The sequence below is a fragment of the Ranitomeya imitator genome, chromosome 1, assembly GCF_032444005.1.
Source record: "Ranitomeya imitator isolate aRanImi1 chromosome 1, aRanImi1.pri, whole genome shotgun sequence".
NCBI classification, from domain to species: Eukaryota; Metazoa; Chordata; class Amphibia; order Anura; family Dendrobatidae; genus Ranitomeya; species Ranitomeya imitator.
The window spans coordinates 475,258,818-475,402,996 of NC_091282.1; the positions used below are offsets into that span (position 1 = coordinate 475,258,818).

General features: G+C 44.6%; 1 protein-coding gene across 1 annotated transcript; it reads left to right on the forward strand.

Annotated features, from left to right (window-relative positions):
* The first annotated feature begins 35,474 nt into the window (after positions 1-35,474).
* Positions 35,475-108,932, forward strand: C9orf72 (C9orf72-SMCR8 complex subunit). Its single transcript, XM_069765313.1, has 10 exons — positions 35,475-35,567; positions 68,398-68,867; positions 73,901-73,996; positions 79,441-79,505; positions 89,691-89,763; positions 91,311-91,427; positions 93,625-93,860; positions 94,548-94,605; positions 105,318-105,427; positions 107,841-108,932. Exons 2-10 carry the CDS (start codon positions 68,424-68,426, stop codon positions 108,025-108,027), a joined length of 1,386 nt encoding a protein of 461 aa, XP_069621414.1. The 5' UTR covers positions 35,475-35,567; positions 68,398-68,423; the 3' UTR covers positions 108,028-108,932.
* Positions 108,933-144,179: the final 35,247 nt, after the last annotated feature.

Genomic DNA, 144,179 nt, shown 5'->3' on the forward strand with positions numbered 1-144,179 from the left:
GGACAACACCTTTAATTTATAGCTTTTTCGCTTGTTGTTTTTTTTTTTTAAAGCTAAAAAAAACACTTTAACAACAACTAAAAATCAGAGAATTACAGAACAGAATTATTTTCATTAAAAATATAAAAAAACAAAAGTTTATTTAACCCCTTAATGACTGCCAATACGTCTTTTAACTGACCTGAGATATAAGAGAATAGCCTCCCCATACAGATGACAATCCAGCATCTGTCGGTTGTACACTATAGCTGACAACTTGCTGTACCAGCCACGATCAGTATTTGCACCATCTAAATCTGTTTAACCCCTTAGATGCTGCTGTCAATAGTGACTACATCATTATAAATGGTTAACAGTGTGTGGGGGCTTCTTCTTTGTCACAATTGGTGCCCTCAGATCATGATTTTGTTGTCCTGATGTTTGCCATGGCAATTCATGACCAAATAGTGGCCTTAGAGTCTGTCGACTATAGTAATCTGTTTAGAAGTTAGCAACATTTAGGTGGTAAAAATACACATTTTGATTTCTGTCATACCACTTTGCATTAATTCCTGTAAAGCACCTGAAGGGTTAATAAACTACCTGACAGCAGTTTTCAATATGACAGGGGGTGCTGTTTTTAAAATGGTATCACGTTTGTGGGTTTCCCAATATATGGGACCCCTAAAGTCACTTCAAACATGGATAAGGCCCTAAAAAATAAATTTTGTAAATTTCTTTGAAAAAATGAAAAATTGTTGCTACATTTTTAAACCTCCTAAAATGCTAACAAAATAAAATAACATTTTACAAATGGTGCTGATGTAAAGCAGACATGTGGGAAATGTTATTTATTAATGTTTTTTTGTGGTATGACTATCTGGATTAAAGGGATAATCATTCAAATTTAGAAAATTGCTAATTTTTTAACATTTTTCTAAAATGTTTGATATTTTTTATAAATAAACACAAAAAATGTTGAACAAAATTTATCATTATCATAAAGTATAATGTGTCACGAAAAAACAATCTCAAAATCACTGGGATTTGTTGAAGCGTTGCAGAGTTATTACCACATAAAGTGACACTGGTCAGATTTCAAAAATTTGGCTCGGTCACTAAGGGGTTAATATCAAACTCTTGTTTCTTGACTACAACAAGCATCAACATCCCTTTTTTCAACACATACTGTATATACAAAAAGACATCTAAAGCATATCACAAAACACTATTAGTAGAAAAAAAATGAACTGTTCCAAAGTCAACTCAAAAATGTCACTAACATGCTGCTTGACCAAAAAATTATAATACAAAAGTAGAAATCTGAAACTCAGTTGAGAAGCTGCCCCAACATCAGCTCCAGCAGCAGAATCCTTGCATTCATATGGAGGCTGCCAATAGATACAAGACCAAATGAAGAAGGTCAAAAGTGGTGATGATATTGTCAATAAAAGAGTTGTGAAACATCATAATACATCGGACCTGCACTGCACCCTTATGGGAGGTGGAGCCGCATATTCATCACTGTAATGTGCGGCACCACGTGACCGCTCATACAGGAAGAGCTGCGACGCTGAGAGGATGGAAGCGCCGAGGGAGCTGAGTAAGTATTTTAATGTCAGCGGGCGGGCACACAGGGGGTGGGAGGGGGGAGATTACCGGGAACTTTATTTTAAAAACAAAAAAAAACATTTTAAAAAATTATTTTTCATTCCTTCTCTCCAGCAAACGCTACTGGAGAGAAGAAATGAATGGGGCTTCAGCACCACAAGCTGGGGGGACAGCGCTTACAGTAGCGATGTCTCCTGCATGGCACACGGACTGCACACGGACAGCATCCGTGTGCGGTACGTGTTTTACACGGACCCATTGACTTTAATGGGTCCGTGTGATCGGTGCGTTCCCACAAACACTGACATGTCTCCGTGTTTTTCAAACGAACACACGGTCCGTGAAAACACGCTGACATGTGCAGAGACACATTGATTTTAATGTGTCTACGTGCGTCAGTGTCTCCGGTACGTGAGGAAACTGTCACCTCACGTACCGGAGCCACTAACGTGTGAAACCGGCCTTAGGGTTATAGGTTTGGAACTCCCTCATTTCAATGTAGGCATTTGTCAAAGTCTGCAGTCTATCGCTTACACAGTTCATAATCATTACCCAGATGGAAAGTGTGATACCAGTTTGTCCAAGTATTAGAAAGCAAGTTCTTCTAATCCACTCTGCCAAAGCATTAAGTAATAGCCTTTACTGAGGATTTGTCAGCTGTTTTGCAGGCAGCTGGGTTCAGAATTGTTTGCTTCACTGTCCTTCATTAAATCTCCTCAGTAAATACAACTGTCTGCTTCGGGCCATCAGAGCCATCACTTTGGATTATGTTTTATGCATTGGCTGCCTGTCAGATAGCACAATGATTTGCTCAGGGTAGACGCTACAATATTGTTGGTATTTGCATGACTGTCAGCATATCTTATCTTCAAGCGCTATATGCAGTTTAATGCCAAAGGTAGCCTGTACATGCCAACACCTGCATCACATTTCATTTATCTAATGCTGGCTAAAGGTCAATTTTCCATTAATTTTTAAATTTACTACTGCGTATCAACATATGAACATATGACACTCAGTATATACAGGTGTGTGTGAAAAACTGTTTGCCCCCTTCCTGATTTTCTATTCTTTTGCATGTTAAACAAATGTAAATACTAGAAAAAGATAACACAAGTAAACACAAAATGCAGTTTTAAATGAAGGCAGAGGCGTAGCTAGGGTTTTGGTTCAGGAGGGGCAAAATTTCTGAGTGGGCCCCTAACCAGGAACCTTGATTACAATTCGGTGACACACCCTTATACTGGAGGAGACCCTCAGCAGATCACCGCGCTGTTGCTGAAGATAATCTCTATATAAAGACCAACATGGATATTACCGCCATATGGTCAGTGGTAGATACCAGCGCTACAGAACATATAAGAGATCACAGCACAGTTACAGATAATGTCTTACCGCTGATGTTCTCTGATGGAATCGTTCACTGTTCCCGTCTTTTCCATCTGGCCCAGACCGACATGACAACTTCTTCCAGCCAGGACTCACCTGCAGAGAAAACAACAAAGACACGTTTCACTTCTCATATTCCAGCCCCATCACGATCTGTTCCCAACCTGCACAAACTCCTCATCCTGCTGATACCCCAATACTGAGCCGCTGCTGCCATATGTGTCCCTATTACTGCACCTGATACCCCAATACTGAGCCACTGCTGCCGTATGTGTCCCTATTACTGCCCCTGATACTTCAATACTGAGCCTCTGCTGCCGTATGTGACCCTATTACTGCACCTGATACCCCAATACTGAGCCGCTGCTGCCGTATGTGTCCCTATTACTACACCTGATACCCCAATACTGAGCCGCTGCTGCCGTATGTGTCCCTATTACTGCACCTGATACCCCAATACTGAGCCGCTGCTACCGTATGTGTCCCTATTACTGCACCTGATACCCCAATACTGAGCCTCTGCTGCCGTATGTGTCCCTATTACTGCCCCTGATACCCTAATACTGAGCCGCTGCTGTCATATGTGTCCCTATTACTGCACCTGATACCCCAATACTGAGCCACTGCTGCCGTATGTGACCCTATTACTGCCCCTGATACCACAATACTGAGCCGCTGCTGCCGTATGTGTCCCTATTACTGCACCTGATACCCCAATACTGAGCCGCTGCTGCCGTATGTGTCCCTACTACTGCACCTGATACCCCAATACTGAGCCGCTGCTGCCATATGTGTCCCTACTACTGCACCTGATACCCCAATACTGAGCCGCTGCTGCCGTATGTGTCCTTATTACTGCACCTGATACCCCAATACTGAGCCGCTGCTGTCGTGTGTCCCAATTACTGCATCTATTGTGTGGTACTATGTGCTCTCTAAATTCTAAAGCAGCCCTCCATAATATAGTAATGCGGGGTGCAAGTGCCCTAGAAAACAGTGCCCACATTTTTTCCCCTAGAAAGTAATAAGGCCCTGTGTGCCCCTTTGACAGTCACAGTAACCTAAAGGTTCCTCTATAACAATAAGTGCCCACTTTAATAGGCTGTGTGCACATGATGTGTATTTACTGCGGATCTGCTTTTTTTCCATGCAGAAACGCTGCAGATCCGCAAAGTGATTTACAGTACAATGTAAATCAATAGGAAAAAAAAAATGCTGTGCTAATGGTGCGGAAATTTCAACATGGAAAACGCTGCGGATCAAAAGAAGTAGCATGTCACTTCTTTTGTGCGGATCTGCAGCGTTTCTGCATCCTTCCATTATAGAAATCCGCAGGGGTAAAGAACGCATTAAATCTGCATTAAATCCGCACCAAAAACGCACAAAATCCGCATAAAAAACCGCATCAAATCTGCACCTGTGTTTTCTGCCAGGAGATGCAGATTTTGTGCAGAAAACTCTGCACCCCAATGTACAACGTGTGCACATTTCCTTACACTTAATAATGTCCCGAGTCTCTGCCCCTGCCCTATACACCGTATAATGCTCTCTTATACACAGTCTAATGCCCCCTCACTACACATATAAACTGACCGCTTAGTATCCTCCAAACTCCAAATAGCTCTAACACTAATCTCCAAACTGTATGATGGCCCCCTAGATAGCCTCCATATAGTATGACGCACCAGACAATCCTCAACATAGTCCTCAATATAGTATAATGCACTTCCCATAGGCTTCCAGCTTCCACATAGTATAATGTACCCCTCATATGCAGACTCTATAGTATAATGCATCCTCATAGGCAGCCTGTATAGTATAATGCACCCCCCATAGGCAGCCTATAGTGTAATGCACCCCCATAGGCAGCCTGTATAGTATAATGTACCCCCATAGGCAGCCTATATAGTATATTGCACCCCCATAGGCAGCCTGTATAGTATAATGCATTCACATAGGCAGCCTGTATAGTATAATGCATCCCCATAGGCAGCCTGCATAGTATATTGCACCCCCATAGGCAGCCTGTATAGTATAATGTATTCGAATAGGCAGCCTGTATAGTATAATGCATCCTCATAGGCAGCCTGTATAGTATAATGCATCCTCATAGGCAGCCTGTATAGTATAATGCACCCCCCATAGGCAGCCTATAGTGTAATGCACCCCCATAGGCAGCCTGTATAGTATAATGTACCCCCATAGGCAGCCTATATAGTATATTGCACCCTCATAGGCAGCCTGTATAGTATAAAGCATCCCTATAGGCAGCCTGTATAGTATAATGCATCCTCATAGGCAGCCTGCATAGTATATTGCACCCCCATAGGCAGCCTGTATAGTATAATGTATTCGAATAGGCAGCCTGCATAGCATGATGCACCCCCATAGGCAGCCTGTATACTATACTGGATCCCCATAGGCAGACTGTATAGTATATTGCACCCCCATAGGCAGCCTGTATGCTATAATGCATTCCCATAGGGAGCCTGTGTAGCATAAGGAACCCCAATAGGCAGTCTGTATAGTATAATGCATCCTCATAGGCAGCCTGTATTGTATAATGCATCCCCATAAGCAGCCTATAGTGTAATGCACCCCCATAGGCAGCCTGTATAGTATAATGCACCCCAATAGGCAGCCTGCATAGTATATTGCACCCTCATAGGCAGCCTGTATAGTATAGTATAATTCATCCACATAGGCAGCCTGTATAGTATAATGCATCCCTATAGGCAGCCTGTATAGTACAAATCATCCCCATAGGCAGCCTGTATAGTATATTGCACCCCCATAGGCAGCCTGTATAGTATAATGCATCAAATAGGCAGCCTGTATAGCATAATGCACCCCCAAAGGCAGCCTGTATACTATACTGGATCCCCATAGGCAGACTGTATAGTATATTGCACCCCCATAGGCAGCCTGTATAGTATAATGCACCCCCATAGGCAGCCTGCATAGTATATTGCACCCTCATAGGCAGCCTGTATAGTATAATGCATCCACATAGGCAGCCTGTATAGTATAATGCATCCCTACAGGCAGCCTGTATAGTATAATGCATCCCCATAGGCAGCCTGTATAGTATATTGCACCCCCATAGGCAGCCTGTATAGTATAATGCATCGAATAGGCAGCTTGTATAGCATAATGCACCCCCATAGGCAGCCTGTATACTATACTGGATCCCCATAGGCAGACTGTATAGTACATTTCACCCCCATAGGCAGCCTGTATAGTATAATGCATTCCCATATGCAGCCTGTATAGCATAGTGAACCTCAATAGGCAGTCTGTATAGTATAATGCATCCTCATAGGCAGCCTGTATAGTATAATGCATCCCCATAGGCAGCCTGTATAGAATAATGCATTCCCATAGGCAGCCTGTATAGTATAATGCATCCCTATAGGCAGCCTCTATAGTATAATTAATTCCCATAGGCAGCCTGTATAGTATAATGCATCCCCATAGGCAGCCTGTATAGTTTAATGCACCCCCATAGGCAGCCTGTATAGTATAATACATCCCATAGGTAGCCTGTATAGTATAATGCTTCCCCATAGGCAGCCTATATAGTATATTGCATCCCCATAGGCAGCCTATATAGTATATCGCACCCTCATAGGCAGCCTATATAGTATAATGCATAGTATAATGCATTCCCATAGGCAGCCTGTATAGTATATTGCACCCCCCATAGACATCCTGTATAGTATAATGTACCCCCATAGGCAGCCTGTAAAGCATGATGCACCCCCATAAAAAATAAATCCAATAATCACCGCTCTTCCTCCTGGTTCCTGCGCTGCTCTGAGCGCCTGCACGTCTACGTGCCTCGGGCGCCGAGTAGTGACGTCATCGCAACCCCCCGTCAGTGACGGCATCAGTGACGTCAGACACTGAGAGGGGGATGATGGGAGAATTGGGAGCGCATTGCTTCATCTGTCGTCACTGCGGTCAGCTGTATCGGCATCTAGTCGATACAGTTGCACTTGCAACACGCCGATGCAGTTACAGTAGAGTAGCTTCGGGTGGGCCCCCTCAGACCGCCCCGATAGCTTCGCTACTGAATGAAGGTTTTTATTATTAAGGGAAAAAGAAATCCAAACCTACAGGGCCCTGTGTGAAAAAGTGATTGCAACCTAAACCTAATAACTGGTTGGGACACCCTTAGCATCAACTGCAATAAAGCATTTGCAATAACTGGCAATAAGCCTTTTTCACAATGCTCTGGAGGAATTTTGGCCCACTCACCTTTGCAGATTTGTTGTAATTCAGCCACATAGGAGGGTTTCTGAGAATTAACCGCCTTTTTAATGTCATGCCACAGCATCTCAATTGGATTAAGGTCAGGACTTTGACTAGGCCACTCCATAGTCTTAATCTTGTTTTTCTTAAGCCATTTAGAGGTGGACTTGTTGGTGTGTTTTGGATAATTGTCCTGCTGCATGTGATCAATGAGTGGAACAGGTTGCCATGGGAGGTGATGAGTTCATCTTGACCCTTGAGGTCCCTTCCAACTCTAAAGCTGGAGTCACACATAATGATATCGTTAACGATATCGTTGCAACGTCACGCTTTTGGTGACGTAGCAACAATCCTGCTAACGATCTCGTTATGTGTGACAGCGACCAACAATCAGGCCCCTGCTGGGAGATCGTTGGTCGTTGGGGAATGATCAGGACCATTTTTTGGTCGCTGATCACCCGCTGTCATCGCTGGATCGGCTTGTGTGACGCCGATCCAGTGATGTGTTCACTTGTAACCAGAGTAAATATCGGGTTACTAAGCGCAGGGCTGCGCTTAGTAACCCGATATTTACCCTGGTTACCATTGTAAAAGTTAAAAAAAAAAAAAACAGTACATACTCACATTCTGATGTCTGTCACGTCCCCCAGCGTCCACAGGGTTAAAACTGCTTTCGGCAGGAGCGCTGCTAATGTGTCAATGCCGGCCGTAAAGCAGAGCACAGCAGTGACGTCACCGCTGTTACTGCCGGTGCTGACACAGTCAGTGCATCTCAGCAGCAGCGCGTGCATTAGCAGCGCTCTTGCCGAAAGCAGTTTTAACCCTGTGGACACCGGCGGGGGACGTGACAGACATCAGAATGTGAGTATGTAGTGTTTTTTTTTTTTACTTTTACAATGGTAACCAGGGTAAATATCGGGTTACTAAGCGCGGCCCTGCACTTAGTAACCCGATGTTTACCCTGGTTACCAGGGTGCTGCAGGGGGACCTCGGCATCGTTGAAGACAGTTTCGACGATGCCGAAGTCTTTCCCCTGATCGTTGGTCGCTGGAGAGAGCTGTCTGTGTGACAGCTCCCCAGCGACCACACAACGACTTACCAACGATCACGGCCAGGTCGTGATCGTTGGTAAGTCGTTTAGTGTAAAGGTACCTTTACATTCTATGATAACCTAAGTGCGCTTCAGCTTGAGGTCACGAATAGATGGCCGGATATTCTCCTTCAGGATTTTTTGGTAATCAGCTGATTTCATTGTTCTATTTACCACAGGAAGTCTTCCAGGCCCTGAAGCAGCAAAACAGCCCCAGACCGTCACACTACCACAACCCTATTTTACTGTTGGCATGAGGTTCCTTTTCTGAGATGCTGTATTACTTCTACACCAGATGTAATGGGACATACACCCTCCAAAAAGTTCAACTTTGTCTCGTCAGTCCACAGAGTATATCTCCCAAATGTCTTGGGGATCATCGAGATACTTTCAGTCAAAACTGAGAAAAGCCATCATGTTCTTTTTGCTCAGCGCTACAGCTTCGTAAGTGAGACTACCATCATTTTATTGACTATCATCTTGGCTGTCTCATACATAAATTTGATTTGCAACTATTTAGCAGATTATTGTCATGTCACTGCATTGTTACTGTTTTGCTCATAACAATCTAAATTTAAAGTTTTATTATTTTGTTAGTATTTTGTAAATCTACTTTTGGCTTTCAACACTGCTTGAATCCTTGCCGGCATAACCTCGATCAGATTCAGGCATGTTTCAATTGAAATCTGATCCCAGGTCTCTTCTACACATTCCCAAAGTTGATGCATACTGGTCGATTCACTTGGGTATGTATACAGCTTTTCCTTCAACTCTACCTACAAATGTTCGATTGGCTTGAGGTCTGTAGACTGTGGGGGAAGTAATGCAGTGGGGTTGGTGCAGTGGGACAGAGGAAGTGACCTAGGAAAGTTCAAACAAAAAGTCTCTTAATAGTCTGTGTACTCACAAAACAGAAAGTAACTATAATTCTCCGGATCGCAGCCAGGAAACAAGATAGTCTGTAACTGGGTCCGGTTGCCGTGGGCGACTGCATCGCTGTGTACGCTGATGGGTGCCAGGCCTATTGGCTCCGCTTGGCTCTGTATTGCCTCACACAGGTGGAGCTCGGCAGAGCATCCTGCTCTGCACACTTGCAAAACCAAAACTGACATACCCAACCTCTGCTGCAGGGGCTTTTACAAGGAACCTGTGGCCGTAGGCCACATTGAAAACTCAGCTGGGGAGGAAACGGGCTGCTCCACTACCTTCCTGTAGTCCATTTAAAAAATAAAAACCCATGTCAGGTTTTCCAAAATCTGCCTTGGACTAATAGCTTGCCCCAAGACCAACACTTACTTTTATTCTGCATTGCAATCACAGCTATGCCTGTGACTGCAATGCACTCCCACGGCCTCAATAGGCTTCTTTGCGCATCCTGGGGACACATAGCGACCCTCGTAAATTACCCCGGTCACTGCCTCATAGGGCCAATCCAGAACCTCTAGTTCATTGTTATCGAACCATTTCTTTGCTAATCTCGACATAGTGTTCCAGCAGGACAATGACTCAAAGCCTAAGTCATCCTTTTCATACCCATAGTACTTTAGTGTATGAAGTAACTCATCTTGTAGGATACTCACATATAGCTCAGCATTGAGACCACCATTGATTCTGGTCAAGTATCCAATGCCTTTGACTGTGAAACAACCCCATATCATCAGGCTCCCTAAACAGAACTTGACAGTTCCTTCAATTTCTTGATCCGTTAGCCTCTTTTTCCCTTGTTTCTTCAAGACCCATTTGCACCAATCAGAGCTTAATGCATTGACTTTTGTCTCATTGCTCCAAATCACCCGTTTTCAATCTGCCACTGTTCGCTTTTCGTACTTTTTTGCAAAATCGAGCTGACATTTCTTATGACGATATTAAAGTCAATGCTTCTTCACCTTTTTTGGGCCACCATTCCAGACTTGTGTAATGTGCATCAAACAGTGCTTGCATGGACGTCTGTGATCTCACTATTACAAAGCATACGACCCACCTCCACTGCCATGTTTTTCACACCAGAAGTGATAGACCTTGTGATGAGCTTGACTAGTTGATTTAGCCTGGACATGCACTTCTTGACTTTTGAATGGATGGATGGATTTTGTTTCTTATTCTTCCAACTGTCATGGCACTCACATGAGGCAATTTGGCAAAGACGGCTATCGATGAGCTGAATGATGCTGTTTCTCTTTTCTTGGGAACTCTTCTTCATGGCCGTTTCACAAATCGAACCAGTAACATTTCACTTGGGATTCAACCTAATAACACACTGAGCTATTTGGAAATGTGAGAACAGGTTGTATTTTGTAGTATAGAGGGGAAAAAGATTGTCCACCACCAGGAGCAAAATATTAGTAATGCAGTGACATGACATGAATCTGTAATACTAATCATATGCAAAATAGTTGCAAGTCAAATTTATGTATGAGATAGCCAAATAATTGTCTATAAAATTATGGTAGTCACATGTTCAAAGCTGTAGTGGATAGTGTGATATGGAGCCTGAAAGTCAAAATTTCCAAACATTGTTACCCTTTTGCTCCTCACTGTATAATAGCAGACTGGTTGCTTTAACTAGGGTCTGATGCTTGAAATCATTGTCTTTTTCTGTTAATCATGAATATCAAATTGGAAACATGTTACCTCCTTGGAAATATGTTCAGTCAACCTTGCTTTTCATCAAAATGGCCTTACAGGCAAGGACATTACTGCTTACAGTATAATGGTTCCCCTAAATTACCAAAGTGCCAGGACAGACTCATGCAGAGGATTCAGCTATGGGATTGGTTAAATACAAGTGAAAAACTTGCTCAAGAATTGTAGCATGCAAGAGTCAGTACATGTAGATGCCTTGTGAGGTGAAGGGTTTTGGAGGTGGGCTTTGTGACAAAAAGGACAATAAAGCTACTTTTCTCTAAGAAAGACATCAAGGAAAAACTGGGAAGTACAGGGATTTGACTGCAGAGGAACATGGTAAAGATGTTTTCGCTGTCCAGAGAAGAAAAAAAGGTTGAGCATTACCATGCGTTCCCAGTAATGCCAACAGTAAAACATCCTATGACCATTCATGTGTGGGGTTACTTTTCATCCATGGAGGCGGCTCACTTTTGATTTTGTGTAATAAAACTGCAATGAATAAAGAATTTTTTAGCACTAGTGTCTCTGCCTGCTGCCCTTCTTCCCTGGCAGAGAGGTTGAATTACTTACAGACGCGGCACCGTTCCTCACTTCCTTTTTGTGGCTGCTGAAGCTCGTGGTGCACGCACTGTGCACAGATCCCCAGCATTGTGCTAAGGGTGCGCGCGCCATCCTAAAGTGTCCCCAGCCAATGGCTGGGAGACATTCATATTTAAGGCACCTCCACGTGAAGGGAGGTGCTTGTGCCCGCTGGCAAATCAGCCGTGCCCGATGACCTGTAACCTGTATCAGCCGGTCAAGTTGCATCTACCAGTGCTCATCTATTTGTACATCAGCCAGTCCCGTCTGCATCCGTGGTTCCTGTGTTTTTACATCACCTGCCTGCAACTACTATACCTTCCTTCAAGCTGACCCAGCTACCTGTCCCTAGGAGGTCAGGTGCTACATACTCAAGGTCAGTCTTGGGGTAGCACCTGATCCACCTCCTTTGTCTCTTCTCAGATCAAGGTATCATATGCTGCTGTGTGTCCAAGGTCAGAGTAGGTGATGCTCCTAGTTACGTCCCTGCAGGCGTTCCTTGGGCCCAGGCACAGTGGTTTCACTGCCCAGCACGTTACAAATGGATCTAAACATCCTCCCAAGAGCAACTTCAACAATCTAGGAGCAATTTGGTGATGAACAATGCTTTTTCCAACATGGAGCACCATGTCACAAGGCAAAAGTGATAACTAAGTGGCTCTATGAATAAAATATTAAAATTTTGGGTCCATCTAGAGGAAACTTCCCACATCTCAATTCCATTGAGAACCTGTGGTCAATCCTCAAACAGGTAGATAGTCAAAAACACACAAATAGTGATAAACTCCAAGTACTGAATAGACAAGAATGGGTTGTCATCAGTCAGGATTTGACCCAGAAGTTGATATACAGTACAGTATGCTAGGGTGAATTGCAGTAGTCTTGTAAAGTAAGGGTCAACACTGTAAATCTTGAGTCTTTGCAGAGACTGACTTGATGAATTTGTAAATCAAAGTGGAACACATAAAATGGTGATAATTGTACTGCAATAACCATAGAAAAATCCAACTAAGAGATTGAAGCAGCAAACTTTCAAAAACAAAATTAGTGCCTGTTACCAAACTTGTGGCTATGACTGAAGTCCCCATGGACTTGCATAACACTCTCGTAGACTTCTCATGTAAAGAAGCATTTACTCAGTTTAGAGACTTTAAATATGTGAAAAAAGTTTGAAGACCATTTCTGCTTGTCTGATGTGATTAGAGGCTTAGTCAGTCACCTGTATTTAACCTATTAAGCATGCTGGAACAGTTAGCATACTTTGATCCTGGGAGATCATCCATTTCAAGACGAAAGTGTTTCAGACTGATGCTTGAGATGCTCCTCTGTGTTAAATACACAAGTGTGCTTCTCTTCAGCTTAATGATCTCTGTCCAATTTCTCAAGGGTCAGCATTTCCATAATGATCAAGTACAAGCTTTCTAGGCTTAATTGCCGTTATGTTATAAAAGTAAGGGATCCAAAGGCAGACTGGTCAACACAATTAGCTTGGCACTGATATAGACAGCCTAGAGGTGCTACACTAATTAAATTAGCATCATTCAAGAATAATTTATATATTAGTCGACTCCTGGCATAGCAGGTTTACTATTGCATTAAATTTTTGTTTAAAAGGACCTATTATTCATGAGAAAAACATAATAAATAACAGCAGATGAAGTTGTAAGACAATTCTTAACTATATTTCAGTAGTAGTAAATCAAGGGTTTGCCCTATTACAGGGATTTTACTGTGATTTTACCAGAATGAGTGCAAAATTTAGGCTGGTTTCACATTTGCGTTCAGGAGGGCTGCGGATGACTGTGTACTTCTTCTCTTCTTCATCCCTGAAGCTCCACCTACTTCTGCATGTTTCGTGTTTCCTTGCGTACCTATTTTTAACATTGGGTACACAGGGACATGCGTTCTATGCGGATGCATCCGCTTGCGGTGATTTGACGTGTATGGTGACCATTTTGAACAGCTGACATGTGCCCGCAATAGCTGTTGGTGGAATCGCTATCCACCCACGGCTATTAACTTGTTAAATACCATTGTTAAACTCTGAGGAGTGACAATTAAATGGCGCTTCCGGCAATCGTGCTGGATATATGCACACCAGTAACCTGCGTCACGTGATCGCGGGTCACCGATGTGTCGGCATGACAACCCGAGGTCTCGTGGAGACCTCGATGGTTGTCAGCAGGGCCGCCATCAGGGCATTACAGCCGTGACTGGCGTATGGGGCCCGGTGAGCAGAGGGGGCCCGCATACCTGCTCACCGGGCCCCTACCGGCAGCCGCAGGCTGAACCGGGCCCTTAGCGGTGGCCGGCGCTACAGCTGTTTAACGCTATTGACGTACGGGCCCGCGCCCGCACGTCAATAGTTAACAGCCGCCAGCCGCAGCGTGCAGTTCGCCGGCGTCTGACGTCATTGTCAGTCGCCGGCGAGTGCAAGCTGCAGCTGCGTGGAGAGAGCAGGAACGCGGCAGGTAAGCAAAACTTTTTTTTTTTTTTATTGAGAGCGGCGATCCGGGGGGGGGGGGGGGCCAGGGCAGTAAAGCTGGACACAGGGGGGGCAGAAAGCTGGACACAAAGGGGGCAGTAAAGCTGGACACGGGGGGCAGTAAAGCTGGACACGGGGGGCAGAAAGCTGGACACAGAGGGGGCAGAAAGCTGGACACAGGGGGGCAGTAAAGCTGGACACAGGGGGGGCAGTAAAGCTGGACACAGGGGGGGGCAGTAATGCTGGACACAGGGGGGCAGAGTGCTGGACAGAGATGGGGCAGAGTGCTGGACAGAGATGGGGCAGAGTGCTGGACAGAGATGGGGCAGAGTGCTGGACAGAGATGGGGCAGAGTGCTGGACAGAGATGGGGCAGAGTGCTGGACAGAGATGGGGCAGGATTGGACACAGATGGGGCAGGATTGGACACAGATGGGGCAGAGTGCTGGACACAGACGTGGCAGAGTGCTGGACACAGACGGGGCAGAGTGCTGGACACAGACGGGGCAGAGTGCTGGACACAGACGGGGCAGAGTGCTGGACACAAACGGGGCAGAGTGCTGGACACAGACGGGGCAGAGTGCTGGACACAGACGGGGCAGAGTGCTGGACACAGATGGGGCAGAGTGCTGGACACAGATGGGGCAGGATTGGACACAGATGGGGCAGAGTGCTGGACACAGATGGGGCAGGATTGGACACAGATGGGGCAGAGTGCTGGACACAGATGGGGCAGGATTGGACACAGATGGGGCAGAGTGCTGGACACAGATGGGGCAGAGTGCTGGACACAGATGGGGCAGAGTGCTGGACACAGATGGGGCAGGATTGGAAACAGATGGGGCAGAATGGAGACAGATGGGGCAAGATTGGAGACAGATGGGGCAGGATTGGAAACAGATGGGGCAGAATGGAGACAGATGGGGCAAGATTGGAGACAGATGGGGCAGGATGGGGAGATCATATGGGGCAGAATGGATACTCATGAGGGCAGGATGGGAGAACATATGGCTGGAGCCTGGAATGAGACACACGGGGGCTAGGATGGCGAATATTACCATAGGGGCTAATTAAGGGATATAATTATTGCAGTGATGTATTTATTTTATTTTTTGAGTATACTGTTTTAAATGGGGGGGCGGTCCTGTTACTGTGTAGAGTGATACTATGTTGCCTTCTTCATGTGGTGTAATGTAGAAGTTGGGAAAATTAAGTAATGTGCTCTACAAGCAGAACTCGAGATAACTGTTTTATTTCCTGCAGAGACGAGTCCTGGCTGGATGAAGTGATGGCGATCTGTGCTGGATGAAAGATGAAGGACTTCACCTAGAGACGTTACTGGTGAGTCAGTGTTACCTATACACTGACACTATACACTGTATACTATATACAGAGGTCCTGTGTACAATGTCACCAGTGATCACTGTATTACCTATACATTATATACAGAGCTCCTGTGTGTAATGTCACCGGTGATCACTGTATTACCTGTACACAGACACTGCTTACTAATTACAGATCTCCTGTGCATAATGGCACTGATGGTGATAGTATTGTGGGTTTTTTTTTTATTACTGATCAGTATTGTAGTATTCAGTCATTTGTGGTAGTATGCGGTCTGGTCATGGTGTAGCGGTATTTGTTCCTTGTATTTTATATTATTCGATCACTGTGGTGGTAATATGTCATCTGGTCATAGTGCTGTGGTATTTGTTCCTTGTATGTAGTATTATAGGTCATTTTAAAAATTGAAAAATAAATAAAAATATACCTAAATTGTATTGCATATTTTAACAAATATTTAGTAGGTTACAGTAGAGTAGGGCCCAGCCAAAAGTGTTATAGGTGTTATGGTGGCGGCTTAAAAAATCTGTTGGCCAAAACAAAAGCTGCTGGCTATATGTGTGATCTGGTGATGGGAACTGTCAATGTGTGATAGGTGAGAAGTGGAGATTTTCCAAGAGAGAGCAGTGGGACTGTGGACAGTTCGTGGGGTGGAGCCTGGAGGCGGGGCTGGGGTGGAGCCTGGGCGGAGTTTCAAGGGGGCCCCGAAAATTTTGCCAGTATGGGGCCCCAAAATTTCTAGTGGCAGCCCTGGTTGTCAGTGCAGAATTGCTGTGAGCGCCACCAAGTGGTCGGCGCACATAGCAAGTCAGCAAACCTACTACATAGAGGCGATCTGACCAACGCCTCTATGTAGCAGAGCCGATCGAGTTTGCCTGCTTCTAGCCTCCTATGGGGACTATTGAAGCATGGAAAAAATAAACAAAAATTTTTAAAATATAAAAAAAAATTTAAATATAAAAGATCAAATCATCCACCTTCCGCCCCATTCAAAATAAAACAATAAAAATAAAATCAAACCTACACATATTTGGTATTGCTGCTTTGGGAGTCCCTGAGGAAGAACGCTTTGCTTCATTGCTCTCTTCAGTGTGGTAAGGGGGTTCAGCGTAATTTGAAGATCATGGGAGACAGGTACAAAGGTAAGGCTGACAGAAAACACTCGCCAGGTCAAGACTTGAGTGTGAATGACTTTGTGTGGTTGTTTACCAGGAATATCAAGTTGAAGATCCTTTCTTGGAAGCTGAGACCTAGGTTTATTGGCCTCTATAAAATAACAGCCGTCATTAGCCCTGCAGCTTTTCGTCTTGAGTTACCCCAGTCTCTTAAAATTTACAATGTGTTCCACAGGTCTCTGCTCAAGAAATATGTTGAAGCTCTTGAGTCCTCTCCCCTGCCGCCACCCTCAATCATTGTTGATGGTAATTTGGAGTTCCAGATTTTGAGGATTGTTGATTCTCATCTTCAGTGTCGTTCCCTGCAGTACTTGGTGCACTAGAGGGGTTATGTTCCAGAAAAGAGGATGTTAGTTTCAGTATCAGAGGTGAATGCACCTAGACTGGTTCGTTCCATGTCTCTCATCCTGGGAAACTGGGTCCTAAGTGTCTGGAGGCCACTTATAGAAGAGGGTACTGTCATGGGTGTGTCAGGTGTGACAGACAGTCATCCTGGATCTGGCTGTAGAAGGTCATTGCGATTAGTTCAAGCACCGTCTTGATTTTTGCATTTCTGTTATGGAGTGATATACTTCTCTCTCTAGAACCCAACAGTTACCTCCACCTTCTGCTGCTAATTACACGTTTGTAGAAGGTTTAAATACATTCAGTTTCTGCTTCTTGGTGCTGGTGTTAGCTCAATTTGCCCCTGTCTTGTTGGAAGTACTAGCAGTCAGTTAGAGTCTTCTCAAAGTGCTCTTGGAGGATTGCTGGCGTGACATTTCAGTGGTCTTCTCAAGCTAAGTGTATCCCCTCATTCATCCACCCTCTCTGTCTTTAGTTGTAGTTGTGGTTGACTAGTTCTTCCCCGTCCACTCCCTATTCAGGGCCTATCGCTAGGGTCAGGTAGGTATTAAGTTCCTGCTCGGCGATAGGTGCAAAACCTATTTAGAGACCTTTAGGGCAGACAGAGTGTTGTTAGATCTGCCTAGGAGTCTCCACTCCCCCCTTCCCTAGTGTTTGAGCTTCCCCTCCCTCTCCCCGTTGTTGTGTTGTTGTGCATCTTGCTTCTCCCTCACCCAGCATGACATTCCTGTTCCCGCTCTACTGTAAGAGGGTAGTGCTGTTATGGACGGAAACACGCTGCCATTTCATATGTAGCTTTGATAAAGATCCGTGCAGGATCGAAACGCGTCGCTCGTGTCCTGATATGCACATGTAGAGCATATGTCCACTGTTGTTTTTATATTGGCTTAATAAAGTTGGAATTTGGATTTTACTATTTGGAGCTGGAACGATTTTTTCTTTTCTTCATGAGATGACCGCGTGGATCAGCGTTGGGTTCCGTGCTCCTGCAGTGGCTACTCGGTGAGCTGGCTTTTTTTCTTCTGTGCTTAATCATTAGGCAACTTCCTTTCCTTTGGTAAAATGGGTCAGAAGAGAGATTTGACGGGCTCTGAAAAATCCAAAATTGTGAAATGTCTTGCAGAGGGATGCAGCAGTCTTGAAATTGCCAAACTTTTGAAGCGTGATCACCGAACAATCAAGCGTTTTATGGCAAATAGCCAACAGGGTCGCAAGAAGCGTGTTGGGCTAAAAAGGATCAAAATAACTGTCCATGAATTGAGGAAAATCAAGCGTGAAGCTGCCAAGATGCCATTTGCCACCAGTTGTGCCATATTTCAGAGCTGCAACGTTACTGGAGTAGCAAAAAGCACAAGGTGTGCGATACTCAGGGACATGGCCAAGGTAAGGAAGGCTGAAAAACGACCACCTTTGAACAAGAAACATAAGATAAAATGTCAAGATTGGGCCAAGAAATATCTTAATACTGACTTTTCAAAGGTTTTATGGACTGATGAAATGAGAGTGACTCTTGATGGGCCAGAGGCTGGATCAGTAAAGGGCACAGAGCTCCACTCCGACTCAGACACCAGCAAGGTGCAGGTGGGGGACTGGAATGGGCTGGTATCATCAAAGATGAACTTGTGGGACCTTTTCGGTTGATGATGGAGTGAAGCTCAACTCCCAGACCTACTGCCAGTTTCTGGAAGACAACTTCTTCAAGCAGTGGTACAGGAAGAAGTCGGTATCGTTCAAAAAAACATGATTTTCATGCAGGACAATGCTCCATCACATGCCTCCAACTACTCCACAGCGTGGCTGGCCAGTAAAGGTCTCAAAGAAGAAAAAATAATGACATGGCCCCCTTGTTCACCTGATCTGAACCCCATAGAGAACCTGTGGTCCCTCATAAAATGTGAGATCTACAGGGAGGGAAAACAGTACACCTCTCGGAACAGTGTCTGGGAGGCTGTGGTGGCTGCTGCACGCAATGTTGATCGTAAACAGATCAAGCAACTGACAGAATCTATGGATGGAAGGCTGTTCAGTGTCATCATAAAGAATGATGGCTATATTGGTCACTAATTTTTTGGGGTTTTGTTTTTGCATGTCAGAAATGTTTATTTCTAAATTTTGTGCAGTTATATTGGCTTAATTGGTGAAAATAAACAAGTGAGATGGGAATATATTTGGTTTTTATTAAGTTGCCTAATAATTCTGCACAGTAATAGTTACCTGCACAAACAGATATCCTCCTAAGATAGCCAAATCTAAAAACCCCACTCCAACTTCCAAAAATATTAAGCTTTGATATTTATGAGTCTTTTGGGTTGATTGAGAACATAGTTGTTGATCAATAATAAAAATAATCCTCTAAAATGCAACTTGCCTAATAATTCTGCACGCAGTGTATAAATTCAAGCAACGGCGATTTGAAGATACAATGAGTACTGAGGAGCGGAGGTGCAGGAGATGTGAGTGATAAGGTGAGTTTAAAGGGTTTTTTTTTTTTACATTTTGATGGTCTTTTACAGTTCAGAAAATTTGCAGCTGACAGACACATATAGTGTACTGAAAAACAGGAAAAAAAATTCCAAATGAAGTGAAATTGCAAAAACGAAATTCTACAATAGTTTTTTTTTTGTTTTTACCATTTTCACTAAATGCTCAAACTGACCTGCCATTATTATTATTCTGCAGGTCATTACGAGTTTTTAGATACCAAACATGTATAGGTCATTTTTTGGTGAAACAAAAAATGCAAAGTTTGTAAAAAAAAAAAATAAAAAAAAAAAAAAAAAATGGCGCCATTTTCTGAGATGATCTGTGGCTGGTTGTGGGCTTACTAGGGATTTTTGCGCATCGAAGATGACGTTTTTATTTATACCATTTAGGTGTATATGCAATCTTTTTGCCTTTTACTACATTTTATTGCAATGTTGTGGCGACCCAAAAAATGTAATTCTGGCTTTATGATTTTTTTATCTCATTGCACTGTCTACCAATCGCATTCATTTTTTTTACATTTTGATCAGGCGTTTCTGAATATGGTGGAACCATACATGTATTTTTCCTTTTTTATTGTTTTATTTTGAATGGAGCTAAAGGGGGTGATATGAACATATATTTTTTTTTATTTTAATATTTTTTTAAACATTTTTTCCCACTTTTTACTTGCTTCAGTAGTCTCCATGGGAGATATTCCAATTGCCTGTGCTACACATAGCAGGACTTCAGCCCTACTATGTGTAGCAGAAATGGTCATCTGCTAGCAGAGCGGCATTGACAGCCACATGGGTCTCCTGAAGACCACCAGGTTGTCATGCTAACCTATCGGCACTCAGCGATCATGTGACAGGGCTGTTAATGGACAGGTCTCATGACGCGCTTCTGACGTGGCCTCGTTAAATGACATCAGGAAAGGGGTTATATCATGGTTGTGAACAGGGTTCCTTCCCTGTCCTCTCAGGGTTAATGTTGTATGGCCTATTTTTGGTTTGGGGAGGGCTCTATTTACCCGCCTTCATCTGGGAATCTTTGTCAGTGATACATCTGTTCTGGCTGTGTGTCTGACCCCCTGGTGTGCTTGCATACCCTGTAGTCCGTTTGCCTTCTCGTGTCTGATCCGGTCCATGTTCTCGTTTTGTGCATTGCTTTGTGATTCCGTGTTTCTGGCTCTGACCTTTGGCTTGGTACTCTTACTAATCTCCTGTCTGCCCCGTTTGTACTGCACCACTATCTCCGGCTACCTGACCTTTTGCTACATCCTGACCACTCCCGGCGTTTCATCCTTTAGTACTTCATCTACCTCCTGGCTTGACTACGGCAAAGTTTAGACTACTCTCCGGTTTCACCCGTCACCGCTACTACTCAGCGTCTGGATCCGCCTCCGGCTCCTCCCCCAGTGGTCACGTGTTTCAGGTCCTGCGCCCCGGCAGGTAAGCTCACTGCAGTGCTCTCCTCTCACCCCCCTGTCCTTCTGTATCTTGTGCACGGACTCCTGCTTTAAGTCTTCAGCAGGCTTCTTGATAGGTTAAAGGGAATCTGTCACCAGGTTTTTGCTATGTATTTTGAAAGCATCATAATGCAAGGGCCAAGACCCTAATTCAAGCGATGTATCACTTACTATGCTGCTTGCTGTGGCTTTCACACAATCGGTTTTTATGCTGCAGATCAACAAGTCCTTTGAATGTTGATCTCTGTATAGCCAATGATTGACAGATTTCTTTGTACATTGTGCATAGGAAGAAAACTCCTAATCAGTGGTAGGGCGAGATTACACAGAGCAGGAGGACTACATGATGACAAAATAACTAGTCCTGTAGTGATAATCTACCGCTAATAAAACACTGATTTTATGGAAACTACAACAAGCAGCAAAAGTAGGTGACACATCGCTAAAATCAGGGTCTCTGCCCCTACATTGTGCTGCTCACATATTACATAAACAAAAACTGTTGACAGATTCCCTTTAAGTTTGTCACTTTCCAGGTTTTAATCCACAAAGCCCTCACTGACAATGTGCTATTATTACTAGTCAGCCACAGTGTGTACAGTTAATACTATCCTCTTAAAGGAGGTTGAGACACATGGTGAGAAGTGAGAGAAGAGATACACTTGAGATAATGGCAGCCTTGATGTCCATCAAACGACGGCTAACAAATAATAACAAAGCTGCAGTCATTTTAAATACATTTCTTTCCTACTGAGCAGGAAAACATCGAATCAGGTATGGCAGGATTGCTATTATTATTCATTAGGATTTGTAATTTGTATTACAGGATTTGTTGTGTGAATTATAGGATTTATGGAGATTTACAGGATTTAGCAGTCAGTATCATGGGATTTGAATAGAGAAGTACTAGACTTGCACCCCATCGACCCAATATCTATTACAGTAGGGATTCAAAGGATGCTTATGTGAAAAGCACGTTTGTTTTTAGGTAAACAAAATCTCTGAAGGTAATGGGAATGTCACATCAACGTTAGCATTTATTTTTCTTGGCACTCAGTCACCCAATTTAAAAAAAACTGGAAATTATTGTAATGAGTACCGTAAATAAAAAGTCTTTTTCAGCTCACCTGTCCACTCTGCGCATGGAAAATTCAACAAGTAGTAAAAAGTCTAAATCGGGTGCTGGATTTTTTTTAACTAATTATTGTAATGCACCAGCTTTCAAAACAGTGTGGTAAAGAGGCAGTAACCCAGGATAGTCCAACTTTAACGTCTTTATTTTGGCAACGTACAAAAATAACTCAAACTTTATCCTCCAGTTAGCAGCCGGATCGTTCATAACAGTCTGTATCAAATCTGTTGCCATGGGCGACTGCACCGCCGTATCACTCTTGGGAACATCAATGGCTTTGCCTTCTCTAGCCTGTGTTTAGTCTCATGGGGACCAGTGTGCACAGAGCCTCCTGCACTGTTGCTTGCAAAACAAACACTGACAAACCCAAACCTTAAGGCTATGTGCACACGTTGCAGATTTTGCTGCGGGACCACAGCTGCTTTCCATGCGTTTACAGTACAATGTAAACCTATGGAAAACGCAATCCGCAGTGCCCATGCTGCGGAAAAAAACGTGCGGAAGCTCTGCGGGTTACAATCCGCAGCATGTCAATTCTTTGTGCGGATTCTGCAGCGGTTTACAGCTGCTCCATAATAGGAATCTGCAGGGGTAAAACCGCAGGTGGAAACTGCACAAAATCCGCGGTAAATCCGCATGTAAAACGCAGTGCCTTTTACCTGCGGATTTCTCAAATCCGCTGTGGTAAAACCCGCAGAGCTCAAAACTACGTGTGCACATACCCTAACTGAAAGTTTAAATGTGAATCATGGACATGGGTCACTCCCAAGACCTGGAGTGGAGGGAGAGGTCCGCCCCACTACCATCGTACAGATCTCTCCAAAACTAAAAGCTCATGTATGGTTTTCTTAAATCTGACTTGGTCAAATAGTTTGACCAAATCCTCGTTCCTTTTAGTTTGCATTGTAACCACTCCTGTGGCTGTAACTACAATGAACTCCAGTGGGTTTAGCATGCTTCTATGCGCATCCTGGAGAATAACCTTCATATGTGATTCCTCTCACTCACTCACATACCCCCCCTCTGTTCAAACTTGGAGGTTGAACACCTGTCACCATATGGGGGGGTCGATGACATAGCATCCGTATTTACTTGTGCCTTCCCAGCTTGATGTTCCACGGAGAAACTGAAGTTTTGCAGTGACAGAAATCATCTGGTGACTAGAACATTGATCCATTACCAAGCGAAACTGTCGCCCGAGTAAATAATAATGTATAACGTTTTTCTCCCGGGGTAACTTTCCTACTCAAGTAGGTGATCAGATGTTCTTCTCTGTTCACCTTCTGTGACAGAACCGTTCCTAGTCCTACCTCATGGACATCCGTTTGCATGATAAAGCCTGTCTTGAAGTTGGGGCTAGTGAGGACAGGCTGTCCGCCCAGCACCAACTCCATGGACTGGAATACTTCCTCCACCTGAGGGTTCCACCATGATGGTTTTTCTTCCTTTTAATAGATTGTCAAGGGTGCCAATCGCCCGGCAAAATTAGGTATAAATTGTCACTAATGCCCAATAATGTTGAGGAGCGCTCTTACCTATTTTGTTTATTGTTTTGTTTATTTGGGGTTTGATAACCCTACGGCCAATCACGTATCCCAAGTACTTGGCTTCCTCGAGACCTATTACACGTTTTTGGGGTCGCCATCAAGCCCGTGGCCCGGAGTGAATCCACTACCACTTGCACCTAGGAGAAGTGGTTGTGCCATGAGGTACAAAAAACAGATATCATCCAAATACGTCGACGCATACTTCTGATGGGGCTCTAAAACTATTTTTGTCACCCTTTGGAACCTGGTTGGGCCCGCATGTAACCAAAAGGCAACACAACATAGTGATAGAGACCCTCAGGCGTTATGAAGGCATTTTTTCTTTCGCCGACTGTCAGAGGCACCTGCCAGTAACCCTTGGTCAGATCGAGCGTCATAAAGTACTGGTCCTGCCCCAGTCTCTCAATCAGCTCGTCCAGTCAGGGCATTGGATAAAGGTAAAATTTTGACACTTCATTAAATTTTCGGAAATCGTTGCAAAATCGTAACGATCTGCCCTGTTTCGGAATCAGTAGGATGGGCTATCCCACTCACTACTGGACTCCTCAATAAATCATAGCTGGAGCATTTGTTTCACCTCAGCTGCGGTGGCTTTCTTCCGGGCCTTCAGCACATGGTACAGTTTCATTCATACCCTTATCTGAGGCTCGGTGACAATGTCATGTTGGATTACAGATGTTAGGCCGATAATACGTCCGTATTGTGGTGCACCAATTTCCGAGCCTTTCATTGATGCTGTCTAGTGAGAGCATCGCTTATTTTTACCTCTCTCCCTGCCTCCGACCGGGCCAATGTTGGAGGGTCCCCACACAATAAGACAGGAGTCGCATCAGACATATGGCCCTTGTCACTTGACCATGAGCTTACTTTCATTTTTGGTGGCCACCAAAACTAATACCCAATCCCCTTGTTTAAAGGACCTAACTGTGACCTTTCTATTATACGCTTGGCTCTGCCTGAGCATACAGATGGTGTTCCTTTGCTATAGGCTTTACCACCGCGATGCGGTCCTGCATACTCGCCACGTGCTTTATTACGCTTTTATGAGGAGTAGGCTCCTGTTCCACGTCTCTTTGGCTATGTCCAGCAGGCCCCTGGGATGTCTACCGTATGATAGTTCAAAAGGAGAGAACTCGATGAGGACTGCGGTACCTCTCAGACAGCAAACATTAAATAAGGCAGTAACATATCCCAATCCTTCTCATCTTTGGAGACCACTTTAGCATAGATTTAAGGGTTTTTAAATTTTTCCACTAGACCATCAGTATGTGGATGGTACACCGATGTGTGCAGTTGTTTAATCTGGAGCAGCTTGGACAGTTCCATTGTCACCTTGGACATAAAAGGAGTCCCCTGATCCATAACAATCTCCTTAGTTAGCCCAAGTTGACAGAACATGGTAAACAGCTCCTAGGTAATAAGTGGCGAAGCGGAATTACATCTGGGAAACGAATAGCGTAGTCTACGATCACTAGCGTACTGGTAGGAATAGGCTGACTTTACTATGGGCCCTACAAACTCCACAGCAATCTGCTCAAAAGGTACCTGTCACGGGGCTACCACGACTAAGAGGCTTCAGAGAACCACAGCGCTCTGGGCCTCGTTCACACACAGTGAACAGAAGCTCTTCTCCTGAATTCTGACCTGGCTGCCTTGTGCCAGCAATGCAGGAGTTAACCTTGTTGCTGAAGTTGCTGAGAGCTTGGTCTCTCAGCTGAATTGGATTTTGTAATCTCATCCTCTATATAGACCTAGCTTTGACTACAACTGTTGTCAGTGATCAGTTCAGCTGCCTGGCTTGGAGTGTGAAGGAGCGTAGTGTTGGAGCTTGGAGGTTTATCTACTTAGATTGTTGTCTGCTTATTTGGTTGTATGTTAAACCTGTTTTCTCTCCTTGTTCTTCCCGCCCTTTTTTCCTACTCAATGTTTCCTCTGTGGTTGTGTGAGTTTTCAGGGTGTTTGCTATTTAAGTTACTTTGTCTGTATTCCCTATTTGTCATTTTGCTATTTTTGTGCAGTCCTCCTTCCTGGGGGGGAGAGGGGGCCACTGATAGGGTCTACACAGGAGACAGGGATACGCTGGCGGCTCAGGCCTCCTAACCAATATAGGTACCCCTGAGATAAGGGCAAGTCAGGGCCCCTTTATTGTTGTGAATTCTGTGGCTGAGTTCACTTCTGTGGTCACAAGTGGTATTGCAGTCTCTGGGCTTCCTCCCTCAGGTGTTTTGGTGAGCTCGTTGGCTGCCTTGCTATTTAGCTCCACCTGAGTCTGTCTTCCTTGCTCCTTGTCAATGTTCCAGTGTTGGATCTGAGCTACTGCATCTTTCCTTGGGCCTGCTGCTCTGCTAGATAAGTGCTTCTAGTTTGTTTTCTGTTTTTTCTGTCCAGCTTGCTATTAACTTTTGCTGGAAGCTCTGAGAAGCAAAGGGGTGCACCGCCGTGCTGTTAGTTCGGCACGGTGGGTCTTTTTGCCCCTTTGCGTGGTTTTCGTTTTAGGGTTTTTTGTAGACTGCATAGTTCTCTTTGCTATCCTCGCTCTGTCTAGAATATCGGGCCTCACTTTGCTGAATCTATTTCATTCCTACGTTTGTCTTTTCATCTTGCTAACAGTCATTATATGTGGGGGGCTGCCTATTCCTTTGGGGTATTTCTCTGAGGTAAGTCAGGCTTGTATTTCTATCTTCAGGCTAGTCAGCTCCTCAGGCAGTGCCGAGTTGCATAGGTAGTGATAGGCGCAATCCACTGCTGCTTATAGTTGTGTGAGGATAGATCAGGTACTGCAGTCTACAGAGATTCCACGTCTCAGAGCTCGTCCTATTGTTTTTGGTTATTGCCAGATCTCTGTATGTGCGCTGATTACTGCACGCTGTGTTGCCTGATTGCCAGCCATAACAGTACAAGGAGCCACACCAATGATTCCCAATAGAGGGAAAAAAGAAATCCTGACATCATTTTTTTTTCTTAGCTCTGTCTTCAGTCTTTTTTTTCCCCTAGACATTAGAGTGCTTCAGGACACAGCTGTGGACATGGATATTCAGGCTCTGTGCTCCTCAATGGATAATCTCGTTGTAAATGTACAAAAGATTCAAGATACTATTGATCAGAAATCGATGCTAGAACCAAGAATTCCGATTCCTGATTTGTTTTTTGGTGACAGAACTAAGTTCCTGAGCTTCAGAAATAATTGTAAGCTATTTTTGGCCTTGAAACCTCATTCTTCTGGTAATCCTATTCAACAGGTTTTGATTATTATTTCTTTTTTGCGCGGCGACCCACAGGACTGGGCGTTTTCTCTTGCACCAGGAGATTCTGCATTGAGTAATGTTGATGCATTTTTCCAGGCGCTGGGATTGCTTTACGATGAGCCTAATTCAGTGGATCAGGCTGAGAAAAATCTGCTGGCTTTATGCCAGGGTCAGGATGATGTAGAAGTATATTGTCAGAAATTTAGGAAGTGGTCAGTACTCACTCTGTGGAATGAATCTGCACTAGCGGCTTTGTTCAGAAAGGGTCTCTCTGAAGCTCTTAAGGATGTAATGGTGGGATTTCCTATGCCTGCTGGTTTGAATGAGTCTATGTCCTTGGCCATTCAGATCGGTCGTCGCTTGCGCGAGCGTAAATCTGTGCACCATCTGGCGGTATTGTCTGAGAGTAAACCTGAGCCTATGCAGTGCGACAGGACTATGACTAAAGTAGAACGGCAAGAACACAGACGTCTGAACAGACTGTGTTTCTATTGTGGTGATTCTACTCATGCTATTTCTAATTGTCCTAAACGCACTAGGCGGTTCGATAGCTCTGCCGTTATTGGTACTGTACAGTCCAAATTCCTTTTGTCCATTACCTTAATGTGCTCTTGGTCATCGTATTCTGTCATGGCGTTTGTGGATTCAGGCGCTGCCCTGAATCTGATGGATTTGGATTATGCTAAACGTTGTGGATTTTTCTTGGAGCCTTTGCGGTGTCCTATTCCGTTGAGAGGAATTGATGCTACACCTTTGGCCAAGAATAAGCCTCAGTACTGGGCCCAGCTGACCATGTGCATGGCTCCTGCACATCAGGAAGTTATTCGCTTTCTGGTACTGCATAATTTGCATGATGTGGTCGTGTTGGGGTTGCCATGGCTACAAACCCATAATCCAGTATTGGATTGGAACTCTATGTCGGTAACCAGCTGGGGTTGTCAGGGAGTACATGGTGATGTTCCATTTTTGTCTATTTCGTCATCCATTCCTTCTGACATCCCAGAGTTCTTGTCGGACTTTCAGGATGTATTTGAAGAGTCCAAGTCTGATGCCCTACCTCCGCATAGGAATTGTGATTGTGCTATCGATTTGATTCCTGGTAGTAAATTCCCTAAGGGTCGTTTATTTAATTTGTCCGTACCTGAACACACCGCTATGCGCAGTTATGTGAAGGAGTCCCTGGAGAAGGGACATATTCGCCCATCGTCGTCACCATTGGGAGCAGGGTTCTTTTTTGTAGCCAAGAAGGATGGTTCGCTAAGACCGTGTATTGATTACCGCCTTCTTAATAAGATCACTGTTAAGTTTCAGTATCCCTTGCCATTGATTTCTGACTTGTTTGCTCGGATTAAGGGGGCTAGTTGGTTTACTAAGATTGATCTTCGTGGTGCGTTTAATCTGGTGAGAATCAGGCAGGGAGATGAATGGAAAACGGCATTTAATACGCCCGAGGGTCATTTTGAGTATCTGGTGATGCCGTTCGGACTTGCCAATGCTCCATCTGTTTTTCAGTCTTTTATGCATGACATTTTCCGTGAGTATCTGGATAAATTCTTGATTGTTTACTTGGATGACATTTTGATCTTCTCAGATGATTGGGAGTCTCATGTGAAGCAAGTCAGAATGGTTTTCCAGGTACTGCGTGCTAATTCCTTGTTCGTGAAGGGATCAAAGTGTCTCTTCGGTGTGCAGAAAGTTTCATTTTTGGGGTTCATCTTTTCCCCTTCTACTATCGAGATGGATCCGGTTAAGGTTCAGGCCATCCAGGATTGGACTCAGCCGACATCTCTAAAAAGTCTGCAGAAATTCCTGGGCTTTGCTAATTTTTATCGTCGCTTCATCTGTAATTTTTCTAGCATTGCCAGACCATTGACCGATTTGACCAAGAAGGGTGCTGATTTGGTTAATTGGTCTTCTGCTGCCGTGGAAGCTTTTCAGGAGTTGAAGCGTCGTTTTTGCTGTGCCCCTGTGTTGTGTCAACCTGATGTTTCTCTTCCGTTCCAGGTCGAGGTTGATGCTTCTGAGATTGGTGCAGGGGCGGTTTTGTCACAGAGAGGTTCTGGTTGCTCAGTGTTCAAACCATGTGCTTTCTTTTCCAGGAAATTTTCTGCTGCTGAGCGTAATTATGATGTGGGCAACCGAGAGTTGCTGGCCATGAAGTGGGCATTCGAGGAGTGGCGTCATTGGCTTGAGGGTGCTAAGCATCGCGTGGTGGTTTTGACTGATCATAAGAACCTTACTTATCTTGAGTCTGCCAAGCGCTTGAATCCTAGACAGGCCCGTTGGTCGTTATTTTTTGCTCGTTTTGATTTTGTGATTTCATACCTTCCGGGCTCTAAAAATGTGAAGGCGGATGCTCTGTCTAGGAGTTTTGTGCCCGACTCTCCGGGGTTATCTGAGCCGGCGAGTATCCTCAAGGAAGGAGTCATTGTGTCTGCCATCTCCCCTGATTTGCGGAGAGTGTTGCAGAAATTTCAGGCTAATAAACCTGATCGTTGTCCGGCCGAGAAACTGTTCGTCCCTGATAGGTGGACTAGTAAAGTTATCTCTGAACTTCATTGTTCGGTGCTGGCCGGTCATCCAGGAATCTTTGGTACCAGGGAGTTGGTTGCTAGATCCTTCTGGTGGCCATCTCTGTCACGGGATGTGCGTGCTTTTGTGCAGTCCTGTGGAATTTGTGCTAGGGCTAAGCCCTGCTGTTCATGTGCCAGTGGGTTGCTTTTGCCCTTGCCGGTCCCGAAGAGGCCTTGGACACATATTTCGATGGATTTCATTTCTGACCTTCCCGTTTCTCAAAAAATGTCGGTCATTTGGGTGGTCTGTGATCGCTTTTCTAAAATGGTCCATCTGGTGCCCTTGGTTAAATTGCCTTCCTCCTCTGATTTGGTGCCTTTGTTCTTCCAGCATGTGGTTCGTTTACATGGCATTCCTGAGAATATTGTTTCTGACAGAGGTTCCCAGTTTGTCTCGAGGTTCTGGCGAGCCTTTTGTGGTAGGATGGGCATTGACCTATCTTTCTCCTCGGCCTTCCATCCTCAGACTAATGGCCAGACCGAACGAACCAATCAGACCTTGGAAACATATCTGAGATGTTTTGTTTCCGCTGACCAGGATGATTGGGTGTCATTTTTGCCGTTGGCTGAGTTCGCCCTTAATAATCGGGCCAGCTCGGCTACCTTGGTCTCTCCATTTTTCTGCAATTCTGGGTTCCATCCTCGTTTCTCTTCAGGACAGGTTGAGTCTTCGGACTGTCCTGGTGTGGATTCTGTGGTGGACAGGTTGCAGCAGATCTGGACTCAGGTAGTGGACAATTTGACCTTGTCCCAGGAGAAGGCTCAGCTTTTCGCTAATCGCAGACGCCGTGTGGGACCCCGACTTCGTGTTGGGGATCTGTTTTGGTTATCTTCTCGTCATATTCCTATGAAGGTTTCCTCTCCTAAATTTAAACCTCGTTTTATTGGTCCGTATAGGATTTCTGAGATTCTCAATCCGGTGTCTTTTCGTCTGACCCTCCCAGACTCCTTTTCCATACATAATGTATTCCATAGGTCGTTGTTGAGGAGATACGTGGCACCTATGGTTCCATCTGTGGAGCCTCCTGCCCCTGTTTTGGTGGAGGGGGAATTGGAGTATATTGTGGAGAAGATTTTGGATTCTCGTGTCTCTAGACGGAAACTCCAGTATCTGGTCAAATGGAAGGGTTATGCTCAGGAAGATAATTCCTGGGTTTTTGCCTCTGATGTCCATGCCCCAGATCTTGTTCGTGCCTTTCATGTGGCTCATCCTGGTCGGCCTGGGGGTTCTGGTGAGGGTTCGGTGACCCCTCCTCAAGGGGGGGGTACTGTTGTGAATTCTGTGGCTGAGTTCACTTCTGTGGTCACAAGTGGTATTGCAGTCTCTGGGCTTCCTCCCTCAGGTGTTTTGGTGAGCTCGTTGGCTGCCTTGCTATTTAGCTCCACCTGAGTCTGTCTTCCTTGCTCCTTGTCAATGTTCCAGTGTTGGATCTGAGCTACTGCATCTTTCCTTGGGCCTGCTGCTCTGCTAGATAAGTGCTTCTAGTTTGTTTTCTGTTTTTTCTGTCCAGCTTGCTATTAACTTTTGCTGGAAGCTCTGAGAAGCAAAGGGGTGCACCGCCGTGCTGTTAGTTCGGCACGGTGGGTCTTTTTGCCCCTTTGCGTGGTTTTCGTTTTAGGGTTTTTTGTAGACTGCATAGTTCTCTTTGCTATCCTCGCTCTGTCTAGAATATCGGGCCTCACTTTGCTGAATCTATTTCATTCCTACGTTTGTCTTTTCATCTTGCTAACAGTCATTATATGTGGGGGGCTGCCTATTCCTTTGGGGTATTTCTCTGAGGTAAGTCAGGCTTGTATTTCTATCTTCAGGCTAGTCAGCTCCTCAGGCAGTGCCGAGTTGCATAGGTAGTGATAGGCGCAATCCACTGCTGCTTATAGTTGTGTGAGGATAGATCAGGTACTGCAGTCTACAGAGATTCCACGTCTCAGAGCTCGTCCTATTGTTTTTGGTTATTGCCAGATCTCTGTATGTGCGCTGATTACTGCACGCTGTGTTGCCTGATTGCCAGCCATAACACTTTATAGAGTCAGGGACAGGTGCGGGTCCCAGTACGCCGTCCTGCCCCTTTATCGCCGTTAACGGTGTGACAGTACCTTTGCCCGGTGTCCACTGACACGCACCTGACATAGATGTACTTCACCTCGCCCTATGAAAGAAGCAGTGTGTTTCAGGTGTGCATTAAAATACATCTACAGGTGTAAAAAATAGAAAAAACACTGACGCTCCAGATGTTTCCTGGCGGGGGGAAAAAGGGGGGGGTGATTTCTGTAGATACACATTTACACAAATCACGCACAGTAAGAACCAATACTCACATATACGTTTTTTAACATCTCGCTGCATTTGCAAACACAATAAAAGGAGCACATATTTCCCTTTTTATCTCTTTAAGATCCAACATCTACAGGTGTGTCTCTTATTAACTCAGATGTTGCCAAACACATGACATCATCATATGGGCAGTCCATAATTATTTAAAGGCATAGTAATCTTAGTGTATGTAAACTTTTGACTTTCCAGTAAGTAATAAAGATGCCTTAAAACTTTATGTCTCTCTCATTATTCCGGCATTTGGCAAATATAAATAATTATGGTAATCCTAATTGACCTAAACCTTGAAAAGTTTATTCTGATTTCATGTCAGATATTGAGAAAAACATGCATATGTGTCTTTTTCTATAGTGTATGTAAACTTCTAGTTTCAACTGTATATACAGTGGGTAAGGAAAGTATTCATACCCCTTTAAATTTTTCACTCTTTCTTTCATTGCAGCCATTTAGTAAATTCAAAAAAATTAATTTTTTTCCTCATTAATGTACACTCCACACCGCATCTTGACTGAAAAAAAACAAATGTAGTAATTTTTGGAAATTTATTATAAAAGAAAAACTGAAATATAACATGGTCATAAGTATTCGGACCCTTTGCTCAGTATTGAGTAGAAGCACCTTTTGAGCTAGTACAGCCATGAGTCTTCTTGGGAATGATGCAACAAGTTTTTCACACCTGGATTTGAGGATCCTCTGCCATTCTTCCTTGCAGATCCTCTCCAGTTCTGTCAGGTTGGATGGTGAACGTTGGTGGACTGACATTTTCAGGTCTCACAGGATTATGGGGAAGGAGACAGTAGGTTGAGGGTTGCAGGAGCTCCGGTGTTGGTGAGGCGGTAGCTTCGGTAGTGATGAGGAGGCAGCGGGGTCAGTGCAGGCTGCAGGCTTTCCTGAAGAGATGGGTTTTCAGGTTCCGTCTGAAGGATCCGAATGTGGTTGATAGTCGGACGTGTTGGGGTCAAAGAATTCCAGAGGATGGAGGATATTCGGGAGAAGTCTTGGAGGCGATTGGATGAGGAGCGAATAAGTGTGAAGGAGAGAAGGAGGTCTTGGGAGGACCGGAGATTACGTGAGGGAAGATATCGGGAGATTAGTTCAGAGATATATGGAGGAGACAGGTTATGGATATCTTTGTAGGTCAGTATTAGTAATTTGAACTGGATACGCTGAGGGAATGGGAGCCAGTGAAGAGATTTGCAGAGGGGGGAAGCAGAGGAATAGCGAGGAGAGAGATGAATTAGTCGGGCAGCAGAGTTAAGGATGGACTGGATAGGTGCAAGGGTGTTAGCAGGGAGGCCGCAGGATGTTGCAGTAGTCAAGGCGGGAGATGATGAGGGCATGCACAAGCATTTTAGTAGATTGACGGTTGAGGAAAGGACGGATTCTGGAGATATTTTTGAGCTGGAGGCAACAGGAGGTGGACAGAGCTTGGATGTGCGGTTTAAAGGACAGGGCAGAGTCGAAGGTTACTCCGAGGCAGTGGACTTCTGGTACGGGGGAAAGCATGATGTCATTGATTGTGATAGATAGGTCAGGTAAGGAAGATCTATGGGATGGAGGAAAGGAGATGAGTTCAGATTTGTCCACATTGAGTTTGAGGAAGCGAGAGGAGAAGGAGGAGGATATGGCTGATAGGCACTCTGGGATTCTTCACCGCAGAGCAGTGACGTCTGGGCCAGAGAAGTAGATCTGAGTGTCATCAGCATAGAGGTGGTACTGGAATCCATGGGACTTTGAGTTGTCCCAAGCCAAGTGTATAGATTGAGAAGAGTAGGGGTCCTACAACAGAGCCTTGGGGGACTCCAACAGAGAGAGGGTGGGATGAGGAGGTAGTGTGGGAGTGGGAGACACTGAATGTGCGGTTGGAAAAGTACGAGGAGATCCAGGATAGGGCGAGGTCTTTGATGCCAAAGGAGGAGAGGATCTGTAGTAGGAGGCAGTGGTCAACTGTGTCGAAAGCAGAGGACAGGTGTAGAAGGAGGAGTACAGAGTATTGTCCATTAGCTTTGGCGGTAAGTAGGTCGTTAGTGACTTTGGTCAGGGCGGTCTCAGTTGAGTGATGGGGCAGAAACCAGATTGTAGATTGTCAAAGAGCAAGTTAGATGAGAGGAAGGAGGAAAGTTCAGAGTGGACGTGCTGCTCCAGGAGTTTGGAAGCGAATGGGAGCAGTGATATTGGGCGATAGCTGGACATAGCAGTTGGATCGAGGGTTGGCTTTTTAAGGATAGGCGTGATTGTGGCATGTTTGAAAGCAGACGGGAAGGTGCCAGAAGATAGTGATAGGATGAAGAGGTGGGTTAGGGATGGGATAAGTGTGGTGGTGAGGTTGGGGAGGAGGTGGGATGGGGTCGAACGCACAGGTGGTGAGGTGCGATTTGGAGAGGAGACAATTAAGTCCCCCTTCAGTGATGTTGGATAGGGAGGTTATGGGGTTTGGGCATTGGTCTGGTATACAAAGGGGTTGTGGTGGTTGAACAATGAAGACTTGCGTTGTCTGGTCGATCTTATTTTTAAAGTGTGTGGCAAAGTCCTCAGCAGAGATGAGGGAGGTTGGAGGGGGCAGTGGGGGGCGGAGGAGGGAGTTAAAGGTTTTGAATAACTATTTGGGGTTGTAGGATAGGGAAGATACGAGGGTTGTGAAGTAGGCTTGTTTAGCAGAGGTGACAGCAGATGTAAAAGTGAGTGTTGCTTGTTTGAATGCAGTGAAGTCGTCTTGCAAGTGTGTTTTCTTCCAACACAGTTCTGCATCCCTGGACACTTGCCGCAGCTTTTTAGTGTTGTTATTGTGCCAGAGTTGTCTATTGATACGTTGCACTCTGCCATGGACGAGAGGTGCAACCTTGTCAATAGCTAATGCAAGAGTGGCATTGTAGAAAGCAGTGACACTGTCTGTGTTGTGGAGTGAGGATATGGATGCCAGTGGTAGGATAGAGTCAGAGAGTGTGTGGGTGTCTAGGTGTGCAAGGTTTCTGCGGGGGTGCGCATGTTGCTGGACATGGGTGACCGGTGTGGTGGACAGGAATGAGAAGGTGAGTAGATGGTGGTCGGATAGAGGGAGAGGGAAGGTGGTGAAGTTAGATAGAGAGCAGAGACGGGTGAAGACGAGGTCTAGTGTACGTCCGTCTGTGTGGGTGGCTGCGGAGGACCACTGAGTAAGTCCAAAGGATGAAGTAAGGGACACAAGTTTGGAGGCTGTTGACTGAATGGTATCAGTGGGGATGTTGAAGACACCCATGATGATGGTGGGAATGTCAGCAGAGAGAAAGTGTCAATTACCAGATACTGCATCACATTGGGGCAGGCTTGCAAAAGAAAGGAATTCTGGCCGATTGTGTACAAAAAAAAAAGGCATGTGCACCCTGCAGCAGGTTTATTATGTGTTTGAAACTGGCATTATTAACCCGCACGGTTGGCATTCTTATCCCCCATAGTTGGCATTATTATTCCCCATGGTTGGAATTATTATCCCCCATTCCCGGCATTATTATCCCCCATGATTGGCACTATTTTCCTCCATGGTTGACATTATTATTCTCTATGGCTGGCATTACTTTCCACCTGGTATTACTCTCTTCCATAGTTGGCATTATTACCCCCCATGGTGGGACACTGCTGCAGTAGTGTAGTAACAGCTATAAGTGTGATGAATGATCACAGAACACTCCTCCATTCCCATCACTCTTTCTCCTGCAGTCTCTAGCTAGCAACAACTGACGTCATCTATTGAGCAGCACGCCAGAAGCCAATAGGAGCTTTTTTTTCATACCCATTTGACCACCGATCTTGCCACGCCGCTATTGGTGGAATGGGTTGCGCATTGTGATTGGTTGTGAGTAGAGAAGCACTTGCAAATAACAACACGTGAGATAACTTCCGGCAGAGATAACGTCTGTGACCAGGTGTCCCGGCCGGCGGCTGCTGTGTGGGAGGTATGGGTGCGCGCGTTATATACTGGTGCTGCGGTGCCCTGTGTGCGTTATATATATACTGGTGCTGCGGTGCCCTGTGTGCGTTATATATATATATATACTGGTGCTGCGGTGCCCTGTGTGCGTTATATATATACTGGTGCTGCGGTGCCCTGTGTGCGTTATATATATATATACTGGTGCTGCGGTGCCCTGTGTGCGTTATATATATATATATACTGGTGCTGCGGTGCCCTGTGTGCGTTATATATATACTGGTGCTGCGGTGCCCTGTGTGCGTTATATATATATATACTGGTGCTGCGGTGCCCTGTGTGCGTTATATATATATATACTGGTGCTGCGGTGCCCTGTGTGCGTTATATATATATATACTGGTGCTGCGGTGCCCTGTGTGCGTTATATATATACTGGTGCTGCGGTGCCCTGTATGCGTTATATACTGGTGCTGCGGTGCCCTGTATGCGTTATATATATACTGGTGCTGCGGTGCCCTGTGTGCGTTATATATATACTGGTGCTGCGGTGCCCTGTGTGCGTTATATATATACTGGTGCTGCGGTGCCCTGTGTGCGTTATATATATATATACTGGTGCTGCGGTGCCCTGTGTGCGTTATATATATACTGGTGCTGCGGTGCCCTGTATGCGTTATATATATACTGGTGCTGCGGTGCCCTGTATGCGTTATATATATACTGGTGCTGCGGTGCCCTGTATGCGTTATATATATACTGGTGCTGCGGTGCCCTGTATGCGTTATATATATATATATATATATATATATATATATATATATATATATATATATATATACTGGTGCTGCGGTGCTCTGTGTGCGTTATATATATATATATATATATATATATATATATATATATACTGGTGCTGCGGTGCTCTGTGTGCGTTATATATATACTGGTGCTGCGGTGCCCTGTGTGCGTTATATATATATACTGGTGCTGCGGTGCCCTGTGTGCGTTATATATATATATATATATACTGGTGCTGCGGTGCCCTGTGTGCGTTATATATATATATACTGGTGCTGCGGTGCCCTGTGTGCGTTATATATATATATATATATATACTGGTGCTGCGGTGCCCTGTGTGCGTTATATATATATATATATATACTGGTGCTGCGGTGCCCTGTATGCGTTATATATATACTGGTGCTGCGGTGCCCTGTATGCGTTATATATATACTGGTGCTGCGGTGCCCTGTGTGCGTTATATATATACTGGTGCTGCGGTGCCCTGTGTGCGTTATATATATACTGGTGCTGCGGTGCCCTGTGTGCGTTATATATATACTGGTGCTGCGGTGCCCTGTGTGCGTTATATATATACTGGTGCTGCGGTGCTCTGTGTGCGTTATATATATATATATATATATACTGGTGCTGCGGTGCCCTGTATGCGTTATATATATATATATATATACTGGTGCTGCGGTGCCCTGTGTGCGTTATATATATATATACTGGTGCTGCGGTGCCCTGTATGCGTTATATATATATATATATATATACTGGTGCTGCGGTGCCCTGTATGCGTTATATATATATATACTGGTGCTGCGGTGCCCTGTATGCGTTATATATATATATACTGGTGCTGCGGTGCCCTGTATGCGTTATATATATATATATATATATATATATATATATATATATATACTGGTGCTGCGGTGCCCTGTATGCGTTATATATATATATATATATATATTGGTGCTGCGGTGCCCTGTGTGCGTTATATATATACTGGTGCTGCGGTGCCCTGTATGCGTTATATATATACTGGTGCTGCGGTGCCCTGTGTGCGTTATATATATACTGGTGCTGCGGTGCCCTGTGTGCGTTATATATATACTGGTGCTGCGGTGCCCTGTGTGCGTTATATATATACTGGTGCTGCGGTGCCCTGTGTGCGTTATATATATACTGGTGCTGCGGTGCCCTGTGTGCGTTATATATATACTGGTGCTGCGGTGCCCTGTGTGCGTTATATATATACTGGTGCTGCGGTGCCCTGTATGCGTTATATACTGGTGCTGCGGTGCCCTGTATGCGTTATATATATACTGGTGCTGCGGTGCCCTGTGTGCGTTATATATATACTGGTGCTGCGGTGCCCTGTGTGCGTTATATATATATATACTGGTGCTGCGGTGCCCTGTGTGCGTTATATATATATATACTGGTGCTGCGGTGCCCTGTGTGCGTTATATATATACTGGTGCTGCGGTGCCCTGTATGCGTTATATATATACTGGTGCTGCGGTGCCCTGTATGCGTTATATATATACTGGTGCTGCGGTGCCCTGTATGCGTTATATATATACTGGTGCTGCGGTGCCCTGTATGCGTTATATATATACTGGTGCTGCGGTGCCCTGTATGCGTTATATACTGGTGCTGCGGTGCCCTGTGTGCGTTATATATATACTGGTGCTGCGGTGCCCTGTGTGCGTTATATATATACTGGTGCTGCGGTGCCCTGTGTGCGTTATATATATATATACTGGTGCTGCGGTGCCCTGTGTGCGTTATATACTGGTGCTGCGGTGCCCTGTGTGCGTTATATATATACTGGTGCTGCGGTGCCCTGTGTGCGTTATATATATACTGGTGCTGCGGTGCCCTGTGTGCGTTATATATATACTGGTGCTGCGGTGCCCTGTGTGCGTTATATATATACTGGTGCTGCGGTGCCCTGTGTGCGTTATATATATACTGGTGCTGCGGTGCCCTGTGTGCGTTATATATATACTGGTGCTGCGGTGCCCTGTATGCGTTATATACTGGTGCTGCGGTGCCCTGTATGCGTTATATATATACTGGTGCTGCGGTGCCCTGTGTGCGTTATATATATACTGGTGCTGCGGTGCCCTGTGTGCGTTATATATATATATACTGGTGCTGCGGTGCCCTGTGTGCGTTATATATATATATACTGGTGCTGCGGTGCCCTGTGTGCGTTATATATATACTGGTGCTGCGGTGCCCTGTATGCGTTATATATATACTGGTGCTGCGGTGCCCTGTATGCGTTATATATATACTGGTGCTGCGGTGCCCTGTATGCGTTATATATATACTGGTGCTGCGGTGCCCTGTATGCGTTATATATATACTGGTGCTGCGGTGCCCTGTATGCGTTATATACTGGTGCTGCGGTGCCCTGTGTGCGTTATATATATACTGGTGCTGCGGTGCCCTGTGTGCGTTATATATATACTGGTGCTGCGGTGCCCTGTGTGCGTTATATATATATATACTGGTGCTGCGGTGCCCTGTGTGCGTTATATACTGGTGCTGCGGTGCCCTGTGTGCGTTATATATATACTGGTGCTGCGGTGCCCTGTGTGCGTTATATATATATATACTGGTGCTGCGGTGCCCTGTGTGCGTTATATATATACTGGTGCTGCGGTGCCCTGTATGCGTTATATATATACTGGTGCTGCGGTGCTCTGTGTGCGTTATATATATATATATATATATATATATATATATATATATATATATACTGGTGCTGCGGTGCCCTGTATGCGTTATATATATATATATATATATACTGGTGCTGCGGTGCCCTGTGTGCGTTATATATATATATACTGGTGCTGCGGTGCCCTGTATGCGTTATATATATATATACTGGTGCTGCGGTGCCCTGTATGCGTTATATATATATATATATATATATATATACTGGTGCTGCGGTGCCCTGTATGCGTTATATATATATATATATATATATATTGGTGCTGCGGTGCCCTGTGTGCGTTATATATATACTGGTGCTGCGGTGCCCTGTGTGCGTTATATATATACTGGTGCTGCGGTGCCCTGTGTGCGTTATATATATACTGGTGCTGCGGTGCCCTGTGTGCGTTATATATATACTGGTGCTGCGGTGCCCTGTGTGCGTTATATATATACTGGTGCTGCGGTGACCTGTGTGCGTTATATATATACTGGTGCTGCGGTGCCCTGTATGCGTTATATATATACTGGTGCTGCGGTGCCCTGTGCGTTATATATATACTGGTGCTGCGGTGCCCTGTGTGCGTTATATATATACTGGTGCTGCGGTGCCCTGTGTGCGTTATATATATACTGGTGCTGCGGTGCCCTGTGTGCGTTATATATATATACTGGTGCTGCGGTGCCCTGTATGCGTTATATATATATACTGGTGCTGCGGTGCCCTGTGTGCGTTATATACTGGTGCTGCGGTGCCCTGTGTGCGTTATATATATACTGGTGCTGCGGTGCCCTGTATGCGTTATATACTGGTGCTGCGGTGCCCTGTGTGCGGTATATATATACTGGTGCTGCGGTGCCCTGTGTGCGGTATATATATACTGGTGCTGCGGTGCCCTGTGTGCGGTATATATATACTGGTGCTGCGGTGCCCTGTGTGCGTTATATATATATATATATATACTGGTGCTGCGGTGCCCTGTGTGCGTTATATATATATACTGGTGCTGCGGTGCCCTGTGTGCGTTATATACTGGTGCTGCGGTGCCCTGTGTGCGTTATATATATATACTGGTGCTGCGGTGCCCTGTATGCGTTATATATATATACTGGTGCTGCGGTGCCCTGTGTGCGTTATATACTGGTGCTGCGGTGCCCTGTGTGCGTTATATATATACTGGTGCTGCGGTGCCCTGTATGCGTTATATACTGGTGCTGCGGTGCCCTGTGTGCGTTATATATATACTGGTGCTGCGGTGCCCTGTGTGCGTTATATATATACTGGTGCTGCGGTGCCCTGTGTGCGTTATATATATATATATATATACTGGTGCTGCGGTGCCCTGTGTGCGTTATATATATATATATACTGGTGCTGCGGTGCCCTGTATGCGTTATATATATACTGGTGCTGCGGTGCCCTGTGTGCGTTATATATATACTGGTGCTGCGGTGCCCTGTGTGCGTTATATATATATATATACTGGTGCTGCGGTGCCCTGTATGCGTTATATATATACTGGTGCTGCGGTGCCCTGTATGCGTTATATACTGGTGCTGCGGTGCCCTGTGTGCGTTATATATATACTGGTGCTGCGGTGCCCTGTGTGCGTTATATATATATATACTGGTGCTGCGGTGCCCTGTGTGCGTTATATATATACTGGTGCTGCGGTGCCCTGTGTGCGTTATATATATACTGGTGCTGCGGTGCCCTGTATGCGTTATATATATATATATATATATATATACTGGTGCTGCGGTGCCCTGTATGCGTTATATATATACTGGTGCTGCGGTGCCCTGTGTGCGTTATATATATACTGGTGCTGCGGTGCCCTGTGTGCGTTATATATATATATACTGGTGCTGCGGTGCCCTGTGTGCGTTATATATATATATATATATATATATATACTGGTGCTGCGGTGCCCTGTATGCGTTATATATATACTGGTGCTGCGGTGCCCTGTATGCGTTATATACTGGTGCTGCGGTGCCCTGTGTGCGTTATATATATACTGGTGCTGCGGTGCCCTGTGTGCGTTATATATATACTGGTGCTGCGGTGCCCTGTGTGCGTTATATATATATATATACTGGTGCTGCGGTGCCCTGTGTGCGTTATATATATACTGGTGCTGCGGTGCCCTGTGTGCGTTATATATATACTGGTGCTGCGGTGCCCTGTGTGCGTTATATATATATATACTGGTGCTGCGGTGCTCTGTGTGCGTTATATATATATATATATACTGGTGCTGCGGTGCCCTGTATGCGTTATATATATATATATATATATATATATATATATACTGGTGCTGCGGTGCCCTGTGTGCGTTATATATATACTGGTGCTGCGGTGCCCTGTGTGCGTTATATATATACTGGTGCTGCGGTGCCCTGTGTGCGTTATATATATACTGGTGCTGCGGTGCCCTGTGTGCGTTATATATATATATACTGGTGCTGCGGTGCCCTGTATGCGTTATATATATATATATACTGGTGCTGCGGTGCCCTGTATGCGTTATATATATATATATATATACTGGTGCTGCGGTGCCCTGTATGCGTTATATATATATATATATATATATATATATATATATATATACTGGTGCTGCGGTGCCCTGTGTGCGTTATATATATACTGGTGCTGCGGTGCCCTGTGTGCGTTATATATATATATATATATATATATATACTGGTGCTGCGGTGCCCTGTATGCGTTATATATATACTGGTGCTGCGGTGCCCTGTGTGCGTTATATATATACTGGTGCTGCGGTGCCCTGTGTGCGTTATATATATACTGGTGCTGCGGTGCCCTGTGTGCGTTATATATATACTGGTGCTGCGGTGCCCTGTGTGCGTTATATATATATACTGGTGCTGAGGTGCCCTGTATGCGTTATATATATACTGGTGCTGCGGTGCCCTGTGTGCGTTATATATATATACTGGTGCTGCGGTGCCCTGTGTGCGTTATATATATACTGGTGCTGCGGTGCCCTGTGTGCGTTATATATATACTGGTGCTGCGGTGCCCTGTGTGCGTTATATATATACTGGTGCTGCGGTGCCCTGTGTGCGTTATATATATACTGGTGCTGCGGTGCCCTGTGTGCGTTATATATATACTGGTGCTGCGGTGCCCTGTGTGCGTTATATATATACTGGTGCTGCGGTGCCCTGTGTGCGTTATATATATACTGGTGCTGCGGTGCCCTGTATGCGTTATATATATATACTGGTGCTGCGGTGCCCTGTGTGCGTTATATATATACTGGTGCTGCGGTGCCCTGTGTGCGTTATATACTGGTGCTGCGGTGCCCTGTGTGCGTTATATATATACTGGTGCTGCGGTGCCCTGTGTGCGTTATATACTGGTGCTGCGGTGCCCTGTGTGCGTTATATACTGGTGCTGCGGTGCCCTGTGTGCGGTATATATATACTGGTGCTGCGGTGCCCTGTGTGCGGTATATATATACTGGTGCTGCGGTGCCCTGTGTGCGTTATATATATACTGGTGCTGCGGTGCCCTGTGTGCGTTATATATATACTGGTGCTGCGGTGCCCTGTGTGCGTTATATATATACTGGTGCTGCGGTGCCCTGTGTGCGTTATATATATATACTGGTGCTGCGGTGCCCTGTGTGCGTTATATACTGGTGCTGCGGTGCCCTGTGTGCGTTATATATATACTGGTGCTGCGGTGCCCTGTATGCGTTATATACTGGTGCTGCGGTGCCCTGTGTGCGGTATATATATACTGGTGCTGCGGTGCCCTGTGTGCGTTATATATATACTGGTGCTGCGGTGCCCTGTATGCGTTATATACTGGTGCTGCGGTGCCCTGTATGCGTTATATACTGGTGCTGCGGTGCCCTGTGTGCGTTATATATATACTGGTGCTGCGGTGCCCTGTATGCGTTATATACTGGTGCTGCGGTGCCCTGTGTGCGTTATATATATACTGGTGCTGCGGTGCCCTGTGTGCGTTATATATATACTGGTGCTGCGGTGCCCTGTGTGCGTTATATATATACTGGTGCTGCGGTGCCCTGTATGCGTTATATATATATACTGGTGCTGCGGTGCCCTGTGTGCGTTATATACTGGTGCTGCGGTGCCCTGTGTGCGTTATATATATACTGGTGCTGCGGTGCCCTGTATGCGTTATATACTGGTGCTGCGGTGCCCTGTGTGCGTTATATATATACTGGTGCTGCGGTGCCCTGTGTGCGTTATATATATACTGGTGCTGCGGTGCCCTGTGTGCGTTATATATATACTGGTGCTGCGGTGCCCTGTGTGCGTTATATATATATATATATATATATACTGGTGCTGCGGTGCCCTGTATGCGTTATATATATATACTGGTGCTGCGGTGCCCTGTGTGCGTTATATATATACTGGTGCTGCGGTGCCCTGTGTGCGTTATATATATACTGGTGCTGCGGTGCCCTGTGTGCGTTATATATATACTGGTGCTGCGGTGCCCTGTGTGCGTTATATATATACTGGTGCTGCGGTGCCCTGTGTGCGTTATATATATACTGGTGCTGCGGTGCCCTGTGTGCGTTATATACTGGTGCTGCGGTGCCCTGTATGCGTTATATATATACTGGTGCTGCGGTGCCCTGTGTGCGTTATATATATACTGGTGCTGCGGTGCCCTGTGTGCGTTATATATATACTGGTGCTGCGGTGCCCTGTGTGCGTTATATACTGGTGCTGCGGTGCCCTGTATGCGTTATATATATACTGGTGCTGCGGTGCCCTGTGTGCGTTATATATATATATATACTGGTGCTGCGGTGCCCTGTGTGCGTTATATATATACTGGTGCTGCGGTGCCCTGTGTGCGTTATATATATACTGGTGCTGCGGTGCCCTGTATGCGTTATATATATATACTGGTGCTGCGGTGCCCTGTGTGCGTTATATACTGGTGCTGCGGTGCCCTGTGTGCGTTATATATATACTGGTGCTGCGGTGCCCTGTATGCGTTATATACTGGTGCTGCGGTGCCCTGTGTGCGGTATATATATACTGGTGCTGCGGTGCCCTGTGTGCGTTATATATATACTGGTGCTGCGGTGCCCTGTGTGCGGTATATATATACTGGTGCTGCGGTGCCCTGTGTGCGGTATATATATATACTGGTGCTGCGGTGCCCTGTGTGCGTTATATATATACTGGTGCTGCGGTGCCCTGTGTGCGTTATATATATACTGGTGCTGCGGTGCCCTGTGTGCGTTATATATATACTGGTGCTGCGGTGCCCTGTGTGCGTTATATATATATATATATATATACTGGTGCTGCGGTGCCCTGTGTGCGTTATATATATATATATATATATATATATATATACTGGTGCTGCGGTGCCCTGTGTGCGTTATATATATACTGGTGCTGCGGTGCCCTGTGTGCGTTATATATATACTGGTGCTGCGGTGCCCTGTGTGCGTTATATATATACTGGTGCTGCGGTGCCCTGTGTGCGTTATATATATATACTGGTGCTGCGGTGCCCTGTGTGCGTTATATATATACTGGTGCTGCGGTGCCCTGTGTGCGTTATATATATACTGGTGCTGCGGTGCCCTGTGTGCGTTATATATATACTGGTGCTGCGGTGCCCTGTGTGCGTTATATATATATATATATATATATATATATATACTGGTGCTGCGGTGCCCTGTGTGCGTTATATATATACTGGTGCTGCGGTGCCCTGTGTGCGTTATATATATACTGGTGCTGCGGTGCCCTGTGTGCGTTATATATATACTGGTGCTGCGGTGCCCTGTGTGCGTTATATATATTACTGGTGCTGCGGTGCCCTGTGTGCGTTATATATATACTGGTGCTGCGGTGCCCTGTGTGCGTTATATATATACTGGTGCTGCGGTGCCCTGTGTGCGTTATATATATACTGGTGCTGCGGTGCCCTGTGTGCGTTATATATAAACGCACACAGGGCACCGCAGCACCAGTATATATATACCGCACACAGGGCACCGCAGCACCAGTATATAACGCATACAGGGCACCGCAGCACCAGTATATATATAACGCACACAGGGCACCGCAGCACCAGTATATAACGCACACAGGGCACCGCAGCACCAGTATATAACGCACACAGGGCACCGCAGCACCAGTATATATATAACGCACACAGGGCACCGCAGCACCAGTATATATATATAACGCACACAGGGCACCGCAGCACCAGTATATATATAACGCACACAGGGCACCGCAGCACCAGTATATGTATAACGCACACAGGGCACCGCAGCACCAGTATATGTATAACGCACACAGGGCACCGCAGCACCAGTATATATATATAACGCACACAGGGCACCGCAGCACCAGTATATATATATATAACGCACACAGGGCACCGCAGCACCAGTATATATATATAACGCACACAGGGCACCGCAGCACCAGTATATATATAACGCACACAGGGCACCGCAGCACCAGTATATATATATATATATATATATAACGCACACAGGGCACCGCAGCACCAGTATATATATATATAACGCACACAGGGCACCGCAGCACCAGTATATATATAACGCACACAGGGCACCGCAGCACCAGTATACATATATAACGCACACAGGGCACCGCAGCACCAGTATATATATAACGCACACAGGGCACCGCAGCACCAGTATATGTATAACGCACACAGGGCACCGCAGCACCAGTATATATATATATAAGGCACACAGGGCACCGCAGCACCAGTATATATATATAACGCACACAGGGCACCGCAGCACCAGTATATATATATAACGCACACAGGGCACCGCAGCACCAGTATATATATATAACGCACACAGGGCACCGCAGCACCAGTATATATATATAACGCACACAGGGCACCGCAGCACCAGTATATGTATAACGCACACAGGGCACCGCAGCACCAGTATATATATAACGCACACAGGGCACCGCAGCACCAGTATATATATATATATATATATATAACGCACACAGGGCACCGCAGCACCAGTATATGTATAACGCACACAGGGCACCGCAGCACCAGTATATATATATATATATATATATAACGCACACAGGGCACCGCAGCACCAGTAATATATATAACGCACACAGGGCACCGCAGCACCAGTATATATATATATAACGCACACAGGGCACCGCAGCACCAGTATATATATAACGCCCACAGGGCACCGCAGCACCAGTAATATATATAACGCACACAGGGCACCGCAGCACCAGTATATATATACAGGTCCTTCTCAAAAAATTAGCATATAGTGTTAAATTTCATTATTTACCATAATGTAATGATTACAATTAGTAACATAGTAACATAGTAACATAGTTAGTAAGGCCGAAAAAAGACATTTGTCCATCCAGTTCAGCCTATATTCCATCATAATAAATCCCCAGATCTACGTCCTTCTACAGAACCTAATAATTGTATGATACAATATTGTTCTGCTCCAGGAAGACATCCAGGCCTCTCTTGAACCCCTCGACTGAGTTCGCCATCACCACCTCCTCAGGCAAGCAATTCCAGATTCTCACTGCCCTAACAGTAAAGAATCCTCTTCTATGTTGGTGGAAAAACCTTCTCTCCTCCAGACGCAAAGAATGCCCCCTTGTGCCCGTCACCTTCCTTGGTATAAACAGATCCTCAGCGAGATATTTGTATTGTCCCCTTATATACTTATACATGGTTATTAGATCGCCCCTCAGTCGTCTTTTTTCTAGACTAAATAATCCTAATTTCGCTAATCTATCTGGGTATTGTAGTTCTCCCATCCCCTTTATTAATTTTGTTGCCCTCCTTTGTACTCTCTCTAGTTCCATTATATCCTTCCTGAGCACCGGTGCCCAAAACTGGACACAGTACTCCATGTGCGGTCTAACTAGGGATTTGTACAGAGGCAGTATAATGCTCTCATCATGTGTATCCAGACCTCTTTTAATGCACCCCATGATCCTGTTTGCCTTGGCAGCTGCTGCCTGGCACTGGCTGCTCCAGGTAAGTTTATCATTAACTAGGATCCCCAAGTCCTTCTCCCTGTCAGATTTACCCAGTGGTTTCCCGTTCAGTGTGTAATGGTGATATTGATTCCCTCTTCCCATGTGTATAACCTTACATTTATCATTGTTAAACCTCATCTGCCACCTTTCAGCCCAAGTTTCCAACTTATCCAGATCCATCTGTAGCAGAATACTATCTTCTCTTGTATTAACTGCTTTACATAGTTTTGTATCATCTGCAAATATCGATATTTTACTGTGTAAACCTTCTACCAGATCATTAATGAATATGTTGAAGAGAACAGGTCCCAATACTGACCCCTGCGGTACCCCACTGGTCACAGCGACCCAGTTAGAGACTATACCATTTATAACCACCCTCTGCTTTCTATCACTAAGCCAGTTACTAACCCATTTACACACATTTTCCCCCAGACCAAGCATTCTCATTTTGTGTACCAACCTCTTGTGCGGCACGGTATCAAACGCTTTGGAAAAATCGAGATATACCACGTCCAATGACTCACCGTGGTCCAGTCTATAGCTTACCTCTTCATAAAAACTGATTAGATTGGTTTGACAGGAGCGATTTCTCATAAACCCATGCTGATATGGAGTTAAACAGTTATTCTCATTGAGATAATCCAGAATAACATCCCTCAGAAACCCTTCAAATATTTTACCAACAATAGAGGTTAGACTTACTGGCCTATAATTTCCAGGTTCACTTTTAGAGCCCTTTTTGAATATTGGCACCACATTTGCTATGCGCCAGTCCTGCGGAACAGACCCTGTCGCTATAGAGTCACTAAAAATAAGAAATAATGGTTTATCTATTACATTACTTAGTTCTCTTAGTACTCGTGGGTGTATGCCATCCGGACCCGGAGATTTATCTATTTTAATCTTATTTAGCCGGTTTCGCACCTCTTCTTGGGTTAGATTGGTGACCCTTAATATAGGGTTTTCATTGTTTCTTGGGATTTCACCTAGCATTTCATTTTCCACCGTGAATACCGTGGAGAAGAAGGTGTTTAATATGTTAGCTTTTTCCTCATCATCTACAACCATTCTTTCCTCACTATTTTTTAAGGGGCCTACATTTTCAATTTTTATTCTTTTACTATTGATATAGTTGAAGAACAGTTTGGGATTAGTTTAAACTTTCATATATTATAGATTCATTATCCACCAACTGAAATTTGTCAGGTCTTTTATTGTTTTAATACTGATGATTTTGGCATACAACTCCTGATAACCCAAAAAACCTGTCTCAATAAATTAGCATATCAAGAAAAGGTTCTCTAAACGACCTATTACCCTAATCTTCTGAATCAACTAATTAACTCTAAACACATGCAAAAGATACCTGAGGCTTTTATAAACTCCCATGATGGGTAAGACTAGCGACCTGACAGATGTCAAGAAGGCCATCATTGACACCCTCAAGCAAGAGGGTAAGACCCAGAAAGAAATTTCTCAACAAATAGGCTGTTCCCAGAGTGCTGTATCAAGGCACCTCAACGGTAAGTCTGTTGGAAGGAAACAATGTGGCAGAAAACGCTGTACAACGAGAAGAGGAGACCGGACCCTGAGGAAGATTGTGGAGAAGGACCGATTCCAGACCTTGGGGAACCTGAGGAAGCAGTGGACTGAGTCTGGTGTGGAAACATCCAGAGCCACCGTGCACAGGCGTGTGCAGGAAATGGGCTACAGGTGCCGCATTCCCCAGGTAAAGCCACTTTTGAACCATAAACAGCGGCAGAGGCGCCTGACCTGGGCTACAGAGAAGCAGCACTGGACTGTTGCTAAGTGGTCCCAAGTACTTTTTTCTGATGAAAGCAAATTTTGCATGTCATTCGGAAATCAAGGTGCCAGAGTCTGGAGGAAGACTGGGGAGAAGGAAATGCCAAAATGCCTGAAGTCCAGTGTCAAGTACCCACAGTCAGTGATGGTGTGGGGTGCCATGTCAGCTGCAGGTGTTGGTCCACTGTGTTTCATCAAGGGCAGGGTCAATGCAGCTAGCTATCAGGAGATTTTGGAGCACTTCATGCTTCCATCAGCTGAAATGCTTTATGGAGATGAAGATTTCATTTTTCAGCACGACCTGGCACCTGCTCACAGTGCCAAAACCACTGGTAAATGGTTTACTGACCATGGTATTACTGTGCTCAATTGGCCTGCCAACTCTCCTGACCTGAACCCCATAGAGAATCTGTGGGATATTGTGAAGAGAAAGTTGAGAGACGCAAGACCCAACACTCTGGATGAGCTTAAGGCCGCTATTGAAGCATCCTGGGCCTCCATAACATCTCAGCAGTGTCACAGGCTGATTGCCTCCATGCCACGCCGCATTGAAGCAGTCATTTCTGCCAAAGGATTCCCGACCAAGTATTGAGTGCATAACTGAACATTATTATTTGTTGGTTTTTTTGTTTGTTATTAAAAAACACTTTTATTTGATTGGATGGGTGAAATATGCTAATTTATTGAGACAGGTTTTTTGGGTTATCAGGAGTTGTATGCCAAAATCATCAGTATTAAAACAATAAAAGACCTGACAAATTTCAGTTGGTGGATAATGAATCTATAATATATGAAAGTTTAATTGTAATCATTACATTATGGTAAATAATGAAATTTAACACTATATGCTAATTTTTTGAGAAGGACCTGTATATAACGCACACAGGGCACCGCAGCACCAGTATATATATAACGCACACAGGGCACCGCAGCACCAGTATATATATATATATAACGCACACAGGGCACCGCAGCACCAGTAATATATATAACGCACACAGGGCACCGCAGCACCAGTATATATATATATATATATATATATATATAACGCACACAGGGCACCGCAGCACCAGTATATATATAACGCACACAGGGCACCGCAGCACCAGTATGTATATAACGCACACAGGGCACCGCAGCACCAGTAATATATATAACGCACACAGGGCACCGCAGCACCAGTGTATATATATATATATATATATAACGCACACAGGGCACCGCAGCACCAGTAATATATATAACGCACACAGGGCACCGCAGCACCAGTATATATATAACGCACACAGGGCACCGCAGCACCAGTATATAACGCACACAGGGCACCGCAGCACCAGTATATATATATATATAACGCACACAGGGCACCGCAGCACCAGTAATATATATAACGCACACAGGGCACCGCAGCACCAGTATATATATATATATATATATATATATATATATATAACGCACACAGGGCACCGCAGCACCAGTAATATATATAACGCACACAGGGCACCGCAGCACCAGTATATATATAACGCACACAGGGCACCGCAGCACCAGTAATATATATAACGCACACAGGGCACCGCAGCACCAGTATATATATAACGCACACAGGGCACCGCAGCACCAGTAATATATATAACGCACACAGGGCACCGCAGCACCAGTATATATATAACGCACACAGGGCACCGCAGCACCAGTATATAACGCACACAGGGCACCGCAGCACCAGTATATAACGCACACAGGGCACCGCAGCACCAGTATATATATATATATATAACGCACACAGGGCACCGCAGCACCAGTATATATATATATATATATATATAACGCACACAGGGCACCGCAGCACCAGTATATAACGCACACAGGGCACCGCAGCACCAGTATATAACGCACACAGGGCACCGCAGCACCAGTATATATATAACGCACACAGGGCACCGCAGCACCAGTATATATATATATATATATATATATATAACGCACACAGGGCACCGCAGCACCAGTATATATATAACGCACACAGGGCACCGCAGCACCAGTATATATATATAACGCACACAGGGCACCGCAGCACCAGTATATATATATATAACGCACATAGGGCACCGCAGCACCAGTATATATATATATATATAACGCACACAGGGCACCGCAGCACCAGTATATATATATATATATATATAACGCACACAGGGCACCGCAGCACCAGTATATAACGCACACAGGGCACCGCAGCACCAGTATATAACGCACACAGGGCACCGCAGCACCAGTATATATATAACGCACACAGGGCACCGCAGCACCAGTATATATATATATATATATATATATATATAACGCACACAGGGCACCGCAGCACCAGTATATATATAACGCACACAGGGCACCGCAGCACCAGTATATATATATAACGCACACAGGGCACCGCAGCACCAGTAATATATATATAACGCACATAGGGCACCGCAGCACCAGTATATATATATATATATATAACGCACACAGGGCACCCCAGCACCAGTATATATATATATATATATATATATATATAACGCACACAGGGCACCCCAGCACCAGTATATATATATATATATATATATATATAACGCACACAGGGCACCGCAGCACCAGTATATATATATATATAACGCACACAGGGCACCGCAGCACCAGTATATATATATATATATATATATATATATATATATATAACGCACACAGGGCACCGCAGCACCAGTATATATATATATATATATAACGCACACAGGGCACCCCAGCACCAGTATATATATATATATATATATATATAACGCACACAGGGCACCGCAGCACCAGTAATATATATATAACGCACATAGGGCACCGCAGCACCAGTAATATATATATAACGCACATAGGGCACCGCAGCACCAGTAATATATATATAATGCACACAGGGCACCGCAGCACCAGTGTTATTATATTATACTCGTACAGTGACGTGTGCGTTATATATACTGGTACAGAGTAATCTGTGCTCAGCAGGCACTCTGCTTTAGACGTGTGCAGCATTAGGCTGATGGGAGCTGTCGGGGCTGGTGGCTAGACAGATCCTTATCGTGCTTGTGGTTTTCTGGCTTACCTAATCGCTGTGATATCTGATTGCATCATGCGCACACTGTATATTGTGGGGAAGCTGGACCAGTACAGTGATAAGTCTGTGAGGAAACATGAGAAGATGTCATACCAAAAGCTGTGGCGAGACAACTGTGCCACCTACAGAGTGATGCTAAGTGTTATACACTACCAAGAAAGTACCACCATTTATGTACAGATTGCTTGCAGACAGTGCCAAATAGTATAGTGGACTTTACATAAAAATGCAACCATGAAGTGCCAAAACAGTACCCAACCCCCATAAATAATACCGCAACAGTGACAGAATAGTACCTGTCTACCTTACATAAATAATACAACCATAGTTCCAATTAGTACCCCACATAAATTATACCACCATATTGTGCAAAGATAGTACTCCACATAAATACCACTGTACAATGCCTACATAAATTATACCGCTATACAGTCCGAATAGTACCTATATACAACCATACAGTATTAAAATAGTACCCTGTATAAATAATACCACCATATAGTAAAAGAATAGTACCCTACATAAATACCACCATATAGTGCCTCCATAAATACTGCAATACAGTGCCAGAATAGTACCCCACATAAATACCACCATACAGTTGCAAAATAGTATCCCACATAAATTGTGCCAGTGTACCCCTATACACTGCCAAGATAGTAACCCACATAAGAAATTCGACCATACAGTGCCTACATAAACTATACTGCTATACAGTGCCAGAATAGTACCCCACAGAAATGGTACCATACAGTATTAAAATGGTACCCTGTATAAATATTGTACAGTGCCAGATCATAAATGCCACCATACAGTACTAAAATAGTACCCTACATGATAATACCACCACACAGTGCCAAAATGGTATCCATTTACCGTATATACTCGAGTATAAGCCGACCCCCCCCCCTAATTTTGCCACAAAAACTGGGAAAACTTATTGACTCGATTATAAGCCTAGGGTAGGAAATGCAGCAGCTACTGGTAAATTTCAAAAATAAAAATAGATGCTCCATACCGTTCATTATTGCCCCATAAGGCTACGTTCACACTAGCGTTGTGCGCCGCTGCGTCGGCAACGCACCGAAAAACGCGTGCAAACGCACGCAAAAACGCTGCGTTTTTCGACGCGTGCGTCGTTTTTTGACGAAAATCGGACGCAAGAAAAATGCAACTTGTTGCGTTTTCTTGGTCCGACGCTAGCGTCAAAAAAGACGTACGTGTCGGAAAACGCAACAAGCAAAAACGCATGCGTCCCCCATGTTAAACATAGGGGCGCATGACGCGTGCGTCGCCCGACGCTAGCGCGACGCACACTAGCCGAACGCTAGTGTGAACGTAGCCTAAGATGCTCCATATAAAGCTGTGCTATATATAATGCTCCATACTGTTCATTATTGCCCCATAGATGTGCCATAGAAAGCTCTGCCATAGTGCTCTGCACCGTTCATTATTGCCCCATAGCTATGCCATATAGTGCTCAGCGCCGTTCATTATTGCCCCATAGCTGTGCCATATAGTGCTCTGCGCCGTTCAGTATTGCCCCATAGCTGCCATATAGTGCTCTGCGCCGTTCAGTACTGCCCCATAGCTGCCATATAGTGCTGTGTGCCGTTCAGTACTGCCCCATAGCTGCCATATAGTGCTCTGCGCCGTTCAGTATTGCCCCATAGCTGCCATATAGTGCTCTGCGCCGTTCAGTACTGCCCCATAGCTGCCATATAGTGCTGTGTGCCGTTCAGTACTGCCCCATAGCTGCCATATAGTGCTGTGTGCCGTTCAGTACTGCCCCATAGCTGCCATATAGTGCTGTGTGCCGTTCAGTACTGCCCCATAGCTGTGCCATAGAAAGTTCTGCCATTGCTACTGCTGCTGCAATAAAAAAAAAAAGCCATATTCACCTCGCTGCTTGCAGCTCCCGGCGTCTCGTTCCGGCGTCTCTGCGCACTGACTGATCAGGCAGAGGGCGCCGCGCACACTATATGGGTCATCGCGCCCTCTGACCTGAACAGTCAGAGCGCAGAGACGCCGGGAAGATGGAGCGGCGCCCGGCGGCTGGAACGCGGACAGGTGAATATAAAATGCTTACCTAGTCCTGGCGGTCCTGACGCTGCCCCTGCCCGTCACGCGGTCTTCGGTGCCGCAGCCTCTTCCTCTATCAGCGGTTACCGCTGATTAGAGAAATGAATAGGTGGCTCCACCCCTATGGGAGGTGGAGCCGCCTATTCATTTCTCTAATGAGCGGTCCCACGTGACCGCTGACAGGAAGAGCTGCAGCACGGAAGACAGTGTGACAGGCAGGGGGAGCGCCGGGATCGCTGGGACTAGGTAAGTATACCTCAGCGCCCTCTCCCCCTCACCCGCCGACCCCACCGCTACTGTGACTCGAGTATAAGCCGAGAGGGGCACTTTCAGCCCAAAATTTTGGGCTGAAAATCTCGGCTTATACTCGAGTATATACGGTACCTTACATAAATGCCACCCATCATACAATGCCAAAATAGTACCCCACATAAATTACACTGCCATACAGTACCAAAATAGTGGCTCACATAAATACCACCTTACTGTGTAAATAAATTATACCACCGTACAGTGCCAGAATAGTATCATGCATAAATAATAATCATTATTATTATTTATTATTATAGCGCCATTTATTCCATGGCGCTTTACATGTGAGGAGGGGTATATATAATAAAAACAAGTACAATAATCTTAAACAATGCAGGTCACAACTGGTACAGGAGGAGAGAGGACCCTGCCCTCGAAGGCTCACAATCTACAAGGGATGGGTGAGAATACAGTAGGTGAGGATAGAGCTGGTCATGCAGCGGTTTGGTCGATCGGTGGTTACTGCAGGTTGTAAGCTTGTCGGAAGAGGTGGGTCTTCAGGCTCTTTTTGAAGGTTTCGATGGTAGGTGAGAGTCTGATGTGTTGTGTTAAGAGAGTTCCAGAGTAGGGGTGATGCGCGAGAGAAATCTTGTATGCGATTGTGGGAAGAGGAGATAATAGGGGAGTAGAGTAGGAGATCTTGTGAGGATCGGAGGTTGATTGCAGGAAAGTACCAGGAGATGAGGTCACAGATGTATGGAGGACACAGGTTGTGGATGGTTTTGTATGTTAGGGTTTTGTAGTGGAGTCTCTGGGCAATGGGGAGCCAGTGAAGGGATTGACAGAGGGCAGAGGCCAGGGAATAGCGGGGGGACAGGTGGATTAGTCGGGCAGCAGAGTGTAGGATGGATTGGAGGGGTGTGAGTGTTAGAGGGGAGGCCACAGTAGGGTGGTGATATCGGGTCCAGAGATGTAGATCTGTGTGTCATCAGCATAGAGATGATACTGAAAACCGTGAGATTCTATGAGCTGTCCCAGGCCAAAGCTGTAAATGGAGAAGAGCAGGGGCCCTGGGACTGAACCTTGAGGGACTCCGACAGATAGGGGGCGAGGTGAGGAGGTGGTGTGTGAATGGGAGACGCTGAATGTCCGGTCTGTTAGGTATGATGAGATCCACCACCATTCAGTATTGAAATGATACCATATATACCACCATACAGTGGCAAAATACTACACTGCATAATTACCACCATTCCGTACAAAAGTAGCACCCTACATAATTACCACGACACAGTTCCAAAATAGTACCCATGTATCATCTCCCGCCTCGATTACTGCAACCTCCTACTCTCTTGCCTCCCAAATGAATATGGACCCGACGCCACTCCCATAGGGGTGGAGCCGCATATTCATTACTGTAATGAGCTCTTCCCTCTCCTAGTGTATCCTCACCCACCCCCTGCAGACTGTGAGCCCTCGCGGGCAGGGTCCTCCCTCCTTATGTACTCGTGTGCCTTATCTGCTCATGTTTAATGTATTTGTCTATATTTGCCCCGTATTCACATGTAAAGCGCCATGGAATAAATGGCGCTATAAAAATGTATAATAACACAGGAAGAAGCTACCGCCGCCCGGAGAACCAGGGACGTGTCATGCAGGGACCGCACCAGGAGCAGGTGAGAATGACGGGGGGGCAGTGCGCGATATTCACCTGTCCGCATTCCACCGCCGCTCCGTCTTCCACGTCCTCTGCAGTGTCGCTCAGGTCAGAGGGCACGATGACGCGATTAGTGTGTGTGCCGCCCTCTGCCTGAACTTCAGTGCAGAAGACGCAGCGGCGCCCGGTGGTGGAACGCGGAAAGGTGACTATAGCAAGTGCCGGGGGCCTGAGCGACGAGAGGTGAGTATGTGATTTTTTTTTTTTTTTTTTTTTTTTTCCTTTTAATCGCAGCAACAGCATATGGGGCAAATGTCTGTATGGAGCATCTTATGGGGCCATAATCAGCATTTGTGCAGCATTATATGGGGCAAATGTCTGTATGGGGCCATACTCAGCATTTGTGGAGCATTATATGGGGCAAATGTCTGTATGGAGCATCTTATGGGGCCATAATCGGCATTTGTGGAGCATTATATGGGGCAAATGTCTGTATGGAGCATCTTATGGGGCCATAATCGGCATTTGTGGAGCATTATATGGGGCAAATGTCTGTATGGAGCATCTTATGGGGCCATAATCGGCATTTGTGCAGCATTATATGGGGCCATAATCAACATTTGTGCAGCATTATATGGGGCATATTTTAATATGGAGCATCTTATGGGGCCCATCATGAACTGTATGGAGCATTATATGGGGCTCCTGATTCAATATGGATATTCAAAAACACTTAACCTACTGATGTCTCAATTAATTTTACTTTTATTGGTATCTATTTTTATTTCTCTTACCCCATGACGGCACCACGGAGAGAGAGGGATCCGCCCTCAGGGACAGGAAACCCACAGGTTGAAAAGGCGGGACCTCTCCTCCACCTCAGTTCGGTTTCCTGTCCCTGACGGGGATCCCACAGCTCACAACATCCAGGATTCCAGGGACCATCGGGTCGAGTTCAGGCAGCGGGGGGCCCTGCCACGGTCTTGGGTGGATTCCTCCCTGAGGGAGCATTCCGGGGTCGGAGGGCCTCGTAGATATGTGCGGAGGGGAGGCAGTGAAGAGGACGGAGTCTGCCTCTTCTCTTTTTCTTAAAAAAAAAAAAGCGGCCGGTAATAGGTAGCGGCGGCTACCTGGAGCATCTCCGCCGGTCCACGAGGCTCACAGGAGAAGGTGACGCCGGTCACCAACAGGTGGACTAATGCAAGGAGCAACGGCGGCTGCGGGAGCTCCGTTCCTACTGTGAGCCGGCAGCTAGTGAGCGCGCGGGGCCCGAATACTTACTGCGCAGGCGCGGGGGTCATTTCCGGGGCGGCGCAGGGTACCTCTGGGTAATCCGGATGTTGCCTTGCGCCGCACTATTAGGATATAACCGGAAGGGAAGGGGCACACCGCTGCTCAGAAAGTACCACCATGAGTGGAATAGAGCAGTCGGTGGAAGAAATTTCACAGGCCCCTGTGACAAAAAACCCGAAGGAGCGCCGTTCTTCGCAAAGGCCTACACAGCGCAGCAGCTCAGGATCCCAGCGCAGCAGAGCCTCTGGTGGATCCAGGAGGAAAACTGTGGTTCAAGTGGAGGAGGCGTCCTCAAGACCAGAACCGGTATCTTCCTCACGTTAGGAGGGTAAGTGACCTCCGTGAAAGTGTATATTCTAATAGGGGTTTATTGTTTTCTTAGGGAAAGAAATGCCAGGCCAGTGGCTATAGACGCGTTGCTAATTCCATGGAGTTTCCATCTAGCTTATGTTTTTCCTCCGATAGCTCTTGGTCTTGAAGAAAATCAGGGAGGACAGAGCCAAAGTGATAATGATAGCCCCGTTCTGGCCGAAAAGAGTATGGTTCCCATGGCTACGCCTAATGTCCATAGCGGATCCATGGGTACTCCCAGATATCCCAGACCTTCTGCATCAAGGGCCAGTGAATCACCCACAAATAAAAAGTTTACATATGACGGCCTGGCTTTTGAAAGGGAACTGTTAACAAAAAGGGGGTTTTCTTCAAATCTAATTTCAACCCTGCTGGCCAGAAGAAAACCAATAACTACCAGAGCGTACGGTAAAGTCTGGAAAAAGTTCCTCTCCACTTCAGGGGTTATCCTATCAGAACAGATCCCAATTCAGGAAATTCTAGAATTTCTTCAAAAAGGATTAGAGAAAGGCCTGGCAACAAACACTCTGAAAGTTCAGATTGCAGCGTTAGGTGCCCTTTATAACCAGGATTTGGCGAGGAATCACTGGGTAAAAAGGTTTATTAAAGCATCTACTAAGTCCAGACCAGTTATACATCTCACCGCTCCTCCATGGGATCTGAACCTAGTCCTTTCGGCACTAACTAAAGCACCGTTTGAACCGTTATCTCAGGCTTCATTAAAAATAATATCTCTGAAAACCTGTTTGTTGGTGGCCCTAACCTCAGCTCGCAGGATTAGTGATCTGCAGGCCTTATCAGCTTACCCACCTCTAACCCAAATATTAGAAGACAGAGTAGTCCTTACAACTGACCCATCCTACCTCCCCAAAGTGGGGTCAAAATTCCACAGATCCCAGGAGATCTTTTTGCCCTAATCCTAAAAACAAAAAAGAGGAAGCTCTACACACACTAGATGTGAAGAGATGCCTAACACACTATCAGCTACAAGGGAGTGTAGGAAAGGGAGGGCTCTGTTTGTCTGTTTTCAGGGACCAAATAAGGGTCACAAAGCATTGAAAGCCACGTTGGCAAGGTGGGTAAGAGATGCCATCAAGATGTCATATACCTCATCCGGGGAACAAGCTCCAGACACAATTAAGGCCCATTCAACCAGGTCGGTGGCAACCTCTTGGGCAGAACGTGGTGGAGCATCAATAGATCAGATATGTAGAGCAGCCACTTGGTCTTCCCCCTCTACATTCTTCAAGCACTATCAGCTTAATCTATCTTCTCCCTCAGACTTAACTTTTGGTAGGAGAGTTCTTGAGGCAGTAGTCCCACCCTAAATACTCATTCTTTGAAATTCTCTCCGTGGTGCCGTCATGGGGTAAGAGAATATCGTAGTCACTTACCGATAATGGTATTTCTCTGATCCCATGACGGCACCCGTATATTCCCTCCCTTCACGTGTGGGTGTTTACACTACTAATATTTTAAGCCACGCGGTGTCGCAAAAAAAAAAAAAAAAAAAAAGGAATTTATATAGATATATATGTATAGTTATGATTTCTTGTGTATAAATAACCAATTAAGTTACAGCAGAAACTCCCTGCAAGGCTCTGTAAACCAAACTGAGGTGGAGGAGAGGTGCCGCTTTTTTAACCTGTGGGTTTCCTGTCCCTGAGGGCGGATCCCTCTCTCTCCGTGGTGCCGTCATGGGATCAGAGAAATACCGTTATCGGTAAGTAACTACGATATTTTGACATTTACCAGTAGCTGCTGCATTTTCCACCCTAGGCTTATACTCGAGTCATTAAGTTAAGAAAGCTCTGGTTGATATCAATGCATAATGCACATATTGCAAGATAAAGTGCAACTTGCAATTACCTAGTGGTGGTATCCTGTTCGTAGTGCGGCACAATAGTTGCAATTTTTGCAGAATCATGTAAAAAAAAAAAAAAAAATTTCAATTTTTTTTTTTCTCATAATGAGTTTATTTAAAATTTTCATAGAGCCTTCATGCATTTCAAGGTCCAGCATGCCTTTTCATACTGGTCTATAACGTTTCTTTTTTCACTTTAGTGGTCCGCAGTCGTGTATGTATAGAAAATATATCTACTATATAATCGTCTAAGGGTCACTTCCGTCTGTCTGTCAGTCAGATATTCATTGTTCGCGGCCTCTGTCTGTCATGGAAATCCAAGTCGCTGATTGGTCGCGGCAAAACAGCCACGACCAATCAGCGACGGGCACAGTCCGGAAGAAAATGGCCGCTCCTTACTACCCGCAGACAGTGGCCGGCGCCCGCATACTCCCCTCCACTCACCGCTCACACAGGGTTAATGCCGGCTATTAGCCCTGTGTGTCCCCAACCTTTTACTATTGATGCTGCCTATGCGGCATCAATAGTAAAAAAAGGTAATGTTAAAAATAATAAAAAAAATAAATTAAAAAAATGCTATACTCACCCTCCGTTATCCGCTGAGCCGCTCGCGGCTGCTGCCATCTTCTGTTCCCAGCGATGCATTGCGAAATTACCCAGAAGACTTAGCGGTCTCGCAAAACCTCTAAGACATCTGGGTAATTTCGCAATGCATCCTGGGAATGGAAGATGGCGGCAGCCGCGCGCTTATCGCCGGTGCTCCGCTGGACCCCAGGAGGTGAGTATATAACTATTTTTTATTTTAATTATTTTTTTTAACAGGGATATGGTGCCCACACTGCTGTATACTACGTGGGCTGTGTTACATACTGTGTGGCTCTGTGCTGTATACTACATAGGCAGTGTTATATATTCCGTTGGCTGTGCTATATATTACGTGGCCACTGTTATATACTGCGTGGGCAGTGTTATGACTGGGCAATATACTACGTGACTGGGCAATATACTACGTGACTGGGCAATATACTACGTGACTGGGCAATATACTACGTGAGCTGGGCAATATACTACGTGAGCTGGGCAATATACTACCTGGCTCTGCGCTGTATACTACGTGGCTGGGCAATATACTAGAATACCGATGCGTTAGAATCGGACCACCATCTAGTGTGTGTGTGTGTGTGTGTGTGTGTGTGTGTGTGTGTGTGTGTGTGTGTATATGTATGTACTAGAAAACGGGAAAAAAATTCCAAGTGCGGTGAAATTGCAAAAAAAAAGTGCAGTCCCACACTTGTTTTTTGTTTGGCTTTTTTGCTAGGTTCACTAAATGCTAAAACTGCATGTAAAGAAGCTGCGGAGACACCATCACGTGTTTCTCGACGCAAGCAGTGAATAGCCAGGCCTTTCCCCGGGAAGGAACAACCACAGGAAGGGCAGCATACTATGAAGGAAAGCCACCTATGCCAAGCATGGTATCCATCCACAGACAGCTGTTTCGGGGTGTTTGCCCCTCATCAGTGTGGAGTAGGAATCTGGCTATTAGGAGCAGTGCCTAGTAGAAAGTCTATAAAGGCACAGATGATTGGCCTCGGGGAGACCAAAACATCCAACACTGCGGAGACACCATCACGTGTTTCTCAACGCAGTGATTCCAGAACACTGCCCCCATCCCTTATGGATGGAATCACTGCGTTGAGAAACACGTGATGGTGTCTCCGCAGTGTTGGATGTTTTGGTCTCCCCGAGGCCAATCATCTGTGCCTTTAAATGCTAAAACTGACCTGACATTATGATTCTCCAGGTCAGTACGAGTTCAGACACCTAACATGACTAGGTTATTTTTTACCTAAGTGGTGAAAAAAAAATTCCAAACTATGCTAAAAAATAACAAAAAAAAAAATTGCGCCATTTTCCGATACTCGTAGCGTCTCCATTTTTCATGATCTGGGGTCGGTTGAGGGCTTATTTTTTGTGTGCCGAGATGACTTTTTTAATGATAGCATTTTGGTGCAGATACGTTCTTTTGATCACCCGTTATTGCATTTTAATGCTTTTTTAATTTTTATAAGGTTATAATAGATTTTTTTTTTAAAAAACTGGAAACAGTTAAGACCTCCGAAGACGCAACCCACAGGAGTTAAAGGGAACCTGTCACCTCAAATTGGCAGTGTTAGGGCTAGCGGAACGCACCAAATTATAAGAGAGATGGTATAAGGTGCGTCCGCAGCCCGGGGTCCACCGTGCAGAGATGGAACCTGTTACTGAGTAATGACGGACTATATGGTGGTACAATGTGGATACACACACGGGTTAACTTCACCCTGTGTGAAGGAAGCAGACCCTGTTGCATCACAGGGCCATGGTACCGCGCCAAGAGCGCAAGCAAGAAGTCTCAGGACTCTATCCCAAGATCACAGATGTGATCGCGTTGCTGCGAGGGTCTCACCTCCCTCCCTGCTTCCTCCAGCCCCGGATCCAAGATGGCCGCGGATCCGGGTCCTGCAGGGAGGGAGGTGGCTTCACAGTGCTGTGCAAACTGTCAGATCACTGATCTGTGATGTCCCCCCCCCCCCCCCCTGGGACAAAATAAAAACGTTTAAAAAAAATTTCCAAATCTGTAAAAAAAAAAAAAAAAAAAAAAATATTCCAAAATAATGAAAAAAAAAAAAATATTATTCCCATAAATACATTTCTTCATCTAAATAAAAAAAACAAAACAATAAAAGTACACATATTTAGTATCGCCGCGTCCGTAACGACCCGACCTATAAAATTGGCCCACTAGTTAACCCCTTCAGTAAACACCGTAAGAAAAAAAGAGGCAAAAAACAACTCTTTATTATCATACCGCCGAGCAAAAAGTGGAATAACACGCGATCAAAAAGACAGATATAAATAACCATGGTACCGATGAAAACGTCATCTTGTCCCGCAAAAAACGAGCCGCCATACAGCATCATCAGCAAAAAAATAAAAAAGTTATAGTCCTGAGAATAAAGCGATGCAAAAATAATTATTTTTTCTGTAAAATAGTTTTTATCGTATAAAAGCGCCAAAACATAAAAAAATGATATAAATGAGATATCGCTGTAATCGTACTGACCCGAAGAATAAAACTGCTTTATCAATTTTACCAAACGCGGAACGATATAAACGCCTTCCCCAAAAGAAATTCATGAACAGCTGGTTTTTGGTCATTCTTCCTCACAAAAATCGGAATAAAAAGCGATCAAAAAATGTCACGTGCCCGAAAATGTTACCAATAAAAACGTCAACTCGTCCCGCAAAAAACAAGACCTCACATGACTCTGTGGATCAAAATATGGAAAAATTATAGCTCTCAAAATGTGGTAACGCAAAAAATATTTATTGCAATAAAAAGCGTCTTTCAGTGTGTGACGGCTGCCAATCATAAAAATCCGCTAAAAAACCCGCTATAAAAGTAAATCAAACCCCCCTTCATCACCCCCTTAGTTAGGGAAAAATAAAAAAAAATGTATTTATTTCCATTTTCCCATTAGGGTTAGGGTTGGGGCTAAAGTTAGGGTTAGGGTTTAGATTACATTTACAGTTGGGAATAGGGTTGGGATTAGGGTTAGGGGTGTGTCAGGGTTAGAGGTGTGGTTAGGGTTACCGTTGGAATTAGGGTTAGGGGTGTGTTTGGATTAGGGTTTCAGTTATAATTGGGGGGTTTCCACTGTTTAGGCACATCAGGGGCTCTCCAAACGCGACATGGTGTCCGATCTCAATACCAGCCAATTCTGCGTTGAAAAAGTAAAACAGTGCTCCTTCCCTTCCGAGCTCTCCCGTGTGCCCAAACAGGGGTTTACCCCAACATATGGGGTATCAGCGTACTCAGGACAAATAGGACAACAACTTTTGTGGTCCAATTTCTCCTGTTACCCTTGGGAAAATACAAAACTGGGGGCTAAAAAATAATTTTTGTGGGAAAACAAAAAGATTTTTTATTTTCACGGCTCTGCGTTATAAACTGTAGTGAAACACTTGGGGGTTCAAAGTTCTCACAACACATCTAGATAAGTTCATTGAGGGGTCTAGTTTCCAATATGGGGTCACTTGTGGGGGGTTTCTACTGTTTAGGTACATTAGGCGCTCTGCAAACGCAATGTGACGCCTGCAGACCAATCCATCTAAGTCTGCATTCCAAATGATGCTCCTTCCCTTCCGAGCCCTCCCATGCGCCCAAACGGTGGTTCCCCCCCACATATGGGGTATCAGCGTACTCAGGACAAATTGGACAACAACTTTTGGGGTCCAATTTCTCCTGTTACCCTTGGGAAAATACAAAACTGGGGGCTAAAAAATAATTTTTGTGGGAAAAAAATTTTGTTTTATTTTTATGGCTCTGCATTATAAACTTCTGTGAAGCACTTGGTGGGTCAAAGTGCTCACCACTACTCTAGATAAGTTCCTTAGGGGGTCTACTTTCCAAAATGGTGTCACTTGTGGGGGGATTAAATGTTTAGGCACATCAGGGGCTCGCCAAACGCAACATGGCGTCCCATCTCAATTCCAGTCAATTTTGCATTGAAAAGTCAAATAGCGCCCCTTCCCTTCAGAGCTCTCCCATGCGCCCAAACAGTGGTTTACTGCCACATATGGGGTATCAGCGTACTCAGGACAAATTGGACAACAACGTTTGGGGTCCATTTTCTCCTCTTACCCTTGGTAAAATAAAACAAATTGGAGCTGAAGTAAATTTTTTGTGAAAAAAAGTTAAATGTTCATTTTTATTTAAACATTCCAAAAATTCCTATTAAACACCTGAAGGGTTAATAAACTTCTTGAATGTGGTTTTGAGCACCTTGAGGGGTGCAGTTTTTAGAATGGTGTCACACTTGGGTATTTTCGATCATATAGACCCCTCAAAATGACTTCAAATGAGATGTGGTCCCTAAAAAAAAAAAATGGTGTTGTAAAAATGAGAAATTGCTGGTCAACTTTTAACCCTTATAACTCCCTAAAAAAAAAAAAAAAAATTTGGTTCCAAAATTATGCTGATGTAAAGGAGACATGTGGTAAATGTTACTTATTAAGTATTTTGTGTGACATATCTCTGTGATTTAATTGCATAAAAATTCAAAGTTTGAAAATTGCGAAATTTTCAAAATTTTCGCCAAATTTCCGTTTTTTTCACAAATAAACGCAGGTACTATCAAAGAAATTTTACCACTATCATGAAGTACAATATGTCATGAGAAAACAATGTCAGAATCACCAGGATCCGTTGAAGTGTTCCAGAGTTATAACCTCATAAAGGGACAGTGGTCAGAATTGTAAAAATTGGCCTGGTCATTGACGTGCAAACCACCCTTGGGGGTAAAGGGGTTAATGTACTACAAACAGAGGCCAGAAATGCACACTGATGGCATTCCACCATGGACATTTATGGCATTTCCACTTGTTGACTGCAGCTCGCACACCTGGGACTGTTTGGAGAAAGGGGTCGGTATTACACATGGCAGCTTTAGAAGTTTTTCAAACCTGCACTGGTTAATTTTGTTATACAGTAAAAATAGAATTATGGAAATAACGGCACTGCTGGTACATGCACGTGATGGAGACCAAGAGTGACACCTTTGGTGGCGGTCTCCACTTACAGGACTGCTTTATTCTGCGTTTTTGGAAAAAACCTACAGTTGAGCTTCCAATGAGAATTGTGTTTTAAAGACTTTTCCTAGCATATCCTTTATAATGCCTCACCCCTATGTCACTAGAAGACAGACAAACTCTTGTTGAACATATTTAGAGTTAAAAAGATTTTAAAATTTAGAGGTATGGCTCATTCTTGCGTTCCTAGGTGCGATGTCTCAATATTTCATGTTGCTTAAACCACAGGCAGCATCTATCTGAACCTGGGCTGCTTAATTGCAGTCAAGTATGTTGGTTTTTTTTTTCCCTGAAACACTAACATCCTTCTATATTATTTCAAAACACTCTTTTTCAGTGATACATTGTATCTCAAGCTGCACCCACACACACAAATGATATGCCATTTGAAAGGTAAACTTGCCTCCTTCAGCAAGAAAATAGCCAAACAAACCACATCCACGATGTTGTCAAAAAATACATTTTAAACAATTTTCATAAAACTGCAGTAAGGAAAAATGACCTGCAGGTGACACCACACAACCCAAAGCATACTACCACAAAGCTGAAACAAATCCTAACACTTGCCTTGGGGGACTTTCCAGCTTGCCAAACTCCTTGCCCAGGGCGATTTTAGGCAGGTAGATATAAAATATTTGCTACATATGTGGAAGTAAAATAAAAGTTAAACTTTACCTGTTAAGACTTCAGCTTTAAAACTGAAGATATAAATGAATGCAGCCTAAAAGGGACCGGACAGGTTCTGAACCATCAGATTTTCCGTATTATTTGACAGTCATTGAAAAGTCTATCTTCCTTCTAAGGCTGCCGTCACACTAGCAGTATTTGGTCAGTATTTTACATCAGTATTTGTAAGCCAAAACCAGGAGTGGGTGATAAATGCAGAAGTGGTGCATATGTTTCTGTTATACATTTCCTCTAATTGTTCCACTCCTGATTTTGGCTTCCAAATACTGATGTAAAATACTGACCAAATACTGCTAGTGTGACAGCAGCCTTAGGCTACTTTCACACTAGCGTCGTGCACTGCACGTCGCAATGCGTCGTTTAGGAGAAAAAACACATCCTGCAAAATTGCTTGCAGGATGCATTTTTTTTCTCCATTGACTAACATTAGCGACGCATTGCGACAGGTCGAAACCGTCGTGTGACTGTTGCATCGTGTTGTGGCGGACCGTCGGCAGCAAAAAACGTTACATGTAACAATTTTTGCTGCGTTGTGTCCGCCATTTCCGACCGCGCATGCGCGGACAGAACTCCGCCCCCATCTCCCCGCAACTCACAATGGGGCAGCGGATGCGCTGGAAAAATGCATCCGCTGCCCCCGTTGTGCGGCGCTTGCACAGTATGCGTCGGACCGACGCAGCGCGATGGCCCCGTACCGACGCTAGTGTGAAAGTAGCCTTAGGCTGCAGCTTATTGGTGACCTGGTTTCACTTCTGGTTCCAAGTAACAAACTGCAGCATTGACATAACTCAGACTGTACATTGTTTCCCAGTGGCAGAGATTGGTGGAAACAACCTTGCAAAAATTGAATTAAAAAAATATAAATCCAACCATCGGGGGGGAAAAAAAGGTAAAATAATCTGCAGATATTACATTTTTATTTATTTTTTTAAAGGGATATTCCCAGTTATTATACAATGGTGTAAATACATTCAGTTATGGGGTCAAGTACAATTATGCTGCCCCACAAATAAAAATATCTCCCATGCTGTGCCCCTGAATAAATTGCTCGTCACTATAGTTCCTGCACAAAATCTCCCCACCCACACTGTCCTTGTTCATATTATGCCCCTCTCCGTAATGTCCCATGACGCTACCTCTCTCCACTGTAATGTCCCCGTGACACTACCTCTCTCCACTGTAATGTCCCCGTGACACTACCTCTCTCCACTGTAATGTCCCCGTGACACTACCTCTCTCCACTGTAATGTCCCCGTGACACTACCTCTCTCCACTGTAATGTCCCCGTGACACTACCTCTCTCCACTGTAATGTCCCCGTGACACTACCTCTCTCCACTGTAATGTCCCTGTGACACTACCTCTCTCCACTGTAATGTCCCTGTGACACTACCTCTCTCCACTGTAATGTCCCTGTGACACTACCTCTCTCCACTGTAATGTCCCCGTGACACTACCTCTCTCCACTGTAATGTCCCCGTGACACTACCTCTCTCCACTGTAATGTCCCTGTGACACTACCTCTCTCCACTGTAATGTCCCTGTGACACTACCTCTCTCCACTGTAATGTCCCTGTGACACTACCTCTCTCCACTGTAATGTCCCTGTGACACTACCTCTCCCCACACTGTTCTTCTACATGATCTTCCCCTTCCAAACTGCCCCTTTCTGTAATATCTCGCCACACTGCTCCACCCTATACTATGCCCCCTTTCATAATACCCTGCTCTATAATGTGCACTCGCAGTAACGCCAACTTTCACCCCCTCCGCCATCTAGAGTAGTAGGGTATTCAATGTTCTGCTCCTCCATGGAGCGCTTACCGTTGCCTTGCCCACTGTCTCCACGGCACTGTGGTGACACCAGTACTGTCTGATATACATTGGGACGGGGGCTGGCGAACACTCCTGTGCCCCAGACCCGACACTCGATTACGCATTTATGTACATGGGAAGAAAGAAGCCAGCATCCCCAGGTCTTGCACGCTGCATGGTCTGCTGGATGGAGCTAGACTGGGCATTTCTTTAGAGTCTTCTTTGGGGGGTCACCACTAACTCCGTCACTGTAGGATCAGCTGCTGTGCTGTGATTGGCAGCATCTGGGAGGGAGAGGTGAATACTCGCACCCCCAGAGATGACTAGCAGTTGAAGTAGAGGCAGAGATTTCACAAAGTACACTCAGTGGAGAAAAATTGTGAACATCTCTATAATTGGAGCAATGCAGCGGAAAACTGAGAAGAGCAGTAGACTCGGGACCTTGAGGGATTTTTACAAGGTCACTTTTTTGAGCAAGTGATGGGTCTTGCTTAACACTTCATAAAATGGTTTAGTTTTAGTTTTCTCAAAGTTTCTGGTCTTGCAGGATTTATAAAAATAAAAAAAGTTGTGATCCTATGTTGGGGTTACTACGCACCTTGAATATAATTCCTGTGGATTTGTGTTGTGGATTCCGCACTTGGGGTCAATGGCTATAAACACATTCAAATGTTCTTTATTCCTCAGGAAAAGTCCTTTCACTGGAGTGAAGAATGGCAGCTCTGTGCCCTCCACCTTCTCCAGCTGTAGCCAAGACTCTGATCACGATCGATGGTTACTCGCCACTTTTAGCTGCTACCTTTGCATACTGGGACAACATTCTGGGACCTCGAGTGCGACATATCTGGGCCCCAAAGACTGATGAAGTGGTGCTGAGCGATGGAGAGATTACCTTCCTGGCAAATCACACGTTGAATGGTGAGATCTTGAGGAATGCAGAAAGTGGGGCCATCGATGTGAAGTTTTTTGTACTCGCAGAGAAGGGAGTGATCATTGTGTCTCTGATATTTGATGGAAACTGGAACGGGGATCGGAGTACATATGGCCTCTCTATCATTCTGCCGCAAACTGAACTGTGCTTCTACCTGCCCCTGCACAGGGTCTGCGTGGCCCGCCTCACACACATCATCCGGAAGGGACGGATATGGATGCACAAAGTAAGTCTACGCTGCTGATGGCTGGATATGTAAGAAATATTTGCTGTTAAACAGAAAATGAGTTCTCCGTGATCTAAGTTGCTAATGAAAACGTGTCTCAGTGTTATATGCACACCGCTCAGATTTGTAGGCATTCATATAGCAAGCAGGAGACCGAAAGTGTGTTCTGCTGACCTCTGTCTGGCAGGGATGTGCTTGTAAAGTGCATTAGTCTGCTCTCTACGAGACGCTGCAGTATAAGGCTGCGCTCCCACGATGAGCTTTTGGTGAGTGAAATAGGTTACTGTTTTTTCTCAAAAATACACTGCTTTAAAAACTCATTGTGGGAACTGAGTCTTAAGGCTTGTTTTTTTTGCACTGATTCCATGGATAAAAGCCATCTTGACTGTGGCCACTGTTGGGTGCATACCTACTTGAGTGTATGAGCCTCACAGTAGTCATAAACACAGTGTATCCCTGGCCAAGTATAATACACCCAACAGCAAAAAGGTCTTCAAAACGAATATAGGGAATCTGTCACAAAATCTCACAATAAAAGCTGCACAAATACTGCTCTTACACGGTGTAAGGCTGGTTACTTATTCTGAAAAGGCATTACAATATGGTTATATAATCCTTAGGGTGTGTGCAGTGTGGTTGTGTTCCTGACGTGGCCTTGTCCTCCGCCACTGCTAGTATAGAGTGGGCGGCTTCCCAGCAGATGAGAACCGAAGAATTAGCGTGTTGCTGAACCTTGAAGCAGTCAATAGAAGTGTTTTGATGTTGTGGGGCGCTTTTGTGGCACCTTTTTGGGCTGAATCTGCCTACAAAACACCCTTATAGTAAAAGGACACTTTTATACGAACTCATTTGAATATCAGAGAGAAACTTGTGCATTTTCAAAGAAAGTACAGGAGCCTCATCAGGTATAAGAGATGTATATCTGATGACAAATCCGCTTTCAAACAGAAGTTGTCACTTCCATAAATGCTTATTGCCTGCAGATATAGTGTTAATCTGCAGGTATCATTTATACTTGCTTGAGCAGCGGCTACATTGGGAAAATGACTTTCTATTCTCCTTGCAGTCAGTGCAGGTAGAGGTTACGGTCGCTGTTCACTACATAATGAGCTTAGTTATCATGACTCCCCTGAACGTTGATTGACAGCCTGCCCTGCACGAGTGAGCGGTGACTGTAATATCTCCCTGCACCGCCCTGATTGCACTCATTGGGCCACAAGCCAGGCATTTGGCTACAGCTGATCCATTAACCTCCTGCCATCTCTCTCAGCGGCTATCATGATGCTGAGCAAGACACAATGGAGCTCTATCCTCTTCAGTGATGAGTCCTGCTTTTGTCTTGGATGCAATGATAGCCAGAGATTGGTCTGGATAGCACTTGGGAAATGCCATGAAGAGGCTTTCATGAAGGAAAGTGAATGTGTCCCAGGAGCTAAGCTACTGCAATGCCCTGCACTTGGAGAAAGCGACATAGCGAATCAGAAGAACTATACTACATTTCTAATTGGTGGTATTCCTAATCTACTATATAATTGTCTAAGGGCCACTTCCGTCTGTATGTCCTTCTGTCTGTCACGGTTATTCATTCGCTGATTGGTCATGGCAGCTGCCTGTCATTGCTGCCGCGACCAATCAGCGATGGGCACAGTCCAGAAGAAAATGGCCCCTCCTTCCTCCCCGCAGTCAGTGCCCGGTGTCCGCATAGTCCCCTCCGGTCAGCGCTCATACAGGGTTAATGGCAGCGGTAACGGCCCGCGGTGTAACGCACTCCGTTACCGCTGCTAATAACCCTGTGTGTCCCCAACTATTTACTATTGATGCTGCCTATGCAGCATTAATAGTAAAAATGTCATGTTAAAAATAATAAAAAATAAGAACCTGCTATACTCACCATCCGCCGCCTTTCCCGCTCCTCGCGACGCTCCCGGGACCGCTCCATTGCAGGCGGCAGCTTCCGGTCCCAGGGCTGGTGTGTGACAAGGACCTTTCGTGACGTCACGGTCATGTGACCGCGACGTCATCACAGGTCCTGCTCATACCAGCCCTGGGACCGGAAGCTGACGCTTGCAATGGAGCGGTCCCGGGAGCATCGCGAGGAGCGGGAAAGACGGCGGATTGTGAGTATAGCAGGACTTAAACGGTCCTTCGGAAGGTGAGTATATGTTTATTTATTTTTTTAAGTCTCTATACTACGTGGCTCTGTGCTGTATACTCCATCGCTGGGCAATATAGTACGTGGGCTGGGCAATATAGTACGTGGGCTGGGCAATATAGTACGTGGGCTGCGCAATATAGTACGTGGGCTGGGCAATATAGTACGTGGGTGGGCAATATAGTACGTGGACATGCATATTCTAGAATACCCAATGCTTTAGAATCGGGCCACCATCTAGTATTATTATATTTACTATATATTGGAATAGGATCTTGTAGATGGGGTTACCCCTTTAGTAAGAAAAAATATTAGACATGCTACGAAATCCAGCCCTTTTTAAATATGGTGTTTGTCATAAATACTTTTTTTTTTTTTTTTTTTAAATCTATATGTCAGAAAAGTTTAAGGTCCCAATGATTGACTATCTTCACATACTAAAGCCTCCTCGTACGTTTTTAAGGCTACTTTAACACATCAGTTTTTTGGCATCATGCTTATCAGGCGAATCTTTCAAAAAACGGATCCGGTGCAAATTGTGAAAAACTGATGCGCCTGATCCGTTTTTGTTTGCTGGGCATAGAGCTTGGACCTCCTGTTCTGGGGAAGGGGGGAAGAAACGGGCATGAGTAGCCGAATTCACTCATTTCAACTCACGTTAATAATAAATAATAATCTTTATTTTTATATAGCGCTAACATATTCCGCAGCGCTTTACAGTTTGCACACATTATCATCACGGTCCCCGTTGGGGCTCACAATCTAGAATCCCTATCAGTATGTCTTTGGAATGTGGGAGGAAACCGGAGTGCCCGGAGGAAACCCACGCAAACACGGAGAGAACATACAAACTCTTTGCAGATGTTGTCCTGGGTGGGATTAGAACCCAGGACTCCAGCGCTGCAAGGCTGCAGTGCTAAACACTGCGCCACCGTGCTGCCCTACACGTTCCATCCGTTTATCGCTGGAACCGTTGCTGTGTGTTTTTTCGCCGGACAGCTGTATGTTTTCTCCGTCCTCCGGAAAAATAATTTTTGACGGATGTGGCAAAAAAACGGATGAAACGTGAGGCCATCAGGCGCAATCCGACGCTAATACAACTCTGAGAAAAAAACGGATCTGGCAGGAAAAAAAATGGATCCATTTTTTTCAAAATTCGCCGGATTGTGCCTGATGGCAAAAACCTGATGTGTGAAAGTAGCCTAAGATAGCTGGCTGCCAGCTACGTGCTCTGTGTTCTCGGAAAAAGCCGATGCCAGGCATCTGGAGTGGTGGCTTATCTCCCAGAGAACAAAAGCATTTTCAGTTCAGAACCAAACATGGCATTTACTTAACTACCCAACAATCATCCATCGGAGGACCCCATATTTATCAGACTGTCGGACAAACCCATCGACATCAGCAGGTTCGGCCAACGTTGGTCTAATTTGTATGGGGCAACTACTGTCAGGATTTAGGCATGGAATTTGCACCTAAATTTTCCCTGGTGTCCTGGCTGTGCATGTGAATGAAGTATTTTATTATTTATTCCATGGCGCTTTACATGGGAGGAGGGGTATACATAAGAAAAAAACAAGTTCAGTAATCTTACACAATAGAAGTCAGGAGTAGAGAGGACCCTGCCCGTGAGGGCTCACAATCTACAAGGGATGGGTGAGGATACAATAGGCGAGGGTAGAGCTGATCATGGAGCGGTTTGGAGGTCACTGCAGGTTGTAGGCTTGTTGGAAGAGGTGGGTCTTCAGGTTCCTTTTGAAGGTTTCCATGGTAGGCAAGAGTCTGAAATGTTGTGGTACAAAGTTCCAGAGTAAGGGTGAAGCACAGGAGAAATCTTGTATGCGAATGTGGGATGAGGGGAGTAGAGAAAGAACTTGTGAGAATCTGAAGTTGTGTGCAGGTAAGTACCGGGAGACGAGGTCACAGATATATGGAGGAGAGAGGTTGTGGATGGCTTTGTATGCCAGAGTTTTGAACTGAAGTCTGAGTATTGGGGAGCCAGTGGAGGGATTGGCAGAGAGTAGATGTGGGGATTAGCAAGGGGACAGGGGAATTAGTCAGACTGCAGAGTTCAGGATAGATTGGAGGGGTGAGCGGGTGTTAGAGGGGAGGGCACAAAGCAGGAGGCGGGAGATGACTGCATGCACTAGTGTTTTTGCAGATTCTTGATTGAGGAATGTACAGATCCGGGAAATATTAATGAGACTATTTTATGTGTGCCAGTCACTTCATGGTGGAAATCTTGTGTTCCCCTGTGGATTATCTAAAACTCCACAGGTTTTCCTATGGCTTATCTATACTATGGAAAGTATGGGAACGAGCTTTGTATGGCTCTAGACGAATATATAGCATTTGAGCTCTATAAATTATAATTAGTAATTTACATTCGTTAATCCATCTGTATTGTTGTTGGAATACTTTGCCACTAATGGTCCATGTGAAGGCTGCAAGATATCCTCCATTCTAAGCATCCAGTTGGATATATTACCTATGCAGGCCCTTAGAGAGGGTTATCGGAGCTGGAGAAGTAGGATGAGGAGGAGCACTATTCGTGGGCGCAGAGGGATCATTGGGAAATCTTATGGGCCCAGCACGGCTGAGAACTTCGCCATCGTCCAGTTACTCTCAGAAGAAATGTGGCACCACGGTCTTGGCGGACTCGCAAACTGCAGAAGAGCTAGATGTGAATTGGATCTTATGTAGCACATGTGGTTGTGTTTGCGTTTCTTTTGATTATATGCTATGTCGTCAAAACAGCATGTATAGAGATACAGAAATCCGATCTTTCAGTAAAGATAAAGTATTCAGCGGTTTCCACTTTCATATTCTATTCTGTGGTTATAAAATAGTATCACTCCCAACCTTTCCCTCTGTCTTTGTACAGGGCCAGAGCATCATTTCCATGTTGACTGGAGAAGTCATCCCCATTATGGAGCTGCTGTCATCTATGAAGTCGCATGGCGTTCCTGAAGAAATAGATGTAAGCCCTTAAACCCGGCTGTTTGAAGAGAGAGTCTGCAAATCCATCTGTCAGCTCCATGATTAATGTATTCTGGTGTCACCTCGTGCGTTTGTCATTCCTTAGGAAGCGCCCGACAATATGGCTCTTTGCTCTCTCTGCTTTGTCTGCTGTGATGTAGAAAATCTGCAGTAAAATCCTTGCCGCTTGCTCTGGGGAATAGAATATTCATGCATTTATGCTTTGTAACGGCTAGTTTGTATAGGGCTCAGAAGTTTTACCTTTTTAATATGGGGTAAAATCTGCACAAAATATAGTAGCCTGCTCACTGTATATTACGTTGTGTGACTTTCTAGAGATGACCCAACACAGTCTCTGATTATATTATGACGCAGTAGATAATTATGGACGACTCCACATCAGCCCAGTGTGTAATGCAGCTGCGCATGTTGGGTGACTGCAGAGTTGTGAATCCTCGCATTGCGTGCACGGCGCGCTGTGAAGATTCTGTGGTAGTGGGTGGTCATGTCACTGTAAGTATGCGATTTCCATACTTCTGGCCACGTTCTGAATAGACCGTATTCAGGCCTCTCTCAATACACGTGCATTGAGTGATGTTGTGCCAATCTAGTCGGCACGTAACCGCGTGTATGAAAATCACATACGTGGGGTCATGCGCCTAGCGCAGGAACCAGAGAAGTCTCGGAGTTCATAGTGCACATGATGTGAGAATTCACAAGTCTGCGGTCACATAGTGACCGCAGACTTGTAGTTTAAGGCCAGACAACCTTTTTAAGGAGAAATATGCTGGCAGAAGACCCTGACAATACCTTCATCCTGGCAGAGGTCTACCTAGATCAATAAACGCTATATAGCTAAGTGCTCTGCTGGCACATAATCTTCTACAATGTTCGCCTCTGTCTGAAGTGCAGGTGGTATGGTTTGTAAGCCCCCCATAGACTTTAGGTGGTTCAATCAGCCACTTTCTCAGCTCTCCTTCCCACATACAGGAGCGCGCGCTTTGCCAAACGCTCATAGGTTCTCAATTAACCCCTTCCCGACCTGTGACACAGCGTATGCGTCATGAAAGTCGGTGCCAATCCGACCTGTGACGCATATGCTGTGTCACAGAAAGATCGCGTCCCTGCAGATCGGGTGAAAGGGTTAACTCCCATTTCACCCGATCTGCAGGGACAGGGGGAGTGGTAGTTTAGCCCAGGGGGGGTGGCTTCACCCCCCCGTGGCTACGATCGCTCTGATTGGCAGTTTCACTTTCAACAGCCAATCAGAGCGATTTGTAATATTTCACCTATTATAACTGGTGAAATATTACAATCCAGCCATGGCCGATGCTGCAATATCATCGGCCATGGCTGGAAATACTAATGTGCCCCCACCCCACCCCACCTATTGCCCCCCCCCCCCCGCCCCCCGATCTGTCCGGTACACTGCTCCGGCTCCCCTCTGTCCTGTGCTCCGCTCCCCCCCGTGCTCTTGTCCGCGCCCCCCGTGCTTCAACCACCCTCCCCGTGCTCCAATCACCCCCCCTGCACTCCGATCCACCCCCCTCCGTGCTCCGTTCCACCCCCCCGTGCTCCGTTCTACCCCCCCCCCCCCCCCCCGTGCTCCGTTCCACCCCTCCCGCGCTCCGATTCACCCCCCCCATGCTCCGATCCCCCGCCCCGTGCTCCCCCCCCCCACCCCATCATACTTACCGATCCTGCCGGGGTCCGTCCGTCTTCTCCCGGGCGCCGCCATCTTCCAAAATGGCGGGGGCATGCGCAGTGCGCCCGCCAAATCTGCCGGCCGGCAGATTCGTTCCAAAGTGCATTTTGATCACTGAGATAGATTATATCTCAGTGATCAAAATAAAAAAAATAATAAATGACCCCCCCCCCCCCTTTGTCACCCCCATAGGTAGGGACAATAAAAAAATAAAGAAATTTTTTTTTTCCCACTAATGTTAGAATAGGGGTAGGGTTAGGGTTAGGGTTTCGGTATGTGCACACGTATTCTGGTCCTCTGCGGATTTTTCCGCAGCGGATTTGATAAATCCGCAGTGCTAAACCGCTGCGGATTTATCGTGGATTTACCGCGTTTTTTCTGCGCATTTCACTGCGGTTTTACAACTGCGATTTTCTATTTGAGCAGTTGTAAAACCGCTGCGGAATCCGCACAAAGAAGTGACATGCTGCGGAATGTAAACCGCTGCGTTTCCGTGCAGTTCTTCCGCAGCATGTGTACAGCGATTTTTGTTTCCCATATGTTTACATTGAACTGTAAACTCATGGGAAACTGCTGCGGATCCGCAGCGTTTTCCGCAGCGTGTGCACATACCTTTAGAATTAGGCTATGTGCACACGGTGCGGATTTGGCTGCGGATTCGCAGCAGTGTTCCATCAGGTTTACAGTACCATGTAAACATATGGAAACCAAATCCGCTGTGCCCATGGTGCGGAAAATACCGCGCGGAAACGCTGCGTTGTATTTTCCGCAGCATGTCAATTCTTTGTGCGGATTCCGCAGCGTTTTACACCTGTTCCTCAATAGGAATCCGCAGGTGAAATCCGCACAAAAAACACTGGAAATCCGCGGAAAATCCGCAGGTAAAACGCAGTGCCTTTTACCCGCGGATTTTTCAAAAATGGTGCTGAAAAATCTCACACGAATCCGCAACGTGGGCACATAGCCTTAGGGTTAGGGTTGGAATTAGGGTTGTGGTTATGGGTGTGTTGTGGTTAGGGTTAGGGGTGTGTGTTGCGGTTAGGGTTGTGATTAGGGTTACGGCTACAGTTGGGATTAGGGTTAGGGGTGTGGGGGGGTTAGTGTTGGAGTTAGAATTGAGGGGTTACCACTGTTTAGGCACATCAGGGGTCTCCAAACGCAACATGGCGCCACCATTGATTCCAGCCAATCTCGTATTCAAAAAGTCAAATGGTGCTCCCTCACTTCCGAGCCCCGACGTGTGCCCAAACAGTGGTTTACCCCCACATATGGGGTACCAGCATACTCAGGATAAACTGCGCAACAATTACTGGGGTCCAATTTCTCCTGTTACCCTTGTGAAAATAAAAAAATGCTTGCTAAAACATCATTTTTGAGGAAAGAAAAATGATTTATTATTTTCACGGCTCTACGTTGTAAACGTCTGTGAAGCACTTGGGGGTTCAAAGTGCTCACCACATATCTAGATAAGTTCCTTGGGGGGTCTAGTTTCTAAAATGGGGTCACTTGTGGGGGGTTTCTACTGTTTAGGCACACCAGGGGCTCTGCAAACGCAACGCGACGCCCACAGAGCATTCCATCAAAGTCTGCATTTCAAAACGTCACTACTTCACTTCCGAGCCCCGGCATGTGCCCAAACAGTGGTTTACCCCCACATATGGGGTATCAGCGTACTCAGGAGAAATTGCCCAACAAATTTTAGGATCCATTTTATCCTGTTGCCCATGTGAAAATGAAAAAATTGAGGCTAAAATTATTTTTTTGTGAAAAAAAAGTACTTTTTCATTTTTACGGATCAATTTGTGAAGCACCTGGGGGTTCAAAGTGCTCACTATGCATCTAGATAAGTTCCCTGGGGCGTCTAGTTTCCAAAATGGGGTCACTTGTGGGGGAGCTCCAATTTTTAGGCACACGGGGGCTCTCCAAATGTGACATGGTGTCCGCTAAAGAGTGGAGCCAATTTTTGATTCAAAAAGTCAAATGGCGCTCCTTCCCTTCCAAGCCCTGCCGTGCGCCCAAACAGTGGTTTACCCCCACATATGAGGTATCAGCGTACTCAGGACAAATTGGACAACAACTTACGTGGTTCAGTTTCTCCTTTTACCATTGGGAAAATAAAAAAATTGTTGCTAAAAGATAATTTTTGTGACTAAAAAGTTAAATGTTCATTTTTTCCTTCCATGTTTCTTCTGCTGCTGTGAAGCACCTGAAGGGTTAATAAACTTCTGGAATGTGGTTTTGAGTACCTTGAGGGGTGCAGTTTTTAGAATGGTGTCACTTTTGGGTATTTTCAGCCATATAGACCCCTCAAACTGACTTCAAATGTGAGGTGGTCCCTAGAAAAATGGTTTTGTAAATTTCGTTGTAAAAATGAGAAATCGCTGGTCAAATTTTAACCCTTATAACTTCCTAGCAAAAAAAAATTTTGTTTCCAAAATTGTGCTGATGTAAAGTAAACATGTGGGAAATGTTATTTATTAACTATTTTGTGTCACATAACTCTCTGGTTTAACAGAATAAAAATTCAAAATGTGAAAATTGCGAAATTTTCAAAATTTTCGCCAAATTTCCGTTTTTATCACAAATAAACGCATAATTTATTGACCTAAATTTACCACTAACATGAAGCCCAATATGTCACGAAAAAACAATCTCAGAACCGCTAGGATCCGTTGAAGCGTTCCTGAGTTATTACCTCATAAAGGGACACTGGTCAGAATTGCAAAAAAACGGCAAGGTCTTTAAGGTCAAAATAGGCTGGGTCATGAAGGGGTTAAAGAGCTGTTGCCAAACTACAGAACGATAGCATCTGTAGTCCAAAATTTCCCCAACAATTAATTCCAGTGCCCAGACTGTCCGCTAAATCCGTTGGTGAGGCCAATGTGTATAGGGGGCTTCCAGCTTGTATACATGTGAATAATGACGGTGCATGGCTGACAGTAGTGCTGTAGGATAACCTGCTACCAGCTAGGGAGGCACATGCATGGGGGCCAAGAGCCCACCTGCTGTAAGGGCCGCTATACTAGTTTATTCATGTCTTGTCCACAAAGGAGTCTTTACTTTGTCTTCTTTTATCTCATGCGTGATCAGTTATCTCTGTTATACAGCTGGGAAATCATGTTTTACTAACTTATCTACAAGACCTGTTATCTGCTGCAGGGAAGAGAAAGGGAGAAGGAAAGACAGCGACATAGTGCGGATGAGTGCAGCCGTCCTTTCTGCTACAGGGTCTGGGATATTGCAGACAAGGTCCACAGGGACAAAAGTGAATAATGGTGCCGTCCGTCAATCACGGTGTCATCTCCGTGCCTGCTTCTAAGTGCCTGCTACTGCTGTAATGTGTTTATTGTTCCTTTCTTGAAGACCCCAGTAAGCTTTCCACAATTACTTTATAATATTCTGCTGTTTATAGGGAAATTCAACCCCAAAGTGATAATCAGAAGATCACATTGATGGGATCGGGGATCTCGGCTGAATTTGCTATGATCAAGGAGATAGGTCAGCCCCTTAATTTTGTTAATTAGTGGTGGTCTGACCTCACAGACTCAAACAATGTGATCTTCAGATGTCCTTGATCTTAAATCTAGAGACAGTGGAGGTCTGGGACTACTGGAGGCTGGTTTCTTTGTGACACATCTTCACGCTGGTCAGTTTCCCATAGAGGGTGTATATATTACAGTGTAAATGTGCCGTTCTAGGTTATCACAGTAACTTATTCCTCCTGCTAATTTGTTTTCTAGATTGCCACTACTGTTCTTAACGATGACGATATTGGTGACAGCTGCCATGAAGGTTTCCTAAGCAAGTACGTAATAGTAAGCCCATTGTTCTAGCCTTTTCTCATCTTTTCATGTGATGTGACTTGCTCCATAATGATTGCACACCAATATTGTTTTGATGTAAGTGCATCTCCCTGAAGTTACCTGCTTACTTTACATGTCTTGTAAAGGCTCATGTAGATGTCCGTTGATCAGAATGGACGCTGCTCTCTCGACCCAAGCGTGACAGCCTCATGGAAATATGACGCTGTCACGCTTTGGGTTGGGGACCTGCTTGCCATGCTCAGACCGCTCTGCACTGACGTCTGAATGAGCCTTTAGTCTAAAGGGTCATTCCTAACATTTCACATGATAACCTATCCACTTGACCCCTACTAATCCTAGGAAAGCATTGAAATGCTCCATCAGAATGCACGTGTGCTACTTCAGTTTTCATTGACAATGTGAATTCCCCTGAGACCTGAGCGATGTACTTGGATTCTGGCAGTGTCGTAGCTGATGAATGGAGAGTAGGCTGATGATGCATGGGCACCGATTTAATTCCAAACCCTTACCCCCACCCCCCACCCCCCCCAACTGTGCATTTCACAGTCCTGTTTTAGGAATCGGTGAGATTCCAGCAGCTGACCCCTATAGCTCACCAATTTATTACTTATCCTGTAATGTTGGGAACCGCCATATAACTTGCTTCTTTGACATCCTTCCTGCAGCATGAGGTGCCGTATATATTCGAGTATAAGCCGAACCCCTAATTTTGCCACAAAAAACTGGGAAAACTTAATGACTCGATTATAAGCCTTGGGTGGAAAATGCAGCAGCTACCGGTAAATGTCAAAAATAAAAATAGATACCAATAAAAGTTAAATTAATTGAGACATCAGTAGGTTAAGTGTTTTTTGAATATCCATATTGAATCAGGAGCCCCATATAATGTTCCATACGGTATATGATGGGCCCCATAAGATGCTCCATATTAAAATATGCCTCATATAATGCTACACAAATGTTGATTATGGCCCCATAAGATGCTCCATAGAAATATTTTCCCCATATAACGCTGCACATGGCCCTATAAGATGCTCCATAGAGATATTTGCCCCATATGCTGTTGCTGCGATAAAAAAAAAAAAAATCACATACTCTCCTCTCTTCGCTCATGCCCCCGGCACTTGCTGTATTCACCTATCCGCGTTCCACCGTCTGCGCCGCTGTTTCTTCCGCGTCCTCTGCACTGATTGTTCAGGCAGAGGGCGGCGCGCACACTCATTGCACCCTCTGACCTGAGCGTCACTGCAGAAGACGGAGCAGCGGTGGAACGCAGACAGGTGAATATCGCGCAATGCCCCGTTATACTCACCTGCTCCTGGCGCGGTCCCTGGTTCTCTGGGCGCTGACAGCTTCTTCCTGTATTGAGTGGTCACATGGTACCTCTCATTACAGTAATGAATATGCGGCTCCTCCCCTATGGGAGTGAAGTCGGGTCCATATTCATTACTGTAATGAGCAGTACCATGTGACCACTCACTACAGGAAGAAGCTGTCAGCGCCCGGAGAACCAGAGACTGCGCCAGGAGCAGGTGAGCATTATTAGACAGCTGCCGCACCCCCTCCCCTGCTGACCCCTGGCAATGACTCGAGTTTTAGAAGAGAGGGGCAATTTCAGCCTAAAAAAATGGGCTGAAATTCTCGGCTTATACTTGAGTATATACGGTACTTATTTTACCTTCTGCAAAATCTGTCCCGTTTTCATCTTTTGCAGTATAAATTGTGAAATACTGTGCCACACTTTTTGTTTTTTAATCAATCATTCCTGGATTTTCAGGGTCCCGCAGAACAGGAGGTGTCTGATTCTAGTGTAGGATGACTGAATGAGCACAGTAGGTGTTGTCATGATGTGGGATCTAACTGCTGTGCTACAACTGCTATCAGTAGCTATGTACTGTAGATAAAGCTTCAGATTAATGAGGCTCGAGGAAAAGTGTGTGTATTTTCTGAGGAGTCTATTGTACTGTAGTGTAGAAAAGCATGTTTTTTCTAGAGTGCTTCCCGCTGCTACTTACATTCCCTCCAGACTCTTGCTACTAATTGTGCCGTAGTGACTGCTTGATACAGGTAAGAAGGCATTATGTATTTTATCTGTTTATCTGAGAACAGTGCTGAAATAACACTTCAAAAACTACCCAGCATTAGGTCTAGCGGGTTTCATTATTTTTGCCAGGGGGAACAGTCTATTAAGGGTTATGGCTGCTCCCGTGAAGCCCTTGTCAAGGCTACTGCTCTAAAACTGTTACTGACAGAGTACCTGTGGCGTTGTAACTATTTTTATATCACCATCGCTTTGTATACTACATACTGCCTTCATAACAATCCGATGTATTAGGTATATTGTCTGGTATCTTGGCTATTAGCTCAGTAATCCTTCCCCTGAGTGGTATGTCCACAGTCCTAAACAAGTTCATAAACCTGCTCAAGTGCCGTGTCGCCTGTCTCCCTTGTTTACCCTGACATTCTTTCTGGCATGCTTTTTGCTCCGGTAGTGATGGTCGTCTGTATATTCAGAAGGCTCGCTCAGCATGGGCAATGGTGCTTGAAAGGTTTCCGACACAGCTTCACTTATTTGCTGAAATTATAACCTTTGATCGCTCACTCAAAATAACAAGGGGCTACTTTACTGCTGCTGGGTATACTAGAGCCAAATGTTTAGCTTACCATTGCTTATAGCTGCCGCCATATTTAAAGATATTTTACTTTACCATTATTTTAACCCCTTTCTGACATAATAATCCATCTATTTGCCCTGGGCCTATTTGACCAGTAACAAATTATTACATCATTTTGATCGCCTGCACACCACCCAGGCCGCCTGATATCATCTGATTCCAGTGTTCAGTGGTTCCTGGAGAGATAGGACTCCAGGGAGTTGTGTGCCCTTTACTTTCTTTTGTCTCTGTGTTCTGCTGTTTTTGCCCAGGGGGCTGTGTTTACTGTACATTTAAGCTTGGTTTATACTGTTACAATAAACCAAGCACTTTCTTAAAGAGACGGTGTTCCAGAGATAGCTCTGTGTCCTACTGAGTGAGGGGCTCTACCACACCTCGAAATGCTGTGATCGGAACACGATCGTAGCATTCCAAGAGCCAGCAGAGAGATGACAGCTCCTCTGTCTTTGGATCGGACATCGTGTGGCGTGACACAGGGTCCCAATCGTTGCCATAGTGACCCGATGTCATCATGACGACATCTGGGTCACCAGAGCTAGGAAACTTGCTGATCATGCACAGTGCATGATTGGCAACTTTCTCTGTCAGTGTAGAGCTGACCGTTTCTACCGCATGGGGATGCTGCACAAACTATCAACCTGCAGAAAATTATAGTCTCATAGTGGGACAAAGTAAAAAAAAAAAAAAAAAAAAATTTAAAAAAAATTGTAAAAATTTAAAAAAATCCAAAACAATATCTTACTATTTGGTATCACCACGTCCGCAATGACCCAACCTATAAAACTGTCCTACTTGTTAACCCCTTTAGTGAGCACCATAAAAAAATGTGTTAAGAAAGAAACAATGCTTTATCATACCCCTGAACAAAAACTTGACTAAAACACGATCAAAAAGACGGATGTAAATAAACAAGGTACCCCTGAAAACGTCATCTTGTCCCGCAAAACACAAGCCGCCATCAGCGGAAAAATAAGTTATAGCTCTCAGAATAAAAGATGCAAAAATAATTTTGTGTATAAAAGTTTGTGTAAAAGCACCAATAGATAAAAAATGATATAAATTAGGTATCACTGTAATCGTACTGACCTGAAGAATAAAACTGCCTTATCGACTTTGCCATGCATGGAATGGCATAACCCCCCCCAAAAAAACACAATTGCTGGTTTTTGTTCCCTCTGCCTCCCAAAAAATCAGAATAGAAAGCGATCAAAAAATGTCATGTGCCTGAAAATGGTACCAATAAAAACATCAACTCGTCGCGCAAAAGACAAACCCTCACAAGACTCTGTGGACCAAAATCTGGAAAAAATTATAGCTCTCAGAATATGGTGATGGAAAAACTATTTTTTAAAATAAGTGTCTTTTAGTGTGTGGCAGCAGCCAAACATAAAACCCGATATAAATCTGGTATCGCTGTAATCGCACCGACCTGAAAAGTAAAGTCGCCTAATCACTTAAACCGCACTAGGAACGGCATAGAAATAAATAAAACCAATTCTTCACATACTGTGGATTTTTTCGTTTTGCCTCCCAAAGATCACAGTTAGGCTCTGCATTTATCCATCGCTCTGCGCTGAGTGCTTTCACCAGGGTTTGCGTGTAAATCTCTGAAATACGTGATTCAAACGGAACCTCTGGTGGAAGATTCCCTATAATGAGGCAGATGGAGGCACTATGGACGCCATCTGACCTGTGATGCGATGGTGTCCGGATTGCATAAAAGTGCCATCAGCCACAGTTTTGTGCACTTCTGAGAAGGACACCACTAAACAGAGGCCAGACGGAGTCCAGAGTAACTCTGATGCCTCATTATAGTGAGTGGATCCCTCGGGGGTTTCATCTGAATCACGTCACTTGGAGATTTAGATGGAAATCCCAAAATAATTGGTCAGCGTAGAGCGCCGGATAAATGTGATCACAAACTTCCTGTGAAATGTTCCCAATAAAAGCTTCAACTCAAACCACAAACAAGTCCCCACTCAGGACTGTCATCTGTTAATAGAAATATTGGGATCTTCCATGTTACTGGTAGCACAAAGGCTCTAGAAAAGCAAAATGGCTCCTCACCAAAAGAAATTCAGTAAATTCTCCACTCTCAGATCCAAATGCCCCTCTCCCTTGTGAGCTCCACAGTGTACCTAAACCACATATTGCATCCATGTTTGGCATTTCTGAAGCAATGAGAACCCGCCTAACTCATGGGAGCATGCCTGCAGAAGCACGGGCTGGGCATAACATACTGGTGACATCATACTGGTCACTACAGCGTACTTGTCACTACAGCGCAGTTTGCAATTTTCACTCGGCAACATTCATTGCTGCTTGTTTCTAGAAAATACCCATGGAGTCAAAATTGTTACTGCACCTGTAGATAAATTCAACTAGGAGTATAGTTTCCAAAATGGGGTCTCTTGAGGGGGGATTCTGCTCCTAGGGACTCTATAGGAAGACAGACAGTTCTAGGAAAACCTGCGCTCCAGGAGGCAATCTGTGCCTCCCGAGTCTCTCCGTATGGCTAAGTAGTACTGTACAGCCACATATGGGGTATTGCCACGTTCATTCAGTAGAAATTGTGGGACAAATTTTGTTGCCATTTTTACCCACTTCTTGTGTGAAAATATAAAATCTGGGCTAAAACTAAATTTTGTTGGTAAAAACTTAGTTATTTTTTTCTTCACTGCCCAATGGTATAAAATTCTGTGACATACCCGTGGTATCAATATGATCACTGGACCCCTAGATGAATTCAGTTTAGTTTGTAAAATGGGGTCACTTATGGGGGGTTCTGTTGTTCTGGCACTTTATGGGCTCTCCCAGTGCGTCATGGCACCTACAAACCATAACAGTAAAATATGACTCCTTGCCTTCTGAGCTTTGCACTGTGCCTGAAAAATATTTCCCGATTTTACATGTAGGGTATGAGCACATTCTGGAAGAAATGGACCTCCGTAAAAAAAATACTTTTGTGAAATCAACCTGTTCAGTTATGAAACAACACAGATTGTTCCATTCGCACAACAGCAGGAGAAATTGATTCACAGACAAGTAGAAATTATAGGCCATCGGCAACACAACCCCTATAAAGAAGTGGTTCTGCAGGTGGCAACCACAGACCATTTCTCTGTTCTCATCCATTTTGGCTGTTGTTTTGGTCACTTTTGCATTTTGTCATTACTCTCATAATGCAAGAGGCCGTGTCTACAACCAACAGAAGTTGCTCAGGTAGTGCAGCTCATCCAGAATGGCACATCATTATTGCGAGCTGTGGCAAGAAGAGTAGCTGTGTCTGTCAGCAGTGTCCAGAACATGGAGCACATACAAGGAGGCAGGTCAGTACACTAGTAGACGTGGAGGGGTTCCATCAACCAACGCCACATTACATCACAGACTGTTGGCTGATGCTTTTATACAGGATCTGGGAGGAGATCCCTCAGGAGAACATCCACTGCCTAATAGGGAGCATGTCCAGACATTTTAAGGAGGTCATAAAGGCACATGGAGGCCACGCACACCACTCAGCATCTTTTCCTAGTGTTCAGGCAGCAGAACGTTCTCCACGGCAGCTCCAGACTCGGTCACATGTGCTCAGCGTGAACCAGTTTACATCCATGAAGAACATGGCACCAATGTTGAATCTGCCAGTCTTGGTGTTCTCTGAGAAATGACAAATCGCCCTGCACAGTGTTGGGCTGTAATCACAACACCCATTTATGGATGTTGGACCCTCATACCACCCTCATGGAGTCTGTTTCTAACAGTCTGAGTAGATACATGTATGTTAGTGGCCTGTTGGAGGCCTTTTTGCAGGGCTCTGGCACTGCTCCTCCTTGCAAAAAGGAGGAGATAGCAGTCCTGCTGGCTTGTTGCCCTCCTGCAGCCCCTTCCACGTCTGTCTCCTGGAATCTGCTCCATTCTCTGGAAACAGCTACCCTTCTTGCCACAGCTGGCATTGATGTGCCATCCTGGATGAGCTGCACTACCTGAGCAACTTCTGTGGGTTGTAGACACCGCCTCATGCGACGGGGAGGGGGCGGGGTGAGAGCAATGATGAAATGCAAAGGTGACCAAAACAGCAAGAGAAATGGTCTGTGGTCCCCACTTGCAGAACCACTCCTTTATAGGGGTGGTCTTGCTAATTGCCCATATTTTCTTCCTGTTGTCTGTTCCATTTGCACAACAGCGGGAGAATTTTATTCATAATTGGTGTTGCTTCATAACTGGACAGGTTGATTTCACAGAAGTGTGATTGACTTGGAGTTACGTTGTGTTGTTTAAGTGTTCCCTTTATTGTTTCGAGCAGTATATTTTTTAAAATAACTTATCAGATGGAGGATACAATGATGGAAAAATGTTCTGCTTTAATTTAAATCGTTTGAGCCTTTCTTACTCGTTTTCAGACCTCATGCATATGGAAAGCCATACCTCTCCCAAGTGCTGTCATATAAGTTTTATCTTTCTCCATATGTACAGGGCTATCCTTCTGTAGGACGAAAGCTTTGAAGCAGGAATAGCGCCAAACATACAGCTGGCGAAGAGGCATGCCACCAATGCATTGCTAGTTGTAATGTACTTTCTGCTTATTATTTAATGTTTTTTTTTTTTTTTATTACCCTTGCTTGGCAGACCACACATAGATTTTTAAATGTCCTGGAGGTCCACTTATTACTCTGCAGTGATGTTTTTTTCAAATCATTTTATTCTGGGATTTGTCTTCATTCCTGTTAAATGACAGTGGCTTCCAGTTGCATTGCTGGTTTCAGTTGCATTGGTATCAGAACGTACTGAGCACCTGCCGCCTCCTGTGTGTTATGCTTATCCCAACAATTTCCTGCGGCTGGTTATCCCTGATGATGGTATTTCCTGTCCAAGTGGTGTCTATGGGGGAATTGTATTCAATGGGGCAGTGCAGATGCAGAATATATATTATATATATATATATATATATATATATATATATATATACATATATATATATATATATATATATATATATACGTATGTATATATATATATATATATATATATATATATGTATATGTGTATATATATATATATATATATATACATATATATATATATATATGTATATATATATATATATATATATATATACATATATATATATATATATATATATATATATATATATATATATATATATATATATACACATACACATATACATATACATATACATATACATATATATATATATATATATATATATATATATATATATATATATATATATATATATATATATATATATATATATATATATATATATATTTTAGCTATTGAACCCGTTCTACGCCCGGGTGGCGAGCATTTATATTGGTATATTGTCTCCATCCTGGTATGTGCTGCTCCATCCTGCGTCCCCATCCTGTCATGCGCTGCTCCATCCTGCGTCCCCATCCTGTCATGTGCTGCTCCATCCTGCGTTCCCTTTCCTGTCATGCGCTGCTCCCATCCTGCGTCCCCATCCGGTCATGCGCTGCTCCCATCCTGCGTCCCCATCCTGTGATGCGCTGCTCCCATCCTGTGATGCGCTGCTCCCATCCTGTGATGCGCTGCTCCCATCCTGCGTCCCCATCCTGTCATGTGCTGCTCCATCCTGCGTCCCCATCCTGTCATGCGCTGCTCCATCCTGCGTCCCCATCCTTATGTGCTGCTCCATCCTGCGTCCCCATCCTTATGTGCTGCTGCATCCTTGGTCCCCATCCTTATGTGCTGCTCCATCCTGCGTCCCCATCCTTATGTGCTGCTGCATCCTGCGTCCCCATCCTTATGTGCTGCTGCATCCTGCGTCCCCATCCTTATGTGCTGCTCCATCCTGCGTCCCCATACTGCCTCTGACCCGCTCGGCGCCGAGTGCTGGGGGGGCCTGAGCAGGCGGGGACACCGGCGCGCTGTGGGGGTCAGGTGCCTGTATCGCCGCCAGCTCAGGCCCCCCCAGCACTTACTATACTCACCTGTCCGGCGTTCCATCGCTGAGCGCCGCCATCTTCCCGGTCTCCTGGCTGTGACTGTTCAGTCAGAGGGCGGCGCCGGCGCGCATTAAGCGCGTCATCGCGCCCTCTGAACTGAAGGTCACAGACCGAAGACCGGGAAGATGGCGCCGCTCAGCGATGGAACGGGGACAGGTGAATATAGGCCGATACTCACCCTCCTGGCGGTCCCTGCTTCTGCGGTGGAGATCGCGGTGTGTGTTCAGTGTGAACGCACACCGCAATCTCCTGGGAGCGTCGCTCTGTGAGGCCCAGACTGCGCCGGCGCTTGCGCAGTCTATAGAGGCTTCGGACAGAGTGACGCTCCCAGCGTTATTATATATATATATATATATAATTATTTTTTTTTTTTCCACTGACTGAATCTGGGTGTGCAAAAATCGGATGATACTTAGACTTGAATAGGTATAGGAAAAAAATAATGGATGCCATATGGCATCCGATTCTTTTTTTTAAACAATAATTTTTATTGATTTTTATCATATATGGAAATGTACATTCAAACGCATTTTCTTAGCTTACAAATTCGTAATTTCAGTTTTTTGTTTGTGAGTTCATTGGCCTTGAACTCGCAGGACTTCCCTGATGGCACCACGAGCAGGAGAACTTTCTCACACTCACGGTGCCCTCAGACAGGGAAAAGGAATTCACAGATAGACACTGGGCACACAGTGCTCAGTGTCTGCTGGATGACAGGCTGCATGGATGTATCATGCATACATGCAGCCTGCCATCTAGATGTAGCAGAGCTGGACCCGTTGTGGGACAAATGGATTAAAAGCATCTTTGTGGAAAGGTGAGGAATACTGTTGTTTGTTTCTTTTACCTCTTTTGCAGGTTACAAGGGCATCGGGGAATGGATAAGGTCGTAAGCATGGTTTAATTAAGAATATTAAAGGAGTCTGTGTCATTCTTTCAATTAAAGGACTTATTTCTGGGTGTCCATGTTATCTTACAACTTGACTGTGGGGCTAGTAACGGGGGCGTCATATTGATGCCACTCCATTACTATCGTTGGGGCTTGATGTCACCTGACGTCACCTTTGTATTGTCAACCGCCCCAACTATCAACCCACTTGCCACCGCTACAGGGCAGGTGGAAGAGTGAGGCTAAGTGCCAGAATTGGCGGATCTTAGAGATGCGCCTTTTCTGAGGTGGCTGAGAGCTGATGTTTGTAGCCTGGGGAGAAGCTACTATTCTGAGGCAGTTCCTCCGGTGGATATTCCATGGCCTAATCTCTTTGACTGGTCTTTCCATATGCAACCTATGTACCCTGCAACATTGTGCATTACAGTCTTCATTTACAGATCTGCTCTGCTGTGGAATTCCATTTGCACAGATGTATAAAGATATTTATAAATTACTTGTACGCAACCTGATTAGAACTAATGTTGGTTAGTGTGTACTAGAAGGTCGAGCAACTTTCCCTGTTAAATAGCTATCTAACATATGTTGTACTTTTTTTTTTTTCATTGACAGTGCCATTAGCTCCCATCTGCAGACATGCGGCTGCTCGGTGGTAGTGGGTAGCAGTGCAGAAAAAGTAAATAAGGTAGATAATTCAATCTTTTTTTTTTTTTTTTTTTTGTGAACAAGCTTTTGCGGAGAAACAAAAATATCTTAAATTGATGGCAAGTAGATATTTTGGAAACTTTTTAAAGGGGTGGTTCGAAACTAACACTGATGTAATCCTTAATGTCTGTCTATTAAAGGTAAAATAATCTAATTGCTTTTCTCATACTTGAATAAAAAATTCTCTACAGCTCCCACACTACTTTTTCCAACTGCTTTATTATTATTATATTTTTTTTTTTACCAACTTCCTGTTGGATGAAATTTTTGCTTGAGATTCCCCAGTGCATGTTAAGATGTCATCAGGGGGCAGAGGCTGCAGTTACTGCCGCAACCTCTTGTCCCCAATCTGAAAAAGTGTTATCAGTGACGTTTGTTTCAGGGGTTTGGCTAGCCTCGGCTCCACTGAACAAATGTATGTTGTCAATTCCAGCATAAGCTCAGTGGAATCTTGTCGCTGTGCAGTATTCATTTTTCTTTTTTTAAAATTTTGATAATATTCATTTTAATGCACCGTGACCATGCGCTCTTTCACCGGCACTGATGAGAAGTGAAGAGCTGGCAAGAGAGTGCACTGTCAATGTGCATTGTAAGGAGATAACCCAGCGAGCAGGTAAAGCAGAGCATACTCTAAATCCCATTTTCCCCAGCATAATCTATCTACATAGGTCCCAATTATAGCTTCTATTAATGTGAATAAACCATGAGGCTCATCACTCCTTTGAAAGTTGCATTTCCAGGCTTCAGACTGTGACAAACTATGTTTTTAGAATGACAATGAATTTAATTTCATTGCATAATTACTGGATTGTCTAGTTTCTCCAGCTTGTAAGGGGAATGATTATTATTTTAGAGTAGGGAACTGCATGCTAAGCAACTGTCCAGCCTGAAATACAACTCTAAATTTAGTTTGGCCAATTATGAAGCACTAGGTGCTGGTATCTTGGCTATAGTCTGCATGGAATACACAGCCAAACTACCTTTTATCGGGTAATTCACATGTACTATGACTCCAGCTCCATGAAGCCTTTCACACTATAAAAAAAAAAAACTGAAATGCAATTGCTCAGCTATAATCCCCTTACTTCCTCTAAAGCCTTTCAGTCCTATTCAAGTGTGATAATCTTCTTGCAATATAGAATAGTGTCAGTCGTCTTACAGCATGGGGCAGACCAGACATTAGGAGTGTATCAAGGTCAGAAGAACTTGAAATACTGTATAGTCTGAGTAACTGTATATATCTGAACCGCTTCTGTGTGCAGGTAGCATGGGGGATACCTTTTATTTGGGGGAAAAAATAAAAAAGCAACTAGTTTATAGTTAACATCACAATTTTTGCAACCTTTTATTATGCAAAGCATGCATTCAGATATATTCTTTGTTTTTTATAGTCATTGAGATTTCTATGTTGTTCGTTTTTGGTTTTTTTTGTCTTTTTTTACACTTTAAAGTAAATCATTTTATGTGCATGTACTAAGGACGTACTGATGCATTAAACATATTTTCTTTTTTTCTCCTGTGGTAAAGATGGTGAGGACGCTGTGCCTCTTTCTTTCTCCCGCAGAGCGTAAATGCTCCCGACTTTGTAGAGCCGACTCATCCTTCAAGTATGAATCTGGTCTGTTTGTTCAAGGGCTGCTTAAGGTCAGTCTGTGTAGACCCGAGGTCATCAACCCAGACCTCTCAAAAAAATTAAAGTCCATTGTTATTTATTTGATGATCAGTGGAGTTCTCAAAAGTAGCATGAATGCTACGGGCAAATTATAATCTACAAAGGGCTGTTTCATTAGCTCACTACATGCCTATATCGTGTTGCTTGTTTTGCCCTTAATGCTGGGTGCTAGTGGCACTAACAATGCCTCAATTCCTGTTGGGCTTTTCCAGGGACATGTCACACTAGCCCACTTTAATGTTGTCATTCTGTGTATGTAAATTAATTACAATGGGAAAAATAAGTATTTGATACACTGCAACTGTGAGAGACAGATTCTAAAAAAAAAAAAATCCAGAAAATCGAATTGTGTGATTTTTAAATAATTAAATTGCATTTGATTGCATGGAATAAGTATTTGATACAATTTAAAAATGGAACTTAATATTTGGTACAGAAACCTTTGTTTGCAATTACAGAGGTCAGACGTTTCCTGTAGATCTTGACCAAGTTTGCACACGCTGCAGCAGGGATTTTGGCCCCCTCCTCCATAAAGATCCTCTCCAGATCTTTCAGGTTTCAGGGCTGTCGCTGCGCAACACTGGGTTACTCCCTCCAAAGATTTTCTTTTGGGTTCAGGTCTGGAGACTGGCAGGGCCACTCGAAGACCTTGAAATGCTTCTTACTGAGCCAATCCTTACTTGCCCTGGCTGTGTGTTTCGGGTCATGGTCATGCTGGAAGAGCTAGCCATGAGCCATCTTCAATGGTTTTACTTAGGGAAGGAGGTTGTTGGTGCAGTTATCCTGTCCCCTTTGCAGAAAAGCACCCCAAAAGTATGATGTTTCCCCCCCCCACCATGCTTCACGGTTGGGACTGTGTACTTGGGGTTTTAAAAATCCTTCTTCCTTCAAACACGACAAGTGGCATTGATACCAAAAAGTTCTATTTTGCTCTCATCTGACCACATGACCTTCTCCCATGTCTCCTCTGGATCATCCAGATGGTCACTGGCGAACTTCAAACAGGCCTGAACATGTGCCGATGTGAGCAGGGGGACCTTGCATGCCTTGTAGGCTTTCAATACATGACAACGTAGTGTGTTTTGGAAATGTTTGAGACTGTAGTTCTAGCTCTCTTCAGGTCATTGACCAGGTCCTCGTGTAGTACTGGGCTGATTCCTGACCTTTCCCAGTATCATCCTTACCCCACAAGGTGAGATCTGGCATCGAGCTCCAGACGAGGAAGATTGACAGTCATCTTGTGTTTCTAATAATTGTGCCAACAGTTCTTGCCTTCTCACCAAGCTGCTTGCCTGTTGTCCAGTAGCACATCCCAGCCTTCTGCAGGTCTACAATTTTTGTTCCCGGGGTTCTTTAGACCAGAGGTCCCCAACTCCAGTCCTCAAGGCCCACCAACAGGTCATGTTTTCAGGATTTCCTTTGCATTGCACAGGTGATGCAATTATTACCTGGGCAAGACTAAGGAAATCCTGAAAACATGACATGTTGGTGGGCCTTGAGGACTGGAGTTGGGGACCCCTGCTTTAGACAGCTCTTTGGTCTTGGCCATGGTGGAAAGGTTGGAGTGTGATTTGATTGTGTGGACAGGTGTCATTTATACCGTTAAGAAGGTGTAATTAATACAGGTAATGAGTTCAGTGTAGGAGGCTTCTTAAAGAAAACTAGCAGGTCTGTGAGAGCCAGAATTCTTGCTGGTTGGTAGGTGATCAATACTTATTTTGTGCAATAAAATGCAATTTAATTATGTAAAAATCATACAATGTGATTTTTCTGGTTTTTATTTTTAGATTTAGCATCTCACAATTGTAATGTACCTACAATAAAAATAAGACCTCTCCATTCTTAGTAGGTGGGAAAACTTGCACAATTGGCAGTGTATCAAATACTTATTTTCCCCACTGTAACTATTGCTGCCATAAGGTCCCCTAATAGGACTTGTTGTTTTTTGCATTTCGTTCTTACTGTGGTGATGAGAATGAATGATGGGATTGGAGCCCCCCGTTGCAGTGATTGTTGTGGCTCTATGGGTAGGTGATAAATGTAATTCCTTAACCCTGTAAACCGACCACATGCCTCATTATTAGGGAATAGACAGACATTTGGTGTCTCTTTTACACAAAACGGAGTCCTTTTCTTTGTGTATCATAACTGGCATCTAATTGATTTTAGGATACAACTGGAAGCTTTGTGCTGCCATTCCGCCAGGTGATGTATGCTCCCTACCCTGCTACCCATATTGATGTGGATGTCAACACTGTAAAGCAGATGCCCCCTTGTCATGAACACACCTACAACCAGCGTCGGTACATGAGGGCGGAACTGGCAGCCTTGTGGAAGGCCACTTCAGATGAAGACATGGCAGGAGATTCCGTCATCCACACAGATGAGAGCTTCACCCCTAACTTGTAAGCGGAGTCTGTGTTACCATCAATTTTCCTATTAGCAGTTCCCTCTTTCAGTAGCCAGGCCCCCACTGTGCACACTTGCCTCTTCAAAAGCCAACGTTTTTCTGATGTCTAGGACCCATCAGATGAGTGACATCTTAAGTGTATGAAAGCTAATTTAAAAGTCTTAGCAAATATTGATGGAAAATAGTATTAATGGAGAGATGAAGACTGCAGTTAGCTGCTCAGCTGAGCAGATGAACGGATGGGTACAGCAGGATGGCCGCAGTGAGCAGCACGTGTCTAGTGACATGGTGATTTCATTATCTCCAGAGCATCCATCGTAACATGGTGATTTCATTATCTCCAGAGCATCCAATTCCTTTCTACTAAAGCAGTCAATTTCCCACGTCTACCTTGTTCACCGCCAAAGGGGTTGGATAATTTCTCCACATTTCTGATGTTTTCCCTAATATAGTTAAATATCGGAACTCCATTCTGACGAAAAAAAAACTGTTGTTGTAAGGTAACATAGTAACAATTATTAAGGTTGAAGGAAGACTTTAAGTCCATCTAGTTCAACCCATAGCCTAACCTAACATGCCCTAACATGGCTTTCAGGTTCCTCCATAATGTAAAGCTGTGCCAGATAACGCTGCATTACTTTAATCCATTTATCTATTACTTTCTTGCAATGTTTTATTCCAGGAACATCTTCCAAGATATTCTACACCGAGACACATTTGTCAATAACTTTTTGGAACAGGTAGCGTATTTGCTTATTTCACTTGATGTTTTTTGTTCTTTTTTTCTTGAAGCGCCTTTGTGCTTCCTCACTCTCGCCTATCCCTGTGCAGTGAGGAGATATGTATGTCCTAACCCATTAATCATTTCAGAGACCCTTGTAAGGTGGATGATGTTGAAATCCATTATGTCGTCATGGTATATGAAGTGTCATGTGAAGCAGTGGGGGAAGCTGGGAGGACACGACTATATGATGTTAGACATTCTTCTATACTGCTTCTCATTAGTTCACAGAGATGAGCAATGTGATTTCCATTGCCCTGGTCTGGCCTACAGACCAGTCCTGTGTGGCAGTCTGTCTTCACTTCTGCACCCATGATCCTCGGTCCGTCTGGCATTCTGGATGCGTCTCACACTTTCTAAGCCCTGTGATGTCATGACATCGCGACTCCCGTCTTGGGGCCTAGTACGCACCAGTGGAGCCCAAGATGCCAGGTGCAAAAGGGAAGACTAGCTGCTGGCATGGTGGGACGGACAATATGCCAGACTAGGGCAGCCCAAATTGAATTGATCATCTTTATCAAATTATCATCCAATTTGTATGACAAATGCCCCCTTTCAGCCTGGCCACCAGGCGACAAATACTTGTGTTAATCTGGCCAGCTCTGCTATTTTGTTTTGCAAGCACCAAAGATTTTAGGAATACAGCATAATAGTTAATGGAGGAGGACAGATTTCAGACTCACAAAGACATCTTTGTTCTACACGGCTCAGGATTTATACTTTTTTTTTTTTTTTTTTTTTTTTTTTATAATTCGATTTTCAAGAGATTCTTTTTTTTCCCTCAGGACACTTAGCCATCAGTCTTTAGAATATAATATTACATTGTTGCTGTCCTTTCCCTCAGTTTCACTTTTGTAGATTTCACTTCACCAGTCCAAATAGTGACCACATCAAAGTTTCAATAAGTGAGGCCAAATCATAGAGAACCATTATATATGAGACCCTTTGTTGGCTTCTATGACTGGTGAAAGGACGAAGAAATTGACCACGGTTGCTATTTTGTCATGCATCAGCCGCAACTCGAGAATTACAGCGTAAATTGGCATATTCAAAGAAACAAATGTCCATACGAAACATGGGCTTAGAGTCCAGCAGAATGTTATGCTCTCTGGTTCTTAAGGAAAATATCTGTGGGAAGGATACATGCCTGCAGTACATACAGGTGCTTCTCGCAAAATTAGAGTGTCATCAAAAAGTTAATTTATTTCACTTCTTCAATACAAACAGTGAAAGTCCTATACTACATAGTCATTACAAATAGTGTGAAGAACTGAAATAAATTTACTTTATGATGATACTCTAATTTTGCGAGAAGCACCTGTACATACAGCTGGTGTAATAAGTATTGAACACGTCACCAATTTTCTAAATAATTATATTTCTTGAGGTGCTATTGACAAGAATTTCTCACGTTGATGTCAGTAACAACCCACCTAAACCACACGGACAGAGAAATGAAACCATAGGTGTCCCATAATTATGGGCAATAATGAGAAATGACACAGGGAAAAAGTATTGAACACGCTTACTGAAATGTAATTTATACTTCATACAAAAACCTTTGTTGGTGATGACCGCTTAAAGACACCACCTGTATGGAGAAACTAGTTGCATGCATTGCTCAGGTGTGAGTTTTGGCCCATTCTCCCACACAAACATTCTTCAAATCCTGAAGGTTCTGAGGGCTCCTTCTATAAACTCTGAGCTTTAGTTCCTTCCATAAATATTTTTTTGGATTCAGGTGAGGTGATTGGCTGGGCCATTCTAACAACTTTATTTCCGTTCTCTGAAGCCAATGAAGAGATTCCTTGGCTGTGTGTTTGGGATCAGTGTCTTGCTGAAATGTCCACCATAGTCTCATCACCATCATCCTGATACATGGCAGCAGATTCTTTTTCAAAAATGTCTTGGTACATTTGTCCATTAATCCTCCCTTCAGTTACATGAAGTTTGCCAGTGCGGTGTACTGAAAAACAGCCTTACACCCTGATGTTCCCACCAGAAAACTTCACTGTTGTATGTTGTTTTGGGGTGATATGCAGTGCCATTTTGCCTTCAAACATGGTGTGTATTATGACATCCAAACATTTCAGTTTTGGTCTCTGACCAGACTATATTCTCTCAGTATCTCACAGGCTTGTCTAAATGTTATTGAGCAATCTTTAACCCCTTAGCGACCGCCGATACGCCTTTTAACGGCGGCCGCTAAGGGTACTTAAACCACAGCGCCGTTAATTAACGGCGCTGTGGAAAAAGTCCATAGCGCCCCCCAGAGGCCGATTTTCTCCGGGGTCTCGGCTGCCGAGGGTAGCCGAGACCCCAGAGAACATGATTCGGGGGTTTTTTAACCCACCCCGCATTTGCGATCGCCGGTAATTAACCGTTTACCGGCGATCGCAAAAAAAGAAAAAAAAGAAAAAGCGATCTCTTTTTAATTTCTCTGTCCTCCGATGTGATCGCACATCGGAGGACAGAGAAAAGGGGTCCCAGGTGGCCCCCCAATACTCACCTAGCTCCCCCGATGCTCCTCGTGTCTCCTGCCGGGGGTAGCCGAGACCCCAAAGAGCATGATCGGGGTCGGTATTACCGACCCCTGTTTTGCGATCGCCGGTAATTAACTGTTTTTACCGGCGACCGCAAAAAAAAAAAAAAAGTAAAGTGTAATTCTCTGTCCTCTGATGTGATCACACATCAGAGGACAGAGAAATAGGGGGATTCGGGGACCCTAGCATACTCACCTAGGTCCCTGGATCCTCTTGCTGCTCCTCCTGGCCGCCGGCAGCAGAACATGGCGGACGCATGCCCAGTGCGCCCGCCATCTGTCTCCATCTGCCGGCCGGCAGGAGAACAGCAGTTGGGGCTAAAATTAGGGGTAGGGTTAGGGGTAGGGCTAGGGTTGGGGCTAAATTTAGGGTTAGGGTTGGGGCTAAATTTAGGGTTAGGGTTGGGGCTAAATTTAGGGTTAGGCTTCTTTCACACTTACGTCGGTACGGGGCCGTCGCAATGCGTCGGCCCGACATACCGACGCACGTTGTGAAAATTGTGCACAACGTGGGCAGCAGCTGTAGTTTTTCAACGCATCCGCTGCCCAATCTATGTCCTGGGGAGGAGGGGGCGGAGTTACGGCCACGCATGCGCGGTCAGAAATGGCGGATGCGACGTACAAAAAAACGTTTCATTGAACGTTTTTTTGTGCCGACGCTCCGCCAAAACACAACTGATCCAGTGCACGACGGACGCGACGTGTGGCCATCCGTCACGATCCGTCGGCAATACAAGTCTATGGGCAAAAAACGCATCCTGCGGGCACATTTGCAGGATCCGTTTCTTGTCCAAAACGACGGATTGCGACGGAATGCCAAACGACGCAAGTGTGAAAGTAGCCCTAGGGCTAGGGTTAGGGTTGGGGCTAAAGTTAGGGTTAGAGCTGGGATTAGGGTTAGGGTTTGGATTAGGGTTGGTATTAGGGTTAGGGTTGGCATTAGGGTTACGCTTGGGATTAGGGTTAAGGTTAGGGTTGTGATTAGGGGTGTATTGGGATTAGGGTTAGGTTTGAGGTTAGGGTTGAGATTAGGATTAGGGGTGTGTTGGATTTAGGGTTTTCATTAGGGTTATGGTTAGGGTTGACATTAGGGTTGTTTTGGGGTAAGGGTTGTGATTATGGTTAGGGTTAGTGATTAGGATTATGGATGAGGTTGGGATTAGGGTTAGGGGTGTGTTGGGGTTAGGGTTGGAGCTAGAATTGGGGGGTTTCCACTGTTTAGGTACATCAGGGGGTCTCCAAACACGACAGCCAATTTTGCGCTCAAAAAGTCAAATGGTGCTCCCTCCCTTCTGAGCTCTGCCGTGCGCCCAAACAGTGGGTTACCCCCACATATGGGGCATCAGCGTACTCGGGATAAATTGGACAACAACTTCTGGGGTCCAATTTCTCTTGTTACCCTTGTGAAAATAAAAACTTGGGGGCTACAATATCTTTTTTGTGGAAAAAAATTTTTTTTTATTTTCACGACTCTGCATTCTAAACTTCTGTGAAGCACTTGGGCATTCAAAGTTCTCACCACACATCTAGATAAGTTCCTTGGGGGGTCTAGTTTCCAAAATGGGGTCACTTGTGGGGGGTTACTACAGTTTAGGTACATCAGGGGCTCTGCAATCGCAACATAATGCCCACAGACAATTCTATCAAAGTCTGCATTCCAAAAAGGCGCTCCTTCCCTTCCGAGCTCTGCCGTGCGCCCAAACAGTGGTTTACTCCCACATATGGCGCATCAGCGTACTCGGGATAAATTGGACAACAACTATTGCAGTCCAATTTCTCCTGTTACCCTTGTGAAAATAAAAACTTGGGGGCTACAATATCTTTTTTGTGGAAAAAAAAAATATTTTTTATTTTCACGGCTCTGCATTATAAACTTCTGTGAAGCACTTGGGCATTCAAGGTTCTCACCACACATCTAGATAAGTTCCATGGGGGGTCTAGTTTCCAAAATGGGGTCACTTGTGGGGGATTTCTACTGTTTAGGCACATCAGGGGCTCTCCAAACGCGACATGGCGTCCGATCTCAATTCCAGCCAATTCTACATTGAAAAAGTAAAACGGCACTCTTTCTCTTCCAAGCTCTGCGGTGCGCCCAAACAGTGGTTTACCCCCACATATTGGGTATCGACGTACTCAGGAGAAATCGCACAACAACTTTAGTGGTCTAATTTCTCCTGTTACCCTTGTGAAAATAAGAATTTGTGGGCGACAAGATCATTTTTGTGTAAACAAAAGCGATTTTTATTTTCACGGCTCTACGTTATAAACTTCTGTGAAGCACTTGGGGGTTCAAAGTGCTCAACACACATCTAGATAAGTTCCTTAAGGGGTCTAGTTTCCAAAATGGTGTCACTTGTGGGGAGTTTCCACTGTTTAGGCACATCAGGGGCTCTCTAAATGTGATATGGTGTCCGATCTCGATTCCAGCCAATTCTGCATTGAAAAAGTCAAACGGCGCTCCTTCACTTCTAAGTTCTGCGGTGCGCCCTAACAGTGGTTTACCCCCACATATGGGGTATTGGCGTATTCAGGAGAAATTGCATAACAAAATTTATGGTTACATTTCTGTTTTTACACTTGTGAAAATAAAAAAAATGGTTCTGAATTAAGATGTTTGCAAAAAAAAGTTAAATGTTCATTTTTTCCTTCCACATTGTTTCAGTTCCTGTGAAGCACGTAAAGGGTTAATAAACTTCTTGAATGTGGTTTTGAGAACCTTGAGGGGTGTAGTTTTTAGAATGGTGTCACACTTCATTATTTTCTATCATATAGACCCCTCAAAATGACTTCAAATGTGATGTGGTCCCTAAAAAAAAAAATGGTGTTGTAAAAATGAGAAATTGCTGGTCAAATTTTAACCCTTAAAACTCCCTAACAAAAAAAAATTTTGTTTCCAAAATTGTGCTGATGTAAAGTAGACATGTGGGAAATGTTATTTATTAACTATTTTTCATGACATATCTCTCTGATTTAAGGGCATAAAAATACAAAGTTTGAAAATTGCAAAATTTTAAAAATTTTCGACATATTTTCGTTTTTTTCATAAATAATCGCAAGTAATATCGAAGAAATGTTACCACTAACATGAAGTACAATATGTCACGAAAAAACAAGCTCAGAATCAGCGGGATCTGTTAAAGCGTTCCAGAGTTATAACCTCATAAAATGACAGTGGTCAGAATTGCAAAAATTGGCCTGGTCATTAAGTACCAAATTGGCTCTGTCACTAAGGGGTTAAACATGCTTCAGCATTCTTTTTGCTCAGCAATGGTGTCTAGCGTAGTGAGTGTGCATACAGGCCATGGAGGTTGAGTGCATTACTTATTCTATTCTTTGAAACAATTGTACCTGCTGATTCCAGGACTTTCTGTAGCTCTCTACAGGTTGTTCTTGGCCTATGGAAATGTTTCTGATAAGTCTTTTCACTCCTTTGTCTGAAACTTGAGGAGCACATGGTTGTGGCCCGTTCATGGTGAAATAGTGTTCTTTCCACTTCCGTCATGGAGCCTTCAGTCATTTAGAAATTCTGTAACCAATGCCATCAGTATGTACCCCAATAAGGGCCTAAATAAGAGGCACTTCCATATGTGCACAATATATCAGAGAAGAGAGACGGAAGCTTTTTTACCAGTAAAAACAGTAATATTTTATTAATTACAGGCAAATATAAAATCTTATGACAAGTCCAGTAGCAATCAGTGGAGATACAATAACAGAATATACTGTCAGCATTAAGGGAATACACCACAAACAAGCCTATAAATGATCAAATGATCCTAAAAAAAGATGCTTAAGCAAGCTCAGCAATATATCTATATAGTAGTACGGCACACAAAGCCCATGCTATATAGAAACAGCAGCTGATGAATAAAGCACATATATATATATATACACATATATATACACTAGCTATTGAACCCGTTCTACGCCCGGGTGGCGAGCATTTATATTGGTATATGGTCTCCATCCTGGTATGTGCTGCTCCATCCTGCGCCCCCATCCTGTCATGTGCTGCTCCCATCTTGCGCCCCCGTTCTGTCATGTGCTGCTCCCATCCTGCGCCTCCATTCTGTCATTTGCTGCTCCCATCCTGTCATTTGCTGCTCCCATCCTGCGCCCGTTCTGTCATTTGCTGCTCCCATCCTGCGTCCCCGTTCTGTCATTTGCTGCTGCCATCCTGCGCCCGTTCTGTCATGTGCTGCTGCCATCCTGCGCCCGTTCTGTCATGTGCTGCTGCCATCCTGCGCCCGTTCTGTCATGTGCTGCTGCCATCCTGCGCCCGTTCTGTCATGTGCTGCGGCCATCCTGCGCCCGTTCTGTCTTGTGCTGCGGCCATCCTGCGCCCGTTCTGTCATGTGCTGCGGCCATCCTGCGGCCGTTCTGTCATGTGCTGCGGCCATCCTGAGCCCGTTCTGTCATGTGCTGCTGCCATCCTGCGCCCGTTCTGTCATGTGCTGCTGCCATCCTGCGCCCGTTCTGTCATGTGCTGCTGCCATCCTGCGCCCGTTCTGTCATGTGCTGCTGCCATCCTGCGCCCGTTCTGTCATGTGCTGCTGCCATCCTGCGCCCGTTCTGTCATGTGCTGCTCCCATCCTGCGCCACCATTGTATTATATGCCCCCCGCTCCAGTGTGTATGCCCCCGAATGCTGCTGCCATATAAAAAAAAAAAAAATACCATACTCGCCTATCGTCCGGCTCCACTGCAGGTATGTCTTCAAGAAAATGGCGCCGGAAAGCGGGGACTGCGCAGGCGCCGATTCCGGCAGCAGGAATCGGCGCCTGCGCAGTCCGCGCTTTCCGGCGCCATTTTCTTGAAGACACACCTGCAGTGGAGCCGGAGTGTGTCTTCAAGAAAATGGCGCCGGAAAGCGCGGACTGCGCAGGCGCCGATTCCGGCAGCAGGAATCGGCGCCTGCGCAGTCCGCGCCCTCCGGAGCCGGGAGCAGAGGAGCCGGGAGACGGAGCCGCAAGCAGCGCTGGAACCGGGAAAGGTGAGTATACTTACCCTCCCTCCTGGCGGTCCCTGACTCTCCGGTGGAGATCGCGGTATGCGTTCAGTGCTTACGCATATTCGATCTCCCGGGAGCGTCGCTCTGTGAGGCCCAGACTGCGCCGGCGCTTGCGCAGTCTATAGAGGCTTCGGACAGAGTGACGCTCCCAGCGTTATATTATAGATATAATGCACACTTGAAAATACATCCTAATTAAATATAATATGTCACAGTGGACAAAATAGACAAGGAGCGCCAAAAATAAGACATGGGGGCCATAGATTAATAAAGTGCCTAGAGCATGTTATAAGCAACAAAATGCTTCAGCTATAACAAGAAGTCTGTATAATACTAGAGTATATGGCGAGAGAATGCCTAAAGTGCTAGAGTAAGACCCTTGTAATCCTATAGTGGGACAGTCAATGCAATGTGCAGCAGCTGAAAGGTGCATATAGTGCTAAAGTGCAAGGCTTAAGGGAAGGCATGGGTGTATTTACCTAAGAATGCAGGTCAGTAGAAGGACCCCGACGCGTGTTTCGCATGATGCTTCGTCCAGGGGGATAGTCACCAGTTTTGCAAAAATTAGGTTGCGAAGGTCTTGAGACAGCACTGGTTTTAACAATCATGAGATGTTTCTTTTGTGGCGATTTGATAACGAAACACCTTTTTATAGGCCATCAGTTGAACTAGCTGATATTGAAAAATAATAAGTGACAGAAATTCCTTTCTAATTACTGATGCATTTCAACTGGTGGTGTGACTTTTTGCACCACGTTCTTCATGTGTTTAATACTTTTCCCCTGTGTCACTTCTCAGTATTACATACAACTTTAATTTATGGACATCTATGGTTTGACTTCTTTGTCTGTGTGAATTAGATGGAAGGACCCACTGTGTGAATGGATTGGATGGACCCATTGAGTTAGTGAAAAAAAAAATGGTGTGTGTGTGTGTATATATTCTAATATATAAAGCTGAATGTGTGTGTGTGTATGTATGTCCGGGATTGGCATCTGCACCGTCGCAGCTACAGCCACAAAATTTTGCACAGTCACATGTCTGGACCCCGAGAGCGTCATAGGCTATGTTGTGAGGTGAAATTTTAACCCCGCGCTTTCCAATTCACCAAATAATTTTGCCCCGATCTACATAATGAGGGGAAAAAGTGAAAGGAAAAGTGTTGGAGGCAAATTGACAGCTGCCAGATGTGAACAAGGGGGACTTAAAGAGTGAGAGCGATGGCGCCAAAGAGTATATACCGTACAGTTGCTAAGGTGGGGCCCCGACATGGGATACTCACCACACACGGGGAGATGAACACACACACAAAATGCACCACACACTACCACGTGCTTGAACACATATCACCCTCAACACACATTTCACCACACATACATCAACCTCACCACATAAAAGTCGAAACACAAAAGTCGCCGCTCAAAACTCGCCACGTGCAAAACTCGCCACATGCAAAAACTAGGCTCACGCAATACTCGCCACAAGTGCAAAACTCACCTCATGGAAAACTCGCCACACGCAAAACTTGCACACGCGGAAAAATTGCCACATGCACAAAAGTTGCAACACATGCAAAAGTTGCCTCACACAAAACTTGCACATACTCAAAAGGCACCACACATAAAACTCGCCACGCGCAAAACTCGCCATGTACAAAACTTGCTGCACACAACTTGCTACACTAACCTGTCACATGCAACTCGACACAAAAAGTTGGTACACGCATGTCGCCACACAAAACTCATCTCACAAAAGTCGCTACATGCACAACTTGACAAACGAAACTCGCCCTAAAACACACACAAGTCTGGCATTATCCTTAAAAAAAAAAACTGATTAATAAGCAGACAAACTACAAGAGCAACAAATGTACCATATAGGAAATACGGCAGCTGTCAGTCACATGACCTGTCTATTATGTGTATGTGTGAGCTAATATATACTGCCAGGGGGAGGGCTTCTTGTTGGCTGGGGATTTATCAGGCTGCCAATTTAGCTTACAAATACTGAGGTAAAAATACTGAGCAAATAACGTGTGGACGAGGTCTAATACAGGAGGAGATGACACACAGGTATATACTATATACAAGGGAAATGACACACAGATATATACTATATACAGGAGAGATGACACACAGGTATATACTATATAGAGGAGGAGATGGCATACAGGTACATACTATATACTGTAGGAGATGACATACAGGTATATACTATATACAGGAGGAGATGACACACAGGTATATAATATATACAGGAGCAGATGACCTAAAGGTATATACTATATACAGGAGGAGATGACATACAGGTATATGCTATATATAGAAGATGACATACAGGTATATACTATATACAGGAGGAGATGACACACAGATATATACTATATACAGGGAAGATGACACACAGGTATATACTATATACAGGAGGAGATGACATACAGGTATATACTATATATAGAAGGAGATGACATACAGGTATATACTATATATAGGAGGAGATGACATACAGGTATATACTATATATAGGAGGAGATGACATACAGGTATATACTATATACAGGGGAGATGACACACAGCAGATATATACTATATACAGGGGAGGTGACATACAGGTATATACTATATACAGGAGATGACATACAGGTGTATACTATATATAAGGGAGATGACAAACATGTATATACTGAGGGGAAAATGAGAGGTGTGAGGTGAAAATGAGGGGTGTGAGGTGAAAATGAAAAGGTGTGAGTGCAAAATGAGAGGAGTGAGGGAAAATAGTGGAGTGATCACAAAATGACAGATGTGAGGTTGAAATGACAAGTGTTAGGGGGGAATGAGAGGAGTGAGGGAGAAAATGAGAGATGTGAGGGGGAAAATGAAAGATGTGATTGGGAAAATGAGAGGCGTGATGGGAAAATAAGAGAAGTGAGGTGCTATAACTAACCATAGATATTTACTATGCCCAGGCAACGCCGGGCTCTTCAGCTAGTATGTATATAACTATAATATATTCGCTCCATATGAGCCAAGAAAAGCATGTTAATTCTGATGGCGCATCCGCTGATTAGTCCTGTCTAATGACACTCATGCAATATTCATGCAACTCATTTTTGTTTCCAGATATTCCAGTTGAAGCCTAACCTCTCTCTAAGAAGTTCTTTTTTGGCACAGTTTATGCTGATACTTCATCGTAAGGCACTGACACTGATAAAATACATTGAAGATGACACGTAAGTTCAAAAATTGCGAAATTTGTATTTCAATTATACCATTATCTCTATGTTGCATCTAATTCCCTAGGACAGTGTTCCCTAAAGGTACCTTCACACATAACGATTTTGTTAACGATATCGTTGCAACGTCACGCTTTTTGTGACGTAGCAACGATCCCGCTAACGATCTCGTTATGTGTGACAGGGACCAACGATCAGGCCCCTGCTGGGAGGTCGTTGGGGAATGATCAGGACCTTTTTTTTGGTCGCTGATCACCCGCTGCCATCGCTGGATCGGCGTGTGTGACGCCGATCCAGCGATGTGTTCACTTGCAACCAGGGTAAATATCGGGTTACTAAGCGCGGCCCTGCACTTAGTAACCCGATGTTTACCCTGGTTACCTGGGGACTTCGGCATCGTTGAAGACAGTTTCAACGATGTCGAAGTCTTTCCCCCTGATCGTTGGTCACTGGAGAGAGCTGTCTGTGTGACAGCTCCCCAGCGACCACACAACGACTTACCAACGATCACGGCCAGGTCGTATCGCTGGTCGTGATCGTTGGTAAGTCGTTTAGTTTAACGGTACCTTAAAGGGACACTGTCACCTGAATTTGGAGGGAACAATCTTCAGCCATGGAGGCGGGGTTTTTGGGTGTTTAATTCACCCTTTCCTTACCCGCTGGCTGCAATATTGGATTGAAGTTCATTCTCTGTCCTCCATAGTACACGCCTGCGCAAGGCAAGATTGCCTTGTGCAGGCATGTACTACGGAGGACAGAGAATGAACTTCAATCCAATATTGCAACCAGCATGTAGCCAACGGGTAAGGAAAGGGTGAATCAAAAACCCCGCCTCCAAGGCTGAAGATTGTTCCCTCCAAATTCAGGTGACAGTGTCCCTTTTAACTCCAGTCCTCAAGAGCCACCAACACATCCTGTTTTCAGGATTTTCTTTGTATGGCCCAGATGGAATTAATGCCTTTAATTATCACCTGTGCAATACCAAGGAAATCCTAAAAACATGACCTGTTGGTGGCTCTTTAGGACCGGAGTTGGGGAACACTGCCTTAGAGTATGCTGCTATGTTTTTCTGTTGTGCCAGACATATTGTTGTAGTGAGCAAGATATTGTAAAATCTTGCTGCAAAAACTATATTAGCTTATATTAAATATAAGTCAGTATATCCTGTTACTTCTGAAGTTATGCTGTGGGGGTAGAGGATATATAGTATCAATGAAACTATCCCTTTAACTTACAGACAAAAGAGAGCTTGTCCTAGATGAGGAATTCAATGAATGATCACTTAAATGGCAGATTTCTAAGACCCAGGCGCAGGACTTCAGATTATATCACTTCTAAGGAAAAGTTACTGTCATTTTGTGTTAGAGATTTTTTTTCTGTTTCTGTTCAGTTATAGAAAAAAAGTCTTCCTGCACAGGACTGATCAATCAAGCTCCTAATTGGGTCCCTTTGATAGTAATGAGTTCCATCATGGTTGGCGTTGTTTTAGTCGGGAGGGGTGGGGGGGTATTTTACTGTTGCATACTGCGCCATTTCTTCCGGTAAAAGTGACTTAATCTAAGATTGTGGCTCCAATACAGATGTGTACAGAGACACCTTTTAATGAAGTTGTCCAAATTTGTTAGTGTACAAATGAGCCCATGGTGGTCCTAACAGAAAAACCACAAGTCATATTCCCTGCAAAACTGATAAAAGGGTTTAGGTGACGGTCTCTTCCATCTCGGACAAAAATCAACCATTGCTGCCAGTCAGAAGCTCAGTGGGGCCACTGACAGCATTGCGGAGGGGTGGCGGAGGTCTACGAATAATACTAATGTGAATGTGGGTAATCCAATTAACCATAAACAGTCCTGCTTACTAGAATCATAGAATGGTAGAGTTAGAAGGGCCTTCCTGGGTCATCTGGTCCAACCCCCTGCTCAATGCAGGATTCACTAAACCATCTCAGACAGATGTCTGTCCAGCCTCTGTTTGAAGACTTCCATGGAAGGAGAATTCGCCACCTCTCGTGGCCACCTGCTCCACTCATTGATCACCCTCACTGTACTATTAGGGATGGCTATGGCCATATGGATCAGCCGTGGCATTGCTGGCTTAGAAGAACATCATCGCTTAGCTGGCACTGGTGTTGATTTGTATTTGCTGAAAACTACAAATAGTCGTTAACGTTGTTCGTTACTAAACCTTGCTGATCTGTAGTGATCTGGATGGACCATTTTACAAGCGCAGCTGAAGCTTCTAAATTGTTAAGGGAATCTTGGAAAGTGTAGGAATAGATTTGCATTTACCTCTTGTTACCTGTAATCCGATGGCCTCGGTGTTTGCATTTACTAGTTCATCTGATTAATGCCACGGCACCACGCAGTTCACTGATGCACTCTATGGGTCTTTTTTTTTTGTTTCTTTGTAGACAAAAGGGTAAGAAAGTTTTCAAGTCCCTGCGTAGCCTGAAGACAGATCTGGATCTGACAGCAGAGGGCGATCTCAACATTGTGATGTCTTTAGCTGAAAAGATCAAACCGGGACTTCACTCGTTTATTTTCGGGAAGCCTTTTCACACCAGTGTGCAAGAGCGGGATGTGCTAATGACTTTTTAGCTGCGGATCACTGAGCACCTGGAACTGTCAGAATCTTTCATGTGGGTGCATTGGCTCACGATTCTAGGGATCGCTGGGAAATCTGGGGCAGTGCCGAAAGTTATGATGTCTATTTCTAAGCTGCACTTTGAAGAACACCTCATGTCTGCCTTACAAGCACATTGCATTGGGTCATATGGCAGCATATGAGGCATTTGTCTTACACTGGTATAGTAATGTTTTCCCATAATCTTGTGTATTTTGGAGAAAAAAAGTTTCCTATGTTTCTGTGCTATTCCTTGTGTTCAACTTCTTCTTGTTTAATAAGATACCGTATGCATTAATGATTGATGGAATATGCTGAGACTCTCCATGCTGGGAAATGTCAATTTTCAGGCAAAAGCGGCACGTATACCTCTGTCACAGGTATAAAGGCATCTTGAGACTTTTTCTATGGTAAGACACTTCTGACAAAAATGTTTTAAAGGAAAACTTTACCTTTTGGCGCTCCATTTCACAGTTACATCAAAGTGATGTATCTTCATAAATGCTTAACTTGTACTATGTGCAGCACGTTCTTCACAATTGACACCTATAGTAAAATGTCCCTGGCTTTATTTGTCACAGTGTAACTGCAGACCTGCGTGTGACCTGACAGCGTGGGTATAACGTACTGTCACCTGTCCACTGGTGACCAGAGCCCAGGGGGTTTATAGATTTAAAGAGTTCTCCACAATTACTAAAAAATAAACCTTCCTAGAAATGGCACCACTCTTGTCCTCATACTGATGCAGGTTTGTTTCTTTTACAAGACATTGACCTTTTCGGAAGCATTTTTTGTTTTCCCTTTAAATGCATTTATCTTTGGCTAGAAATAATTAAGCAGTTGGGTTTCATAAAAAAATGTTACTTTGTGTGACTTCTATAGTCTCTGTTGTACTGTCTATTTCTGGGTTAACCGTGGATTCGCCAGTGAGCTTATTCTGAGAGGAGAGTTGGGTAACGCTTCTATTAGCTGATTCGTGAACACAATCTCCATATGGTCATACTGATGGATTGGAAGGGGGCTATATCTTTTAAGTTGAATGGAACAGAGCAGCATTATCCAGACACAACGCATGTAAATGAGGGCGCTTTTTCTGCACCTAGAAAACTCCTTTAAAGGGAATGTCAGCAGGTTTTGCTGCTTCGTCTGAGAGCAGCGTAATGTAGGAAAAGAGACCCTGATTCTAACAATGTATCACTTGGTGTTACAACTGCTGCACCTAGTAAAGTGTCAGGTCTTTAGATGTAGCGGAGCTCAGAAAGATAACTCCACCCATATCACAGATTCCTATGTACATTGTATATTAACAGTGAGCTGCTTATCAGAGGAGGGGGCATGGATGGACCAGTGATCTCCTGCTGAGAAAACATTTATTGTATGGAAACTACTGCACGCATCCCTGAAATATGTGCTTCAGCTGCTACATTATGCTGTCCTCAGATTACATAGCAAAAACCTGTTGACATATTCCTTTTAAAGGGATTCTGTCAGCAAAATGTGACCGCCAGAAATGTTCATATGTGCTTGTAGCTCTTACAAAGACATGTCAAAGCCCTGCCTAAGCCTCAGTCTCCTCAGTTCTATCCCTCACCCAGCGCTGCATCATCCTGCTTGATGGTGGTCTCTGCTCTGTTACCTCAAGCAGCAGGGATGCAATTGCTGCACATGCTCAGATGACTCGTCTCCTTTCTATGGGCACTGGCATTGTGCATTTGTGCATGCACCACTCCTCCTTAAGGCCACGTTCCCACGGTCAGGAATGGCTCAGGATTTGACGCAGGTAAAATCTGCATTAGAGTTCACTGCGTTTTTCCATGTGTTTTTGATGTGTCTTTTCATTGCCAGTTTTTTTGTTTGTTTGTTTTTTTTCCGCTTAAAATACAGCTAATTGAAAGTTTGCTTCTGGGAAGGAAAAGAAAAGTGATTTTCTGTTTGCAGATACAGTTTCTTTTTTTTTTTTCTTTTTTTTGCTGCAATGCCTCCAATTTTGCTGTCAATCCAAAGGAAGAGAATTTTGTAACACTTGATGATTCCTATAAGGATGAATATGCTACAAACAGTAAGTATATATTCATTATATGTCTTTGATTTTTACATTTTATTCTGAAATATATATATAATAATATTTGATCCACACTTTTATGTTTAAAATTCATAAAAATTTAACTGGGCAACAAAACTTTTTGGTTTGTAAATTTATGCATCTGTTAATAAACCCTGCTCACATACACACACACACACAGGGTGGAGCGCGGTAATTTGCTTTTTTGCACTGCATGCTGTGGCGGCACTGTCGGTCGAAGAGAGGGGAGAGTGGGTGTGGCTTACAGTGGCTGATGGGAGATTTGTATTCCTCTGCCTTTCAGTTGCCATCATGCAGTGGACACGTGAGGAGAGGTCATTTTGTGTTGAAGCGTATTTTTCAAATGCCCACTCGATCATTGCAGTGCAGCGTGCTTTTCGTTTACAATTCGCTGTTCCTCCACGCGGACGTGTTCCTGGACGGCAATCAATTGTAAATTGGGTGAATGCATTCAGAACAGCAGGGAATGTGTCATGTGTACGAAGGGGACCTGAGAGAAGGATTACAACACCACAAAACATCGAGAGAGTTAGAGCAGCAGTACTGCAATCTCCGAAACGCTCTGCTCGGAAGCAATCATTTGCTCTTGGCATTTCAAGACGTTCTCTCCACCGGATTCTTCATGATGAACTGAATTTTCACCCGTATAAAATGTGCGTGGTCCAACATTTGTCAGCATGGGACTATTTGACACGGCGGACCTCTTGTGAAGACATGTTAGCAACGATACCCCGTGACGCAATTGTGTTTTTTTCTGATGAGGCACATTTTCACCTCAGTGGGTGTGTAAACAAACAAAATATGCGTTACTGGAGTGAAACAAACCCCAGAGAAGTTCACGAGAGACCTCTGCATTCGGACCGCGTCACTGTGTGGTGCGCCATATCACGAGTAGGCATCATTGGTCCTTACTTTTTTCAGGATAATGGTCGTGCCATAACTGTGAACTCCGAACGGTACTTGTCTATGATACAGGATTATTTTCAGCCGGCTCTTGAGGCAATGGAACTAGAGAATACATGGTTCCAACAGGATGGTGCCACTGCACACACAGCGAGGGTTACCATGAATTGTTTGAGGCAAATGTTTCCTGGACGGCTTATCTCTTTGAGGGGAGATGTGAACTGGCCAGCATGCTCACCAGATTTAGCCCCATGCGATTTTTTCCTTTGGGGTTACCTGAAGTCTAAGGTGTAAATCAACCGTCCCAACACCTTGGAAGACCTAAGGAACAATATTGAAGCTGAAATTGGCAGAATACCAGTGGACATGCTTGTTAGAGTTCATGAAAACTTCAGAAAACGTATGCAGCAGTGTGTGGATAGCGAAGGTCGACATTTGCCAGATACACTATTTAAAACCATGTAATTTAAAAATTCCATTACTGTTCAGTATAATGAAAATCTAAAATAAATTTTTCTAATGATCATAATTTTTTTTATTTCATTCCCAAATCAGCAAATTACCGCGCTCCACCCTGTATATATGTGTGTGTGTGTATATTTTTTATAAAGCAACAAGCACAACGCAGGCACCCCCTCCTTGAGGAGCGTGGCGAAAAGGGTCACTTTATGGATCTGTGCCCTGATTTGCGCAGGTTTGTTTTTTCTTTTCTTTTTTCACAATGACAATTTTTCATTTGTTTTTATACATATTTTTATGCAGATGTCCAGAAACGTTTTTGTCATTTTGCCAGCTTCCGATTAATGCCTTTGATTTGTTACAAATTCTTCGTCCACATTTAACCATGGAAGATACCGTAAGGAGGCAGGCTATCTGCTGCGGAAAGGCTGCTCATCACCTTGTGGTAAAATATCTATATTTTTTCAAGAAATGTTGTTTCACAATTGCAGTTCACACTACAACAATGCACCCATTGATTGCCTGCAGCGGTCAGGTGATGTCAGCATTGCTCCATTTGTTATTTTAAAATGGTAAGCCGTACTAATACCACCTTGTCACTGCTAACAATCACATTTCCTATATTTTTATTTTTAACTAATTTTTTATTTTTTGTCGTTGCAGATTTTTGGCCATAGGAGAGAGCTTTGCATCACTGCATTTTCAATTTAGAGTCGGAAAGGCAGCCATTTCTAACATTGTTAGAAGCACATGCGATGTTATCTGGCAAGAATTTGCAGCCCATAGTGATGCTATCCCCAGCCGAGGAGACTTGGCGTCAGGCCACAGCAGGCTTTCAGACTGTTGCCAACTTCCCGAACTGCATAGGTGCAGTTGATGGAAAGCATGTAAGAGTGATTCAGCCCTCACGGTCCGGATCTGTCTTCTACAATTATAAGAAATATTTCTCGATGATCCTGACGCACATTACAAGTTTGTGGCCTTCAATGTTGGTGCTTATGGAAGAACGGGGGACTCCCGGGTGTTGAGAACTTCTCGGATTAGACTGCAAATTCTCCAAGATGGCATTACACTCCCAGCCCCTCAGCCTCTTCCGGGGACCCACATATCCAGTCCCTTTTGTGATGGTATCGGATGAGGCTTTTCCCCTTATGACAATCCTGCTGTGCCCATATCCACGAAGGGGACTGAATGCCCAGAAGAGGATTTTTAACTTTAGGCTGAGCTGGGCATGAAGAGTTGTGGAATGCACCTTCGGAATCCTGGTTAGTCAGTAGAGGATCTTAAACACCGCCATACAGTTGGATATTAGTACAGTTGATTCTGTTGTAATGCTGTCTTCTTCACAATTATGGTAGGGACTACAGTCCTGAAGTAGATCTGGAGACACTGTATCAACCTTTTGATGCAGCAATCAACTGGGGTTTTGGACGTCCCAACATGATCGGTGTGCATGTTCGAGAAACCTTTGCTGATTATTTTATGAGTACCGAAGGTGCCATGCCCTGGCAATGCTCCTGTGTTGGTGGTGCACAGCCTGTACAGCAAACATCCACTTGACAGGAGACATCACCAGGGCTCTGGAGTCAGTCGGAGTCGTGTAGTCGGTCGGTGAACATTTTAGTGGAGTTGGAGTTGTAGTCGAAGTATGTCTCATGCTAATTGAGGAGTTAGAGTTGGAGGTTTGGCTTACCAACTCCACAGCCATGGACATCACGGATATAATTCTTCAGGACCAGAATTAATAATGTTCCATTTCCTTGTTTGTTTATACAGTATACTTTAATGTAATGTTAAAATAAATCTTTTAAACAGCAAATGTGTTTTTTCAACACAATATAGTGTGTGTGTGTGTGTGTATATAGTGTGTATAATATATATACACACACACACACACACACACACACACACACACGCACACACACACACACACTGTGTGTGGATATAGACAGATGTGGATAGATGTGTACATATTTAGATATAGATGTGTGTGTATGGAGATATATATTTTATTTTCTTGTTTGGATGAGGGTGGGTGGTATGGGTCAGATATATAATAAATAGTTACCCCTTTTTTCCTATAAATTATACTCTGATCTATATTGGTACATAAATGTTTAGCATACAAAAACATGTGGGCAGCAAATAATGAAGCGAATAGTGCTTGATCTTTGAACAAGTTTTTTTTCCTTTGAACCTTTCGATCAAGAATTTTTGGGGGTAGTTAATATGCATGTCCCCCATAAACTACATGTTGGTGTGGTTTATTTATTTTTTTTTTTCTACATCTATTGTCACAAATTTTTAACCCTGCTGTTCTGTTTGTTTCCACTATACACTTGTACTGCTCCGGTCATTTTTGACCGGACCTAATAAAATGCTTTTTTAGCTACTTAAAAAAATTTTTTTTGAATACCTGTTGCATTATTATACTGTATGTGAGCATGGTTGGTCATTATAAAAAAAAAAAAAACCGTAAAAAAATTCTTTTTTTATTTATTTTGTGTTTATAAAGGTTACAAGGGCATGTACTTCTGAGAGGCGGGAGGACTCCGGGAGCCATCAGAAGGTAAGTATATACCTATTTATTTAAATTTTTTTTTTTTTTACAGGAATATGGTACCCAGGGCCTGGAGGAGAGTCTCCTCTCCTCCAGACCCTGCGTACCATTCAGGACCGCAGAGCTCCGCACCCGGCGTATAAGACGACCCCCGACTTTTGAGAAGATTTTCAGGGGTTAAAAAGTTGTCTTATACGCCGGAAAATACGGTATATTGTTTAACAAACTTACTGTCGGAGCTCCCGTGTGTTTAGCAGAAATTGAAGGTCCTCATAATAGGGACACTTTCTTGCTTTCGGAGAAGACACACTTTTTTCTTGGTCTTGGGCATTTTTTTTAAACGATCCCTCACAGATCTCCACCGTGTTTTCACATCTTTCAATCAAATGTTATAATTCAAAACAATGGTTAATTGCTTTTCCTTTACATGTTTAACTTTGTGTATGCATCACAGTTTACATACATATGTCCCTTTTAGTTCTGGGACCATTCCTGGACTTTCTGGGTATAATTCCTCCACAACTTTGTCCCAGGCATATTCTCTTTTGAGTCTGTTATGAAAATCCTCACATGCTTGGTCCCATAAGATGGGTCTGTTATGAACCTAGAGTGATCCAAATTAAACAGTTATTTCATTGTTTATTATGACAAATAAAAGTTTGATTTATTGTTAAAATTAGCATAAAAAGTTAAATAATTAAAAAAAAATTGGATAATAAAAATGCTATATTAAAAATACATCCAATAGACTGAGATAAAAATTTTTTTACCAGCAATATCAATCGTTGCACATTTATGTTCATCCTCTCGTATGATGCCATCCTTTATTTTGCTCACCAAGCTTTTGGGATATTTTTCCTGTTAATTTATTTTTTAATGCATTCCACTTATTGTCATGTGTTTTTTAAATTGACTTTAGGGATATGCGATAGTCGTTTGCAAACACATTACACAAAAGTTTGTGTAATATTTTATTAACCCCTTCCCGACCTTTGACGCATACGCTGCGTCATGAAAGTCGGTGCCATTCCGACCCATGACGCAGCATATGCGTCATGGAAAGATCGCGTCCCTGCAGGCCGGGTGAAAGGGTTAACTCCCATTTCACCCGATCTGCAGGGACAGGGGGAGTGGTAGTTTAGCCCAGGGGGGGTGGCTTCACCCCCTCGTGGCTACGATCGCTCTGATTGGCTGTTGAAAGTGAAACTGCCAATCAGAGCGATTTGTAATATTTCACCTAAAAAACTGGTGAAATATTACAATCCAGCCATGGCCGATGCTGCAATATCATCGGCCATGGCTGGAAACACTTATGTGCACCCACCCCACCCCTCCGATCGCCCCCCCAGCCCCCCGATCTGTGGTCCGCTCCCCTCCGTCCTGTGCTCCGCTCCCCCGTCCTCCTGTCCGCTTCCCCGTGCACCAATCACACCCCCTGTGCTGCAATCAAACCCCCCCGCACTCCGATCCCCCCCCCGCACACAGCGACCCCCCCCCCCCCGTGCTCCGATCCACCCCCCCCGCACAGCGATCCCTCACCCCGTGCTCCAATCCTTCCCCGTGCTCCAATCCTCCCTCCCGTGTTCCGATCCACCCCCCCCCATGATCCGATCCACCCCCCCGTGCTCCGACGCCCCCCCCGTGCCCTGATCTCCCCCCCCTTATACTTACCTGGCCGCCCGAGGTCCGTCCGTCTTCTTTCCTGGGCGCCGCCATCTTCCAAAATGGCGGGCGCATGTGCAGTGCGCCCGCCGAATCTGCCAGCCGGCAGATTCGTTCCAGAGTGAATTTTGATCACTGAGATATATCCTATCTCAGTGATCAAAATAAAAAAAATAGTAAATGACCCCCCCCTTTGTCACCCCCATAGATAGGGACAATAAAAAAAATAAAGAATTTTTTTTTTTTTCACTAAGGTTGGGGTAAGAACTAGGGTTAGGGTTAGGGGTAGGGTTAGGGGTAGGGTTAGGGTTAGGGGTAGGGTTAGGGTTAGGGGTAGGGTTAGGGCTAGGGTTAGGGGTAGGGGTAGGGTTAGGGCTAGGGTTAGGGGTAGGGTTAGGGCTAGGGTTAGGGTTTCGGTATGTGCACACGTATTCTGGTCCTATGCGGATTTTTCCGCAGCGGATTTGAAAAATCCACAGTGCTAAACCGCTGCCGATTTATCGTGGATTTACCGCGGTTTTTCTGCGCATTTCACTGCGGTTTTACAACTGCGATTTTCTATTGGAGCAGTTCTAAAACCGCTGCGGAATCCGCAGAAAGAAGTGACATGCTGCGGAATGTAAACCGCTGCGTTTCCGTGCAGTTTTTCCGCAGCATGTGTACAGCGATTTTTGGTTCCCATAGGTTCACATTGAACTGTACACTCATGGGAAACTGCTGCGGATCCGCAGCGTTTTCCGCAGCGTGTGCACATACCTTTAGAATTAGGCTATGTGCACACGGTGCGGATTGGCCGCTGCGGATTCGCAGCAGTGTTCCATCGGGTTTACAGTACCATGTAAACATATGGAAAACCAAATCCGCTGTGCCCATGGTGCAGAAAATACCGCGCGGGAACGCTGCGTTGTATTTTCCGCAGCATGCCAATTCTTTGTGCGGATTCCGCAGCGTTTTACACCTGTTCCTCAATAGGAATCCACAGGTGAAATCCGCACAAAAAACACTGGAAATCCACGGTAAATCCACAGGTAAAACGCAGTGCCTTTTACCCGCGGATTTTTCAAAAATGATGCTGAAAAATCTCATACGAATCCGCAACGTTGGCACATAGCCTTAGAGTTGGGTTGGAATTAGGGTTGTGGTTAGGGTTAGGGGTGTGTTGGGGTTAGGGTTGTGGTTAGGGGTGTGTTGGGGTTAGGGTTGTGATTAGGGTTACGGCTACAGTTGGGATAAGGGTTAGGGGTGTGTTGGAGGTAGAATTGAGGGGTTTCCACTGTTTAGGCACTTCAGGGGGTCTCCAAACGCAACATGGCGCCACCATTGATTCCAGCCAATCTTGTATTCAAAAATTCAAATGGTGCTCCCTCACTTCCGAACCCCGACGTGTGCCCAAACAGTGGTTTACCCCCACATATGGGGTACCAGCATACTCAGGACAAACTGCGCAACAATTACTGGGGTCCAATTTCTCCTGTTACCCTTGAGAAAATAAAAAATTGCTTGCTAAAACATCATTTTTGAGGAAAGAAAAATGATTTTTTATTTTCACGGCTCTGCGTTGTAAACGTCTGTGAAGCACTTGGGGGTTCAAAGTGCTCACCACATATCTAGATAAGTTCCTTGGGGGGTCTAGTTTCCAAAATGGGCTCACTTGTGGGGGGTTTCTACTGTTTAGGCACACCAGGGGCTCTGCAAACGCAACGTGACGCCCGCAGACCATTCCATCAAAGTCTGCATTTCAAAAGTCACTACTTCCCTTCTGAGCCCCCACGTGTGCCCAAACAGTGGTTTACCCCCACACATGGGGCATCAGCGTACTCAGGAGAAACTGGACAACAACTTTTGCGGTCCAATTTCTCCTGTAACCCTTAGGAAAATAAAAAATTCTGGGCTAAAAAATTATTTTTGAGGAAAGAAAACGTATTTATTATTTTCACGGCTCTGCGTTATAAACTTCTGTAAAGCACTTGGGGGTTGAAAGTGCTCACCACACATCTAGATAAGTTCCTTTGGGGGTCTAGTTTCCAAAATGGGGTCACTTGTGGGGGGTTTCTACTGTTTAGGCACACCAGGGGCTCTGCAAACGCAATGTGACGCCCGCAGACCATTCCATCAAAGTCTGCATTTCAAAAGTCACTACTTCCCTTCTGAGCCCCCACATGTGCCCAAACAGTGGTTTACCCCCACACATGGGGTATCAGCGTACTCAGGAGAAACTGGACAACAACTTTTGTGGTCCAATTTCTCCTGTAACCCTTGGTAAAATAAAAAATTCTGGGCTAAAAAATTATTTTTGAGGAAAGAAAACGTATTTATTATTTTCACTGCTCTGTGTTATGAACTTCTGTGAAGCACTTGGGGGTTCAAAGTGCTCACCTCACATCTAGATAAGTTCCTTTCGGGGTCTAGTTTCCAAAATGGGGTCACTTGTGGGGGGTTTCTACTGTTTAGCCACATCAGGGGCTCTGCAAACGCAACGTGACGCCCGCAGAGCATTCCATCAAAGTCTGCATTTCAAAACGTCACTACTTCACTTCCGAGCCCCAGCATGTGCCTAAACAGTGGTTTACCCCCACATATGGGGTATCAGCGTACTCAGGAGAAACTGGACAACAACTTTTGGGGTCAAATTTCTCCTGTTACCCTTGGGAAAATAAAAAATTGCGGGCTAAAATTCATTTTTGAGAAAATAATTTTTTTTTTTTATTTTCATGGCTCTGCGTTATAAACTTCTGTGAAGCACTTGAGGGTTCAAAGTGCTCACCACACATCTAGATTAGTTCCTTTGGGGGTCTAGTTTCCAAAATGGGGTAATTTGTGGGGGATCTCCAATGTTTAGGCACACAGTGGCTCTCCAAACGCGACATGGTGTCCGCTAATGATTGGAGATAATTTTCCATTTAAAAAGCCAAATGGCGTGCCTTCCCTTCTGAGCCCTGCCGTGCGCCCAAACAGTGGTTTACCCCCACATATGGGGTATCTGCATACTCAGGACAAACTGGACAACAACATTTGTGGTCCAATTTCTCCTATTACCATTGGCAAAATAGGAAATTCCAGGCTAAAAAATCATTTTTGAGAAAAGAAAAATTATTTTTTATTTTCATGGCTCTGCATTATAAACTTCTGTGAAGCACCTGGGGGTTTAAAGTGCTCAGTATGCATCTAGATAAGTTCCTTGGGGGGTCTAGTTTCCAAAATGGGGTCACTTGTGGGGGAGCTCCATTGCATAGGCACACAGGGGCTCTCCAAATGCGACATGGTGTCCGCTAACAATTGGAGCTAATTTTCCATTCAAAAAGTTAAAAGGCGCGCCTTCCCTTCCGAGCCCTGCCGTGTGCCCAAACAGTGGTTTACCCCCACATATGAGGTATCGGCGTACTCGGGAGAAATTGCTCAACAAATTTTAGGATCCATTTTATCCTATTGCCCATGTGAAAATGAAAAAATTGAGGCGAAAATAAATTTTTTGTGAAAAAAAAGTACTTTTTCATTTTTACGGATCAATTTGTGAAGCACCTGAGGGTTTAAAGTGCTCACTAGGCATCTAGATAAGTTCCTTGGGGGGTCCAGTTTCCAAAATGGGGTCACTTGTGGGGGAGCTCCAATGTTTAAGCACACAGGGTCTCTCCAAACGCGACATGGTGTCCGCTATCGATGGAGATAATTTTTCATTCAAAAAGTCAAATGGCGCTCCTTCCCTTCCGAGCCTTACCATGTGCCCAAACAGTGGTTTACCCCCACATGTGAAGTATCGGTGTACTCAGGATAAATTGCCAAACAAATTTTAGGATCCATTTTATCCTGTTGTCCATGTGAAAATGAAAAAATTGAGGCTAAAAGAATTTTTTTGTGAAAAAAAAGTACTTTTTCATTTTTACGGATCAATTTGTGAAGCACCTGGGGGTTTAAAGGGCTCACTATGCATCTAGATAAGTTCCTTGGGGCGTCTAGTTTCCAAAATGGGGTCACTTGTGGGGGAGCTCCAATTTTTAGGCACACGGGGGCTCTCCAAATGTGACATGGTGTCCGCTAAAGAGTGCAGCCAATTTTTCATTCAAAAAGTCAAATGGCGCTCCTTCCCTTCCAAGCCCTGCCGTGCGCCCAAACAGTGGTTTACCCCCACATATGAGGTATCAGCGTACTCAGGACAAATTGGACAACAACGTACGTGGTTCAGTTTCTCCTTTTACCATTGGGAAAATAAAAAAATTGTTGCTGAAAAATCATTTTTGTGACTAAAAAGTTAAATGTTCATTTTTTCCTTCCATGTTGCTTCTGCTGCTGTGAAGCACCTGAAGGGTTAATAAACTTCTTGAATGTGGTTTTGTGCACCTTGAGGGGTGCAGTTTTTAGAATGGTGTCACTTTTGGGTATTTTCAGCCATATAGACCCCTCAAACTGACTTCAAATGTGAGGTGGTCCCTAAAAAAAATGGTTTTGTAAATTTCGTTGTAAAAATGAGAAATCGCTGGTCAAATTTTAACCCTTATAACTTCCTAGCAAAAAAAAATTTTGTTTCCAAAATTGTGCTGATGTAAAGTAGACGTGTGGGAAATGTTATTTATTAACTATTTTGTGTCACATAACTCTCTGGTTTAACAGAATAAAAATTCAAAATGTGAAAATTGCGAAATTTTCAAAATTTTCGCCAAATTTCCGTTTTTATCACAAATAAACACAGAATTTATTGACCTAAATTTACCACTAACATGAAGCCCAATATGTCACGAAAAAACAATCTCAGAACCGCTAGGATCCATTGAAGCGTTCCTGAGTTATTACCTCATGAAGGGACACTGGTCAGAATTGCAAAAAACGGCAAGGTCTTTAAGGTCAAAATAGGCTGGGTCATGAAGGGGTTAAAACATTGCACAGGGGTGGTAAACTTTTTTTTTTTTTTTTTTTTTTTTTTAGTTCAGAGTAGGTTGATAACCCATTTTGTGTCCCTCCTATTTTGTAAACCAGCCAAGGAAAAAGCAGACAGCTGCGGCCTGGTATTTCAGGCTGGTAAGGATGCAATATCCATTAACGTTACCAGCCTAATAACACCAGGCTGCAGCAGTCTGCTTACCTTGGATGGTTATCAAAAATAGTGGGAACCCCTCCAAAAAAAAAAATAGCGTGTGGTCCCCCCTATTTTTGTAAACCAGCCGAAGGAAAAAGCAGACTGCTGCAGCCTGGTGTTATTAGGCTGCTGCGGGCTGCTATTTTTAGGCTGGTGAGTGCCAAAATCCATGGGCCATGCCAGCCTGAGAATATCAGGCCGCAACAGTCTGCTTTTTTTACTTGGCCGGTTAACAAAAATAGGGGGACCCCAATCAATTTTTTTTTTTTTTTTTTTTAAGGGGATCCCATTATTTTTGCTAACCTTCCAAGGTAAGCAGACTGCTGCGGCCTGGTATTATCAGGCTGGTAAGGTTCATGGATATTTGATCCTTACCAGCCCCAGTAGTCTACTTCACTCTGGCTGGGTTACAAAAATAAGGGGGACCCCACACCATTTTTTTTTTTACTTTTTTTTTTTTTTATTTATAAAAAAAAAAAGGAAAAGACATTTACATATTTAACTGACCTCTCTGCTTTCAGGAACTGACCTCTGCTTTCATGAACTTCCTGTGTCACGTAGTTCTGGATGTGACACATATATGTAAATTAGCACACATGCGTAGTAAGCTGCGTTAATGCTGTTAATACACATGTGACTATACATTAGATGCGGTTTTAGCCCTTGTAATGATAGTCTATAGGCAATTTACACTACGGTGACTGAGCATCTTGGCATCGTAGATAGACCTGCTGCTGTCTGGAAAGACGCGCCGCATGTGCGTATACGCAGATCTGCCGCCTGCATCTTTGAACGCATAGTGGAGATGGGGTCACATAAAATCCCCTCCACTATGCTGTAACATCTGGATGCTGCTGCTATACGCAGTGTCCAATCCGCAGCGTTTCCTGACCGTGGAAACATACCCTAAAATGCACTTAGAAGACTTGCGTCAGAGGAAGCATGAGCAGATATGCCATGCAGGGAATAGAACTGAGCAGACTGAGGCATGGAAAGTGCTTTATGCCCACAGCACCTTACCCTCATGGTGATTTCTCTGTGACAGGAGAACAGAATAGCAAGCTATATAGGTAGGGATGGAATTGTCTCACCTACATGCACATAGGAACAACTTGTGGGGTCAAATCCTGGGGACAGATACCATTTAAAGAAACTTGCACCGTATGCTCTGTCCAGCTGAGTGTTCCGTGTGGAATGTGGGCGAAGCAGCAAGCATTTTCCTAGAATGTTAAAGATTTTACAAGATTATTGTTGTGACTCTGTTTTCCTTAGTCAGTAATTATTTGCAGACTCTGATGTTCTCCAGTGTACAGTTGCATGGATTTTATAAATTCTTTTGGTTTGCATGTTACTTCTGAAACACCAGGTTTTCTCTCCAAAGTCCTGAAATCTGTTAAATTCTGACATTGACTTCAACTTGTGTATGTCTTTTTTTTTTTACAAAATTCTGTATCGACTAATGTGGATGAATATTTTTCTGCTACAACTGTGACTATTATTTATATGCTGACTATAAAAATAAAATTTTAAAACGATATATATATAGCCTTGTCTCGCTTGACTGCCATAGGCCGACTCTCTCCATGTATACGATATGTTAGGCTTCTTAATATATATAAAACGTTTCTGGTATGTTTACCCTCTATTACTCTTTTCATGTGTTGTGATATTACAGTATTGAAAAATAATGGCAAAAGTAAATGTCTGCAACTTCCTCACCAGCTACTCAGAAGTCCTAGAGATAACGGGGCATTTGAACAAGCAGGGGCTCAGGAAAGTGAGAGCTGTGATTAAGGCTACTTTCACACTAGCGTTTTTTTGACGTACGTCGCAATGCGTCGTTTTGGAGTAAAAGTGCATCCTGCAAAGTTGCCCGCAGGATGCGTTTTTTCTCAATAAACTTTCATTAGCGACGCATTGCGACGTATCGCCACACGTCGCATCCGTCGCAAGACGGATGCGTCGTGTTTTGGCGGACCGTCTGCACAAAAAAAGTTCCATGTAACGTTTATTGGTGCGTCGAGTCCACCATTTCCGACCACGCATGCGCGGCCCGGAACTCCGCCCCCTCCTCCCCGGACCTTACAATGGGGCAGCGGATGCGTTTTAAAACTGCATCCGCTGCCCACTTTGTTTTGTTTGTTTTTTTTTCGCAGTTTGCATCGGCACGTCAGGCCGACGCATGGCGATGGCCCCGTACAGACGCTATTGTGAAAGTAGCCTAAGAGATCTGCTCTGACAATTTCCAAGTTATTGTGGTTATGCAGAACTGATAAAAGCCCTGTCTGGTTTAAAAATCAATGGGCTGAAGAGAGCTGACTAGGATGTTAGGGGTTAATTCTTTCTGGAATTTAACTACTCCATGTACTAAGCTAGGCTCTAATGGCCAAGCTTTATGGAGATAAACCACTATGAAAGGTAAAAGTGCTGACAGAAGAATGACAAGAGAAAAAGCAAGTCAATTGCAAACTTTCTTATTTTCATACTGTCTAGCAAAAGCGATTTCTCAACATGAGAATACCCCTTTAACTGTTAGTAATGCCCACTTACTCTCGTAACACTAGTGGCCATTGTTACGTGAGGCACCTTTTAAGGTTTTGAGTAGGGGCCCATGGTTATGTGTTTACCTTTTAACTGGCGCCACTTAATTTGGTTTTATACAGAGGTCTGTTTTTTTATATACTCATTTATGTTTTTCAGGTACCATATAGTGTATGTAAGTGAGGGAAAATAAAATCTAAGTTGCTCGATTTTAGTAAGTCTGCATCGCATAATATTTGACATTTATGTGATGGTGGAAGTGGCAATATGGCAATATATTGGGGGTGATTTATTAAGCTAAATGTGATTTGTGCCTCCCATTAATTTCTTTCATGACTTTCACTATGCTTATGTGTTTTATACACTTACTAGGCCTTGTCCCACATGAGGGCATGTCCAAGCTGAAAAGGGGTGGTGTAGCATGGCATAATGTGCAGTGCTGTGTACCAGAAATGTGCACAATTTTGATCCAAAGTTACCGACTACTATAGCTAATCTTTAAATAAAGCAGATTTATCAAGAAGTATGAGCCACAAAGATACATTTGGGGCATTTTAAAACTGTGTAGTCTAAGTCTGCACTGTCTAGGAATTTGAGTATTGATGTATCTGCCACAGTGAGTGGTGTCATAATTTATTTGCACATAAGTAGTGATGGGCAACCCTGAACCGTAAAGTTCGGGGTCCGTACCAAATACCTACTGTTCGGCCATGGATCCCGAACACTGACTTCTCCATGAAGTCCCTGTTACTGTTCAGGTTCGCAGGACAGCGTGAGAAGCACTGGCGACTATTATCGCCGGTCATAGAGCTGCGCTCCCCACACTTCCCCTTCCGGTCACAGGTGTCGGATGATGAGTACTACTCCATCAGTCTATGCCTGCTGTCGCTGATAACAGCGAGAGCAGGCACTGTTGATGAGAGTATTCATTAGCGGGCGGTATAAATAAAAAGATTACTTGAGGTCTGTTCTATTTTTGATAACCAGCATGGCAAAATTGACAGCTGTGGGCTGCAGCCCTCAGCTGTTAGCTTTATCATGGCTGGTTATCAAGAATAGAGGAGTCCCCATGCTGCTTTTTTAAAATTATTTGACAACCAGCCAAGCTAAAGCAGACCCTTGAGTGCTGGCCCCAGCCTAAAAATAGCAGCCAGCAGCTGTACAAAGTAAATATGTCCCACTCCGTAATCTATTTCTGCGATATGTGGTTTACAATCTGGATGGTGCTATGATGCAACTGTTGGGGCTGAAAACCACGGGAGAAAGATCTGCTGCGAGCTCTGCCTCAGTGACTAACTGCAACGTCATTGAAGTTACCTCAAGTAACTGAGGCTGCGTTCCCACTTTTCACTGTGAGCGGAGATGATGAACTGCGATTTATTTAAATAAATTAAAAAAAATTAAAAAATGGTGTGTGGACCCCTCTATTCTTGATAACCAGCCATAATAAAGCCGACAGCTGATGGTTGCAGCCTGCAGCTGTCAGTTTTGCCTTGCTGGTTATCAAAAATAAAGGGGAACCCACGCCATTTTTTTTAAATTATTTAAATAATTTATTAATTTGACCCCTGGGCGAAGCTTTACATAGCAAAACACGTGTTGGGTGTGGTGGGTCCCTGGCTGCTGGCTTGCACACGATAATTAATGTAATTGCATGCGTTTTTTGGGCTTATACAGGTCCTTCTCAAAAAATTAGCATATAGTGTTAAATTTCATTATTTACCATAATGTAATGATTACAATTAAACTTTCATATATTATAGATTCATTATCCACCAACTGAAATTTGTCAGGTCTTTTATTGTTTTAATACTGATGATTTTGGCATACAACTCCTGATAACCCAAAAAACCTGTCTCAATAAATTAGCATATCAAGAAAAGGTTCTCTAAACGACCTATTACCCTAATCTTCTGAATCAACTAATTAACTCTAAACACATGCAAAAGATACCTGAGGCTTTTATAAACTCCCTGCCTGGTTCATTACTCAAAACCCCCACCATGGGTAAGACTAGCGACCTGACAGATGTCAAGAAGGCCATCATTGACACCCTCAAGCAAGAGGGTAAGACCCAGAAAGAAATTTCTCAACAAATAGGCTGTTCCCAGAGTGCTGTATCAAGGCACCTCAATGGTAAGTCTGTTGGAAGGAAACAATGTGGCAGAAAACGCTGTACAACGAGAAGAGGAGGCCGGACCCTGAGGAAGATTGTGGAGAAGGACCGATTCCAGACCTTGGGGAACCTGAGGAAGCAGTGGACTGAGTCTGGTGTGGAAACATCCAGAGCCACCGTGCACAGGCGTGTGCAGGAAATGGGCTACAGGTGCCGCATTCCCCAGGTAAAGCCACTTTTGAACCATAAACAGCGGCAGAGGCGCCTGACCTGGGCTACAGAGAAGCAGCACTGGACTGTTGCTAAGTGGTCCCAAGTACTTTTTTCTGATGAAAGCAAATTTTGCATGTCATTCGGAAATCAAGGTGCCAGAGTCTGGAGGAAGACTGGGGAGAAGGAAATGCCAAAATGCCTGAAGTCCAGTGTCAAGTACCCACAGTCAGTGATGGTGTGGGGTGCCATGTCAGCTGCTGGTGTTGGTCCACTGTGTTTCATCAAGGGCAGGGTCAATGCAGCTAGCTATCAGGAGATTTTGGAGCACTTCATGCTTCCATCGGCTGAAATGCTTTATGGAGATGAAGATTTCATTTTTCAGCACGACCTGGCACCTGCTCACAGTGCCAAAACCACTGGTAAATGGTTTACTGACCATGGTATTACTGTGCTCAATTGGCCTGCCAACTCTCCTGACCTGAACCCCATAGAGAATCTGTGGGATATTGTGAAGAGAAAGTTGAGAGACGCAAGACCCAACACTCTGGATGAGCTTAAGGCCGCTATTGAAGCATCCTGGGCCTCCATAACATCTCAGCAGTGTCACAGGCTGATTGCCTCCATGCCACGCCGCATTGAAGCAGTCATTTCTGCCAAAGGATTCCCGGCCAAGTATTGAGTGCATAACTGAACATTATTATTTGTTGGTTTTTTTGTTTGTTATTAAAAAACACTTTTATTTGATTGGATGGGTGAAATATGCTAATTTATTGAGACAGGTTTTTTGGGTTATCAGGAGTTGTATGCCAAAATCATCAGTATTAAAACAATAAAAGACCTGACAAATTTCAGTTGGTGGATAATGAATCTATAATATATGAAAGTTTAATTGTAATCATTACATTATGGTAAATAATGAAATTTAACACTATATGCTAATTTTTTGAGAAGGACCTGTATATTATCTATGCTGTATATGTCTGCCCTGCTCACGGTAGTGCTCTGGCACCTTATTCAGTTTTGTATGCACAATATATATTTATACAATTAAGATTATGCACTTTATATTATATGGTGCTTGGTCCCTATTGCATGCAGATTGAGCTGACTGATTGTACTCCGATAACCTATGTGTGTATACCTATTTAGGTTGGATATATATGTATATATCACATTTTTTTGTACATTGATTGCCATAGCCCCTTTTGTGCTTGATGTACATTATGCCACTTTAAAGTCATACCCACCCTTTCTTCCTGTATTTGTTTTTCCCCATTAATACTATTTTATGTATTTTTATAAAGCTGTGTGGTTTTTATTGTAAAAATAAAAATCTTAAAAAGCATTGGTTTTGGTGGTTATGGATATTCTTTTTTTTTTTTTTAATGTATAATTGAGCTCACTCTGTGGTGTTTATGATTATTTTGTTTTTAAACAAGGAAGAAAAAAATCACATATAAATCCATCTCACGGAGGGCAAGACAACGTACTGTATGTTGGAAAATATGCAGCATGCCAAAAGTTAGATTTATGTGGAAAATCCCTTTAACAAGTATAACCACTTAATGTTCTGTTACTTAAAAGATAATGCCTTCCTAACTACTATACACGTCTTTTCTCGTACTCATGTTATTTTTATTTTTTAGGTGCTAATGATTTAGATCAGCAATACAGAATATATCCTATTTTTTATTGAACAAATACAGTTTAGTGGCTGCTATTTGTGACACCTGTTCAGTATCGTGGTCTCCAGCTACAGGCACTCCTTATGTGGCACCATATTATGGACATATTCTATGGTCAGGGCCGTATTTGCCACTAGGCACTTGAGGGCACGTGCCTAGGGCGGGATGATGCAGGGGGTGGTACCTGAGCAAGGTTTTTTTTTCTTTATTTAATTTGTCATTGGTCACCTCCCCGACCGACCGCCCCCCCTGCTCCGGGCGCGCGTCCGACCACCTGCTTCCCACCCCCCACCCTCCTTGAAGACGTCATTCTCACCTGCTCCAGCGATGCCTGGTCTCAGCGCCTGCAGCTCGTTCTGAGTGAGCGGTCACATGGTACCGCTCATTAAGGTCAATGAATATGGGCATATTCATGACCTTAATGAGCGTACCACATGCCCACTCACGCAGGAAGAAGGTGCTGCGCCGGGAGTCGGCTCAGAACTAGAGGTATGTTCGGCGTGGTGTGGGAAAGGCGAGTATGAGGGACGGGGGGACAGGGGACGGGGGGATGAAGGATGGGGAGCCGAGCCATGCAAGATAGGAGCAGGACTGGGAGCGGGGGGGTTGAGAGATGAGCAATGCATACAGGAGGGGTGGAATATGAGCCATGTATACAGGATGGGATGGGAAGGAGATGAGCCATGCGTACAGGAGGGGGGGGGAATATGAGCCATGCGTACAGGAGGGGGGGGGGAATATGAGCCATGCGTACAGGAGGGGGGGGGAATATGAGCCATGCATACAGGAGGGGGATATGAGCCATGCATACAGGAGGGGGGGAATATGAGCCATGCATACAGGAGGGGGAGGGATATGAGCCATGTATACAGGATGGGATGGGAAGGAGATGAGCCATGCATACAGGAGGGGGGAATATGAGCCGTGCATACAGGAAGGGGGAATATGAGCCGTGGGGGGATATGAGCCATGCATACAGGAGGGGGGGGAATATGAGCCATGCATACAGGAGGGGGGGGAATATGAGCCATGCATACAGGAGGGGGGGGAATATGAGCCATGCATACAGGAGGGGGGGGAATATGAGCCATGCATACAGGAGGGGGGGGAATATGAGCCATGCATACAGGAGGGGGGAATATGAGCCATGCATACAGGAGGGGATGGGAGGCAGATGAGCCATGCATACAGGAGAGGGGGAATATGAGCCATGCATACAGAATGGGATGGGAGGGAGATGAGCCATGCATATGGGAGGGAGATGAGCCATGCATACAGGAGGGGATGGGAGGGAGATGAGCCATGCATACAGGAGGGGGGGAATATGAGCCATGCATATGGGATGGAAGGGGGGAATATGAGCCATGCATATGGGAGGGGGGGAATATGAGCCATGCATATGGGATGGGAGGGAGATGAGCCATGCATATGGGATCGGAGGGAGATGAGCCATGCATACAGGAGGGGGGGATATGAGCCATGCATACAAGATGGGAGGGGGCATTATACAGTATTGAGCATCATGTGCGGTCATTATACAGTATGGAGCATCATGTGTGGCCTTTATACAGTATAGAGCATCATGTGTGGCCATTATACAGTATGGAGCATCATGTGTGGCCATTATACAGTATTGAGCATCATGTGGGGCCATTATACCGTATTGAGCATCATGTGGGGCCACTATACAGTATGGAGCATCATGTGTGGCCATTATACAGTATTGAGCGTCATGTGGTGTCATTATACAGTATGGAGAACTGTGTGCGGCTATTATACAGTATGGAGCATCATGTGTGGTGGCCGTTATACAGTATTGAGCATCATGTGTTTCCATTATACAGTATTGAGCATCATGTGGCCATATTTCTTTTTGTTTATAATTGTTTATGAAACAGTGTGATCAGCAGTGCTAAATGGGTGTGGTTGGGACGAGGATATGGGTGTGACTAGTTGTGAAATGAGTGTGGTCAGAGGCGTGGCCTAAAATTTGCCACGGCGCACTACGCACGCTGCAAACTTTATACCTCTTTCCCTTCAAAAGTTGGGAGGTATGGTACCGCATTTGCCAGATCACGGCAAGTGCCGCAAATCCCATCGGGAATGAATGAGGCTGAATGCAGTGTTGCTGTAAGTGATCCGTTACACGGCAGATGCAGAATGCACACGCGTGCGGGTTCGCGTGTGCAACAGATTTTAAGTGCAACAGTTTAAAGTGCTTGGCAGTTAGAAAATGGCATTGAAGCTGATATTCCTCTCCTCTAATAATAATAATAATCTTTTTATATAGCACCAACATATTCCGCAGCGCTTTTACAGTTTAACAGTTTCAAACACAACAGTCATAAGTAACAACGTTAACAGTACAATAATTAAAGCGAAATAAGACGACCCTGCTCGTGAGAGCTTACAATCTACAATGAGGTGGGGGAGATACAAAGTACGGGTGTGTATTTACAATTATGTATTTACAATGATGGGCCAGTCATCTTCAGGGGGTGGGGGATAGATGGGGATAGTGAATGGGCTACACACACAAACATAAAATTAGTTTAATTACTGAATGTGATAGGCCGCTCTGAACAAATGCGTTTTTGAGCGAGCGCCTAAAACTATGCAAATTGTGGATGGTCCTAATATCTTGGGGTAGAGCATTCCAGAGGATTGGCGTAGCACGGGAGAAGTCTTGGAGTCGGGAGTGGGAGGTATGAATTAGTGCAGAGGTTAGTCGAAAGTCATTTGCAGAGCGCAGCGGTCGGCTAGGCCGATAGACCGAAATGAGGGAGGAGATTATGGGGGTGCCGCACTGTGGAGAGCTTTGTGGGTGAGAACAAGTACTTTGAATTGTATCCTGTAATGAATGGGCAGCCAGTGTAACGACTGGCGAAGAGCGGATGCATCTGAGTAATGACTAGCCAGATGGACGACCCTGGCTGCTGCATTAAGGATAGACTGGAGAGTGGAAAGTCGAGTAAGGGGGAGGCCAATTAGTAGAGCATTACAGTAGTCCAGGCGGGAGTGGATCAGGGCGACAGTGAGGGTTTTTGGTTTCCATGGTGAGAAAAGGGCGGATTCTAGAGATGTTCTTTAGGTGTAAGCTGCACGAGCGGGCAAGAGATTGTATATGGGAGGTGAAGGAGAGATCTGAGTCAAACATAACACCCAGACAGCGCGCCTGCTGCCGGGGTGATATTATGGTGCCACCCACGGAGAGGTAAATGTCAGATTTAGGGAGGTTAGTAGATGGCGGGAGCAGAAGTTCAGTTTTGGAGAGGTTGAGTTTCAGATAGGGAGCAGACATGATGTTGGAGACTGCAGACAGACAGTGGTGTTCTGTAGTACAGCGGGGGTAAGGTCAGGGGAGGATGTTTATAGTTGTGTGTCATCGGCATAAAGATGGTACTGAAAGCCAAATCTGCTGATGGTCTGTCCAATTGGGGCCGTGTAGAGAGAGAATAGAAGGGGGCCAAGAACTGAGCCCTGAGGTACCCCGACAGTGAGAGGAAGAGGAGATGAAGTGGAGCCAGAGAACAGAACACTGAAGGAGCGGTCAGAAAGATAGGAGGAGAACCAGGAGAGAGCAGTGTCCTTAAACTCCTCTCTTCTCTTCTTCACACAGGTATTTTATCCATCCATCCATTTGTGTGCTGACTGCAAGTGTGAACTGAACCATATTTAGCAAGCTTTGCACATGGTATTTTATCCATCACTCCTGTGTTGTTTTTTTTTTCTGTTTTTGGTTTCTGATTTAAAGTTTTCAAAGCTATTTTTTTTTCCTTTTGTCCCACTGCTTTATGGCCTTGTTCAGCATTGGTTGTTTACCCTCCATAGTAACGCCTGCTCTGGCCATATGCTAATTGGTTAATTGCTGACTGTGACCATTTGGTTCCTGATGCTAGCAGTTACTCCATTTCATATATATTTAGTCTGCCTGGGATAGCACGCGTGCGGGTTCGCGTGTGCAACAGATTTTAAGTGCTTGGCAGTTAGAAAATTTGCAGTTGGACAGGGCAGGAGACAGGTAAGGTGCATAAGTTTTTCAAACAATCATGCTTCTTGGTCAGTCATACTACATTATGCATTGATCATATCAATCTGCTTATTTGTTTTTACTTCTGCTTTCTCACAACTCGCCCGCCCTTTAACACATTCTGGGCACTCTCTCTATATCCACCCCTCCCTTCTCCCCTCTCCCATGTGTAACTCTGAAGCTCTACTGACATTTCTTACCCACTCCAAACCAGCCACTACCGCCATGCAGCACTCAAAACGTTCATACAAATCATCTCACCACCTGCTTTGTTTTTTCTCCTACTACTTGCAGGTGACATCTCCCCCAACCCTGGGCCTCCCTCCACCAGCATACATTACTCTCCTCCAGCTAAATATAGAAACCCTGCTAATCTTATTAACATTCAGTGCATGCCTTCTCATATCGCTTTCCACTGTGCTCTCTGTGTAACAAACTAACTTATATTCACGATCTTTTCCTCTCTAATTCCCTTAACCTTCTGGCTATTACAGAAACCTGGATCCAGCATTCAGACACCACCGCCGCTGCCGCACTCTCGTTTGGTGGGCCGAAATTTTCACATACCACCAGACCTGAGAGGGTGGAGGTGTTGGTTTCCTCCTTTCATCACAATGTGCTTTCCAGATTATTTCCCCCCCCCCCCCGGTTCCCTCACTCACATTTCCTTCCTTTGAAGTCCACGCCGTCAGACTCTTTAAGCCCCTCTCCTTGCGAGTGGCGGTTGTTTATCACCCTCCAGGCTCCTCCCATCTCCCTCTCCTGTCCAGACTTAGCATTGTCACACTTCAATAATACACTGAAGAATGCCCTAGATGAAGCAGCACCTCCTACACGCAGAAAGACCAGACACAGACAACGGCAGCCCTGGCACACTATGCAAACACGCTTTCTTCAGCTTTGCTCAAGGTGTGCAGAGCGGCAGTGGAAAAAAATCTCTTAGCAGAAGACTTCATCCATTATAAATTCATGCTCAAAACCTATAACTCTGCCCTTTATCTGGCCAAACAATCCTACTTCACCACCCTCATTACCTCACTATCCAACAACCCAAAATGACTTTTTGAAACCTTAAACTCCCTCCTGAAACCTAAAGTACAGGCCCCCATCACCCACCTCAGTGGTGAGGATCTGGCCACTTATTTCTTAGAAAAAATCAATCACATCCATCAGAATATCTCAGCGAAATCTCCTCAGTGCCTGGATCCCCTTCCCTGCCGCACCTCAAGCTAACTAGACATCTTTGAGCCTGTTTCAGAAGTTTCCAAGCTCCTCGCTTCTGCTCGGCCTACAACCTGCAACAGTGACCCCATTCCTTCACATATCCTGCGGTCTCTCTCAGCAGCGGTCACCACTCACCTGTCTAAAATATTTAACCTCTCTCTTTCTTCAGGTATCTTTCCCTCCTCATTTAAACATGCCATCATAACCCCTTTACTTAAAAAGCCATCCCTGGACCAGAACTGCACTGCTAACTACAGACCTGTCTCTAACCTTTCGTTCATCTCTAAACTCCTGGAACGCTTGGTCCACTCCCGTCTAATCCGCTATCTCTCTGATAACTCTCTTCTTGACCCCTTACAATCTGGTTTTTTGCTCTTTATACTCCACTGAAACTGCCCTCACTAAAGGCTCTAATAATCTAATAACGGCTAAATCCAAAGGTTATTGCTCTCTGCTGATTCTCCTGGATCTCTCTGCCGCATTTGACACTGTGGATCACCAGCTCCTCCTCACTATGCTCCGCTCTATAGGCCTCAAGGACACAGCCCTCTCCTGGTTCCCCTCCTACCTCTCTGACCGCTCCTTCACTGTATCTTTTTGCCGACTCCTCTTCCATCTCCTCGTCCCCTTACTATCGGGGTTCTGCAAGGCTCAGTCCTAGGCCCCCTCCTCTTCTCTCTTTACACAGCCCCTATTGGACAAACAATCAGCAGATTTGGGTTCCAGTATCATCTCTATGATGACACCCAATTATACACTTCTTCCCCCGACATCACCCCTACCCTATTTCAAAATATCAAGGATTGTCTGTCTGCTGTCTCTAACATCATGTCCTCCCTCTACCTGAAACTAATTCTCTCCAAAATAGAACTTCTTGTGTTTCTCCCTTTTACTAACCTCACTCTACCCAACATCAAAATTACCCTGGAGGGTTCAACCATAACTCCCAAGCAGCATGCCCGCTGTCTTGGGGTGATAATCGACACCAAACTTTCCTTTACTCCCTATATCCGATCACTCACTCGCTCTTGTCACCTGCATCTTAAAAACATCTCCAGAATCCGACCGTTTCTCACCTTTGAAACTGCTAAGACTCTTACTGTCGCTCTTATTCATTCCCGTCTGGACTACTGCAACGCTCTTCTGATCGGTCTCCCTTTTACCAAACTTTCTCCTCTCCAATCCATCTTGAATGCTGCAGCCAGAGTCATATTTCAGCCGCTTCACCGATGCCTCCATCTTGTGCCAGTCATTACACTGGCTACCCATTCGCTACAGGGTCCAGTATAAACTCATCTCACCCACAAAGCTCTCCACAGTTCTGCATTGCCTTATATCTCCTCTCTCATCTCCGTCTATCGCCCTACACGTGCTGTTGTGAATTCTGTTGTTAAGCTCCCTCCTGTGGTCATGAATGGTACTTCGGCTGGTTCTGTCCATGGGCTTCCTCTGGTGGTTGTGAGTGGGGCTGCGGCTTCTGAGGTTCCTTCCACAGGTGATGAGGTTAATTCGTTAGCTGGCTGCTCTATTTAACCACCTAGATCATTGCTCCATGCCACCTGTCAATGTTCCAGTATTGGTCTAGTTCGCTCCTGGATCGTTCTTGTGACCTGTCTTCCCAGCAGAAGCTAAGTTCCTGCTTGTTTTTCTCGGTTTGCTATTTTTTCTGTCCAGCTTGCTATTTTGATTTTTGTCTTGCTTGCTGGAAGCTCTGGGACGCAGAGGGAGCGCCTCCGCACCGTGAGTCGGTGTGGAGGGTCTTTTTGCGCCCTCTGCGTGGTCTTTTTGTAGTTTTTTGTGCTGACCGCAAAGTTACCTTTCCTATCCTCTGTCTGTTAAGTAAGTCGGGCCTCACTTTGCTAAATCTTTCATCTCTGTGTTTGTAATTTTCATCTTAACTCAGTCATTATATGTGGGGGGCTGCCTGTTCCTTTGGGGAATTTCTCTGAGGCAAGGTAGGCTTTATTTTTCTATCTTTAGGGCTAGCTAGTTCCTTAGGCTGTGATGAGTTGCATAGGGAGCGTTAGGAGCAATCCACGGCTATTTCTAGTGTGTGTGATAGGATTAGGGATTGCGGTCAGCAGAGTTCCCACGTCTCAGAGCTTGTCCTGTATTATTAGTAACTATCAGGTCATTCCGTGTGCTCTTAACCAGGTCCATTATTGTCCTCACCACCAGGTCATAACAGTACAGGTGGCCAAAAGTATTAATGCATCTCAATAGAGGGATAAGAGAAGTTCTGAGACCATTTTTTTTTCTTTGCAGTGTGTTTTGCCTTTCTTTTCCCCTAGACCTCTGGGTGGTTCAGGATACAGGTGTAGATATGGACATTCAAGGTCTGTCCTCTTGTATGGATAATCTCACTGCAAGGGTACAAAACATTCAAGATTTTGTGGTTCAGAATCCGATGTTAGAGCCTAGGATTCCAATTCCTGATTTTTTTTGGGGGGGATAGATCTAAGTTTCTGAATTTCAAAAATAATTGTAAATTGTTTCTTGCTTTGAAACCTCGCTCCTCAGGTGACCCTGTTCAACAAGTGAAAATCATTATTTCTTTGTTACGTGGCGACCCTCAAGACTGGGCATTTTCCCTTGCGCCAGGAGATCCGGCATTGCGTGATGTTGATGCGTTTTTTCTGGCGCTTGGATTGCTTTATGATGAACCAAATTCAGTGGATCAGGCAGAGAAAATCTTGCTGGCTCTGTGTCAGGGTCAGGATGAGGTAGAGATATATTGTCAGAGGTTTATGAAGTGGTCTGTACTCACTCAGTGGAATGAATGTGCCCTGGCAGCGATCTTCAGAAAGGGTCTCTCTGAAGCCCTTAAGGATGTCATGGTGGGATTTCCCATGCCTGCTGGTCTGAATGAGTCTGTCTTTGGCCATTCAGATCGATCGATCGCTTGCGTGAGCGTAAAGTTGTGCACCATTTGGTGGTATTATCTGAGCATAGACCTGAGCCTATGCAATGTGATAGGACTTTGACCAGAGCTGAACGGCAAGAACACAGACGTCGGAATGGGCTGTGTTTTTACTGTGGTGATTCCACTCATGCTATCTCCGATTGTCCTAAGCGCACTAAGCGTTTCGCTAGGTCTGCCACCATTGGTACGGTACAGTCGAAATTTCTTTTGTCCGTTACTCTGATTTGCTCTATGTCATCCTATTCTGTTATGGCATTTGTGGATTCAGGCGCTGCCCTGAATTTGATGGACTTGGAGTTTGCTAGGCGCTGTGGTTTTTTCTTGGAGCCCTTGCAGTATCCTATTCCATTGAGAGGAATTGATGCTACGCCTTTGGCCAAGAATAAGCCCCAGTACTGGACCCAATTGACCATGTGCATGGCTCCTGCACATCAGGAGGATATTCGCTTTTTGGTGTTGCATAATCTGCATGATGTGGTCGTTTTGGGGTTGCCATGGCTACAGGTCCATAATCCAGTATTGGATTGGAAATCTATGTCTATGTCCAGCTGGGGTTGTCAGGGGGTACATGGTGATGTTCCATTTTTGTCTATTTCGTCATCCACCCCTTCTGAAGTCCCGGAGTTTTTGTCGGATTACCGGGATGTATTTGATGAGCCCAAATCCAGTGCCCTACCTCCTCATAGGGACTGCGATTGTGCTATTAATTTGATTCCTGGTAGTAAGTTTCCTAAGGGCCGACTGTTCAATTTATCTGTGCCAGAACACGCCGCTATGCGGAGTTATATAAAGGAATCCTTGGAGAAGGGTCATATTCGCCCGTCGTCGTCACCATTGGGAGCAGGGTTCTTTTTTGTGGCCAAGAAGGATGGTTCTTTGAGACCTTGTATTGATTACCGCCTTCTTAATAAGATCACAGTCAAATTTCAGTACCCTTTGCCGCTGCTGTCTGATTTATTTGCTCGGATTAAGGGGGCTAGTTGGTTCACCAAGATAGATCTTCGTGGTGCGTATAATCTTGTGCGTATTAAACAGGGCCATGAATGGAAAACAGCATTTAATACGCCCGAGGGCCATTTTGAGTACCTGGTTATGCCATTCGGGCTTTCCAATGCTCCATCAGTATTTCAGTCCTTTATGCGTGACATCTTCCGAGAGTACCTGGATAAATTCCTGATTGTATATTTGGATGATATTTTGGTCTTCTCGGATGATTGGGAGTCTCACGTGAAGCAGGTCAGAATGGTGTTCCGGGTCCTTCGTGCTAATTCTTTGTTTGTGAAGGGGTCTAAGTGTCTCTTTCGAGTTCAGAAGGTTTCATTTTTGGGTTTCATTTTTTCCCCTTCTACTATCGAGATGGACCCTGTTAAAGTCCAGGCCATTTATGATTGGACTCAGCCGACAACTGTGAAGAGTCTGCAAAAGTTCCTGGGCTTTGCTAATTTTTATCGTCGCTTCATCAGTAATTTTTCTAGTGTTGACGGATTTGACCAAGAAGGGTGCTGATGTGGTCAATTGGTCTTCTGCGGCTGTAGAGGCTTTTCAGGAGTTGAAGCGTCGTTTTTCTTCTGCCCCTGTGTTGTGCCAGCCAGATGTTTCGCTCCCGTTTCAGGTCGAGGTTGATGCTTCTGAGATTGGAGCAGGAGCTGTTTTGTCGCAAAGAAGTTCTGATGGCTCAGTGATGAAACCATGTGCCTTCTTTTCTAGAAAGTTTTCGCCTGCTGAGCGCAATTATGATGTTGGCAATCGAGAGTTGTTGGCCATGAAGTGGGCATTCGAGGAGTGGCGTCATTGGCTTGAAGGAGCCAAGCATCGCGTGGTGGTCTTGACGGATCACAAGAATTTGACTTATCTCGAGTCTGCCAAACGGTTGAATCCTAGACAGGCTCGTTGGTCGCTATTTTTCTCCCGTTTTGATTTTGTGGTTTCGTACCTTCCGGGCTCTAAGAATGTGAAGGCTGATGCCCTGTCAAGGAGTTTTGTGCCCGACTCTCCAGGTGTTCCTGAGCCGGCGGGTATTCTCAAAGAGGGGGTAATTTTGTCTTCCATCTCCCCTGATTTGCGGCGGGTGCTGCAAAAATTTCAGGCTGATAGACCTGACCGTTGCCCAGCGGAGAAACTGTTTGTCCCTGATAAATGGACTAGTAGAGTTATCTCTGAGGTTCATTGTTCAGTGTTGGCTGGTCATCCTGGAATCTTTGGTACCAGAGATTTGGTGGCTAGATCCTTTTGGTGGCCGTCTTTGTCGCGGGATGTGCGTTCTTTTGTGCAGTCCTGTGGAACTTGTGCTCGGGCTAAGCCCTGCTGTTCTTGTGCCAGTGGGTTGCTTTTGCCCTTGCCGGTCCCGAAGAGGCCCTGGACGCATATTTCTATGGATTTTATTTCAGATCTCCCTGTCTCTCAAAAGATGTCGGTCATTTGGGTGGTTTGTGATTGCTTCTCGAAGATGGTCCATTTGGTAACCTTGTCTAAATTGCCTTCCTCCTCTGATTTGGTGCCGTTGTTTTTCCAGCATGTGGTTCGTTTACATGGCATTCCGGAGAACATAGTTTCGGACAGAGGTTCCCAGTTTGTTTCGAGGTTTTGGCGATCTTTTTGTGCTAGGATGGGCATTGATTTGTCTTTTTCCTCGGCTTTCCATCCTCAGACAAATGGCCAAACCGAACGTACTAATCAGACTTTGGAAACATATCTGAGATGCTTTGTTTCTGCTGATCAGGATGATTGGGTGTCCTTTTTGCCGTTGGCTGAGTTCGCCCTTAATAATCGGGCCAGCTCGGCTACTTTGGTTTCGCCGTTTTTCTGCAATTCTGGTTTCCATCCTCGTTTCTCTTCAGGGCAGGTTGAGTCTTCGGACTTTCCTGGTGTAGATACTGTGGTGGATAGGTTGCAGCAGATTTGGACTCATGTGGTGGACAATTTGACATTGTCCCAGGAGAAGGCTCAACGTTTCGCTAACCACCGGCGCTGTGTGGGTCCCCGACTTCGTGTTGGGGATTTGGTTTGGTTGTCGTCTCGTTATGTTCCTATGAAGGTTTCCTCTCCTAAGTTTAAGCCTCGTTTCATTGGTCCGTATAAGATTTCTGAGGTTCTCAATCCTGTGTCATTTCGTTTGACCCTTCCAGCTTCTTTTGCCATCCATAATGTATTCCATAGGTCGTTGTTGCGGAGATACGTGGTGCCTGTGGTTCCATCCGTTGATCCTCCTGCCCCGGTGTTGGTTGAGGGGGAGTTGGAGTATGTGGTGGAGAAGATTTTGGATTCTCGTATTTCGAGACGGAAACTTCAGTACCTGGTCAAGTGGAAGGGTTATGGTCAGGAAGATAATTCCTGGGTCTTTGCCTCTAATGTTCATGCTGCCGATCTGGTTCGTGCCTTTCATTTGGCTCGTCCTGGTCGGCCTGGGGGCTCTGGTGAGGGTTCGGTGACCCCTCCTCAAGGGGGGGGGGTACTGTTGTGAATTCTGTTGTTAAGCTCCCTCCTGTGGCCATGAATGGTACTTTGGCTGGTTCTGTCCATGGGCTTCCTCTGGTGGTTGTGAGTGGGGCTGCTGCTTCTGAGGTTCCTTCCACAGGTGACGAGGTTAATTCGTTAGCTGGCTGCTCTATTTAACTCCACCTAGATCATTGCTCCATGCCGCCTGTCAATGTTCCAGTATTGGTCTAGTTCGCTCCTGGATCGTTCTTGTGACCTGTCTTCCCAGCAGAAGCTAAGTTCCTGCTTGTTTTTCTCGGTTTGCTATTTTTTCTGTCCAGCTTGCTATTTTGATTTTTGTCTTGCTTGCTGGAAGCTCTGGGACGCAGAGGGAGCGCCTCCGCACCGTGAGTCGGTGTGGAGGGTCTTTTTGCGCCCTCTGCGTGGTCTTTTTGTAGTTTTTTGTGCTGACCGCAAAGTTACCTTTCCTATCCTCTGTCTGTTAAGTAAGTCGGGCCTCACTTTGCTAAATCTTTCATCTCTGTGTTTGTAATTTTCATCTTAACTCAGTCATTATATGTGGGGGGCTGCCTGTTCCTTTGGGGAATTTCTCTGAGGCAAGGTAGGCTTTATTTTTCTATCTTTAGGGCTAGCTAGTTCCTTAGGCTGTGACAAGTTGCATAGGGAGCGTTAGGAGCAATCCATGGCTATTTCTAATGTGTGTGATAGGATTAGGGATTGCGGTCAGCAGAGTTCCCACGTCTCAGAGCTTGTCCTGTATTATTAGTAACTATCATGTCATTCCGTGTGCTCTTAACTACCAGGTCCATTATTGTCCTCACCACCAGGTCATAACAACGTGCCCTCCGTTCAACAAATGACCTAAGACTAACATCCCCTGTAATCCGAACCTCACACCTCCGTCTCCAAGACTTCTCTCGTGCTACGCCAGCTCTCTGGAATGCACTTGCCCAGACGATCAGACTGATACCTAGCCCTGACCTATTCAAGTGCGCTTTGAAAACCCATCTCTTCAAACAAGCCTACCACATCAACTACTCAGTAAACTTAACTTTGCCCTGTTTCCTCCTTCCAAATATTACCGTATTTTCCGGCGTATAAGACGACTTTTTAACCCCTGAAAATCTTCTTAAAAGTCGGGGGTTGTCTTATACGCCGGGAATCGTCTTGTACGTCGGGTGTATATGGTGGGTGGGTGGGGTTGAGTGGTCCCGATGATGGAGGGGGCGTCTCACAGGAAAGTGTGAGTGGAGTATGCCCCATTACCTCACATTGTAGCTGCAGCCAGCGTCAGCGTGGGGTGCTGGGGAGCTGCGGCGGCTGCTACTCTTTGTGCCGCGTGGGTGCTGTGGGGCGGCGGTTCCTCTTGGTACAGCGTCGGGGCTCTGTGCTGTGGGGCGGCAGCGGCGGCTTATCTTCCCGCAGAGTCAGTCGGGGCTCCTCCCGCATCTGAAAGCCCGGAGGCACCGGCAGCTCCATTGCTGCGATGCGGTGGCCTCCGGGAAAATGGCCGCTGGGGGCGGTGCATGCTAAGATTCAGATCTCGTCTCCCGAGATCTCGGGACGAGATCTGAATCTGAGCATTTGCCGCCCCCAGCGGCCATTTTCCCGGAGGCCACCGCATCGCAGCAATGGAGCTGCCGGTGCCTCCGGGCTTTCAGGAGATGCGGGAAGAGCCCGACTGACTCTGCGGGAAGATACGCCGCCGCTGCCGCCCCACAGCACAGAGCCCCGACGCTTTACCAAGAGGAACCGCCGCCCCACAGCACCCACACGGCACAAAGAGGAGCAGCCGCCGCCGCTCCCCAGCACCCCACGCTGACGCTGGCTGCAGCTACAATGTGAGGTAATGGGGCATACTCCACTCACACTTTCCTGTGAGACGCCCCCTCCATCATCGGGACCACTCCCCCCCCCCCCCCCCAAAAAAAAAAGGCACATTAGTCACCGGCCCTATAAGACGACATACAGCATATAAGACCACCCCCGACTTTTAAGAAGATTTTATATTTTAACTGGAAAAGTTGGGGGGGTCGTCTTATACGCCCAGTCGTCTTATACGCCGGAAAATACGGTACTCTGAATCTGCACCCTTCTATTTATCTGTCTCCACACCCTCCATACACATGATAACTGCACTTGATACTTGACTATTGCACTTAAACATACGGGCTGATGACCGGATCATGCAGCTTTGTATGAAAATCCCTATTTATTATAATTGCCAGACCTGAAATAACAAGCACTTTTCACCTATTGTGTCCTCCCATTTCCTTGTAGATTGTAAGCTTGCGAGCAGGGACCTCACTCCTAATGTCACGGTTTAGATTGTCTTAACTTGTACCGAATTTATTGTTTGTACATGTCCCCGCTTAATTGTAAAGTGCTGCGGAATATGTTGGCGCTATATAAATAAAAATTATTTATTATTATAGATACAGAAAAACTGCCCGATCTGCTGCAAAAGGCTACTTTCACATCAGCGATTCACTGCCGATAGTGTCATGCTCACGAAAGGGGGAGGCAGCACTAAAAGTGCCTAGAGCAGCATAAACTCTAAATACTGCCCTGTCTACGGTGGCTCAGTGGTTAGCCTTGCAGCGCTGGAGTCCTGGGTTCAAACCCCACCAAGGACAACATCAGAAAAGAGTTTTTGCGTGGGTTTCCTCCGGGCACTCCGGTTTCCTCCCACATTCCAAAGACACACTGATAGGGAACCTATATTGTGAGCCCCAACGGGGACAGCGATGATATGTGCAACCTGTAAAGCGCTGCAGAATATGTTAGCGCTATATAGAAATAAAGATTATTATATTCTAGCCTATAAGCTGTAATCTTAAACTAAGCTCCCTTCCATGGTGTGAACATACTGTGGATTTTTCACCGCACATAAAATCCACAAGGTTTTATAGTGCATGAGATTTCAGAAGATAAGATCTACAGCATGTGAACTTTATCCTACAGATGTATATGTGAATTTCACCTTTTGCGATGCAAAGGATAAAAGTTGGGACTCCCTTTGCCGCCTTTGAAATAATATCCACAGCATTGGATATGCTACTATATAATAAGTAATGTAACTCGCCATATTTATTTTTTTTTATTTTTACTGGTGCGCTCAAAAGGAATTTGATTGAAACCTCCTCTTTCTGAATAAATTTAGGGGCCTGCACAGATATAATATGGCTAAATAAGTGCTGTAGTATCACCATGCACTGATCTAAACTGCATTTGTGAGACCTTATGGCCCCCATATACATTAGGCTAAAGTCGGGCAAAACTCTTAAATTGACTTACCCATTTAGATTAGCAGTAAGAATTTTGTAAGCAATATAGGAATCCGAATTGCTGTTCTTGTAAACAGGACAAATGTGATAACTCAAATTGGCTACATTGGATATAGCATGGCAAGCTATAAAATACAAATTAGGCAGGTGCCTTTTTTTCATCAGACTCTTGTCTGTCAATAAATTGCGAAGATACTATGCACTGATGAGTAGTTTCAGAACAGCCCCACATGTATAGTAATTGAGTATAATAACATTACTAAAATTACTAGCTATTCAATGTACTAATATATCTTTGTCTCAAGTCCTGGGCTTCAACCCCTTTCACCCCTAAGCCTGTTTTCACCTTCCTGACCAGGTCAAATGTAATAATTCTGACCATTGTTACTTTGATGTAATAACTCTTGAATGCTTCAACATACCTCAGTGATTCTGAGACTGATTTTTTGTGACATATTGTACTTTGTGGTAGCGTTAAAATTTGGTATCTATGATTGCGTTTATTTATGAGAAAATCACAAATTTGACAAATTGGAAAATTTTTATGCCCTTTTATACCACGCAAAATGGATAAACAACATTTCTCGCATGCCTACTTTACATCATCAGCATTTTTTAAACATATTTTTTTGTTAGGAAGTTAAAAAGGTTAAGTTTATCAGCAATTTTTCATTTTTCCTAGAAAAATGTGCAAAACCATTTTTTTAGGGACCACATCATATTTGAAGTCATTGTAATGGGCCTATGTAACAGAAAATGACCGAAAGTTACACTATTTTAAAAACTTCACCCCTCAAAGTGCTCAAAACTACATTCAATAAGTTTGTGCTTCACAGGAATTAAGGCAATGTGCAAAGAATAAATAAATATTAACATTTTCCCACAACAATGTTGCTGCTGCCCCAAATTTTTCATTTTCACAAAGGTAACACGAGAAAATGGACCATGCAGTTTGTTGTGATTTCTCCAGAGTAAACACATACCCCTTATGTGGGGGGAAAACTACTGTTTCGGCGCAGAGCTTGGAAAGCAAAGAGCACTATTTGACTTTTTGAGCTTGATTGGCTGGAATAGATTGCAGACGCCATGTCACACTTGAAAAGCCTCTGATATGCCAAAAACAAGAGAAACCACAAGTGACCCCATTTTGGAAGTTACACCTCTTGATGAATTCATCTAGTGAGGTTTACTAACCCTGAGGCGATTGACAGAATTGTCTAACTTTGGGCCGAGTAAATGGAAAATTACCATTTTTTTTTCCCACCAAAATGTTGCTTTGGCCCAAAGTTTTTAGTTTTCAAAAGAAATAGGAGAAAATGAATGATTCCATTTGTTACACAATTTATCCTGTGTACGCCAATACCCCGTACAGTATGTGGTGGAAAACTACTTTTGATGCACAGTGCTATGCTCGGAGGTGAAGGAGCGCAATACTGGAGTGCAGATTTTGCTGGAATGGTTGCATTGGCAGAGACCCTGCTTGGCAGAAAATCAGACCCTCCATACTGGGCCCCACATTACAAACTACACCCCTAAATGAATTCATCTAAGGGTGCAGTGAGCATGTTGACAACACATGTGCTTCACAGAATTTTATGCCATTGGGCGATGAAGAAATAATTAAATTTTTACCACTTGTTTTAGCCCCAAGTTTTTAAGGACTAATAGGAAAAAATGGACCTCACTGCTTGTACAATTTCTCCTGAGTATGCCAATATGCTACATGTTATTGAGAAATACTTTTCAGGCACAGTGGAAATCTCAAGAGGGATGGAGCGCCAGATTTTGGTAGAATGGTTTGCGGCTGTCATTTTAAATTGGCAGAGCCCCTGAGGTGCCAAAACAGCATAATTTCACCATAAATGACTCAATTTTACAAACTGCACCTTTCAATGAATTCATCTAAGTGTGCAGTGATCATATTGACACCAACCACAG

What these genes read in the sequence shown, in the direction of transcription:
- C9orf72 (XM_069765313.1), top strand. Translation starts at nt 68,424, where the DNA reads ATGGCAGCTCTGTGCCCTCCACCTTCTCCAGCTGTAGCCAAGACTCTG. An exon ending in GCGTTCCTGAAGAAATAGAT is followed by an intron (nt 73,997 to 79,440) that starts GTAAGCCCTTAA and finishes TTTGTTTTCTAG; the next exon opens with ATTGCCACTACTGTTCTTAA. An exon ending in GTGCAGAAAAAGTAAATAAG is followed by an intron (nt 89,764 to 91,310) that starts GTAGATAATTCA and finishes CCTGTGGTAAAG; the next exon opens with ATGGTGAGGACGCTGTGCCT.